This window comes from Oncorhynchus keta, chromosome 23, assembly GCF_023373465.1.
Source record: "Oncorhynchus keta strain PuntledgeMale-10-30-2019 chromosome 23, Oket_V2, whole genome shotgun sequence".
Taxonomy (NCBI): Eukaryota; Metazoa; Chordata; class Actinopteri; order Salmoniformes; family Salmonidae; genus Oncorhynchus; species Oncorhynchus keta.
The window spans coordinates 12421225-12565403 of NC_068443.1; the positions used below are offsets into that span (position 1 = coordinate 12421225).

The 144179-nt window shown below is 43.2% G+C and overlaps 5 protein-coding genes across 61 annotated transcripts; 2 read left to right on the forward strand and 3 right to left on the reverse strand.

Annotated features, from left to right (window-relative positions):
• The first annotated feature begins 26353 nt into the window (after window positions 1–26353).
• LOC118401807 (spindlin-W-like) lies at window positions 26354–34067 on the forward strand. 4 transcript variants are annotated; one of them, XR_008077151.1, is made up of 6 exons: window positions 26354–26480; window positions 28036–28077; window positions 28178–28443; window positions 29254–29487; window positions 30651–30962; window positions 30994–34067. XR_008077151.1 is itself a non-coding variant. In XM_052476375.1 (5 exons), the coding sequence occupies exons 2-5, from the start codon at window positions 28058–28060 to the stop codon at window positions 30854–30856; spliced, it is 726 nt and encodes a 241-aa protein (XP_052332335.1). In that variant the 5' UTR covers window positions 26354–26480; window positions 28036–28057; the 3' UTR covers window positions 30857–34067. The 4 variants fall into 4 exon arrangements, 2 of the variants coding, with proteins under 2 accessions (XP_052332335.1, XP_035655302.1); XR_008077152.1 differs by having other exon boundaries at window positions 30651–30931; XM_052476375.1 differs by having other exon boundaries at window positions 30651–34067.
• Window positions 34068–69434: 35367 nt separating this feature from the next.
• On the reverse strand, window positions 69435–78369 carry LOC118401809 (fizzy-related protein homolog). Of its 50 annotated transcripts, none has more exons than XM_052476378.1 (14): window positions 78194–78364; window positions 76762–76832; window positions 75764–75892; window positions 75321–75384; window positions 75081–75211; window positions 74846–74928; window positions 74517–74700; window positions 74309–74374; window positions 74029–74131; window positions 73542–73826; window positions 72420–72472; window positions 71634–71867; window positions 71277–71474; window positions 69435–71094 (listed from the first exon to the last, which is right to left on the reverse strand). In XM_052476378.1, exons 2-14 carry the CDS (start codon window positions 76828–76830, stop codon window positions 71053–71055), a joined length of 1641 nt encoding a protein of 546 aa, XP_052332338.1. In that variant the 5' UTR covers window positions 76831–76832; window positions 78194–78364; the 3' UTR covers window positions 69435–71052. The 50 variants fall into 50 exon arrangements, 49 of the variants coding, with proteins under 49 accessions (XP_052332338.1, XP_052332337.1, XP_052332336.1 ...); XM_052476377.1 differs by lacking the exon at window positions 72420–72472 and adding an exon at window positions 72116–72168 and having other exon boundaries at window positions 78194–78363; XM_052476376.1 differs by lacking the exon at window positions 72420–72472 and adding an exon at window positions 72219–72271 and having other exon boundaries at window positions 78194–78363.
• Window positions 78370–91913: 13544 nt separating this feature from the next.
• Window positions 91914–94754, reverse strand: plekhj1 (pleckstrin homology domain containing, family J member 1). The gene is made up of 6 exons (XM_035799419.2): window positions 94283–94754; window positions 94027–94094; window positions 93866–93932; window positions 93557–93647; window positions 93357–93420; window positions 91914–93256 (listed from the first exon to the last, which is right to left on the reverse strand). Exons 1-6 carry the CDS (start codon window positions 94374–94376, stop codon window positions 93173–93175), a joined length of 468 nt encoding a protein of 155 aa, XP_035655312.1. The 5' UTR covers window positions 94377–94754; the 3' UTR covers window positions 91914–93172.
• LOC118401810 (splicing factor 3A subunit 2) lies at window positions 94326–107539 on the forward strand. Of its 3 annotated transcripts, none has more exons than XM_035799414.2 (8): window positions 94326–94432; window positions 95728–96014; window positions 102088–102134; window positions 102230–102339; window positions 102657–102706; window positions 106348–106488; window positions 106594–106662; window positions 106781–107539. In XM_035799414.2, exons 2-8 carry the CDS (start codon window positions 95817–95819, stop codon window positions 107090–107092), a joined length of 927 nt encoding a protein of 308 aa, XP_035655307.1. In that variant the 5' UTR covers window positions 94326–94432; window positions 95728–95816; the 3' UTR covers window positions 107093–107539. The 3 variants fall into 3 exon arrangements, with proteins under 3 accessions (XP_035655307.1, XP_035655305.1, XP_035655306.1); XM_035799412.2 differs by lacking the exon at window positions 94326–94432 and adding an exon at window positions 94908–95106; XM_035799413.2 differs by lacking the exon at window positions 94326–94432 and adding an exon at window positions 95115–95200.
• Window positions 107540–107644: 105 nt separating this feature from the next.
• Window positions 107645–112242, reverse strand: LOC118401811 (uncharacterized). 3 transcript variants are annotated; one of them, XM_035799416.2, is made up of 6 exons: window positions 112079–112242; window positions 110597–110669; window positions 109601–109726; window positions 109336–109470; window positions 108995–109158; window positions 107645–108447 (listed from the first exon to the last, which is right to left on the reverse strand). In XM_035799416.2, exons 1-6 carry the CDS (start codon window positions 112109–112111, stop codon window positions 108088–108090), a joined length of 891 nt encoding a protein of 296 aa, XP_035655309.1. In that variant the 5' UTR covers window positions 112112–112242; the 3' UTR covers window positions 107645–108087. The 3 variants fall into 3 exon arrangements, with proteins under 3 accessions (XP_035655309.1, XP_035655308.1, XP_035655310.1); XM_035799415.2 differs by having other exon boundaries at window positions 107646–108447; window positions 110591–110669; XM_035799417.2 differs by having other exon boundaries at window positions 107649–108447; window positions 109061–109158; window positions 110591–110669; window positions 112079–112241.
• Window positions 112243–144179: the final 31937 nt, after the last annotated feature.

The following is a 144179-nucleotide window of genomic DNA, read 5'->3' on the forward strand; positions in this document are numbered from 1 at the left end:
TATGTGAAGCATTTATTTGAGCTGCAATCTGAGGTGCAGTTAATAACTATCCTCTGCACCAGAGGTAACTCTGGATCTTCCTTTTCTGTGGTGGTCCTCATGAGAGCCAGTTTCATCATAACGCTTAACGGTTTTGCGACTGCACTTGAAGAAACTTTCAAAGTTCTTGAAATTTTCCAGATTGACTGACCTTCATGTCTTAAAGTATGATGGACTGTCTCTTTACTTATTTGAGCTGTTCTTGCCTGAACCTCTCTAGGGTCCCGCTAGCGGAACAACTTCCGGGTGAAACTGGAGGACGCGCAATTCAAAATAAATCATCAGACAAATTATGGATATCAAACATGTAGGTACATACAAGTGTCTTATATTGGTTGAAAGTGTAAATTATTGTTACTCTAACTGCACTGTCCAATTTACAATAGCCTTTACAGCAAAAGCATGCCATGCGATTGTTTGAGGACAGCACCCCACATCAAAATATTTTTTCCATCGGCACAGGTTTCATAAATTCACAAATAGCGATTAAATATTCACTTACTTTTTTAAAGTCTTTCTCTGATTTGTCATCCAAAGGGTCCCAGCTATAACATAGTGTCATTTTATTAGATAAAATCCTTCTAATAAGAAGCTAGCACAGGACGCACTGGGCTGTGAAAGCACATTGGAGCCCTGATGCGTGGGACCGGTACAGGTGGCACCGGGCTGATGACACGCACCTCAGCACGCCTGCTCTGCAGCGCTCTCAAGGCCAGCACCTCTCTCCGGAATCTTGAGTCGAGCTCCTCACTCAACTCCCTGATTGGCTCCATGTGCCCCCCCAATTTTTTTTTATTGGGGTTGCCTCTCGTGCTTGCTCTGTTGAGCTATCTCCTCATATCGTCGCCATTCCGCTTTCGCTGCCTCTATCTCCTCCTTAGGACGGCGATACTCCCCGCCTTGCGTCCAGGGTCCTTTTCCATCCAGGATCTCCCCCCAAGTCCACTCCTCCTGTACACGCTGCCTGGTCCATTTTTGGTGGGATCTTCTGTCACGTTCGTCGTATGAGTGAGACCAAGGCGTAGCGTCGTACGCGTACATTCTCTTTTAATGAATGAAACACTGAACAAAAACAGCAAACAACCAAACGAAACGTGAAGCTATACAAAATAGTGCTGACAGGCAACTACACATAGTCAAGATCTCACAACACAAATGAGGAAAATGGCTACCTAAATACAACAATAAACAGCTGTCTCTGATTGGGAACCATATCAGGCCAACATAGACATACAAAAACCCCTAGACATACAAACCCTAGACATACAACAACAACCGAAATATATAGAAAACAGATATCTAAGGTCAGGGCGTGACACTATCATACAGTTTGTTGTCATAGGCTACCTAGCTAAAATGGTTGCTAGCCTAACTTTCTCACATTGACAACAGTGAACCAGCTAAGTTAGTTAGCTAGTTAACATGAGCCTACTAGACTACATGCTGAACTTCAATCATCTCAGTCCAGCGGTACAACATATTCATTTATGGTTGATCAGAATCACAGTCATTATCATTGGCCTGTACAGAGAGTTAATAAGTCCAAATCCCCATCTCCATCCATGACTTAGGAAAGGGCCGATTTCGACAGATTTAGCAAGCTAGCTACTGACGGACATCAACACAAACAGATCAGAAACAGACATATTTTCTGGAAATGACATTTTGCGAAGGAAGTGATTTGATTGGTCTGAAGCCAAATCCAAACTGGCCTCCCTTAGGGGGCGTTTTGCTGCACAAGGACAACCCACAGTTAAGCTCAGTTAAATGCTGATTAGCTAATTATAAAATAAATACAAATATCAAGGGAGACCAAATCTTTTAGAAAAGATTATTGGTATCTCATCTCACTGTGCTGTAATGTGCTGTACTGTTCTTTACTGTTATGTTCTGTTCTGTTCTGTGCTATACTGTACTGTGCTGTTCTGTGCTGTTCTATACTGTGCTGTACTGTGCTGTACTGTTCTGTTCTGTTCTGTTCTGTTCTGTACTATGATGTACTGTTCTGTTCTGCTCTGTGCTGTACTGTGCTGTTCTGTACTGTGCTGTTCTGTACTGTGCTGTTCTGTACTGTTCTGTACTGTGCTGTTCTGTGCTGTTCTATACTATGCTGTACTGTGTGAGCAGCTGGCCTAGGTATGCATCATCATGCTATGCATCTGCTCTGCTAAACACTTGACCCTAACCCTAAACACTTCCCCATTACAGACATAAATGTCCATGACATAGTGTCATCCAACTGACATAGTGTCTCAAAAGCTAATAGTTAATGCCCTCTACATGGCAGGCACCACATCAGGCTTCCACAAGTTCCATCTACCTCTCTGTCCTAGAGTAATACAGTAGTACAATCCTGAAGGGCTTCTAGGAAGTGTAGTGTTAGACTGTCTGGTGCCCAGTAGAACTCTGTGTTCTGGGTGCTCTGGGCTTCTGGGACAATGCTTGGGCTTCTGATTCATCTCATCTATTCTGTTCCATCAAGGTCTGGGATTGCTGACGCCGAAGCTATTCATCAAAGCTGAAACACACACACGCACACAAACGCACACATGCACATGCACACACACACACACACACAGAGCTAAACTCTTTCTATGACTGCCACCAATACAAAACCCCCATTAACCATTCAACCTTTTCAATGGCAGAGAGCAATTACAGAGAAGCTCAGTCGGCCACCCACTTAGAAGTGTGTGTGTGTGTGTGTGTGTGTGTGTGTGTGTGTGTGTGTGTGTGTGTGTGTGTGTGTGTGTGTGTGTGTGTGTGTGTGTGTGTGTGTGTGTGTGTGTGTGTGTGTGTGTGTGTGTGTGTGTGTGTGTGTGTGTGAGAGATACACTGTCACTTAAGAGAAACATTTCAATACTCGATATCTTTAATGTTGATATGGTACTTTCATCAAAATGTTAATTAGCTGTCCTGCATCTTAGACACCTGGCGTCTTAGATAGCTGGCGTCTTAGATAGCTGGCGTCTTAGATACCTGGCGTCTTAGATAAATCACGTCTTTGATACCTGGCATCTTAGATACCTGGCGTCTTAGATAAATTGCGTCTTAGATACCTGGTGTCTTAGATATCTGGAGTCTTCGATACCTGGCGTCGTAGATAACTGGGGTCTTAGCTATCCTGCATCTTAGATACCTGGCGTCTTAGATAGCTGGGGTCTTAGATACCTGGTGTCTTAGATATCTGGAGTCTTCGATACCTGGCGTCGTAGATAACTGGGGTCTTAGCTATCCTGCGTCTTAGATACCTGGCGTCTTAGATAGCTGGCGTCTTAGATAGCTGGTGTCTTAGATAAATTGCGTCTTAGATAAATTGCGTCTTTGATACCTGCAGTCTTAGATACCTGGTGTCCTAGATACCTGCCGTTTTAGATACCTGGCGTCTTAAATACCTGGCATCTTAGATACCCGGTGTCTTAGAAAACTGGCATTTTAGATAAATGGCGTCTTAGATCAATTGTGACTTAGATACCTGGCATCTTAGATAACTGGCCTCGTAGATACCTGGCGCCTTAGATAACTGTGGTCTTAGATACCTGGTGTCTTAGATAACTGGGGTCTTAGATAAATTGTGTCTTTGATAGCTGGTGTCTTAGATACCTTCCGTCTTAGATACCTGGCGTCTTAGATATCTGGCATCTTGGAAAAATCGCATCTTAGATAAAATGCTATCTGATACCTGCAGTCTTAGATACCTGGTGTCTTAGATACCTGCAGTCTAAGATACCTGGCGTCTTAGATACCTGGCGTCTTAGATAAATTGCGTCTTTGATACCTGCCGTCTTAGATAGCTGGTGTCTTAGATAACTGGGGCCTTAGAAAACTGGGGTCTTAGATAACTGGGGTCTTAGATAACTGGGTTCTTAGCTGTCCTGCGTCTTAGATACAGTTGAAGTCAGAAGTTTACATGCACCTTAGGCAAATACATTTAAAGTCAGTTTTTCACAATTCCTGATATTTAATCCTAGTAAACATTCCCTATCCTAGGTCAGTTAGGATCACCACTTTATTTTAAGAATGTGAAACGTCAGAATAATAGTAGAGAGAATAATTTATTTCAGCTTTAATTTCTTTCATCGCATTCCCAGTGGATCAGAGGTTTACACACACTCAATTAGAATTTGGTAGCATTGCCTTTAAATAGTTTAATTTGGGTCAAAAGTTTTGGGTAGACTTCCACAAGCTTCCCACAATAAGTTGGGTGAATTTTGACCCATTCCTCATGACAGAGCTGGTGCAACTGAATCAGGTTTGTAGGGCTCCTCGCACACACTTTTTCAGTTCTGCCCACAAATTTTAAATCGGATTGAGGTCAGGGCTTTGTGATGGCCACTCCAATACCTTGACTTTTGAGAAATGTTGCCACAACCTTAAGCCATTTTGCCACAACTTTGGAAGTACGCTTGGGGTCATTGTCCATTTGGAAGACTCATTTGCGACCAAGCTTTAACTTCCTGACTGATATCTTGAGATGTTGTTTCCATATATCCACATAATTTCCCCTCCTCATGATGCCATCTATTTGTGACGTGCACCAGTCCCTCCTGCAGCAAAGCAACCGCACAACATGATGCTGCCATCCCCATGCTTCACGGTTGGGATGGTGTTCTTCGGCTCGCAAGCTTCCCCCTTTTTCCTCCAAACATAACGATGGTCATTATGGCCAAACAGTTCAGTTTTGTCATCAGACCAGTATGAACAAATGTATGATCTTTGTCCCATGTGCAGTTACAAACCGTAGTCCGGCTTTTTTATGGCGGTTTTGGAGCAGTGGCTTCTTCCTTGCTGAGCGGCCTTTCAGGTTATGTCGATATAGGACTCGTTTTACTGTGGATATAGATACCCGTTTCCTCCAGCATCTTCACAGGATCCTTTGCTGTTGTTCTGGGATTGATTTGCACTTTTTGCACCAAAGTACGTTCATTTCTAGGAGACAGAACTCGTCTTCTTCCTGAGCGGTATGACAGCTGCGTGGTCCCATGGTGTTCATACTTGCGTACTGTTGTTTGTACAGATGAACGTGGTACCTTCAGGGGTTTGGAAATTGCTCCCAAGGATGAACCAGACTTGTGGAGGTCTACAATTTCTTTTCTGAGGTCTTGGCTGATTTCTTTTGATTTTCATATTGATGTCAAGCAAAGAGGCACTGACTTTTAAGGTAGGCCTTCAAATACATCTACAGGTACACTTCCAATTGACTCAAATTATGTCAATTAGCCTAGCAGAAGCTTCTAAAGTCATGACATAATTTCTGGAATTTTCCAAGCTGTTTAAAGGCACAGTCAACTTAGTGTATGTAAACTTCTGACACACTGGAATTGTGATACAGAGAATTATAAGTGAAATAATCTGTCTGTAAACAAATGTTGGAAAAATTACTTGTGTCATGTACAAAGTAGATGTCCTAACCAACTTGCCAAAACTATAGTTTGTTAACAAGAATTTTGTGGAGTGGTTGAAAAACAAGTTATAATGACTCCAACCTAAGTGTATGTAAACTTCTGACTTCAACTGTATACAGTACCAGTCAAACGTTTGGACACACCTAATCATTCAAGTTTTCTTTTCTTCATTTTTACTATTTTCTACATTGTTGAATAATAGTGAAGACATTGAAACTATGAAATAACACACATGGAATCATGTAGTAACCCAATAAGTAGGCACCCTTTGCCTTGATGACACTTGGTATTCTCTCATCCAGCTTCATGAGGGAGTCACCTGGAATGCATTTCAATTAACAGGTGTGCCTTGTTAAATGTTTATTTGAGGAATTTCTTTCGTTTTTAATGCACTTTAGCCAATCAGTTGTGTTGTGACAAGGTAGGGGTGGTATAGAGAAGACAGCTATATTTGGTAAAAGACCAAGTCCATATTATGCCAAGAACAGCTCAAATAAGCAAAAAGAAGAACAGTCCATCGTTACATTAAGGACATGAAGGTCAGTCAATTCGGAAAAGGACCGCCACAGGAAAGGAAGACCCAGAGTTACCTCTGCTGCAGAGGATAAGTTGTTTAGAGTTACCAGCCTCAGAATTTGCAGCCCAAATAAATGCTTCACTGAGTTCAAGTAACAGACACATCTCAACATTAACTGTTCAGAGGAGACTGCATGAATCAGGCCTTCATAGTCTATTTGCTTTAAAGAAAGCACTACTAAAGGACACCAATAAGAAGAAGAGACTTGCTTGGGCCAAGAAACACAAGCAATAGTCCAGTGGAAATCTGTCCTTTGGTCTGATGAGTCCAATTTTGAGATTTTTGGTTCCAACCACAGTGTCTTTGTGAGACGCAGAGTAGGTGAACGGATTATCTCTGCATGTGTGGTTCTGAAGTGAAGCTTGGAGGAGGAGGTGTGATGGTGTGGGGGTGCTTTGCTGGTGACACTGTCTGTGATTTATTTAGGATTTGAGGCACACTTAACTAGCATGGCTACCACAGCATTCTGCAGCGATACACCATCCCATCTGGTTTTCACTTAGTGGGACTATCATATGTTTTTCAACAGGACAATGTCCCAACACACCTATAGGCTGTGTATGGGCTATTTGACCAAGAATGAGTGTGATGGAGTGCTGCATCAGATGACCTGGCCTCCACAATCACCCGACCTCAACCCAATTGAGATGGTTTGGGATGAGTTAGACTGCAGAGTGAAGGAAAAGAAGCCAACAAGTGCTCAGCATATGTGGGAACTCCTTCAAGACTGTTGAAAAAGCATTCCAGGTGAAGCTGTTTGAAAGAATACCAAGAGTGTGCAAAGCTGTTATCAAGGCTAAGGGTGGCTATTTTGAAGAATCCGAAATATAAAATATATTTTGATTTGTTTAACACTTGTTTGGTTACTACATGATTCCATATGTGATATTTCATAGCTTTGATGTCTTCACTATTATTCTACAATATTATTCTACAAATTATGTGGTTGTATAGCAAAACAGAGAACACCATCTCCCCCTTTCCACAGTGGGTCCCATTAGTTTTGTAGCCCAAACGGTTCGGACGCTACCAAACAGAAGTTGGCACATCGACTGTACCAATTTAAGACGAGTCTCCTGAAACTTGTGTGGGAATGCCATCGTGTCTCCCCTTTCCATAGAGGGGTCATAATAGTTTGTAGGTCAAACTGTTCGGACACTACAGACGTTTTCGTGAGAAGACCGATTTTCCCGATGTCTCGTGGTCTGACAAACGTCGCTCTAGCTCTACCACCTTTCACCGCACGTGTGGAAGTGCGACACTGGCAGATGCGGTGGAGACTAAGACTAATCCAATGCAAAAAAGATATCTCTAGTTTAAATTGATGGATTTTGATGGGGATCTTTTTATGCAATTTAAATTGATGCACTGGTGCGTCAATCGACTCTAAGGGGTTAACTGACAGGAGAGCATCCAAATCAGCATTTATCATTATGTAACACAGCCCACCCACTGGGCTGATTTAAAAACTGTAATCAGCCAGTACTGTTTTCATCAAATTTCAACCAACGTCGTAAACATTAAAATTAGGGTAAAACTTCAACTTTAATACATTGACTTAACCTGACAAACAGGTTGTTACATCAATCTAATTTCAACATAATCATCAGAACTATGAAAACATTGAAATTGGTTAGAACGTTCCACATAGAAATGTAAACAATCTTTTCATCCTATATTCAATCAGGGGGATGAAATGATGTTGAATTTGAGGTTCTAGAGCACCATTGTTTTATTCCTCCACCTGTCCTACCCGCAGGTTTGAAAATAATGTCACTGACAGTGTTTCTAGATGTTGTGCAACTAATTCAAATAGACTGCCAAGAGTGTAATAGAACAACAACAATAAGACTCTTTTTTAGATGTACATAGCAGGCAAAAACTGTCATAAAGACGTCATTGCAACATGTTTTGTCCACTGGACAGTCTCAAGATCTCTCTGCCAGAACCCCTTTAAAATGTATATTCAGCTCTATAACCTAGTTATAACTTGTTAACCATTGTTCTAACCATGTAGTTAACCCATATTTGACTGGGTGGGTGTTACGTTCCCCAGTTTATGTGTTGTAGTTGGTGTATTTGGATGTGTTTGTATTTGCATGTGTTTATTTCAGAAAATGGCTTCCTGAAATCCCTCAAGCAGCTGATTGGTCGACTCCATGGCTAATTGGAGAGCTGACCCCGCCCCCTCGTCAAGACGCAGCTGTCTCCAGTTACACATTCATTCTGAAGCTATATAAAAGCCAGTGTTCTGTTCAGGAGAGATTTGCAGAGAGTCATTGCTGGGAGGTTATTGCAGAGAGACTGAATGTGAGGGAGGTCATTGCAGAGAGACTGAATGTGAGGGAGGTCATTGCAGAGAGATTGAATGTGAGGGAGGTCATTGCTGAGACACTGAATGTGAGGGAGGCCATTGCAGAGAGATTGAATGTGGGGGAGGTCATTGCAGAGAGATTGAATGTGAGGGAGGTCATTGCTGAGAGACTGAATGTGGGGGAGGTCATTGCAGAGAGATTGAATGTGGGGGAGGTCATTGCAGAGAGATTGAATGTGGGGGAGGTCATTGCAGAGAGATTGAATGTGGGGGAGGTCATTGCTGAGAGAGGAGGCTGATGGCTGAGAGAGGAGGCTGATGGCCGTGGATAATTTACTATGTTAGTTGTTGGTAGCAGTTGGTATGTTCAGTGAGTTTGTTGCTCAGATAGAGCTTATTTGATGTCCTTTGTTTCTTAGTTTGTTTGAGAAATTATTTGTTCTCCTGTTTCATTTGTTCCCAGGGGGGAAGGGAAGGCACCTAAAAGGAGTTCTTAGGCAAATAGGCCCTGGGGCATACATATACCCGTAGTATATTTGCTGTCTAGGCACACTAGGTAAGACATGGACCACCCCTGTATTTTGGTTAGGGCACCAGGTGGTGCTAAATTAGGTAAGTATTGGTTAGGCAGGTAAGATAGAGAGGGGGGCTTTGAGATTTACTTTCCACTTACCCTGGTTCCGTGAAGATATGGAGATTTCCCCTTTTCCCCATATTACCGTGTAAAGGAATTAAAGTCCTTGTAAACGGTACCACATTCTGTCTGTTGTCATCCTTACTCACGCCTACAGTCCATACCTCTTTCACTTCACGGAGAGTTGAGTTATAGCAGGGTGTTGCGTTCCCTCTTCATAGAGGCGTGAGTAACAGTGGGTTTGCTGATGAAGCAGTTCTCATTTACCTGTAAGTAGTTCTGACAACTCCTCATCTCTTTCCTACATCTCAGCCCATCTCCTGCCTTTCCTGCACTGCTGTGACCTCTTCATATAACACACGCACGTACACACACACATACACACATGTATACACACACATACACACACGTATACACACACATACACACACGTATACACACAGTAACGTTGTTCCTTCCCGGCTCCGCCAACCTGACTCAAACTATGACCAACACTTGTGGAATTTAAAATAATGAATAAGTACAAACTGTTTTGGAGACAGTCTGTGCAGACACATCCCTGCTCTCTCCATCCATCCTCCTCTCTTTTATCCATCCTCCTCTCTTTCATCCATCCTCCTCTCTTTCATCCATCCTCTCTCTCCATCATCCTCCTCTCTCTCATCCACCCTGCTCTCTCCATACATTCTCCTCTCTCTCCATCCATCCTCCTCTCTTTCATCCATCCTCCTCTCTCTCCATCCATCCTCCTCTCTCTCCATCCATCCTCCTCTCTCTCCATCCATCCTCCTCTCTCTCTCACTCCATCCATCCTCCTCTCTCTCTCCATTCATCCTGCTCTCAATTCAATATCAAAATGGTATGACAAAAGAAACAGGGGGAATAAGAAATACTACAAGTACATTAGAATAGAAAGAGGAGGAAGGGAAGCGCTACTAAGGTACACAATAGTACATTTTGGAAGATAGAAGGTGCTCTTTGGTAAAAGAGATGAATTGGTCATCAAAAAGAAAGGAGGACCAAAGCACTCTTCATATAATTGATTAAAATGCATTTATTAGTATGGCATGTTCAATAGAAACTAAGTTTTTAAAATCAACCACCCGAACCACTGCCTTTCACTGCATGGCCAGAAGTCAGGGTCATACAAAAAACCGAGGAATACAATGTCCTCTTTTGAACAGCTTTTCAATTAGCTCTAATTGGAAGAGGGAGTTATGTTACACAGTTGATTGGACACACCTATGCATATGCAATACTATACACATTAAAAGGTGAAATACTGTAGCTATGTTATCATAAAAATACAACTCCAAGCTAGAAGTATCAGAACACTAAAAGGTAGTTTACTTTGTCTAACCTTAAATATGACTGGGAGAAGTGTCAAGAATAAGAAAGCTAAATATTCCATAGTACACTAGAACACAGCAAACATGAACAACACCAGTCTAAACATAGCTGAGGGCAAATGAGCTTAGTATTTAAATACCCTGGTTTAAATTAAGATGTGGATTTACAAACTACAGGCCACTAAATACCCTGGTTTAAATTAAGATATGGAGATTTCTCACCCTTCCTGTAGGGTCGTGATGGGTCCATTTGCTGTCATCTAGTGGACATTTTGCTCATTTGCCCTCAGCTATGTTTAGACTGGTGTTGTTCATGTTTTGCTGTGTTCTAGTGGACTATGGAATATTTAGCTTTCTTATTCTTGACACTTCTCCCAGTCATATTTAAGGTTATAACTACCTTTAGTAGTACACAGCGTTGTACGAGATCTTCAGTTTCTGGCAATTTCTCGCAGGGAATAGCCTTACTTTCTCAGAAAAAGAATAGACTGACGAGTTTCTTAAGAAAGTTCTTTGTTTCTAGCCATTTTGATCACTTTGTTTCTAGCCATTTTGAGCCTGTGATCGAACCCACAAAAGCTGACTCTCCAGATACTCAACTAGTCTATAGAAGGACAGTTTTATTTCTTCTTTAATCAGGACAACAGTTTTCAGCTGTGCTAACATAATTGCAAAATGGTTTTCTAATGATCAATTAGCCTTTTAAAATTATAAACTTGGATTAGCTAACACAACGTGCCATTGGAACACAGGAGTGATGGTTGCTGATAATGGGACTCTGTACCCCTATGTAGATATTCCATAAAAAATCTGCCGTTTCCAGCTACAATAGTCATTTATAACATTAACAATGTCTTCACTGTATTTCTGATCAATTTCATGTTATTTTAATTGACGAATAATGTGTTTTTCTTTCAAAAGCAAGGACATTTCTAAGTGACCCCAAATTGTTATATAATGTTTTTTTTATTGAATACTGCATTGTTGGGAAGGGTTTGCAAGTTAAGCATTTCTCTGTACTTTTGCCTGTGATGAATAAAACCTTGAAAGCGCTCTTTCTGTTTTCTCTATCCATCACAGCACCCGAAGCAGGGCTGAAGAGTGTGCAGCCCAGGCCATTCCCTCTCCTCTCCTCTCCTCTCCTCTCCTCTCCTCTCCTCTCCTCTCCTCCCTCTCCTCTCCTCTCCTCTCCTCTCTCTCTCCTCTCCTCTCCTCTCCTCTCCTCCTCCTCTCTCTCTCCTCCACCTCTGCTCCTCTCCTCTCCTCTCCTCTCCTCTCCTCTCACTCACCTCACCTCTCCTCACCTCTCCTCTCCTCTCCTCTCTCTCACCCAGCCTTACCGACAGCTCTGCTAACAATCATCCCTCTCCTTGGGTGCTCATTTCTGTCCTTCTGTCTCCCTCTCCTCTCCTCTCCTCTGCTCACCTCTCCTCTCCTCTCCTCTCCTCTGCTCACCCAGCCTTACCGCAGCGTAACAATCATCCCAGTTTGGGTCTATTTCTGTCCTTCTGTCTCCCTGCTTTTACCAACATGCTTCTGACGTCTCTCCAGCTTCTGACGTCTCTCCAGCAGTAAACAGATGAAGGATGTTAATGGATATAGTAGTAAACATCAGCTGTAAGTGAAGTAAGAATCTGAAAAAACATTTAATGCTCTATTAGAGGACATTGGCATTACAGTGAAATTCATATTGCTTAGGAGACTGTGTAGCTTTGTGTGTCGTCAATTACACTTACTGTTAGTTAACGTAGTTGCCTGCAAGGCAATTTCAACGTGATTAATTTTACGTCTAAATGTAATCATGTGTCACATTATAAAGATGAGATTTAGGGCCACAATTTGTGACATCCCTGATAAAAACAATTAAGTAGTGAAACTAATGGGGATATTCTGAGGAGGGAGGAGAGGATCATTCACACATTTCATCTGGGAAATTGCTGAGTCACTGGAAGTGCAGAGTGGCATTCTCTCTCTCTCTCTCTCTCTCGCTCTTTCTCTAAACCTTCTCCAGCTACATAAAGAGAAGATGAGGTTCTCTCTCACTCTTTCGTAAACACACACACCACCCAAACAGACACACACCCCACGGTAAATAATTGGTTATCTTTCAGCCATGATAATGGAGGATAGCAGCATTCTGCAGCTGGACCTCCTCCTGTTCTCCTTCTTCTCCTTCTCCTTCTCCTCCTGGTCTCCTTCTCCTGGTCTCCTTCTCATTTTCCTCCTCCTGGTCTCATCCTTCTCCTTATCCTTCTCTTCATCCAGGCCTCATTCTCCTTCTCCTCCTCCTGGTCTCCTTCTCCTCCTCCTGGTCTCCTTCTCCTTCTCCTCCTCCTGGTCTCCTCCTTCTCCTCATCCAGGTCTCATTCTCCTTCTCCTCCTCCTGGTCTCCTTCTCCTCCTCCTGGTCTCCTCCTTCTCCTTCTCCTCCTCCTGGTCTCCTCCTTCTCCTTCTCCTCTTCCTGGTCTCCTTCTCCTTCTCCTCCTCCCAGTCTTCTTCTCCTTCTCCCGGCATAGGCTCTGATATCTGACTCATAAAAACATCTGCGATCTGTATGCTTTTACAAATCAAAGATTGCTATAATTTCCTGCTGAACTGATGGGCACCTCAGACCCCCATCACATCGCCTCAGGGCATTGTCACAGTCACACCAACTGACTCATCGAAGCCATCAATAGACCAGATCCCAGGCAGCTTTATATTGACAATGGATAGATTAGATCACTCTAAAGACCCTCTGAGGCCTTTGTTGTACATCAGACACTATGTAGATTTTGCCTGCACTGATCTGTCTCTTATCTTGCAAAGGTAATGGGATAGATACAAATTAGTTTGGCTACAATGTACTCTCTAACATTAGAAAATATTACCTAGGTGGCATCGTCTGCTAAACCCCATTTCTGACTCATAACAGTCTGAATTCATCTAAGATAAAACAATACATCTGTTGATAATTTAGCTTTTATTAGGGTGAGGAAGCCTTAGTCTCCCCATTTTACATCTAGCTAAGGATTTGTGTGCTTCAAAATGCAGTATTTCTTAAGTTTGACAATGTGCACTAAATGTGTCCAACATTAGCAACCTGCGAGCTGAGCCAGTCACTGAAACAATGATGCTAATCAACCTACCTGCTTAGTGCTGCACACACAATGTTGCATGCTTTCAAACAAGCTAGCTAGTTAGCAAGCTACTGTAGTATTGTTCATTCTAACATTATTCTGAGTTTTCATGAAGCAGCTATTCTGCCGCGATTCATTGAGTCTCTGTCACTAAGCACGTGTCTGTAGACAGTACACAGACTCATATACAATTCAAATAAAACAATAGCCCACACCATTGAGATATACAGAGAGGCTGATGTTCTATTTAATTCTATGCTGATCACAGCAACCCTGCAACATTGCAGGGATGAAACCTTTGAATGGAACTTGAAACGAGTAATACACCATCAGTCCCCATCAGATCTAATTCAGTGGGAAGCTCAGTGGTGTGGAGGGAGGAAACCGGGAAAATGGGCTTTCCTAGAACTAAGTCAGTGGGAAGCTCAGTGGTGTGGAGGGAGGAAACCGGGAAAATGGGCTTTCCTAGAACTAAGTCAGTGGGAAGCTCAGTGGTGTGGAGGGAGGAAACCGGGAAAATGGGCTTTGCTAGAACTAAGTCAGTGGGAAGCTCAGTGGTGTGGAGGGAGGAAACCGGGAAAATGGGCTTTCCTAGAACTAAGTCAGTGGGAAGCTCAGTGGTGTGGAGGGAGGAAACAGGGAAAATGGGCTTTCCTAGAACTAAGTCAGTGGGAAGCTCAGTGGTGTGGAGGGAGGAAACAGGGAAAATGGGCTTTCCTAGAACTAAGTCAGTGGGAAGCTCAGTGGTGTGGAGGGAGGAAACCGGGAAAATGGGCTTTCCTAGAACTAAGTCAGTGGGAAGCTCAGTGGTGTGGAGGGAGGAAACAGGGAAATGGGCTTTCCTAGAACTAAGTCAGTGGGAAGCTCAGTGGTGTGGAGGGAGGAAACAGGGAAAATGGGCTTTCCTAGAACTAAGTCAGTGGGAAGCTCAGTGGTGGGGAGGGAGGAAACAGGGAAAATGGGCTTTGCTAGAACTAAGTCAGTGGGAAGCTCAGTGGTGTGGAGGGAGGAAACAGGGAAATGGGCTTTCCTAGGACTAAGTCAGTGGGAAGCTCAGTGGTGTGGAGGGAGGAAACAGGGAAAATGGGCTTTCCTAGAACTAAGTCAGTGGGAAGCTCAGTGGTGTGGATGGAGGAAACAGGGAAAATGGGCTTTCCTAGAACTAAGTCAGTGATTGACAACCATGATAATCCCATCCATTATGCTTTTCAATGGTTACTGACTCAGAGTGTTGATTTGATTGGTTCTAATTCTGGCAACACTTACAGTAACAATGAACATCTGAAAACAATAAGGTAGAGAGAGTATTAACAGATAATTTTTCTGCTAAGTTAATTGATGTTTAATTTAGGGTATGAAGTGATGGCCTTTATCATCTGATGAAGATTTTATAATTAATTAAATTAATTTTAATCTCCTAAATTGACTGAGTTGACCTCAGTCAGCAACAACATCAACAATGACTAAGGTCAAGGCAGGGGAGGACTGGGACCAGTAATCGGCCCTGGCATTTCTAACACACCGGCCCATTTTGTTCCCCTTGAGGTTCCCACTATTAGCCAAATTATTATAATTTTGCCACCCCAAAAAATGACTAGTTAGGCAGGCCCCATGGGCAAAAAGTGGACCAGCCCATCTGGCATTTGCCCGAAATGTCTAGTCCGGCCCTGGGTCAAGGTGATGATCACAGCAATGACAATACAACAGTGGTCTGGTTAAATCAAGGGTTCCTAACATACTGTAGATTTTCCGAATTCCAAGAAGTCAGGGAAGCACTTTTATAGTATTTCTATTGAGGGAGAACAACACTCTATTATTGATATACTGACATATACAGTAGTAGGTGTGTGGACAATTGTACCTGGGTGCGTGCATACAGTACCTATGTGCTTGCACGAATGCGTGCCTACATGTGTGTGTGTGTGTGTGTGTGTGTGTGTGTGTGTGTGTGTGTGTGTGTGTGTGTGTGTGTGTGTGTGTGTGTGTGTGTGTGTGTGTGTGTGTGTGTGTGTGTGTGTGTACATACATGCGTACACACGTGAGGGTTTGTTTGTGTCTGCATTTACTAATGCTGTGTGTGTTGATTAGAGTGCTTAGACCCACAAGCTGGAGATCAGACTGGAGGGAGTAATTAATATCAACAGAAAGTGTGAAGGAACAGAGTCAAACACTACAACACCTTTCAGCATCAGCATCTGGAAATAGACAGGACAGTACATCAACACCTTGTGAAGTAGAGGCCCATCAAAGCCATTGAATGGTTCAGTAGGAACAGATGTTCCAACTGTATTCCGGTCAACACCTAGCTGATAGCCTGGATGCTATTCATGCCACACACACACACACGCACACGCACACACCACACACACACACACACACACACACACACACACACACACACACACACACACACACACACACACACACACACACACACACACACACACACAGACATACACACACACACACACACGCACACACACACACACACACACACACACACACACACACACACACACACACACACACACACACACACACATTGGCACACACACACACACACACACACACACACACACACACACACACACACACACACACACACACACACACACACACACACACACACACACACACACACACACACACACACACACACACACACACACACACACACACACACACACACACACATCTACGTCTTCCTATTTCTCCTCTGATCTGGTAGAAGTGTTAATTAGCTTTGTGCATGGTTGGAAGTTAGTCTACTCCACCTCTCTCTCTCAGGGTCAACTGGCTGTGACAGGAAAGCTATACAACCTTATGGGTAAATAGTACATTTAATTTAGTCCAATCATTAATGGCAGGGAGTTAGTGTGTTATCACTCTTCTTAACTGCAAGAAACGAAATCCCCGTAGCCTGAGTTAGATTTAGATTTTTGTGTTTTTTTATTTTAATTTCACCTTTATTTAACCAGGTAGGCCAGTTGAGAACAAGTATTCATTTACAACTGCGACCTGGCCAAGATAAAGCTAAGCAGTGTGACAAAAAACAACACAGAGTTACACATAGGATAAACAAAATTACAGTCAATAACACAATAGAAAAATCTATATACAGTGTGTGCAAATGCAAATGGAGTAGATGGCTGAGTGCCAAATGCAGGCCTGCTGTTCACTTAAAAAAAAAAAAAAAAATAATAATAATAATAATAATAATAATAATATATATATATATATATATATAATATATAATTAAATATATTTATTTAAACGTCAATGAAAGTTATAGGGATGCTGCTCCTTCTATTGTACCTCTGGTATTTGCTAGCTCACGTGTGGTTTTAAGAAAGAACATGAAACACTTTAACAAGTTGCCTTGAACACGGCTCCCTTGCAACTCAACAAGCACCAGCTGCTACTAACTGCCAATCATCCTCCACACCTGTCCTCAATCTCCTCAATCACCACAGCCACACTACTTTAACCTGACAAATGAACATTCCTTCTCTATGTTCTGTAGTGCATGACGTGTTGCGTTACACCATGCATTACTTCCTTTATCAAGTTTTTGCATCCCTTCACCTTTTATCTAGTATCTTTTAGGTTCTTCCAAGGATCTCCTGGGGAGGGTCATCTGCAGCCCTCGGCTTCATCTGGTCCATTCTAATTCTCCTCCTGAATCCTCGTTCGCACATCCATTTCCTCAATAAATATTCTAAACCAATTTCAAAGTCTGGTCCTTAAACTTGTGAAACGCTACGCTTGAAACGCTATGTGGAGGTCATACATGGTGTTAAAGGACGGGGAAACATGCGTAGGGGAGCCTTTTATAGGCTGGTCATACTCATTAGGAGTGCATACGTGTGAACCTCATTCTTCACTGTGAAAAGGTTAAACACATACAATGTCCTGTGTGGAGGACATGACTTGGAACTCTATCGTCAAGATTGTTCAGTGGGCAGAACTCCATTGAATGCTAAGTTTACTATACATCAGGAAATGAAATATTTGTACTGAACTCTCTTTGGTGATACTTTTCTAAAGTCAACTTTATGCTTTGTAGACTGAAGATTAGTTCGGATGATTGCTCATTTTGTTTCTTTGTGTCGGGGGGTTACCTGAGACCAAAAAACTTCCTTTAGCAGTCCGGGTTAACACCTATACTTTAGCTCATTGGGCTAACACAGATCAGCATTGCAAATAATAATATCTTAATATCTTAGATATTATAATATTAATAATATATTCCTAATTGATTTAACCTGTATAATTAAAGGTAACATAAATAAATGACTTGTAGGCCGCAGGAGATCTATGATCTATGTTTCAAACCCAGGCGTCCCATGTGTTCACCCATCCCACTAAACTCTCCTTGACCCTGTGGAAATGTATTCAGCTCTCAAACACAAAATGTCTTGGGGTTGTTACAGAAAGTTCTCCTGAGAAAAAGACTGCAGCAGACACCATCCTCTAAATGTGCCATTGTGTGTGTGTGTGTGTGTGTACACTCGTTTTTAGGCTTTTGCTTTAACCCTATCCTAAACCTTAACCTTTTGGAATGAGTACCTAAACCTAACCCTATCCATTTGACGTTTGGAGCAACTTCGAAATTTGATGTTTGGAGAAATGTCGATAAACGTCTAACTCTGCAGTGAGACTGTGAGAGCTTGTTGCCATGTGGACATGCTACCAGTATCAGCTGAAACAGAGCAGTATTCCTAGACACACAGACACACACACACACTTCATGATCTACCAATGGAAACAGGATGTGACACTCAATCAATTGTTCTTTCGTGTGTGATCCAGGCACTCACACGCACACACAGTGTGACCTTGGGTATAGACATGACCGGTCTTGAGTCTACATGTCTCCTTCACCATAATATCCCCTCTGTATTTCATCCCACACCACAATCAACACTCTCTGCTATAACAGGAACTAATTTACATGGCTACCAGTCCTGGAGATCTTTTGATAAAGGCAGAAGAGGTACAGGAAGAGTGTGGTGGCTGGGATTGAGGTTCCTTGGTTTGAGAAATAGAAAAACTGAATGGGAGTTGCCAAAAATAAACCAGACACAGTCTAGCTTGTTCTTTATATTGAATTCCAGAATAAATGTTATCTAGGTTCTTGATAAAACAAAATGTTTTGTTCATTGTTCTGTTCATTGTAAATATTCTGGGAGCTTAGAGAAAAGTTTTGTCAAAGATTCTATCTCATCCCACCTACGTGCAAAGGCTTTCATCGCCAGAAAACTCTACCTGACCCTTTTGGCAAGTGAGTGTCTTCTCTCCTGCAGTGAAAATTGAATTGACATATACCTGGAGATGTGAGGTGGAGGGAGAGGGAGAGAGGGAGTACTCTATTTTTAAAGGCGAGATTCTCAACGTGCCCCTGGGGAGAACGCATCCACTGGCTCCTCTCCTAGGATACCACTGCCGGAGGAACCTCTTAGCGGCTGAGACAGCAGCAGAGACAGTTACCTGGCTGTGTGTGGGACAGACCAGGGATTTGGATGCAATCTATGTGTATATATAAGAGAGAGAAAGAGAGGAAAGGAGAGGGTGTGTGTGTGTGTGTGATGGATGGAACCAAGGCTACTTTCCCTCCAGACTTTTTAGGATTACACTAAGCTACTTGGTTTTAAGCAGTGGTTTGCAAACTTTGTTGGCTACTGACACGAGTGATCCAGCCATGACCTGCCAGTTTATCCCGATCCCCAATCTGCATTACCATTATATTAAGAGAGAATATTATTAGATAATACTGCACAGTTTTTGGTAATATACCATAATGGGATTCATTGATCAAATGAATTGAAACACATGTTAAAGTGTTCATCCCTGCTCTCATGTGATGAACTGTAAAATATTTAAGAGCATAATGAAGTGAATTATGTTTCCCTCCCAAGAATGTCTGTATATCTAAAGCCATTCTGTACAGCAGTGTGTGACTTTGTGTGCCAAATAAAAAGCAGGAAGTGAGTCGGAATAGCACCGTCATCATCCTGCTTCACTCTCACAAATATAAAGAAAGTCATTCCATTAGTCATGGCAACTTTTAGCTATTTGGTGAAACAACGTAGCAGTGCCTTTTCAGCTCAATGTTTTTTGCTCGGTTGCTGTGACAACGACAGGCATCCAGGAATGTAGACAGGCAACCTTGGCCAGCAGGAAAGCTTTGTACACAGTCAGAGAGGAGGACACAAGGCCCACACATACGGTTTGTCAGCTTAACTTTCTGACTCACTCACACGCACACTGGCTACACATCTCCACTGTAAACATCTGAGGACGTTTGGTGCAGCGCTAGTGCTTCGGCGGACAGGAAGCCCTTTTGAAAAAGGATTCGAGTAGGCCTAAACTCAGTCGCCGTTTCTGACGTAAGAAAAAGCACTTTAGGCTCGAACCCTCTTTCAAAAGGACAACTTAACGGTTTCATTGTACCAACATAACAGATTTCCTAAGGATTCATGACTCATGACCGCTGCCATAAAATTACATGAGTTTACAGCTCTTGACTATTTATGATGTCTGTAACATCATTATTAGGACGTAGGCCAAATGGCTCAAGTAAAATGCTAGTGAAATCCTATAACCTTGTGTACAAGGCTTTTAGTCTCTCTCTAGCCTTATACAACACCAATCACCTCTGTTGTTCTGGATGTTCTGTGTCTGTGATGATGAATGGCTGTGGGGGTTGATTGTATACAAGCTTTAGCCAGACCCACAGGCTTCTCTGGCCAGATCCAGTGTTGCTGAGTGAGCCAAGGTGAATGCACACTGGCATCCAAACCACTGAGAGAGCAGTCCATAGCCCTGTTCAATAAATCATCTCTTTGTCTCCTCTGAGTAATATTTATTTTAACTTTTACATTTAAGTCATTTAGCAGACACTGTTATCCAGTGCGGCGTACAATTAGTGCATTAATCTAAAGATAGCTAGGTGGGACTACCACATAACCACATAATCACTGATCCAACCTCGAAAGGGAGGTGAAAGCAAGAGCTTAGATCCATTCATGTCAGAAAAGGGATTACTTCAAGACAGGAAGGTAAGAAAGAAGGAGGCATTGCAAAAGTATTGGAATAGCGCTCAGGGCACAGACTACAGTGGATTATGGGAGAGAAATGGGATGAGACTGATGGTAGAGATGATTCATCCGGGTGTATCTCAATTGTGTAAAGTGGCTTTTCCTCTCCTCATCTCCTTTCCTCCAACTGCACTGGCATCAAACTGGATGAGTGAAAGCACAGATAAATGTTTGATTGTTTTACCATAGCCTTTGTTTTAAGACCAGTACAGATGAAGGGAACAAAGAGGGAAGGGCCCTTTAGACCGTCTGTATTTCTACATAGCTTCCTTGTACTAATTTGGGGCAATATTCCCTGGTGTGCCAACACTTCAATGTTAATGCTTCATTGACACAGATTGAATAGAGCCGTAGTACTACACAGTTTAAATCCCCTAGAGTCAATGTCCGTGCCCCGCGGGAATCTAATTAGCATAATTAAAATATCCCAATACAAATCTGTCAATTTAAGCTAGAGATATCAGCTTGCATTGGATGCCTCTTAATCCACCAAATCCGCCGATGTCACACTTCTGCATCTGCAGTGAAAGGTGACAGAGTCTTCTCACAAAATCACCTGTAGCAACCAAATGGTTATGACCACTGTGAGACTCTCACAAACACAACGTGTTCTCCGTTTTGCTCTATGACCGCCAAATGTGCCTTGGGACTCGTCTGAAGTCGGTACAGCTGATCTGACAACTTCTGTCTGTAGTGTGCGAACACGAGGCCCAGATTTGGGTTTCCCCTTTGTGGAAAGGCGAGACTCTCACGAACACATACATGTTGGTTGTCTTTCTCTAGGACGTCCACAGTCCTCACATGACTCGTCTGAATGGCCCCCAGAACCAGTTGAAGAATACTGTATATTGCGTCTGTTTTGTGCCCAAAATAAGGGGTTAAATACATGTCAAAGAAATTCAACAAATTCCATGTAGTAAATATGTTATTCAATGTGTTTGTGTCGGCTAGTAGCAGTAAGGCCAAAAATAGTTTTTCATAAAAAAAATGGTTTAATATTTTTTGGGATACTTCAATGGGTCTTAACATTCTAAATCAAATAGCTAAATGGTCCTTGGTATGACCTTCTTAAAACAATTCCATATAGCTTAGTTGAACCCCCATCCCCCGGCTTAGACAGGGCTTAGACTGTTATGGGTTTTAAGTGTCTGCCAGCTCCAGTATGCTAGCGTACAACAACTACATTTAATGAAGTTACCATTGAAGTAAACTCTTCAGAAGTTCCTCGTCCAGGACAGAAGATGATTTATAAAGAGCCTTCAGGGAGTGGTTAAAGAAATTCTTCACAAAGTCGATTCAAAGGCTTGTGTGTCGCTAAGTGGAGACAAATTAGTTTCGTCAGTCCTTAAGTTGATGGGCCAGTGATTTCTGACTGAATATTTCAAACACTAAAGGTGAGGTTGAGTAAGAAGTCTGACGCACACAGATACGCCACTGCGGGTCGAAGAGATGTATTCAGAGCTCTTATAGAGGATAGGTTGTCAGAGAAGCCATCTGAAACACTATCATTTGCTTTGAACAGTTAGTCAGTGGTGTAAAGTACTTAAGTAAAAACAATTTGAAGTACTACTTAAGTAGATTTTGGGGGGTATCTGTACTTTACTTTACTATTTATATTTTTGACAACTTTTACTTTTACTCCACTACATTCCTAAAGTATAAATACATACTTTTTTACTCCCATACATTTTCCCTGTACTTGTTACATTTCAAATGCTCAGGCAGGACAGTGATATGGTCAAATTCACGCTCCTAATAATATAACGCAATGTCATCCCTACTGCCTCTGATCTGGCGGACTCACTAAACACAAATAGTGCATTTTTCCACCACTGTACTTAAGTACATTTAAAACCAGATACCAGAGACTTTTACTCAGTTAGTATTTTACTGGGTGAATTTCACATTTACTTGAATCATTTTCTATTAACCCTCCTGCTGTGTTCCGGTCGAAATTAATGGGTGGGACTACAATTAGTGTATAAAATTGAGGTCAGGCACATGCCCATTCATCAGATAGACACACTTCCTCTCCCAGACCCCACATGCATGTGTGTTTGAACACAAACACACACACCTCACTCCCCTTCTTGGCTCCCATGGCAACCCCCACAGGAACCTTTCCCCAATATAATCTTTCCCCCACGAGAACCACACCTGTTGGCATTCTCACAAATAATTGCAAAATTGTTTCAATAATATATAGAACTATTCTCGCAGCTCTGGTGTATAAAGCTTTTTTGAGGCCTTGATCACAATTCATTCTGTGGCAGCACAATGACCAAACGATATACTGTATGTTGATCATATCTTTGATCATGACATTGGTGAGGAGGAGAGAGGTCAGGAAACTGACAGTGAAGATGCATTAGAGGAGGAAGTGTCAGAAGTTGAAGACAACACAGAATATGATCCAGACCAAGAGACAACCGATGTGGAACAATCTAGTGTTGAGGAAGGATAAGGATAAGAGCGTCTGCTAAATGACTTAAATGTAAATGTAAATGTAAAGGAAGAGGGCCCTGCTGAGGTTGTTACATTCCAGTGATGAGGAAGAGGGCCCTGCTGAGGTTGTTGTTACATTCCAGTGATGAGGAAGAGGGCCCTGCTGAGGTTGTTGTTACATTCCAGTGATGAGGAAGAGGGCCCTGCTGAGGATGTTGTTACATTCCAGTGATGAGGAAGAGGGCCCTGCTGAGGTTGTTGTTACATTCCAGTGATGAGGAAGAGGGCCATGCTGAGGTTGTTACATTCCAGTGATGAGGAAGAGGGCCCTGCTGAGGTTGTTGTTACATTCCAGTGATGAGGAAGAGGGCCCTGCTGAGGATGTTGTTACATTCCAGTGATGAGGAAGAGGACCCTGCTGAGGTTGTTGTTACATTCCAGTGATGAGGAAGAGGGCCCTGCTGAGGTTGTTGTTACATTCCAGTGATGAGGAAGAGGGCCCTGCTGAGGTTGTTGTTACATTCCAGTGATGAGGAAGAGGGCCCTGCTGAGGTTGTTGTTACATTCCGTGATGAGGAAGAGGGCCCTGCTGAGGTTGTTGTTACATTCCAGTGATGAGGAAGAGGGCCCTGCTGAGGTTGTTGTTAGGATTGTTTGTTACATTCCGGTGATGAGGAAGAGGGCCCTGCTGAGGTTGTTGTTATGTTGTTGTTACATTCCAGTGATGAGGAAGAGGGTTACATTCCAGTGATGAGGAAGAGGGCCCTGCTGAGGTTGTTGTTACATTCCAGTGATGAGGAAGAGGGCCCTGCTGAGGTTGTTGTTACATTCCGGTGATGAGGAAGAGGGCCCTGCTCAGGTTGTTGTTACATTCCGATCAAAGAATGGGAATTTGTCCTGGTCTTCATCCCCACCTGAGAGGAGAGGTCGGCTGCCGGCTGAAAATGTTATCAGGATGACCCCGGGGCCAATGAAATACGCCATATCCCGGATTGATGACAGAAAATCCTGCCACTGTTTAAACATTTGAAATGGTTTCAAAACAAATGTCATTGTTAAACTTTGACACAAAGTAGTCTGGGATAAATAACACAATATGTTTCATCTGAGTATTTGTAATACAACATTAGGTGACATTAGGTGATATTATATGTATTATTATGGATTTTGGACCGGGAACACAGAATTCATTAACATGAAACGAACACAACAGGAGGGTTAAGGTATCTTTACGTTTCCTCATGTATGACAATTATGTACCTTTTCCACCAAGTCTGCCCAAATCAGCTCATTATGAATGGTCTGCTGTGACAGAGAGACTGTGGCTGACATCTAGTGGTGAAAACTGACATTTCAGTTTTATGGACAGCATGACTGATCACATCCACTGAGACTCAGGGGTCCTTCTTATTCCCATCACTCCCCACAGCAGGTAGCATTGTCTTTTAGTGATTAGTGATTAGTTCATTATGTAGAGTCTGTACCGGACGGACAGACAGAGATTCATTATGTACAGTGACACAGCAGTCTGTTTGTGTGTGTGTGTGTGTGTGTAGAGAGAGAGAGAGAGAGAGAGAGAGAGAGAGAGAGAGAGAGAGAGAGAGAGAGAGAGAGAGAGAGAGAGAGAGAGAGAGAGAGGACGGACGGACAGACAGAGATTGAATTTTAGTTAGCTAGGTACTCTTGCTGCCTGTTTGTGTGTGTGTGTGTGTGTGTGTGTGTATAGCTGTGGGAAGTAGGGGTGCTGAGGGTGCTGCAGCACACACCGAAAAATACAAAATAAACAAAAGAATCATGAAAAAACATAGAATCTTAGGCCTTTACTAGTATTAGGCCTTTACTAGTATTAGACCTTTACTAGTATTAGGCCTTTACTAGTATTAGGCCTTTACTAGTATTAGACCTTTACTAGTATTAGACCTTTACTAGTATTAGGCCTTTACTAGTATTAGGCCTTTACTAGTATTAGACCTTTACTAGTATTAGACCTTTACTAGTATTAGTGGACCGATATAGACTCTGTAGCAAAAAGGTGGTTGTATAATAAAGAACAGTATCTTGCAGGATTCAATAGTTGGAATTGTATGAGTTGCTGCCCAGTCCCGTTCTCTGTGATGTCATTCTAATGGAAGGACAGAAAACCCAGAAAACCCTGTCCTCAAACATTTACATCAAAAGGTGCAAAGTTATTTTTTAACCTTTATTTAACTAGGCAAGTCAGTCAAGAACAAGTTCTTATTTACAATGACGGTCTACACCTGCCAAAATAAGACAAATTAAATATTTTTCTTGATCAAATAACATGGAAAACAACCACTTTTTGTGCAGTATTAATTTACCATCCTTACACTGTATTGTACATAGGCTGGTCATCTAGGTTTATACCTGTAGACTTTCCATCACCATGAAGAAAGATGATGACCAATACAGTAATTGAGTACATTGAGGCATCAAGTGGTTTGTGATGATATTATGTGACTCAGTTGGTAGAGTATGGTGCTTGCAATATTAGGGGTTTGATTCCCATGAGGGACCAGTATAGAACATGTATGCACTCACTACTGTACATTGCACTGGATAAGAGCATCTATGGAAAAGGAATTAAAAGACCATTTCAGTTTTCACATAGAAATAAGTTGCATTTGCAAAGTATTTCCAGAAACTGGAAAACATATGAAGCAAGTATTATCAGATGAACTGTTTTGTACAGATTATTATCAGACTAAATTTACAAATGCTGTGTGTGTGTGTTGTGTGCCTCCGCCTTCTTGCAAATAACACCTGGTTGACTCATTCACAACACCACTTCCAAGCATTTATTCAACATTGATCCATTTTATAATTGCTAACATATTATTATTAGTAGCCAATATTATATAATTTGATATAAATATAAACATGCAATGCATCCATTCTACAGAAGTACTCACACATTGTAGGTCTAGACTATGTAAAAATATATTTCCTAAAGCAGGCATAGCTATTCATATGGGGCCACAGTTGAATAGCAGGACAAAGAAAGTATGGGCTGAGGGAAAAATACATGTCATAGTGCAGCTGTAAAGGAATTTTCCCAACCCAATCCGCGATGTGTATTGCATTGTGGGAAATGTATTTCAATCTAAACGCTTGGCCGAATGATTGGCAAAACAAAATGGATACTTTTTATGTTCATTCATTTTTCCTGAAATAGACAGGCACACTGACACACTGAACATTTAATTGCTTGTCAAAGCCACAATGTACAGCTCCACTAAAGACCGTTATTTTTGCTCCTTTGTGAGTTACACAACCCAATCTATTGCAATGGCTTTATTTGGGTGGGTAACGTGAAGGACACGAACTCCCAGCGGCCTGTGCGAAGGACAACACTTTTACAGAGTTTAGTCATAAACCTATCTTGGTAGTTGTAGTTCCCGTAGTCAGACTGTTTCCTTGTAGCCTTCATGAGGCGGATTCTGCTCAGCAGAGGGAAGTAGATATGAAAATAGGGGCCAGGTAACTCTCTTTGTCTAAATATGCTTTCTACTTTGATAATCGTGTTACTGCACTACATTATAATGCATTTCAAGCCCTCCAGTGTGTCAATTTTGTCTACGCTATTTATGGTAATGCAAATGCCAACACAGTTGGTCGTTTTACTGTATACCAGTGGTCAGTGTTACGGCACAAAATTACTGCACATGATTACATGACGTTGAATGTTCTATTATTGGTTTCGCTTTGCGCAAATAGGCACGCGCGTCTTTGAAAAGCAATTGGCAACATCTGAACGTAATCGTGCATGTGAAAGGCTAGGCCTACATCAATGCTTACAGGCATGCTTACACCTTGATGTTGTAGTCAGGAATATCTCTGGCTTGTCCAAAACTATCAAATTGCTGCAATCTTACGAAACGTGGTCCGCAGCGAAATTACATTAGAAACGTGACATGATTTCACAGACAATTGCACATGCAGCAGTTGAGGGCGACGTTGTTTGTTGACATCCGGTAGGGCTACTTAATCTGCGTTTACACAGGCAGCCCAATTATGATATTTTTTTTGCCACTAATTGGTCTTTTGACCAATCACATCAGATGCTTTTAGAGCTGATTTAATTGGCCATAACACCAATTAGTTCGAAAAATATCAGAATTTGTCTGCCCGTGTAAATGCAACCATCGTAGCATCGTAGCAACCATTGTAACAACGGCTGTGGTATACTCGCGGCAAACTAGGGCTACCTGGGTGAAATAACCCATCCACGCCGGTACTTGTACACTGGTGGGTCTGGGTTTATTGCTTGCGTAGCCACAATTCATTATATGATAACACTGTAACAGGTTATCTTGTTATGATTTGCAGATTTGCATGTCTCCAGATCAATGTGCCATCTAACATTTGTCATTTGAATATAGGTATTTCTACCCCGTGACACAGTCCATGTGTTATCAATATAGCCTAGTGAAATGCTAATTCATAATTAGCCTACACTCAATACAATTGTATTAAATGAATCTCAATCTGGAGAAACTATGGTAGAGATCCTTGGTATTGGACTTGTAACCGGAAGGTTGCAAGTTCAAACCCCCGAGCTGACAACGTACAAATCTGTCTTTCTGCCCCTGAACAGGCAGTTAACCCACTGTTCCTAGGCCGTCATTGAAAATAAGAATTTGTTCTTAACTGACTTGCCTGGTTAAATAAAGGTACAATAAAAAATACAAATAAATATGAGCCGCATTACTATTTCCACTAAGTGGGTGAACTCTATTGGCACGATTAGCAGGGTGTATGCCTTTCATGCCAGTGACCCGGGCTCGCTTCCCCTGCCCTGCTGTTCGCTACACTGGTGTCAGAAGTGGGATGGTGTTTGTGAACTTACGACCCAGCAGTGTGAGGGGCTGAGTTGTCGAGGGCGTAGGGACGTTCCTTTCCGTTCTGATGGTGCAACATAGCGATCCTCACTTTGTGAGCCAGCGACCTGGGTTCGCTTCCCTGCCCTGCCATTTGCTACATTATTTAAAGTTTTGCATTGAAATAATACACTCTCTTTACTCTCTGCCCACAGGATTGTGTGAATTTCTGGAAATATGTCCAAGAAAAGGGGCAGGTAGGTTGAAACACCTGTTCTTGATTATTTCACTGATATTTGAGTCCTGTTTTGGGTATTTCCTGTTATGATTTAACCTACACCTATATTCTTCTCTCAGAAAGCGTAGCAGCGGCGAGCTGAGTGAGAGTTCGGGTTTGTCTCTGTCGTCGACCCTAGACCCTAACAACCTGCTGGGCCTGCGGATTGAGCACAATTGGAGGGAGAAGGGCAACCTGACCAAGTGGAAAGGCACAGTGCTGGAGCGCCTCACCGTCAACACCTCCCTGTACATGGTCAAATATGACGGCTTCGACTGCGTCTATGGCATCGAGCTGTTCAAAGACGAGCGGGTGTCCAACCTGCAGGTTTTAACAGAGAAAGTCGGTGGGTTCACCTACTATTTGAGTATGTTAAAGCTTTGATTTATGTATGTTGGTAATGAGAGAATAAATTCTCGACCTGGAATGACCACCAAGCGAATATGTACAAAACACAAAAGAACAGTGTGTGCTGGTCTTTGTTCCAGGTCAGTATGTACACAACAGATTAATCTTAGAAAGGCCTAATTGTAAATAAAAGCCTGCATACCATTATCCCCATTGCTCTCCTTATCTCCTGTACAGCAAACCACAAGATAAAGGTGTTGTCAACTCGATGCAAGATAATTTTGTTCAATCCCATCACCCCAGCACCTAGCTTGTACTGTATATGTGTCAATGTAGAAGAATTGATTAGGATTGGACCTATCCATTACATTCAGATCGAAAGGGCCTAGGGCTGTTTTTTTAAATGGAGTATTTGTTTCCCCATGTTACCTCTCGCCCTCAAAGTACACAAAAAGAGCAATTCTCTCAGTCATTTAACTATTTTAGTAGCCTGGTGGAACCAGCACATGTTATATTTTGGGGCTCTCGAGTGGCGCAGCGGTCTAAGGCACTGCATCTCAGTGCAAGAGATGTCACTACAGTCCCTGGTTCAAATCCAGTCTGTATTACATCTGGCTGTGATTGGGAGTCCCATAGGGTGGTGCACAATTGGCCCTGGGTTGGCCCTCATTGTAAATAAGAATTTGTTCTTAACTGACTTGCCTAGTTAAATGAAATAATCTGAAACCAAAAGTGAGTGTTCTGTATTCTTGACCAGGCTGCTTTTAGTGTTTTTCAAAACTATAAATTGTTCTCTTTACCTCCACAGTAAACAACAAGATCAAGGTGCCCCACGATGCGCCAGAGTTGGTGGGCAAGGCTGTGGAGCACCTGTTTGAGAAGGAGGACGGTGAGAAGAATGAGTGGAGGGGCATGGTGCTTTCTCGCGCCCCCATCATGACCAACTGGTACTACATCACCTATGAGAAGGACCCTGTGCTCTACATGTACCAGCTCTGGGACGACTATAAGGACGGAGACCTCCGCATCCTCCCTGAAGCTGGTGCGAAACACTTTAATTTACTCCATATAATTATCTTAACCTTTAGAAGAGGACTTTTATTTACTCCATATAATTATCTTAACCTTTAGAAGAGGACTTTTATTTACTCCATATAATTATCTTAACCTTTAGAAGAGGACTTTAATTTACTCCATATAATTATCTTAACCTTTAGAAGAGGACTTTTATTTACTCCATATAATTATCTTAACCTTTAGAAGAGGACTTTAATTTACTCCATATAATTATCTTAACCTTTAGAAGAGGACTTTTATTTACTCCATATAATTATCTTAACCTTTAGAAGAGGACTTTTATTTACTCCATATAATTATCTTAACCTTTAGAAGAGGACTTTTATTTACTCCATATAATTATCTTAACCTTTAGAAGAGGACTTTTATTTACTCCATATAATTATCTTAACCTTTAGAAGAGGACTTTTATTTACTCCATATAATTATCTTAACCTTTAGAAGAGGACTTTTATTTACTCCATATAATTATCTTAACCTTTAGAAGAGGACGTGACAGAGGGTCTGATACAAATCACAGGTCTGTTGCAATGGTTAGTGCTGACACAAGGGAAACCTTAACATTAGTAAAGGATTTTGTAAACCTAGTTTAACATGAATTAAGGTCTTTGTAAAGAATTTAACCCACACATATCTTATCTCCCTAAGAGAAATAGAAATGGTCTTCACTGCATAGGGCAGTTGAAATAGGGACATACAGCACAGTATGTGGATGGCCTGGGAGGAAGCCATGTCCACAGTACTATCAGAACCTGAGGATGAAGTAATTGTTGTAAAGTTGAATGAAAGGCAGGTTTGACATGTAAAAGCTAAGGAAAATATATACAGAAGAGATATACACACGTCTGATTATGCCAGCATGTGTGACGCTCACCACGGTTTTCAAACTGGGGATCAAAGTATACATCCAGAAAGACAACTCAAAATCAGGTCATGAATGGCTTATGAGGCTACTGGGTGAAATGGTTGTAGTCTGTTGAGAGCATGAGAACTGGTCTTACGTGGCTAGCTGCTGAGTGGAGGACCTGAAAGAGGAGGAAGTATTTGTTCTGGTATGTGATGTAAAATGGCAGACACCATATGCATATCTCTTTTTTTCCTCCTTTATTTTTTTCACTCGTTTCCCAGAGAACAAACACCTGCTGCCTGCGGACAGGAAGCCAGGCGAGGAGACAGAGAGCCTTGTGGGTAAGCAGGTGGAGTACGTCACTGATAAGGGCGTGAAGAGGACTGGGCTGGTTATCTACCAGGTTCCCGCCAAACCCTCCGTCTACTACATCAAATACGACGACGACTTCCACATCCACGTTTATGACCTGGTCAAAACCACCTAGAATACAACTAGACCTTGTCAAAACCACCTAGAATACAACTAGACCTTGTCAAAACCACCTAGAATACAACTAGACCTTGTCAAAACCACCTAGAATACAACTAGACCTTGTCAAAACCACCTAGAACACAACTAGACCTTGTCATAACCACCTAGAATACAACTAGACCTTGTCATAACCACCTAGAATACAACTAGACCTGGTCAAAACCACCTAGAATACAACTAGACCTGGTCAAAACCACCTAGAATACAACTAGACCTTGTCAAAACCACCTAGAATACAACTAAACCTTGTCAAAACCACCTAGAATACAACTAAACCTTGTCAAAACCACCTAGAATACAACTAAACCTTGTCAAAACCACCTAGAATACAACTAGACCTGGTCAAAACCACCTAGAATACAACTAGACCTGGTCATAACCACCTAGAATACAACTAAACCTTGTCAAAACCACCTAGAATACAACTAGACCTGGTCAAAACCACCTAGAATACAACTAGACCTTGTCAAAACCACCTAGAATACAACTAGACCTTGTCAAAACCACCTAGAATACAACTTGACCTTGTCAAAACCACCTAGAGTACAACTAGACCTGGTCAAAACCACCTAGAATACAACTAAACCTTGTCATAACCACCTAGAATACAACTAAACCTTGTCATAACCACCTAGAATACAACTTGACCTTGTCATAACCACCTAGAATACAACTTGACCTTGTCAAAACCACCTAGAATACAACTAGACCTGGTCAAAACCACCTAGAATACAACTAAACCTTGTCATAACCACCTAGAATACAACTAAACCTTGTCAAAACCACCTAGAATACAACTTGACCTTGTCATAACCACCTAGAATACAACTAGACCTTGTCAAAACCACCTAGAATACAACTAGACCTTGTCAAAACCACCTAGAATACAACTAGACCTTGTCAAAACCACCTAGAATACAATCTGACCTGGTCAAACCTACGTAGGAAGGACTTTCTAGTCCCCCCGCCTCAGACCCTCACACCTGTACACCCACCTTGAGGTCGACTCCCATTTGAACTCAGTCAATTCAGGAAGTGAGTTCAAAATTCAGTATTTACCAAATCGAAATATTGAGAAGCTTAATTCATCAATGGAATTTGAAAACCTCCCCTGAGTTGACTGGATTGAAATGAAACTCTGCAAACCTGACACATTATTGTGGACATGTTCCCTGCCTTGTCTCATCTAATGGGAGAAGGACTATCAAGGTCAGAAGTTTGCTAAAAGTGTGAAATCTGTGACTTAGATCGAGTAGGCTTTTGTAAACAGCTCAAAGCTTACATCTATTTATTTTTCATTTAAAGTAACTGTCATACTTTTCCAGATTTCTATGAAATATGACAATTAATTACTTACAATATGAGAAAAGTAGTTTTCCTTCCAAAAAAAAGTAATTAAGTATGTTAAAAAGCAGCTTTTCTGTATTTGAATGGTGTGTGTGTACCCCAACAACATAATGGTGTGGGCGTATACTGGTCATCACAAATTTTAATGCGAGTAGGCCGCTGATTGGCCAGCTCATCCTCCTCAGGAGTATGACATCATACTCTATTTAAACTGTCTGTTTTAGATACAAGTTTGAGGTGGTGTTTTTGAAGTGTTTATTTTTCTCCAATTTATGCTTTGGCCACATGAGTATAGGACGAGTCAACAACATTATTTGGCTTAACAGAATATTAACTTTCTTTAAAGTTACATTTTCACTTGACAGTTACTTTAAGAAACAAGAGATGAAGCAGCAATGTTTTATTTTTCTTAACTTATTTTAGAACATATTTAGCTATCATTTTTATTTATATATTCTGAAATAAAACATGGATAAGAACTTTGTACCAGGGCAAAAGCTTTGATACAATGTATTCCCAACTGATGGTTGTTGACTTGGTTACTATGGACAATAGAATTTGTGTTTTGTTTGGCTAAGGAAGTAGATATTATCAGTGAAAATGACCTATGTTCAAATGTGTTGCTTGAATAGTGCAAGAAAATAATGTTATTTAATAGAAATTATAAACAATTGCCAAGATTTGCCTGCTCATGTTTCAGAAACACCCACACCAGCTAAGCTCACATTTTAATTTGAGAGGAATTGTTTGACTTAGCTACTAGTTTCATAAATTCAGAGGAGTCATGTTTAAGACATTTTGGATTACAACCAACCCGTAGTCATGGTTGAATATTGTAATATTTCTGTCATGTTGTTAGACTGTCATGCCCGTAACTGTACTTACCTTTTGTAAATACCTGTAATGTGTGTCGCATTTTTAAAAATACTGCAAAGATGCTTTGGTATTATTTGCTCTTCCTGTTTGATATTGAATAATGCTTTATTTTGCGATTGCAGCCATTGTTGGTTCATTATTTTTCCCCACTAGTGGTCAGGTTTACTTAGCATTTAAACATTTTTTTAAAGTAAGGAATTAAACATAAAAGGTCATAAAACTGTTTCATGTTTCTAACTTTAGTTTTTGTTCTTTGTTCACCTCAGAAATGAAGGTGTAAAAATGTCCCTTATGTGAATGCTTTTGTAAAGCTGCACATATGTTTTAATGGGGCTATTTATCCACACTAAAAAGGTTGATGTTGAAATTGACTTTTGAAACTAGCAATTGTTGAGAGAAGTTGAACAAAGATAAAGACCTTTTATCTTTATCTGTGTGGCCGGTGAATATTCCTTTCCAGTAGTGGCATTTTGCCAGAGAGATGACATTTTACAATGCCTAGAAGGCCCGAAATAATTCAATTTAGTTTTAAAAGTAATGTTACCTCAAAATGCCACTTAATTTAGATCTTAAATTCTACATACATTTGGAAACTTGTTGTCCTCCTCTCTTGTGTTCTGCTCTGTCATTCTCACAGTGTTTGCTAGCTATTAAAACCATTAATTATTTCATCATGCCCATCAGACAGTCAGTGGTATTCAAAAGCTCTGTTTGGGAAAATATCAGAATTTTCTCTCCTCCCTCCGTTGTTACAGTGCTTTATTGTGTAGTTTGCAAGTTTACAGGACTGTCGAGATTCAGAGGAAATATATTTACCATGTTATTTTGCTGCTTTCTACAAAAGTTGATTATTTAGTAAGCTTACAAGTGTTCAATTTTCCGTTTTGTCTGTTTGTGTAACAACACTATCATGGATAATAAAAGAGATATTTTTTGCACAAGGTGTGTGTTCCCAGCTCCTGGTACATAGCATATCTCCCATATTCCTGTGCATGAGAATATGGCGAGAGGGAGAAGTAGAATGAGTATAAGGAAGCGGGCATACAATTACATTGTGTATTTGCCTATCTGACATGAAAAAATAGTTATACATGCAGTACCAGTCAAAAGTTTGGACACACCAACTCATTCAAGTTTTTTTAAATTTTTTTAAACTATTTTCTACATTGTAGAATAAAATGTGAAATAACACGTATGGAACCATGTAGTAAAAAAAAAGAGTTAAACAAATCAAAATATATTTTATATTCTTCAAAGTAGGCACCCTTTGCATTGATGACAACTTTGCACACTCTTGGCATTCTCTCAACCAGCTTCACCTGGAATGCTTTTCCAACAGTCTTGAAGGAGTTCCAACATATGCTGACGACTTGTTGGATGCTTTTCCTTCACTCTGCGGTCCAACTCATCCTAAACCAACTCAATTAGGTTGAGGTCGGGTGACCGGAGGCCAGGTCATCTGATGCAGCACTCCATCACTCTCCTTCTTGGTGAAATAGCCCTTACACGCCCTAGAGGTGTGTTGGGTCATTGTCCTTTTGAAAAACAAATGATAGTCCCCCAAAGCGCAAACCAAATGGGATGGCGTATCGCTGCAGAATGCTATGGTAGCCATGCTGGTTAAGTGTGCCTTGAATTCTAAATAAATCACAGACAGTGTCTGTCACACCTCCTCTTCTAGGCTTCACAATGGGAACGAAGATCATCCGTTCACCTACTCTGCGTCTCACAAAAACACTGGTTGGATTCAAAAATCTCAAATTTGTACTCATCAGACCAAAGGACAAATTTCCACCAGTCTAATGTTCATTGCTTATGTTTCTTGGCCCAAGTAAGTCTCTTGTTATTGTTGGTGTCCTTTAGTCGTGCTTTCTTTAAAGCAAATTGACTATGAAGCCCTGATTCCCAGTCTCCTCTGAACAGTTGATGTTGAGATGTGTCTGTTACTTGAACTCTGTGAAGCATTTATTTGGACTACAATTTCTGAGGCTGGTAACTCGAATGAACTTATCCTCTGCAGCAGAGGTAACTCTGGGTCTTCCTTTCCTGTGGTGGTCCTGATGAGAGCCAGTTTCATCATAGAGCTTGATAGTTTTTGCGACTGCACTTGAAGAAACTTTGAAAGTTCTTGAAAGTTTTCTGAAATGTCTGACCTTCATGTCTTAAAATAATGGTGGACTGTCATTTCTCTTTGCTTATTTGAGCTGTTCTTGCCATAATATGGATTTGGTCTTTTACCAAATAGAGCTGTCTTCTGTATACTACCTCTACCTTGTCACAACACAAATGGTTGGCTCAAACGCATTCCAGGTGACTACCTCATGAAGCTGGTTGAGAGAATGCCAAGAGTGTGCAAAGTTGTCATCAAGGCAAAGGGTGCCTACTTTGAAAAATCTCAAATATAAAATATATTGTGATTTGTTTAACACTTTTTTGGTTACTACATGATTCCATGTGTTATTTCATAGTGCTGATGTCTTCACTATTATTCTACAATGTAGAAAAGAGTAAAAATAAAGAAAAACTCTTCAATGAGTAGGTGTGTCCAAAGTTTTGACTGGTACTGTATACAGTCGGAAGTTTACATACACTTAGGTTGGAGTCATTAAAACTAATTTTTCAACCATTCCGTAAATTTCACGTTAACAAACTATAGTTTTGGCAAGTCGGTTAGGACATCTACTTTGTACATGACACAAGTAATTTTTCCAAAAATTGTTTTACATACAGATTATTTCACTTATAATTCACTGTATCACAATTCAAGTGGGTCAGAAATGTACATACACTAAGTTGACTGTGTCTTTAAACAGCATGGAAAGTTCCAGAAAATTATGTCATGGCTTTAGAACCTTCTGGTAGGCTAATTGACATAATTTGAGTCAATTGGAGGTGTACCTGTGGATGTATATCAAGGCCTACCATCAAACTCAGTGACTCTTTGCTTGACATCATGGGAAAATCAAAAGAAATCAGCCAAGACCTCAGAAAAGAAATTGTAGACCTCCACAAGTTTGGTTCATCCTTGGGAGCAATTTCCAAACGCCTGAAGGTACCACGTTCATCTGTACAAACAATAGTACGCAAGTATAAACACCATGGGACCACGCAGCCGTCATACCGCTCAGGAAGGAGATGCGTTCTGTCTCCTAGAGATGAATGTACTTTGTTGCAAAAAGTGCAAATCAATCCTAGAACAACAGCAAATGACTTTGTGAAGATGCTGGAGGAAACAGGTACAAAAGTATCTACAGCAGAGGGAACACCCTCCTATCCACATCGATGGAACAGTAGTGGAGAGGGTAGTAAGTTTTAAGTTCCTCGGCGTACACATCACAGACAAACTGAATTGGTCCACCCACACAGACAGCATCGTGAAGAAGGCGCAGCAGTGCCTCTTCAACCTCAGGAGGCTGAAGAAATTTGGCTTATCACCAAAAGCACTCACAAACTTCTACAGATGCACAATCGAGAGCATCCTGTCGGGCTGTATCACCGCCTGGTACGGCAACTGCTCCGCCCACAACCGTAAGGCTCTCCAGAGGGTAGTGAGGTCTGCACAACGCATCACCGGGGGCAAACTACCAGCCCTCCAGGACACCTACACCACCCGATGTCACAGGAAGGCCATAAAGATCATCAAGGACAGCAACCACCCGAGCCACTGCCTGTTCACCCCGCTATCATCCAGAAGGCGAGGTCAGTACAGGTGCATCAAAGCTGGGACCGAGAGACTGAAAAACAGCTTCTATCTCAAGGCCATCAGACTGTTAAACAGCCACCACTAACATTGAGTGGCTGCTGCCAACACACTGACTCAACTCGAGCCACTTTAATAATGGGAATTGATGGGAAATGATGTAAAATGTATCACTAGCCACTTTAAACAATGCTACCTAATATAATGTTCCCTACATTATTCATCTCATATGTATACGTATAAACTGTACTCTATATCATCTACTGCATCCTTATGTAATACATGTATCACTAGCCACTTTAACTATGCCACTTTGTTTACATACTCATCTCATATGTACATACTGCACTCAATACCATCTACTGTATCTTGCCTATGCCGCTCTGTACCATCACTCATTCATATATCTTTATATACATATTCTTTATCCCCTTACACTTGTGTCTATAAGGTAGTAGTTTTGGAATTGTTAGCTAGATTACTTGTTGGTTATTACTGCATTGTCGGAACTAGAAGCACAAGCATTTCGCTACACTCACATTAACATCTGCTAACCATGTGTATGTGACAAATAAAATTTGATTTGATCTATATCCACAGTAAAACGAGTCCTATATCGACATAACCTGAAAGGCCACTCAGCAAGGAAGAATCCACTGCTTCAAATCCACCATAAACACGCCAGACTACGGTTTGCAACTGCACATGGGGACAAAGATCGTACTTTTTCTCCCCCTTATTCCTCTGGTCTAGAGGAATAAGGTGGACGCTTGCAAGCCGAAGAATTCCATCCCAATCGTGAAGCACGGGGGTGGCAGCATCATGTTGTGGGAGTGCTTTGCTGCAGGAGGGACTGGGGCACTTCACAAAATAGATGGCATCATGAGGGATGAAAATGATGTACATATATTGAAGCAGCATCTCAAGTCAAAATTGGAAATTTATTAACAGAATTATAGAACATTATGGAATTATGCAGTTATATTGAATCGAAAGAAAATAAGTTATTTTACAACAATGCGTTTATTGATTGTAAAAATGATTCTAAAAAGGTATGGAACACAGTTAAGGGCTTACTTGGCACATCTATCTCATCATGCCCATCTAGTGTGGAGGTTGACAGGAGAATAATCACAAAACCAGTTGATATTGCCAATCATTTTGCAGGTTTGTTTACAAAGAAAATGAATTTACTGAGCAACAATGAAGACATACATTCTTCCAAACAAGCTATTGTCCAATGGATTGATGATCATATTATGAGCAATAAGATCTGCTCTTTTAGTCTGCAAACGGTGTCAGTGGAGGAGGTGTTAAACCTATTGAAGTCATTACCTGATGGTAAATCTACAGGTTATGGTCTTATGGACAATTTTTTGCTTCGCTGTGCTGCTCCCCAGATTGCATTTCCACTGAGATACATATTTAACTGGTCACTGGAAAAGGGGTCGTTTGCAAATGTATGGAAGCATGCGAAACTTTGTCCTATTCCGAAAGACAGCAAAGAACTCATTACTCCTGCTAATAGTCAACCAATTAGTCTACTCCCTACACTCAGTAAGATATTGGAGGGTATTGTGAGTAGACAAATGTGGGAGTACATGGATAAGAATGATCTGATTACAGCCAATCAGCATGCTTATCGCAAAAAACATTCCACTACCACTGCATTGGTTGACATAAATGATCAGTGGCTCAATGCTATGGATAATGGCACATTTGTAGGTGTACTATTTTTTGATTTCAGTGCAGCATTTGATTTAGTGGATCATGAAATAATCTTGACAAAATTAATGTATTATGGTTTTAAGGAGGTAGCATTGAATTGGGTACAGTCATATCTAACTGACAGAAAACAGTCCACCTATATCAATGGTAATTTTTCTTCCCCCAATGTGTTAAGCTGTGGAATACCGCAGGGCAGCTGCCTTGGGACACTTCTTTATTTAATATATACCAACGACCTTCCCTATGCCTTGGTTGAAACTCAATCTACTATATTTGCAGATGATACTACAATTTATACAGCAAGACAATCGGTTCAACAGGTACAGCAGGCTTTACAAGGAGATTTTGAGAATATCAGGAAGTGGGTTTGCCAAAACAAACTTGTCTGTTCAACTAGGAAAAGGCCAAAACAGCATGGGATACAATTAAGTATGGGAGGAGTACAAATTGAAGAAGTGGCAGGAACCAAACTATTGGGAGTGCAGCTAGACAACTGCTTATCATGGTCGTCTCAAATAACTATTCTATGTGGAAAAAAAAATATTAAAAAAGCATGCATAATCAGAAGTATAGCTAAATATTTACCAGGGAAAATCCTTCAGCAAATAACACAGGCATTGGTTGAGAGTCAGGTGAACTACTGTTCGGTGGTCTGGGGAAATGCATCATCAAGTGAAGTTAGGAGGCTGCAGAATGCACAGAATAAAGCAGCAAGGATTGTTTTAAGGTGGAGATATGGTCCTTCTGTTGTAGTCATGGGTTGTTTTAAGGTGGAGATATGGTTCTTCTGTTGCAGTCATGGGTTGTTTTAAGGCGGAGATATGGTTCTTCTGTTGCAGTCATGGGTTGTTTTAAGGTGGAGATATGGTTCTTCTGTTGCAGTCATGGGTTGTTTTAAGGTGGAGATATGGTTCTTCTGGTGCAGTCATGGGTTGTTTTAAGGTGGAGATATGGTTCTTCTGTTGCAGTCATGCGCAGTGTTCTTGGTTGATCATCAATCCACAAGGTAATTGAAAAAAACATGCTTTTTTATTTCCTAATATACATCATTTAAAACGGCCAAGTTCTATTCACAACGGTATTCAGTTGGTAAGAGACAGACATTCCGTAAATACTAGGAAATGGGTCTTCCAAATGGACAATGAGCATACTTCCAAAGTTGTGGCAAAATGGCTTAAGGACAACAAAGTCAAGGTACTGGAGTGGCCATCACAAAGCCCTGACCTCAATCTTATAGAAAATTTGTGGGCAGAACTGAAAAAGTGTGTGCGATCAAGGAGGCCTACAAACGTGACTCAGTTACACCAGCTCTGTCAGGAGGAATGGGCCAAAATTCACCCAACTTATTGTGGAAGGCTACCCGAAATGTTTGACCCAAGTTAAACAATTTAAAGGCAATGATACCAAATAATAATTGAGTGTATGTCAACTTCTGACCCACTGGGAATGTGATGAAAGAAATAAAAGCTGAAATAAATAATTATCTCTACTATTATTCTGACATTTCACATTCTTAAAATAAAGTGGTGATCCTAACTGACCTAAGACAGGGAATTTTTACGAGGATTAAATGTCAGGAATTGTGAAAAACTGAGTTGAAATGTATTTGGCTACGGTGTATGTAAACTTCTAACTTCAACTGTATGTGCCAACTTACATGGCTGGTGTCCAAGTGTCGCTGCCTCTTTAAGGAAGACAAGCTGTAGGCTAGGGCTACAATATATATGAGGTGGAAGGCAAGAACCACTTTGTCCGTACCTTGCAGCAGTGTGATCAAGCATGCTTTACAGAACTTGATGGAGTTTTTAGAATAACCTTACGGGACTGTTTTGTTTTTACAGTTCGATGAAGTAGGATATTGGCACAGGCACGAAATTGTTTTACCAATTAAAGTCACGTGTCTTACCTGAGCATCACCTGCGGCACTGAATAGAAGTCAACAATATTATGCAGGTCCCGCTGAAGACAATGTTTTTAATTTTTGCCGTTTGTCTGATGGCAGTCCTCTGGAGAGACACGTATGATCCAGGTGAGTCCTCAAACAGTGCTCCATAGGACAGACAGACAACAGTGCTCCATAGGACAGACAGACAACAGTGCTCCATAGGACAGGCAGACAACAGTGCTCCATAGGACAGACAGACAACAGTGCTCCATAGGACAGACAGACAACAGTGCTCCATAGGACAGACAGACAACAGTGCTCCATAGGACAGACAGACAACAGTGCTCCATAGGACAGACAGACAACAGTGTTCCATAGGACAGACAGACAACAGTGCTCAATAGGACAGGCAGACAACAGTGCTCCATAGGACAGGCAGACAACAGTGCTCCATAGGACAGACAGACAACAGTGTTCCATAGGACAGACAGACAACAGTGCTCCATAGGACAGACAGACAACAGTGCTCCATAGGACAGACAGACAACAGTGCTCCATAGGACAGACAGACAACAGTGCTCCATAGGACAGGCAGACAACAGTGTTCCATAGGACAGGCAGACAACAGTGTTCCATAGGACAGGCAGACAACAGTGCTCCATAGGACAGGCAGACAACAGTGCTCCATAGGACAGGCAGACAACAGTGCTCCATAGGACAGACAGACAACAGTGTTCCATAGGACAGACAGACAACAGTGCTCCATAGGACAGGCAGACAACAGTGCTCCATAGGACAGACAGACAACAGTGCTCCATAGGACAGACAGACAACAGTGCTCCATAGGACAGACAGACAACAGTGCTCCATAGGACAGGCAGACAACAGTGTTCCATAGGACAGGCAGACAACAGTGCTCCATAGGACAGGCAGACAACAGTGCTCCATAGGACAGACAGACAACAGTGCTCCATAGGACAGGCAGACAACAGTGCTCCATAGGACAGACAGACAACAGTGCTCCATAGGACAGACAGACAACAGTGCTCCATAGGACAGGCAGACAACAGTGCTCCATAGGACAGACAGACAACAGTGCTCCATAGGACAGACAGACAACAGTGTTCCATAGGACAGACAGACAACAGTGCTCCATAGGACAGGCAGACAACAGTGCTCCATAGGACAGGCAGACAACAGTGCTCCATAGGACAGACAGACAACAGTGCTCCATAGGACAGGCAGACAACAGTGCTCCATAGGACAGACAGACAACAGTGCTCCATAGGACAGGCAGACAACAGTGCTCCATAGGACAGGCAGACAACAGTGCTCCATAGGACAGGCAGACAACAGTGCTCCATAGGACAGACAGACAACAGTGCTCCATAGGACAGGCAGACAACAGTGCTCCATAGGACAGGCAGACAACAGTGCTCAATAGGACAGGCAAACAACAGTGTTCCATAGGACAGACAGACAACAGTGCTCCATAGGACAGGCAGACAACAGTGCTCCATAGGACAGGCAGACAACAGTGCTCAATAGGACAGGCAGACAACAGTGCTCCATAGGACAGACAGACAACAGTGCTCCATAGGACAGACAGACAACAGTGCTCCATAGGACAGACAGACAACAGTGCTCAATAGGACAGGCCATACCATATTCTCTACCTATATACAACTCTAAATACCCCAATTCATGTTAAGTTAAAAAGAATACAATATAACATTCCTGACACCATTTAAACCAATGAGGGTTTGGAACTTTAAAGCCAATGAACTCCTAATCATCTTTTTGTAGATAACCTTTATAGTCCCAACTTCTTGATATGACAAATCTTATCTTAATTTTTCATGTCTTACCCTGATATCAACATAAGTTACTTTGACCGTCCCCGGTGCAGCAATGTATTTATTGCCTTTTATGTAATCAGTCCAATACATAGTCTCTCCAGACGGCTTGCCTCCCACAATGTTACCAGCATACACAGTGTGCTGTGATAGTCGTGCAACCTAGACTCAGGGGTAGATGTAACATAGTAGATAAATATCCGGGACACAACTCCACCGCCACCATGGGGCACTGTGTTCACAATGTTGACATCAACAAACCACTCGCCCACACAACACCATACACGTGGTCTGCGGTTGTGAGGCTGGTTGGACGTACTTCCAAACTCTCTAAAACATTACTTGAGGCGGCTTGTGGTAGATAAATTAACATTCAATTATCTGGCAACAGCTTTGGTGGACATTCCTGGAGTCAGCATGCCAATTGCGCTCACCCTCAAAACTTGAGACATCTGTGGCATTGTGTTGTGTGACAAAACTGTACATTTTAGAGTGGCCTTTTATTGTCCCCAGCACAAGTTACACCTGTGTAATGATCATGCTGTTTAATCAGCTTCTTGATATGCCACACCTATCAGGTATATAGATTATCGTGGCAAAGGAAAAATGCTTACTAGTAGGGATGTAAACAAATTTGTCCACAACATTTGATTTAAATAAGCTTTTTGTGTGTATGGAACATTTCTGGGATCTTTTATTTAATTTCGTGAAACAGGGGACCAACAATATACATGTATTTCAGCTCATGAAACATGGGACCAACAATATACATGTATTTCATCTCATGAAACAGGGGACCAAATATTCCAAGAACACAGGATGAGATGTTACTATCCTTTGTGCAAGCACTTCCAAGAGTTAATGAACAGTGAGCGTGGTGAAATTTGGGGAGCGCATCGTCAGTAGTGTACCTTTGGTTCCTAGGGTGTTTCGGCCTTTCACACTATACACCCTCCCCAAAGGCGGCCAGCGACAGGGTGATCAATCCTACGCTTGCGTCCCATTCCCAATTAGTCATAGGAGTTGCCTTGTTGTTGATAGCCAACATCCCATGGGACTATGCATGGCAGGGGCATCCTCCTCCCTGAGTCAAGCATTGTTGACCGCATACCTGCTGGCCCTCTCACTTCGGGGCCCAGCTGGGGTCTTTCCTCTTCATCCAGAGCCACTGACTGCTGCCTTCTGCCGCCTCTGATACAGCTTTGATTGCCGAACGCTGGCTCTGGCCCTTAATTCCCAGGTCTCTAAGCAGTCTGGTTGTAGATGTTGCCACAAAACCTCTGCAGCCCACCTCCACCTCCACAACAATATACATGTATTTCATCTCATGAAACAGGGGACCAACAATATACATGTATTTCAGCTCATGAAACATGGGACCAACGCTTTACATGTTGCATTTATATTTTTGTTCCGTATTTAATAGTATGTGATCATCATGATGACAATTAAGTATTTTACGCAAATTTGTGTTTAACCTTAAAACACCTCTATTTTATTTTAGCCTCAGTGATCATGTGATCTTCCTTCTCCGCCAGTAGTCTTTCTCACCCCACACAGCCTGACTGACTGCCTGTCTGTCTGTCTGTCTCAGTTTCCGTGTCTGTCTGTCTGTCTGTCTGTCTGTCTGTCTGTCTGTCTGTGTCTGTCTGTCTGACTGACTATGAACTTCTATCCTTTCTACTGTCTCATGATGACCAGATAGATATTGACAGCCTCTGTACCAGTGTGTCATTGCTCCCTCTGTCCTGTAGGTGGCAGCGAAGTGCACAAGCCTGGGGGCTCAGAAGGCTCTCTATGTGACAGGGGACATGTCCCAGTCCTCAGCCCCAGAGAGAGTGGTGAGGATGGCTGTCGAACAACTGGGTAAGGACTGATCACTAAGAATACATTCAGTCATATTGTGAGTATTTATTATGTTATGTTAGAGATTCATAAGGCACACTAGTGTCTGTTTCTCTTTTTCGACAGGAGGTCTTGACATCCTGGTTCTAAATCACATTGGATCCACCCCATTCGCCATGTGGAACGGAGATGGGGATCACATCAGGGAACTGATGCAGGTACACTTTTGTTTTCTTCTTCTTCTTCATATTAGGCTATACTTCAAGTCTTGTGTCTGGCCATGCGAGACAAGGTCATTCTTTGAGTGTAGTTTTGAATGTGTTGTCTTCCAAAGTTGAATTTCCTCAGCTATGTGAACATGGCTTCAGCAGCGTCATTAATAATGCCAATGATTTTGGAATGAAATGTTCGACAAGCAGGCGTCCACATACTATTTGTCATGTAGTTTATCATGGATGGTCAGTCCTTGCATCCATAGCTCTATCTATGTATTTGAGAGTGATTACATTTCTCCAGCCCCATCCATCAGCTTGTTACCGAAACAGTGGTGGGGACAACACTTTGTTTATATTTCAACTGCAGATTGTCCCTTTAAGTGAACCCCTGTAGGTCTATGGCATGAACCACTTAACACTGTTCCCACACAGGAAGCCCAACTCCACCTATGGTTGGATGTTGTATCTTTGTGGTGCTTAACCTGTGATCAAAATGCTTTCCATTGTAATGGCGGTGGGGGTGGCTAATGCTTTCCATTGTAATGACGATGGGGATGGTTAATGCTTTCCATTGTAATGGCAGTGGGGATGGTGAATGCTTTCCATTGTAATGGGGGTGGTGAATGCTTTACATTGTAATGGCGGTGGGGGTGGTGAATGCTTTCCATTGTAATGGCGGTGGTGAATGCTTTCCATTGTAATGGTGGTGGTGAATGCTTTCCATTGTAATGGTGGTGGTGAATGCTTTCCATTGTAATGGTGGTGGTGAATGCTTTCCATTGTAATGGGGGTGGTGAATGCTTTCCATTGTAATGGTGGTGGGGGTGGTGAATGCTTTCCATTGTAATGGTGGTGGGGGTGGTGAATGCTTTCCATTGTAATGGTGGTGGGGGTGGTGAATGCTTTCCATTGTAATGGTGGTGGGGGTGGTGAATGCTTTCCATTGTAATGGTGGTGGGGGTGGTGAATGCTTTCCATTGTAATGGTGGTGGGGTTGGTGAATGCTTTCCATTGTAATGGTGGTGGGGGTGGTGAATGCTTTCCATTGTAATGGGGGTGGTGAATGCTTTCCATTGTAATGGGGGTGGTGAATGCTTTCCATTGTAATGGGGGTGGTGAATGCTTTCCATTGTAATGGGGGTGGTGAATGCTTTCCATTGTAATGGGGGTGGTGAATGCTTTCCATTGTAATGGGGGTGGTGAATGCTTTCCATTGTAATGGGGGTGGTGAATGCTTTCCATTGTAATGGTGGTGGGGGTGGTGAATGCTTTCCATTGTAATGGGGGTGGTGAATGCTTTCCATTGTAATGGTGGTGGGGGTGGTGAATGCTTTCCATTGTAATGGGGATGGTGAATGCTTTCCATTGTAATGGGGGTGGTGAATGCTTTCCATTGTAATGGGGTGGGGGTGGTGAATGCTTTCCATTGTAATGGGGGTGGTGAATGCTTTCCATTGTAATGGTGGTGGGGGTGGTGAATGCTTTCCATTGTAATGGGGGTGGTGAATGCTTTCCATTGTAATGGTGGTGGGGGTGGTGAATGCTTTCCATTGTAATGGGGGTGGTGAATGCTTTCCATTGTAATGGGGGTGGTGAATGCTTTCCATTGTAATGGCGGTGGGGGTGGTGAATGCTTTCCATTGTAATGGGGGTGGTGAATGCTTTCCATTGTAATGGTGGTGGGGGTGGTGAATGCTTTCCATTGTAATGGGGGTGGTGAATGCTTTCCATTGTAATGGTGGTGGGGGTGGTGAATGCTTTCCATTGTAATGGTGGTGGGGGTGGTGAATGCTTTCCATTGTAATGGCGGTGGGGGTGGTGAATGCTTTCCATTGTAATGGGGGTGGTGAATGCTTTCCATTGTAATGGCGGTGGGGGTGGTGAATGCTTTCCATTGTAATGGCGGTGGGGGTGGTGAATGCTTTCCATTGTAATGGGGGTGGTGAATGCTTTCCATTGTAATGGGGGTGGGGATGGTTAATGCTTTCCATTGTAATGGGGTGGTGAATGCTTTCCATTGTAATGGCGGTGGGGGTGGTGAATGCTTTCCATTGTAATGGCAGTGGGGGTGGTGAATGCTTTCCATTGTAATGGCGGTGGGGATGGTGAATGCTTTCCATTGTAATGGCAGTGGGGGTGGTGAATGCTTTCCATTGTAATGGCGGTGGGGATGGTGAATGCTTTCCATTGTAATGGGGATGGTGAATGCTTTCCATTGTAATGGCGGTGGGGTGGTGAATGCTTTACATTGTAATGGGGGTGGGGATGGTTAATGCTTTACATTGTAATGGCAGTGGGGATGGTTAATGCTTTCCATTGTAATGGGGGTGGTGAATGCTTTCCATTGTAATGGGGTGGGGATGGTTAATGCTTTACATTGTAATGGCAGTGGGGGTGGTGAATGCTTTCCATTGTAATGGCGGTGGGGATGGTGAATGCTTTCCATTGTAATGGGGATGGTGAATGCTTTCCATTGTAATGGCGGTGGGGATGGTTAATGCTTTCCATTGTAATGGGGATGGTGAATGCTTTCCATTGTAATGGGGGTGGGGATGGTTAATGCTTTCATTGTAATGGCAGTGGGGATGGTGAATGCTTTCCATTGTAATGGTGGTGGGGATGGTGAATGCTTTCCATTGTAATGGCGGTGGGGATGGTGAATGCTTTCCATTGTAATGGTGGTGGGGGTGGTGAATGCTTTCCATTGTAATGGGGGTGGGGGTGGTGAATGCTTTCCATTGTAATGGGGGTGGGGATGGTTAATGCTTTCATTGTAATGGCAGTGGGGATGGTGAATGCTTTCCATTGTAATGGCAGTGGGGATGGTGAATGCTTTCCATTGTAATGGCGGTGGGGATGGTGAATGCTTTCCATTGTAATGGGGGTGGTGAATGCTTTCCATTGTAATGGCGGTGGGGATGGTGAATGCTTTCCATTGTAATGGCGGTGGGGATGGTGAATGCTTTCCATTGTAATGGCAGTGGGGATGGTGAATGCTTTCCATTGTAATGGGGGTGGTGAATGCTTTCCATTGTAATGGCGGTGGGGATGGTGAATGCTTTCCATTGTAATGGGGGTGGGGATGGTGAATGCTTTCCATTGTAATGGGGGTGGGGATGGTGAATGCTTTCCATTGTAATGGCGGTGGGGATGGTGAATGCTTTCCATTGTAATGGGGGTGGGGGTGGTTAATGCTTTCCATTGTAATGGGGGTGGGGGTGGTTAATGCTTTCCATTGTAATGGGGGTGGGGGTGGTGAATGCTTTCCATTGTAATGGGGGTGGGGATGGTTAATGCTTTCCATTGTAATGGGGGTGGTGAATGCTTTCCATTGTAATGGTGGTGGGGGTGGTGAATGCTTTCCATTGTAATGGTGGTGGGGGTGGTTAATGCTTTCCATTGTAATGGTGGTGGGGGTGGTGAATGCTTTCCATTGTAATGGGGGTGGGGATGGTGAATGCTTTCCATTGTAATGGGGGTGGTGAATGCTTTCCATTGTAATGGCGGTGGGGATGGTGAATGCTTTCCATTGTAATGGTGGTGGGGATGGTTAATGCTTTCCATTGTAATGGTGGTGGGGATGGTGAATGCTTTCCATTGTAATGGGGGTGGGGATGGTTAATGCTTTCCATTGTAATGGGGGTGGTGAATGCTTTCCATTGTAATGGTGGTGGGGATGGTGAATGCTTTCCATTGTAATGGTGGTGGGGATGGTGAATGCTTTCCATTGTAATGGCAGTGGGGATGGTTAATGCTTTCCATTGTAATGGGGGTGGTGAATGCTTTCCATTGTAATGGTGGTGGGGGTGGTGAATGCTTTCCATTGTAATGGTGGTGGGGGTGGTGAATGCTTTCCATTGTAATGGCGGTGGGGATGGTTAATGCTTTCCATTGTAATGGGGTGGTGAATGCTTTACATTGTAATGGCGGTGGGGGTGGTGAATGCTTTCCATTGTAATGGCAGTGGGGGTGGTGAATGCTTTCCATTGTAATGGCGGTGGGGATGGTTAATGCTTTCCATTGTAATGGGGGTGGTGAATGCTTTACATTGTAATGGCGGTGGGGGTGGTGAATGCTTTTGTAATGGCCATTGTAATGGCGGTGGGGTGGTGAATGCTTTCCATTGTAATGGCGGTGGGGATGGTGAATGCTTTCCATTGTAATGGGGTGGTGAATGCTTTACATTGTAATGGCGGTGGGGGTGGTGAATGCTTGTAATGGTGGTGGGGATGGTGAATGCTTTCCATTGTAATGGTGGTGGGGATGGTGAATGCTTTGCATTGTAATGGCCTTTACATTGTAATGGCGGTGGGGGTGGTGAATGCTTTCCATTGTAATGGTGGTGGGGATGGTGAATGCTTTCCATTGTAATGGTGGTGGGGGTGGTTAATGCTTTCCATTGTAATGGTGGTGGGGATGGTGAATGCTTTCCATTGTAATGGTGGTGGGGGTGGTGAATGCTTTCCATTGTAATGGCGGTGGGGGTGGTTAATGCTTTACATTGTAATGGTGGTGGGGGTGGTGAATGCTTTCCATTGTAATGGTGGTGGGGGTGGTGAATGCTTTCCATTGTAATGGCGGTGGGGGTGGTGAATGCTTTACATTGTAATGGGGATGGGGGTGGTGAATGCTTTCCATTGTAATGGTGGTGGGGATGGTGAATGCTTTACATTGTAATGGCGGTGGGGATGGTGAATGCTTTCCATTGTAATGGTGGTGGGGATGGTGAATGCTTTCCATTGTAATGGTGGTGGGGATGGTGAATGCTTTCCATTGTAATGGTGGTGGGGGTGGTGAATGCTTTCCATTGTAATGGCGGTGGGGGGTGAATGCTTTCCATTGTAATGGTGGTGGGGGTGGTGAATGCTTTCCATTGTAATGGTGGTGGGGGTGGTGAATGCTTTCCATTGTAATGGCGGTGGGGGTGGTGAATGCTTTCCATTGTAATGGCGGTGGGGGTGGTTAATGCTTTCCATTGTAATGGCGGTGGGGGTGGTGAATGCTTTCCATTGTAATGGCGGTGGGGGTGGTTAATGCTTTCCATTGTAATGGCGGTGGGGGTGGTGAATGCTTTCCATTGTAATGGTGGTGGGGGTGGTTAATGCTTTCCATTGTAATGGTGGTGGGGGTGGTTAATGCTTTCCATTGTAATGGTGGTGGGGGTGGTTAATGCTTTCCATTGTAATGGTGGTGGGGGTGGTGAATGCTTTCCATTGTAATGGTGGTGGGGGTGGTGAATGCTTTCCATTGTAATGGGGGTGGTGAATGCTTTCCATTGTAATGGGGTGGTGAATGCTTTCCATTGTAATGGGGATGGTGAATGCTTTCCATTGTAATGGTGGTGGGGGTGGTTAATGCTTTCCATTGTAATGGTGGTGGGGGTGGTGAATGCTTTCCATTGTAATGGGGGTGGGGATGGTTAATGCTTTCCATTGTAATGGGGGTGGTGAATGCTTTCCATTGTAATGGTGGTGGGGGTGGTGAATGCTTTCCATTGTAATGGTGGTGGGGGTGGTGAATGCTTTCCATTGTAATGGCGGTGGGGATGGTTAATGCTTTCCATTGTAATGGGGTGGTGAATGCTTTCCATTGTAATGGTGGTGGGGGTGGTGAATGCTTTCCATTGTAATGGTGGTGGGGGTGGTGAATGCTTTCCATTGTAATGGCGGTGGGGATGGTTAATGCTTTCCATTGTAATGGGGGTGGTGAATGCTTTACATTGTAATGGCGGTGGGGGTGGTGAATGCTTTCCATTGTAATGGCAGTGGGGGTGGTGAATGCTTTCCATTGTAATGGCGGTGGGGATGGTTAATGCTTTCCATTGTAATGGGGGTGGTGAATGCTTTACATTGTAATGGCGGTGGGGGTGGTGAATGCTTTGCATTGTAATGGCGGTGGGGGTGGTGAATGCTTTACATTGTAATGGCGGTGGGGGTGGTGAATGCTTTCCATTGTAATGGCGGTGGGGGTGGTGAATGCTTTCCATTGTAATAGGGGTGGTGAATGCTTTACATTGTAATGGCGGTGGGGGTGGTGAATGCTTTACATTGTAATGGTGGTGGGGATGGTGAATGCTTTCCATTGTAATGGTGGTGGGGGTGGTGAATGCTTTGCATTGTAATGGGGGTGGTGAATGCTTTACATTGTAATGGCGGTGGGGGTGGTGAATGCTTTCCATTGTAATGGTGGTGGGGATGGTGAATGCTTTCCATTGTAATGGTGGTGGGGGTGGTTAATGCTTTCCATTGTAATGGTGGTGGGGATGGTGAATGCTTTCCATTGTAATGGTGGTGGGGGTGGTGAATGCTTTCCATTGTAATGGCGGTGGGGGTGGTTAATGCTTTACATTGTAATGGTGGTGGGGGTGGTGAATGCTTTCCATTGTAATGGTGGTGGGGGTGGTGAATGCTTTCCATTGTAATGGCGGTGGGGGTGGTGAATGCTTTACATTGTAATGGCGGTGGGGTGGTGAATGCTTTCCATTGTAATGGTGGTGGGGATGGTGAATGCTTTACATTGTAATGGCGGTGGGGGTGGTGAATGCTTTCCATTGTAATGGTGGTGGGGATGGTGAATGCTTTCCATTGTAATGGTGGTGGGGATGGCATTGTAATGGTGGTGGGGGTGGTGAATGTTTCCATTGTAATGGCAGTGGGGGTGGTGAATGCTTTCCATTGTAATGGTGGTGGGGGTGGTGAATGCTTTCCATTGTAATGGTGGTGGGGGTGGTGAATGCTTTCCATTGTAATGGCGGTGGGGGTGGTGAATGCTTTCCATTGTAATGGTGGTGGGGGTGGTTAATGCTTTACATTGTAATGGCGGTGGGGGTGGTGAATGCTTTCCATTGTAATGGTGGTGGGGGTGGTTAATGCTTTCCATTGTAATGGCGGTGGGGGTGGTGAATGCTTTCCATTGTAATGGCGGTGGGGGTGGTGAATGCTTTCCATTGTAATGGCGGTGGGGATGGTGAATGCTTTCCATTGTAATGGCGGTGGGGATGGTTAATGCTTTCCATTGTAATGGCGGTGGGGATGGTTAATGCTTTCCATTGTAATGGCGGTGGGGGTGGTGAATGCTTTCCATTGTAATGGCGGTGGGGGTGGTTAATGCTTTCCATTGTAATGGCGGTGGGGATGGTTAATGCTTTCCATTGTAATGGCGGTGGGGATGGTTAATGCTTTCCATTGTAATGGCGGTGGGGGTGGTGAATGCTTTCCATTGTAATGGTGGTGGGGGTGGTTAATGCTTTCCATTGTAATGGGGGTGGTGAATGCTTTCCATTGTAATGGCGGTGGGGGTGGTTAATGCTTTCCATTGTAATGGTGGTGGGGGTGGTTAATGCTTTCCATTGTAATGGTGGTGGGGGTGGTGAATGCTTTCCATTGTAATGGCGGTGGGGATGGTTAATGCTTTCCATTGTAATGGGGGTGGTGAATGCTTTCCATTGTAATGGTGGTGGGGGTGGTGAATGCTTTCCATTGTAATGGGGGTGGGGATGGTTAATGTTTTCCATTGTAATGGGGGTGGTGAATGCTTTACATTGTAATGGCGGTGGGGGTGGTGAATGCTTTCCATTGCAATGGCGATGGGGATGGTTAATGCTTTCCATTGTAATGGGGATGGTTAATGCTTTCCATTGTAATGGCGGTGGGGATGGTGAATGCTTTCCATTGTAATGGGGGTGGGGATGGTGAATGCTTTCCATTGTAATGGGGGTGGTGAATGCTTTACATTGTAATGGCGGTGGGGATGGTGAATGCTTTCCATTGTAATGGCGGTGGGGGTGGTGAATGCTTTCCATTGTAATGGGGGTGGTGAATGCTTTCCATTGCAATGGCGATGGGGATGGTTAATGCTTTCCATTGTAATGGCGGTGGGGATGGTGAATGCTTTCCATTGTAATGGCGGTGGGGGTGGTGAATGCTTTCCATTGTAATGGCGGTGGGGGTGGTGAATGCTTTCCATTGTAATGGCGGTGGGGGTGGTGAATGCTTTCCATTGTAATGGCGGTGGGGGTGGTGAATGCTTTCCATTGTAATGGCGGTGGGGATGGTTAATGCTTTCCATTGTAATGGCGGTGGGGGTGGTGAATGCTTTCCATTGCAATGGCGATGGGGATGGTTAATGCTTTCCATTGTAATGGGGGTGGGGATGGTGAATGCTTTCCATTGTAATGGGGATGGTTAATGCTTTCCATTGTAATGGCGGTGGGGATGGTTAATGCTTTCCATTGTAATGGGGGTGGGGATGGTGAATGCTTTCCATTGTAATGGGGGTGGTGAATGCTTTACATTGTAATGGCGGTGGGGATGGTGAATGCTTTCCATTGTAATGGGGGTGGTGAATGCTTTACATTGTAATGGCGGTGGGGATGGTGAATGCTTTCCATTGCAATGGCGATGGGGATGGTTAATGCTTTCCATTGTAATGGGGATGGTTAATGTTTTCCATTGTAATGGGGGTGGTGAATGCTTTCCATTGTAATGGGGGTGGGGATGGTGAATGCTTTCCATTGTAATGGGGATGGTTAATGTTTTCCATTGTAATGGGGGTGGTGAATGCTTTACATTGTAATGGTGGTGGGGGTGGTGAATGCTTTACATTGTAATGGTGGTGGGGATGGTGAATGCTTTCCATTGCAATGGCGATGGGGATGGTTAATGCTTTCCATTGCAATGGGGGTGGTGAATGCTTTCCATTGTAATGGTGGTGGGGGTGGTGAATGCTTTACATTGTAATGGTGGTGGGGATGGTGAATGCTTTCCATTGCAATGGCGATGGGGATGGTTAATGCTTTCCATTGTAATGGGGATGGTTAATGCTTTCCATTGTAATGGCGGTGGGGATGGTTAATGCTTTCCATTGTAATGGGGGTGGGGATGGTGAATGCTTTCCATTGTAATGGGGGTGGTGAATGCTTTACATTGTAATGGCGGTGGGGGTGGTGAATGCTTTCCATTGTAATGACGATGGGGATGGTTAATGCTTTCCATTGTAATGGCAGTGGGGATGGTGAATGCTTTCCATTGTAATGGGGGTGGTGAATGCTTTACATTGTAATGGCGGTGGGGGTGGTGAATGCTTTCCATTGTAATGGTGGTGGGGATGGTTAATGCTTTCCATTGTAATGGCGGTGGGGATGGTGAATGCTTTCCATTGTAATGGGGGTGGTGAATGCTTTACATTGTAATGGCGGTGGGGATGGTGAATGCTTTCCATTGTAATGGGGGTGGTTAATGCTTTCCATTGTAATGGCGGTGGGGGTGGTGAATGCTTTCCATTGTAATGGTGGTGGGGGTGGTTAATGCTTTCCATTGTAATGGCGGTGGGGGTGGTTAATGCTTTCCATTGTAATGGTGGTGGGGGGTGGTGAATGCTTTCCATTGTAATGGTGGTGGGGGTGGTGAATGCTTTCCATTGTAATGGCGGTGGGGATGGTTAATGCTTTCCATTGTAATGGGGGTGGTGAATGCTTTCCATTGTAATGGTGGTGGGGGTGGTGAATGCTTTCCATTGTAATGGTGGTGGGGAATGCTTTCCATTGTAATGGGGGTGGGGATGGTTAATGTTTTCCATTGTAATGGGGGTGGTGAATGCTTTACATTGTAATGGCGGTGGGGGTGGTGAATGCTTTCCATTGCAATGGCGATGGGGATGGTGAATGCTTTCCATTGTAATGGGGGTGGGGATGGTTAATGCTTTCCATTGTAATGGGGTGGTGAATGCTTTACATTGTAATGGCGGTGGGGATGGTGAATGCTTTCCATTGTAATGGCGGTGGGGATGGTTAATGCTTTCCATTGTAATGGGGGTGGTGAATGCTTTCCATTGTAATGGTGGTGGGGGTGGTGAATGCTTTCCATTGTAATGGTGGTGGGGAATGCTTTCCATTGTAATGGGGGTGGGGATGGTTAATGTTTTCCATTGTAATGGGGGTGGTGAATGCTTTACATTGTAATGGCGGTGGGGGTGGTGAATGCTTTCCATTGCAATGGCGATGGGGATGGTTAATGCTTTACATTGTAATGGGGGTGGGGGTGGTGAATGCTTTCCATTGTAATGGTGGTGGGGGTGGTGAATGCTTTACATTGTAATGGCGGTGGGGATGGTGAATGCTTTCCATTGTAATGGCGGTGGGGGTGGTGAATGCTTTCCATTGTAATGGCGGTGGGGATGGTTAATGTTTTCCATTGTAATGGGGGTGGGGATGGTGAATGCCTTCCATTGTAATGGTGGTGGGGGTGGTGAATGCTTTCCATTGTAATGGTGGTGGGGATGGTTAATGCTTTCCATTGTAATGGCAGTGGGGATGGTGAATGCTTTCCATTGTAATGGGGGTGGTGAATGCTTTCCATTGTAATGGCGGTGGGGGTGGTGAATGCTTTCCATTGTAATGGTGGTGGGGATGGTGAATGCTTTCCATTGTAATGGCGGTGGGGATGGTGAATGCTTTCCATTGTAATGGCGGTGGGGATGGTTAATGCTTTCCATTGTAATGGGGGTGGGGATGGTTAATGCTTTCCATTGTAATGGCGGTGGGGATGGTTAATGCTTTCCATTGTAATGGGGGTGGTGAATGCTTTCCATTGTAATGGCGGTGGGGGTGGTGAATGCTTTCCATTGTAATGGCAGTGGGGATGGTTAATGCTTTCCATTGTAATGGGGATGGTGAATGCTTTCCATTGTAATGGTGGTGGGGGTGGTGAATGCTTTCCATTGTAATGGCGGTGGGGGTGGTTAATGCTTTCCATTGTAATGGGGGTGGTGAATGCTTTCCATTGTAATGGTGGTGGGGGTGGTGAATGCTTTCCATTGTAATGGTGGTGGGGAATGCTTTCCATTGTAATGGGGGTGGGGATGGTTAATGTTTTCCATTGTAATGGGGGTGGTGAATGCTTTACATTGTAATGGCGGTGGGGGTGGTGAATGCTTTCCATTGCAATGGCGATGGGGATGGTTAATGTTTTCCATTGTAATGGGGGTGGGGATGGTGAATGCTTTCCATTGTAATGGGGGTGGGGATGGTGAATGCTTTCCATTGTAATGGTGGTGGGGATGGTGAATGCTTTCCATTGTAATGGCGGTGGGGGTGGTGAATGCTTTACATTGTAATGGTGGTGGGGGTGGTGAATGCTTTCCATTGTAATGGGGGTGGGGATGGTTAATGCTTTCCATTGTAATGGGGGTGGTGAATGCTTTACATTGTAATGGCAGTGGGGATGGTGAATGCTTTCCATTGTAATGGAGGTGGGGATGGTGAATGCTTTCCATTGTAATGGGGTGGTGAATGCTTTACATTGTAATGGCGATGGGGATGGTGAATGCTTTCCATTGTAATGGGGGTGGGGATGGTTAATGCTTTCCATTGTAATGGGGGTGGTGAATGCTTTACATTGTAATGGCGGTGGGGATGGTTAATGCTTTCCATTGTAATGGGGGTGGGGATGGTGAATGCTTTCCATTGTAATGGGGGTGGTGAATGCTTTCCATTGTAATGGCGGTGGGGATGGTGAATGCTTTCCATTGTAATGGGGGTGGGGATGGTGAATGCTTTCCATTGTAATGGCGGTGGGGATGGTGAATGCTTTCCATTGTAATGGCAGTGGGGATGGTGAATGCTTTCCATTGTAATGGGGGTGGGGATGGTTAATGCTTTCCATTGTAATGGGGGTGGGGATGGTGAATGCTTTCCATTGTAATGGTGGTGGGGATGGTGAATGCTTTCCATTGTAATGGCGGTGGGGATGGTGAATGCTTTCCATTGTAATGGGGGTGGGGATGGTGAATGCTTTCCATTGTAATGGCGGTGGGGATGGTGAATGCTTTCCATTGTAATGGGGGTGGGGATGGTGAATGCTTTCCATTGTAATGGGGGTGGGGATGGTTAATGCTTTCCATTGTAATGGTGGTGGGGATGGTGAATGCTTTCCATTGTAATGGTGGTGGGGGTGGTGAATGCTTTACATTGTAATGGCAGTGGGGATGGTTAATGCTTTCCATTGTAATGGCAGTGGGGGTGGTGAATGCTTTCCATTGTAATGGCAGTGGGGATGGTTAATGCTTTCCATTGTAATGGGGGTGGTGAATGCTTTCCATTGTAATGGTGGTGGGGATGGTTAATGCTTTCCATTGTAATGGTGGTGGGGATGGTTAATGCTTTCCATTGTAATGGGGGTGGGGATGGTTAATGCTTTCCATTGTAATGGCGGTGGGGATGGTGAATGCTTTCCATTGTAATGGCAGTGGGGATGGTTAATGCTTTCCATTGTAATGGCGGTGGGAGGGGTTGAATGCTCCTTATCCACTAGCAATGTGCAGCACCCATTGTGACTAATCAGACTTACCTGGTCGGAGGACATGGGTGGTTTTATGGGAAGCATTCGTCCTCAGGCTGTATTGATTGACAATCTTGGCTATATCTCATTATGGGTGGTCACAAGTGTGCAATTGATGGCTGCTTTAATGGTACATTTTGAAAAAAATGGGCATTGATTTCAGATTGGCCCACCTTAATTTAAGCCCCCTCCAGGTTGTATGCGCAGGGGCATGAAAGGCTTTGTGTTCTAGCCACGGGTTCTTCTAACCCACCGGTCCTTTTGATCCTTTTGATACTCAAACACATATTTGAACCCAGGCCTGGTGTTATGACATGCTGGAAAGCATGTCATTTGAATTATTCCAGTTCAGCAATGGACCATTTTCAAAATGTCCTCTTTTACATCCTTTGATGTCAGATAAAGCAATTCTAGAAGTGTTTTTATCTATGAGGTGTAGTCATAGAGCCATACACTGTGGGCTTTCTGTACTTTGAACTGTATGTTACTGGACTCTATTATCTTTGCACAATCTATTGCACAATTCCCGCCACATATTGTAAATATCAGTCTTAATTTAATTTGCATTATATTTTATAATATATTCTTTCTAAATTACTACTCTATTTTATCCCATTGAGTTTTCATTTGGTTGTTTTATTACCTGCTTCTTTTGTTGTTGCACTGTCAAGAGGTGAACCTACAAGTCAGCATTTCATTTCACTGGGTACTCTGTGTATATCATGTGTATATGACCAATAAAAAAAACTGGGACTTGAACTTGTAGTATGCTGCAGACTGTAGGCCAGTGCCCTGTGCTGAGGGGCAGACTGGGACTTGTTGTTATTCTCATTGCTCAGCATCACAACAAAATCACTAGTCTTCCACACAGCACTAGGATCAGTTGTCTCTCTCTCTCCATCCATCCATCCGTCTGGTGTTCTGGATCCCTCGCTTCAGCTGAAATAAAATATTAAGAAAGACATGATAGCACAGAGCTATCCTATTCCACATATGCACCCACCTAGCATTTGTATTCCCGCTCTGCACATCTATACAGTATGAACATGTAAATACCACACTCTACTAAGCTGTAGTTGGAACTCTAGTGTAAGATATGAAAAGTGTCACAGGCTCTCTCTCTCACTCTCTCTCACTCTCACTCTCACTCACTCACTCACTCACTCTCACTCAAAGAGGAGATGAGAGGAGGAAGAGGAGGAGGACAGCAGTATGAGGGGAGATGGGGGAGGGGAAAATAGCAGTCATAATAAACCCTAGTTGCTAAAGCACTGCATGGAGTGCCTTCTTTTCTTGTCAAATTCCAATACTAAAGAAATAGAGCTGGCCTTAATAATGGGGTTTGCCTGAGCTACATACTATAGATAGTTGTGAAAACGGTTCTACATTGTCATAGTGTTCATATTGTGTTACATTATCTACACAGTACGGTCACCGCTAAGGAAAACAGACGACAGTCAAAGACTGAACATCCCATAGGAGATAAATCCAATTTTTGTTTGCTTTTGGCTTGATTTTACCATCTGGATAGCGTGCACACTCACAGCTATAATCATTGTCTTCCATCTCCAATGTGTTTCATGGCCAGAGCAGGTAGCTATGCAACAGGACTGGGAGCAACTGGGAGAGAGTGGGGTGGTGGTGACAATTTAGTAAGGGTAGAGAAGGGAAGGTGGGGGGGAGAAAGGATGACAGTAAATGTTGGCAACCGTGGTTTGTAGAGAGGCTGGCTGATCACAGGCAGAGAAAGCTCTCGCTCTCAGGGAAACAGATCATTTAGAGGAAATGTGTCATTATATGTGGAAAAGTCAATTCCTCTTTTGAGTTGGCCTTTCTTTCCAAGTCATGCCTTTCCTTCATTTTCTGTTGACAGTAAAATATATATATTTTTAAATGACACTCAAATGTAAAATTATATATGAACATCTCAATGGCTCTTTTTGACATGGATTTCATGAAGCTCTCCCCTTGAAAGTAACTGGGGATTTCAATGAAGAAAACCAGGCCAGATGAATGAAAGGTGTTGTGGAGGAACTAGCAGTCTACTAATGACGTCATTACATGGTCTGATCTTGTTGCTAACAGGACCAACAAACAAATTGAAAATCTAGTAGCGAATATTTTTATTTTTATAAACGATATTTGTTGTTGATTGTCGAATAGACACTGTGGACGTGGGAGCTGTCCAGTGGCTCAGTGCTGAATGACGCCCTATCCCCAGCATCGGACTCGCCTTTCCTTACACCGCCCCGGAAACCACATGTTACACGAAAGTTTTCCAATATAATGCTGATTTTAAAAACCTAGATATTCGACGTAAATGAAGTCAAACTACGTAAATAGGCCACTGAAAGTTAACCGATACACAACATTTTGATATTTGTTCGACAAAAAAAACAGCAACGGGGTGGGAATATTTTTCTCGGGGCTCAAGCTATATGCTGGCAGACGAGCGAGAGAATGACATTGCATTTCAGAATAATTGCTGTAAATATGGAGTCCACTCTTAATTTGTCAATGATACGAACAAATATACTTCTCACACTGACCGTTTTCTTCTTTCGGGCACGTCCTCGATCCCTTCAACCATAATTGTGTAAACAACACAATATATTGTCTGTACAATTCTCTCTACAATGGCAACGTCTTTTCAACAAGTTAACATATATTTTTTTACCTGTCTAACATGTGAAAGTGAAATAGAGGACGTCTGACTTACCATCATAAAGCCTACGGATCAACAGGTGACTCCTTGGTACCGTTTCTATTGGGCTGTGTGCTCGTCTTGTCGCCCCGCTTTCTCTCTTTCCGGCTGCCGTTGAACACACGTCAATCTCAGCTGTAAACCCTCCCCATCTGCGGTTCACGTAATGGTTATTAGGATGTTACTAGGTAGCTCCGCGAGAGATTACATTATGTCCGTTTATATTTTGTCCAAACACCAGAAAGGGGGCTGGATCGATGTAGATCACGTCTACAGGAAAAGACCAATTGAGATTCGATGTTTTATGAAAATCAGGGGTGCGGCCCCAACAAATTATGACCTGAAATTACAAATAAAAACCAATGGAGTGAAACATAAATCATCTAAAAGACAAATAGGTTTACACACACATTATATCATGTATAACATTTATTATAGATGAAAAAGGGCTTTATGAAATAGATTTGATTGATTGATTGATCATATAAGGCTGTTCTTGTAAGCATTAAATCCCCTATCTTGAGAAAAGGTCAAATTCATGAGGCAATGTTCTGCAAATTGCCCCAGAAAATGGCCACAGTGTATGGTCACTTTACAGACAGTTAAAAAGGCAGTACACCAACAGGATGAATGAATGTGTGCATACTGTATTTTTCTATCTGGAATTACCGGAACAAATAAAGAAAATAGGAAATAATATGCAAATAGATCGCAAGGGTGCACTCTTCAAATAGATTGGCAAATGTTCAATAACCACTGAAGGTTATGTGTGACTCATTATTGTGGATGCTGATCATCTCACTCATCTCTCAGATAAACAGATTTGGAAAACCCAAGTGGTTCTATTTTCCATTTCAATGCTCATTTGAACCCCCCCACCCCTTATACCACACAAATACCTAATTACTCAAAAGGTTGAAGCCGTCTCATAGCCAGTGTTTTGTAGACTAAAATCTAAAATGTGAGTGTGTTCCCATCTGAGGACCTTGAAGGATGTTTTTGGTGCACCACTGCCCTTCCTATGAATAAACTCAATTACGCAGGAGCATTGTGTGTAAAGGTCGCTGTTAATTGTGAAGAGTCCCGCTCGTGCCTCAAGAGGGCCCCAAAAGGCCAGAGCCATGCAAACTCAAAAACATGTACAAATACAAATGTGAGGTACAAAATGGGTGCAGTTTAAAATCATATATCTCTGACTGTATCACTTGAACACCCTGTTTCTCAATATATCATATTGGGCGTGAGTCTGTAAGGACTAAGGATGCTATGTTGTGTCAAATCAAATCAAACTTTAATTGTCACATGCGCCGAATACAACGTAGACCTTACCGTGAAATGCTTATACAAGCCCTTAACCAACAGTGCAGTTCAAGAAAGAGTTAAGAAAATATCAATGCGTGGGGGTACAGGTTAGTTGAGGTAATTTGTACATGTAGGTAGGGGTGAAGTGACTATGCATAGATAATAAACAGTGAGTAGCAGCAGTGTAAAAAACAAATGGAGGAGAGGGGGGGGGGGGTCAATGTAAATAGTCCGGTGGCCATTTGATTAATTGTACAGAAGTCTTATGGCTTGGGGGTAGCAGCTGTTAAGGAGCCTTTTGGTCCTAGACTTGGTGCTCCGTTACCGCTTGCCGTGCGGTAGCACAGAGAACAGTCTATTTCTTGGGTGACTGGAGTCTGACATTTTTTGTGGCTTTCCTCTGACACCACCTATTATATAGGTCCTGGATGACAGGAATCATGTCCCCAGTGATGTACTAGGCCATATGCACTACCCTCTTATGGTCAGATGCCGAGCAGTTGCCTTACCAGGCGGTGATGCAACCGGTCAGGATGCTCTTGATTGTGCTGCTGTAGAACGTTTTGAGGATCTGAGGACCCTTGCAAAATATTTTGTCTCCTGAGGGGGAAAAAGGCGTTGTCGTGCCCTCTTCACGATTGTCTTGGTGTGTTTGGGCCATGATAGTTCGTTGGTGATGTGGTCACCAAGGAACTTGAAACTCTCGACCCGCTACAGCCCTGTCGATGTTAATGGGGGCCTGTTCGGTCTACCTTTTCCTGTAGTCCACGATCAGCTGGTTAGAGAGGCATACAATCCTATAAGGACACAGCCTATTGAATGACCAAACTAATGTTTAACAGTAAATAGTGTATTATGGCCTAGAAATAGGATAAAGCATCAACTCACGTATCCTTACAATGTTGTATTGAAAACCAACCCAAGATATAGCCTATGTCTTTCTGGGTACCCACCCAAAGCCACACTCCTTTAGCCCTGTTTATACCTGGTTCTAAAATGTAGCCTTTGTCCTGATCTTGTCCACATTCTGATTGTTCCCACATGTTTAGACAATTGTAGATGATTAAAAGACGCATTGTGATCTGATTGTGATCTGATCTGTTAATTGTAAACAGGCAAGATCGAGACAAGATCAGGAAGAAGGACGCATGTGAACAGCAGGTATAAGAGAGTCTTTGATAGCCCAGCAGTCTGGTGGTGATTAGCACTACAGCTGGGTTTAATATGGATATTAAAGACCTCTCTCTCTGGGCCGTCTCCTGATAGACTCATCGGGAGGAAGGATTATGCATATGAAGACATCTCCCTTTATTCTCCAGCCTGCTCTCAATGCTTAATTTAATGGTAAAGCAACTAAGCTGCTGTGGGTGCAGTAACACTTTGCATACCCTGTTGTATGCCTACATCACAATACATCTGTGTAATTTGCATTGGATTATGATTGGGTTCTACAGTAGGCAGCAGACACAATCCATTATCTGTCTGACGAACACACCACTTTGATCCTTCATTGTTTTTCTGTTTGTGTCTGTGGTCCAATAGTCTCCAGTAGCTTCCAATTGTCTATCCGGTCCAAAAAACAACAACCTGTCTGCTAATCTCTCTGTGTTTGCAGATCTGAATGGACTGGATAGGTGTAAGCAATGGCGGACCAGTCACTATGTTGCTTAAACCAGTTGTGTTCCTTCAGATTAGTAAGCAAGCAACCAGGTTAGATAAAGGGATAGAGCTTGGTAAGGGTTGTTTTCAGAATGAGCCTCCATCCCCTCTACCTCACCATGAACAGTGAAGGGTAAATAGGCACCTTATTGGCCTCGCCTTTCAGTTCAATGGTCATGAAGAAAAGGAGACAAGTAAAGGAAGCATTTCAATACTATTAGGATGCAGCTGTCCTATGGGCCCAAATGGAACATTACCAGTTCCTGACCCTTTGGTGTTGGCAGGTCTCTAAGGACAATATTGTGGGACATTTTTGTAGCCATTTGTGGTACTAAGTGAAGCAGAAGCACCATATTTCTCCCACTTCCCCAGTCGTTTCACACCTGTGAACACTGAAGGGGTGGGAGCTAGCGAACTAGCTCTGAAGGGCTCTGGACAGCCACAGTGTTTGCAGGCTTTTGTCATTGCACACTCACCCAATCAGAATATTCCACAACCTGGACTCTGGGGTAGACGTAACATAGTAAAAGTACATCCCAGACACACCAAGTAGTATCATATGTTTTGTTTTGTTAGGTATGTATTTATTTCTGGACGTTCATCATCCATTTTGTATGATATGTTGCAAATCACAATTCGTACAATATTTTACGAATTGCATTTCATACTATATGTTCTCGAATTTGCAAAACATGATATGTTACATATTACAATTTGTTGTGGCTAACATTAGCTAGGTGGTTAACGTTAGCTAAGCTTTGATTTTATTTTGTTAAGATCCCCAGTAGCCAGCGCCAATGGTAACAGCTAGTCTTACTGGGGTCCGACACATAACGAAAAATACATTAGAGACAAAATACTTTACAATTGACATACATTTTATAACGTGTGTGTGTGTGTGTGCCAATACATAGACACAAAAGGTAGGTCACATGGGGAGAGGCATTGTGCCCGGAGGTGTTGCTTTCTTTTTAGTTTTTTTTATCCAGGTTTGCTGTTCACTTGCCTTATATGAGATGGAAGGGAGTTCCATGCGATCATGGCCCTCTGTGGTGCTTTACGTCTCCTTGAATTGGTTCTGGACCTGATGACTGTGAAAAAAACACCAGTAGCATGTCTGGCGGCGTAAGTGTGTGTGTGTGTCAGTGTTGTGTGTAAGTTGGCTATGCAAACAATTTGGAGTTTCCAACACATTAATGTTTCTTATAAAAAGAAGAAGTGATGCAGTCAGTATTTCCTCAACTCTTAGCCAAGAGACACTGGCATGCATAGTACTGATATTTGCCCTCTGATTACAATGAAAAGCAAAATATGCTGCTCTGTTCTGAGCCAGCTGCACCTTAAACAGGTCCTTCTTTGCAGCACTTGACCATATGACTGGACAATAACCAAGATAAGATAACTAGAGCCTGCAGGATGTGGAGTGGAGTGTGGTGTCAAAAAAGAAGAGCATATCTTTATAATAGACAAACCTCTCCCCATCTTTAGTACCATTGAATCAATATGTTTTGACTATGACAGTTTACAATCTAAGGTAACATTAACTAATTTAGCCTCCTCAACTTGTTCAACAGCCACACCATTCATTACCAGATTCAGCTGAGGTCTAGAACTTGGGGAATGATTTGTACAAAATATAATTTTAGTTTTAGAGATGTTCAGGACCAGTATATTAATGGCCACCCATTCTAGAACTGACCGCAACTATTTGTTTAGGGTTGTAGTGATTTCACTATATGTGGTTGCTGACTTCCTGGTAAAAATAGAAGAGTAGAGGGCCAAGACAGCTGCCCTGCGGTACACCACACTTGACATGTTACCATTAGAGAAGCTTCCATTAAAGAAAACCAACCCTCTGTGTTCTATTAGATAGATAGCTCTGAATTCACAATATAGCAGAGGTTAAAAATACCACAACACAGGTTATGGTCAATAATATCCAAGGCTGCACTGAAATCTAACTGTATAGCTCCCACAATCTTCCTATGGTGAATAAAATATCAAGCATAGACTGTATAATACGGAATATGCATTTTACATTATGAAAAAATGAAATGTGAAAACGTGTCACTGTCTCTTTAACAACCTGTCATTTGTGTCAGTGCTGAAAGTCTGTTTTTTTTGCAAGGAAATAGCATTGTATTTGGTCAAACACCATTTTGTCCTACAGTTTGCTAAGAGCTGGCAGCAAGGTGATAGGTTGGCTGTTAGAATCAGTAAAGGTCGCTTTACCAATCTTTGGTAGCAGAATGACTTTGGCCTCCCTCCAGGCCTGAGGACAAACACCTTCCTAGAGGCTTAGATTAAATATATTACAGATAGGACTGGCTACAGAGTCAGCTACCATCCTCAGTAACTTTCCATCTAAGTTGTCAGTGCCAGAAGGTTTGTCATTATTGTTCGATAACAATCATTTTCCACCTCTCCCACACTGACTTTACAAAATTGAAACTTACAGTGCCTTGCGAAAGTATTCGGCCCCCTTGAACTTTGCTACCTTTTGCCACATTTCAGGCTTCAAACATAAAGATATAAAAATGTATTTTTTTGTGAAGAATCAACAACAAGTGGGATACAATCATGAAGCGGAACGACATTTATTGGATATTTCAAACCTTTTTAACAAATCAAAAACTGACAAATTGGGCGTGCAAAATTATTCAGCCCCCTTAAGTTAATACTTTGTAGTGCCACCTTTTGCTGCGATTACAGCTGTAAGTCGCTTGGGGTATGTGTCTATCAGTTTTGCACATCGAGAGACTGACATTTTTTCCCATTCCTCCTTGCAAAACAGCTCGAGCTCAGTGAGGTTGGATGGAGAGCATTTGTGAACAGCAGTTTTAAGTTCTTTCCACAGATTCTCGATTGGATTCAGGTCTGGACTTTAACTTGGCCATTCTAACACCTGGATATGTTTATTTTTGAACCATTCCATTGTAGATTTTGCTTTATGTTTTGGATCATTGTCTTGTTGGAAGACAAATCTCCGTACCCAGTCTCAGGTCTTTTGCAAACTCCATCAGGTTTTCTTCCAGAATGGTCCTGTATTTGGCTCCATCCATATTCCAATCAATTTTAACCATCTTCCCTGTCCCTGCTGAAGAAAAGCAGGCCCAAACCATGATGCTGCCACCACCATGTTTGACAGTGGGGATGGTGTGTTCAGGGTGTTGCTTTTACGCCAAACATAACGTTTTGCATTGTTGCCAAAAAGTTCAATTTTGGTTTCATCTGACCAGAGCACCTTCTTCCACATGTTTGGTGTGTCTCCCAGGTGGCTTGTGGCAAACTTTAAACAACACTTTTTATGGATATCTTTAAGAAATGGCTTTCTTCTTGCCACTCTTCCATAAAGGCCAGATTTGTGCAATATACGACTGGTTGTTTTCCTATGGACAGAGTCTCCCACCTCAGCTGTAGATCTCTGCAGTTCATCCAGAGTGATCATGGGCCTCTTGCCTGCATCTCTGATCAGTCTTCACCTTGTATGAGCTGAAAGTTTAGAAGGACGGCCAGTTCTTGGTAGATTTGCAGTGGTCTGATACTCCTTCCATTTCAATATTATTGCTTGCACAGTGCTCCTTGGGATGTTTAAAGCTTGGGAAATCTTTTTGTATCCAAATCCGGCTTTAAACTTCTTCACAACAGTATCCCGGACCTGCCTGGTGTGTTTCTTGTTCTTCATGATGCTCTCTGCGCTTTTAACGGACCTCTGAGACTATCACAGTGCAGGTGCATTTATATGGAGACTTGATTACACACAGGTGGATTGTATTTATCATCATTAGTCATTTAGGTCAATATTGGATCATTCAGAGATCCTCACTGAACTTCTGGAGAGAGTTTGCTGCACTGAAAGTAAAGGGGTGGAATAATTTTGCACGCCCAATTTTTCAGTTTTTGATTTGTTAAAAAAGTTTGAAATATCCAATAAATGTCGTTCCACTTCATGATTGTGTCCCACTTGTTGTTGATTCTTCACAAAAATATACAGTTTTATATCTTTATGTTTGAAGCCTGAAATGTGGCAAATGGTAGCAAAGTTCAAGGGGGCCGAATACTTTCGCAAGGCACTGTACATTGCTTTTCTTTCATTATATGTTTTTGTATGCATGAATAGGACTGCTCACTGTTCATTGTTGGCATTTCCTGCCTAAATTTTCCCACTTTGCCAATTAAGTAATTATGAAAATAATTGGCAACATCAAATGGTTTTGTGATGAATAAGACATCTGATTTGCTGAAAGATGGAGTTGTCTTTCTGCCTATAATTTTTATATCATTGATCTTGGCTTCATAATACAGTTTTTTGTTCTTTCTGTTTCAACCATAGTTTTTCAATTCCTCGTCAATGCATGGAGCCTTAACAGTTCTAACAGTCAGTTTCTTAACAGGTCAATGTTTATAATTTTAAGAAGAAATTTCATAAATTCATCAAGTGTAGATTCTGGATGATCCTCATTAATCACACCAGACCAAAACATATTTTAAACATCCACATAAGTCACAGCAAAATCTTTTGTATAATCTCACTATCTTAGGCCCAGCTTTTGGAACCTTGGCTTTCCTGGATATAGTACATCCAACGGATACAGCGTTAGAACAAAGTTTGACAGTATTAGTAACATTTTTATCAATACAGATGGATGATATAGTTCCTGTAGTGTTTGTAAACACCATGGCTGTTGATTGTGGCCTGTGGAATATTGTCCCACTCCTTTACAATGGCTGTGCGAAGTTGCTGGACTCGCTGTCGTACACGTCGATCCAGAGAATCCCAAAGATGCTTAATGGGTGACATGTCTGGTGAGAATGCATGCCATGGAAGAACTGAGAGATTTTCAGATTCCATTAATTGTGTACCGATCCTTGTGCATTATAATGCTGAAACTTGAGGTGATGGCGGCAGATGAATGGCACAACAATGGGCCTCAGGATCTCGTCACAGTATTTCTGTGCATTCAAATTGCCATCGATTAAATTAAATTGTGTTGGTTGTCTGTAACTTATGCCTCCCCATACCATAACCCCACCGCCACCATGGGGCATTCTGTTCACAACGTTGACATCAGCAAGCCACTCGCCAACGCAATGCCATACACGTGGCCTGCCGTGTTGAGGCCGGTTGGATGTACTGCCAAATTCTCTAAAATGAGGTTGGAGGTGGCTCATGGTAGAGAAATTAACATTACATTCTCTGGAAACAGCTCTGGTGGACATTCCTGCAGTCATTATGCAAATTGCACACTCCCTTAAACTTGAGACATCTGTGGCATTGTGTTGCGACAAAACTGCATATTTTAGAGTGGCCTTTTATTGTCCCCAGAACAAGGTGCACATGTGTAATGATCATGCTGTTTAATCAGCTTCTTGATATGCCACACCTGTCAGGTGGATGGATTATTTTGGCAATGGAAGAATGCTTACTAACAGGGATGTAAATAAATTTGTGCAAAAATTTGAGAGATTTGAAACATTTCTGGGATGTTTAATTTCAGCTCATGAAACATGGGACCAATACTTTACATGTTGAGTTTATATTTTTGTTCAGTGTAGATACTGACTGTTAGCACTTGGTGGCCTATAGCAACACCCTAAAATAATAGGCTTTTGATGATGTAGGTGAACCTGCAACCACAACACTTCAACTAGCGGTCAGGGTAGCCTAGTGGTTAGAGCGTTGGACTAGTAACCGGAAGGTTGCAAGTTCAAATCCCCGAGGTACAAATCTCTCGTTCTGCCCCTGAACAGGCAGTTAACCCACTGTTCCTAGGCTGTCATTGAAAATAAGAATTTGTTCTTAACTGACTTGCCTAGTTACATAAATAAAAGGTTAAAGCTTTAAGGTTAGTTGCACATTTTCTAATTAGCTAAAATTGTTCATGAGATTCAAACACACAACCTTTGGGTTGCTAGACATTCGCATTATACGGACACCCTACTTTAATTTTTTACCTAAGTGACCTTCTGTCTTATGTAACATAGGCCTACTAATGTCCTAGATTTACATTTACTCGTCTATAAGACGAGGCTGTACATTCAAATGATTATTTTGAATCAAATAGCAGCAAAAACCTGCACGAACTACAGCCTGAGCTTGGTGTGGAAATGGAACAGGGGTGTGGATGAGGCTGCTGTAGGAGACAACGTCCTCTGGTCATTCCTTTGCATTGGGACAGCTACAAGAGCCATCTAACAGAGGGCTTCAGTTCATAGTACGATATTCTTCATCACACACAGCAATCAAAGCTCTTTAGCAATAGTGATGTGTCTTGAGGGATTATTCCACACGTTCTGCCGATTACCCATGCTCCACATTCCCATTCAGACACAGTTGATCACACAAACAATTACACATGCTCCACATTCCCATTCAGACACAGTTGATCACACAAACAATTACACATGCTCCACATTCCCATTCAGACAGTTGATCACACAAACAATTACACATGCTCCACATTCCCATTCAGACACAGTTGATACAAATGATTACACATGCTCCACATTCCCATTCAGACACAGTTGATACAAATGATTACACATGCTCCACATTCCCATTCAGACAGTTGATCACACAAACAATTACACATGCTCCACATTCCCATTCAGACACAGTTGATCACACAAACAATTACACATGCTCCACATTCCTATTCAGACACAGTTGATCACACAAACAATTATACAAATGATTACACATGCTCCACATTCCCATTCAGACAGTTGATACAAACGATTACACATGCTCCACATTCCCATTCAGACACAGTTGATACAAACGATTACACATGCTCCACATTCCCATTCAGACACAGTTGATACAAATGATTACACATGCTCCACATTCCCATTCAGACACAGTTGATACAAACGATTACACATGCTCCACATTCCCATTCAGACACAGTTGATACAAATGATTACACATGCTCCACATTCCCATTCAGACACAGTTGATGATAAAGACATACTCGAAAACCTTATATACAATCACTTTTTTTTTCTCTTAAAATAAAAATTCAGTTTCTCTCAGTACAGAAATATTTATCTTCATAACATTCTTTAGGCATTTCAAGTTGGCAGCATTCTTTGTTTTTATTTGCTTCTAAGTGGCATAAAAGGAGTACAAATGCTTATTTAGGACTGGAGCTAGTATATACACTGAACAGATCAGCGTTCCACCTTTCTCAGATAATATTCAACTCTCAGAACAAGCTATGGGTGTACTACTGGACACTTTTACACAGCTCAAATAAATACCACTCATTCAAAGATGGCACACCAGGTCACTCCAACACCACATCCAAACTGAGAAAATGGAAAATAATCACTAGAAAAATCAGCCTAAACATTTCTTTTAAATTAATTAAAACAAAATGTGATATTTTCAAATCTGCTTAGAGTCAAGAGCAAAACATAAGCTGAGGAAAAAGATAAGTGCCATGGACTAAATATATATATTTTCACTTTTTTTTTTTACCAGACACACACAGCACAATGCACTAGTAATGCCTTTAAGAGGCCATCAACAGCTTTCCTTTCTTCTTTACAGTGACTTTCAGTTCCTGCGACACTCAGGAAAAAAAGTTACCCTGATTAAGATTATAAATGGTACTTTTGATATCAGTTTTTTCTTTCTTGTATACGGTAAGTCTCAATGCAAAGGTTATGCCTCGTTATTTACATCTGTTTTGAATGCTACTAGCCCATTATCAGACTGAGTGAAATTGTAACTCAAGACAGCAATAATGTGAAATGTGTCTATGTAAATGTAGGTTAAGATAGAAACTGGTTAAAAATGAAAAAAGACAACTGCCAAAACAATACGATTTACAGATAATAACTGTAAGTGAATATATGTAGTTTGTTTGCGGCCACTGCTCAAATTACAATTGCAGATTTTTTTCTAATTAAAAAAAAAACAAGATTTCCACCATTATTATTATCACGCATCATCACACTTCAAATGAACTTAAAAAGGTGTTTTTACAGGGTGAATAAATTACAATGGTCTACAACATGCAAAAAACCTGTGAGCTCCCACCTCTCAAGCCCTAGGGTTAACCATCACTAGTTTACAAGCAGGTACAGGACAGCTCACCCTGAAGTCAAAGCATGTCATACATTTCCATACCTTCAATGGTGAAAACATGAGTTTGATTTTAGACGTGAACTATCCCTTTAAGGCAGGCACAAGCACAAACACAAAAGCATCAGGCTCTTCATAAAGTCTGACACAGAAAACATTAACACACAGAAAACAAAAACCAAACATAGGCTGCAGAAGCAGACGACACGTGATAACGATGTTAAAAAAAAAAGAAAAACAATAAATAAACATTCAATAAAAGGACAAACTTCGTATTTGGCAGGTATGCACAGTGTCTGTCAAAAAACAGAATCACTTGGGGGAAAGTTCCAGAGTCCTCTTCTTCCTCTTCTGGGGAAAGCACCAATATGGGTATGGTGGTGTGACCTTGTGATGTCACACTGGTTATGATGGGCGGTGAGCCAGTGGAAGAAGACTCCTCTATCGGCTTGACGACCTGGCCGTGGGTATGTGAAAGGACCCTAGCCTACCAGAGGCCTAGGAAGAGATAAGGGGTCGGACTTGTTGTGTGCAGTACATTATTCCCTATGGGCTTGTTCCCCCACCCCGCTTGTTCCCCCTGCCGGACAGCTGCGCCCCTCTGGCTACCGGATCCTGGTGAACAGGTTTAGAACAGACACAGACTCCTGCAGAGGAAGAGAGCAGGGGTCAGATCTCTAAAACACAACAATCCTCTATATCAGCTGAGACAGTGGTTTTGCTTATTGGGTTGTTATTGGTAACAAAATCATTTGAATGGTAGACTTCATATGGGGCAAACGCAGCACAAAGATCTATGTTCGCCAATCAATATGAGGTGTCTGGCTACCTTGGTGGACCTCATCTTGCTGAAGACGTTCCAGAAGCGCAGCGTCTCGTCTCCAGCTCCTGTGACGATGGCCTCTCCGTCTGGGGACATGGCCAGGTAAAGCACTCTGTAGGAGTGGCCTGTGAGTTTGGCCACCTGTGTGAGGGAGGGGTACTTCCACACTAAGATCTGGTTCTGGGAGTAGCCGTGTGTGCTTACCTGGAGGTAAAAAGGACTTTAGTCACAAATGTTTAGGAGTCAAAATGATTTCCTTTAAAAAGGGCCTGTCTTTGTGCCAAATATATGGAAAATATCACATTTCATACAAATTTTTGTTTCCCACAGAATGACCCTAAAAAGCCGCCCCGACCTACATACCAGTTCGTTGGTGTGCTTGGACCAGGCCAGGTTGCAGACCTGGGAGCCCGTGTCGGTGCACTGCAGGGGCTGGCCTGTCAGGGTGTTCCAGAAGCGGATGCAGCGGTCAGCCGTGCCCCCTCCGGACGCCAGCAGGCCATGCTGATGAGGGGACCAGGCGATGGCCTTCACTGCTGCCAGGTGCTCCGTGTACTGCTGCACCGGGAGAACGCTGGAGTGGTTCCACACCAGCAGCTATGGGGAGGGATTGTTATTTTTCTGGGAAGTTAATGCCATAAGATAAGGATAAAAGCAGGAGTGTACAATAGTTATTCAAGAGGTTTGTGTTTGTCCTGTAATCCCCCTGAGGCCAGTAGCTGGTGGTCTGTGCTGTGTGTACCTTGATGTCATTTCCCCCTGAGGCCAGTAGCTGGTGGTCTGTGCTGTGTGTACCTTGTCATTTCCCCCTGAGGCCAGTAGCTGGTGGTCTGTGCTGTGTGTACCTTGATGTCATTTCCCCCTGAGGCCAGTAGCTGGTGGTCTGTGCTGTGTGTACCTTGTCATTTCCCCCTGAGGCCAGTAGCTGGTGGTCTGTGCTGTGTGTACCTTGATGTCATTTCCCCCTGAGGCCAGTAGCTGGTGGTCTGTGCTGTGTGTACCTTGTCATTTCCCCCTGAGGCCAGAAGCTGGTGGTCTGTGCTGTGTACCTTGTCATTTCCCCCTGAGGCCAGTAGCTGGTGGTCTGTGCTGTGTGTACCTTGTCATTTCCCCCTGAGGCCAGACGCTGGTGGTCTGTGCTGTGTGTACCTTGATGTCATTTCCCCCTGAGGCCAGTAGCTGGTGGTCTGTGCTGTGTGTACCTTGTCATTTCCCCCTGAGGCCAGAAGCTGGTGGTCTGTGCTGTGTACCTTGTCATTTCCCCCTGAGGCCAGTAGCTGGTGGTCGGTGCTGTGTGTACCTTGTTGTCATTTCCCCCCGAGGCCAGAAGCTGGTGGTCTGTGCTGTGTGTACCTTGTTGTCATTTCCCCCCGAGGCCAGTAGCTGGTAGTCTGTGCTGTGTGTACCTTGTCATTTCCCCCTGAGGCCAGAAGCTGGTGGTCTGTGCTGTGTGTACCTTGTCATTTCCCCCTGAGGCCAGTAGCTGGTGGTCTGTGCTGTGTGTACCTTGTTGTCATTTCCCCCCCGAGGCCAGTAGCTGGTGGTCTGTGCTGTGTGTACCTTGTCATTTCCCCCTGAGGCCAGAAGCTGGTGGTCTGTGCTGTGTACCTTGTAATTTCCCCTGAGGCCAGTAGCTGTTGGTCGGTGCTGTGTGTACCTTGTTGTCATTTCCCCCCGAGGCCAGAAGCTGGTGGTCTGTGCTGTGTGTACCTTGTCATTTCCCCCTGAGGCCAGAAGCTGGTGGTCTGTGCTGTGTGTACCTTGTCATTTCCCCCTGAGGCCAGTAGCTGTTGGTCGGTGCTGTGTGTACCTTGATGTCATTTCCCCCTGAGGCCAGTAGCTGGTGGTCTGTGCTGTGTGTACCTTGTCATTTCCCCCTGAGGCCAGAAGCTGGTGGTCTGTGCTGTGTGTACCTTGATGTCATTTCCCCCTGAGGCCAGTAGCTGGTGGTCTGTGCTGTGTGTACCTTGTTGTCATTTCCCCTCGAGGCCAGTAGCTGGTGGTCTGTGCTGTGTGTACCTTGTAATTTCCCCTGAGGCCAGTAGCTGGTGGTCTGTGCTGTGTACCTTGATGTCATTTCCCCCTGAGGCCAGTAGCTGGTGGTCTGTGCTGTGTGTACCTTGTAATTTCCCCTGAGGCCAGAAGCTGGTGGTCTGTGCTGTGTGTACCTTGATGTCATTTCCCCCTGAGGCCAGTAGCTGGTGGTCTGTGCTGTGTGTACCTTGTAATTTCCCCCTGAGGCCAGTAGCTGGTGGTCGGTGCTGTGTGTACCTTGTAATTTCCCCCTGAGGCCAGTAGCTGGTGGTCGGTGCTGTGTGTACCTTGTAATTTCCCCCTGAGGCCAGTAGCTGGTGGTCGGTGCTGTGTGTACCTTGTTGTCATTTCCCCCTGAGGCCAGTAGCTGGTGGTCGGTGCTCCACTTGAGGCCGCAAACTTCCTGTCGGTGTCCCTGGAGACGACGTTCTGACTGGAGGGGCGGGGCTCGGATGTCCCTCTGCAGGATAACCCTGTCACGACTGCCAGATGACAACTGGTCGGCATTCCACGCCAACGCACCTAGAGAGAAAGATTTAGCAAAAAATATAGAAAACAGCTGAAATGCACTCAGTTTTCATAGTTTTCTTTTGACTTAAGGATGAATATTTCATGATGAAGCCATAGCAATAGAATTACTAGATATTATATTCCATTGTTGCAGCACTACCGAGGAGAAGCTCTCCTCTTCTCTCTGTAGGACAGCCAGCCTCCTCCTACTCACCCACTCTGGCTGTGTGTCCCTCCAGTACTGACAGTTTCTTCCCTGCTGCCGCGTCCCAGATCTGTACATAGCCCTTATGAGTCCCCACCGCTACTAAGTTCCCCTTGAGAAACCACACACACAAAAGAGTACAATAACCAGACACACATGGTATCAGGGCAAATCCATCACACCCCCTGAAGCGTATAGAGCCAGGACTACAGAACCCTGGAGGTATAGGGTAAACTGTAAATAAGGGGTGTACATGACAACACATAGGAGTTAAAGCAGACAGACTCACCCTCTCTGACCAGCCCACTGACGTGACAGAGTCCCCTTCCACTGACAAGTCACACAGACGCGTCACCTGAAGACCAAAAGACACAATCCATAGATTGTCAATTTCCAACTCACATCATATGAAAGAGTTTACGAGAGAGGCATTTGCGATAAATGGAGACAGTGTCACTGATTTCAGTGTGATAACACACAAACATTCACACACACACCTGGCTAGTGCAGGCGCTCCAGAGGTAGACGCAGGTTCCCAGGCCGACACTGAGGACGTTGAGGGAGGACCAGTCCACCAGGTTGAGATAGAAGTCATCCTGCAGCTCTGGAGCATCAAGCACCTTGAAGGGGATCTTAGAGATCTTACGCGTGGGTTTCCTAGGCGACCGTAACAGCTTCTGACTACAAGGAGGGAGACAAGACGGATGACTCATTCAATGTGACACAGAAAATACTCATTATAATGAAATGAGAGGGAGAGGAGAACTAGAATACCACTGTTAGCCATATAATATAAAACCAATGCATAGGTGAAAGTGGTGAATACCTGTTGCTGCTAACAGGAGACAAGGAGTATGGAGACACTGTGTTGCCATCCTCGGGTAGAGATCGTTTGGCACTGACAGAATACTGTAAACACAAACAACTGGCATATTTAGTGTCAAAGGTAAACATGTTGTATGACTAACAAATTAAAACTGCAGCACACACAATACACTAGCCCTGGTAGCTTTGAAAAGGACGCTATTCCAACAGAATGTATAACGGCCTATGTTAAGTACACTGAAGAGGCTCCTCTTGGCGGGGGTGGAGGGCTGGAGGCGACGGTCCTCTGACTGGGGATCCTGGACCTTCTCTATGCCTGCCCCCAGCAGCTCGTTCTTCAGTAGGGCAGAGTACGCCAGGCCGTCCGCTAGGAGGGAGGGGTATGTTAATCTCCATTTTAATGGGAATGAATGAATAAAACAGATTCAATGCACACTACAGAAACACAATAAATTCAACTGAGTCAAGAGGCTCACCTTTGCTAGTGTCTGTAGTGCCATCCTTTGTCTTCCTGTTCTGATTGTGAGACTTCTCATTCTCCTACACAACAACATTAACAGTGACTAATATGTAGAGACATTAGAGGAGCGCTTCATTGGTTTATAGTTAATCCATGAGGTGCGCTTTGATCATGGGGTGAAATACTGCAGATGATTTGATGCTGGATAGTAAACAATACCGGAAAAGCCTTTGTAACCAAACTTCCGGAAGTAATCAAGGCACTCATGTAGTGGAACAATTTTAAAAGCCTTTATTGTTTAATGCATAGCAAAAAATGTTAAATGCACCGACATGTTGCGGCTACAACACCCTTCATTAGGGTGACAGAAAACAGAAACCCAGCAAGTCACACGATCAACACAGATATAACACTTGGGGCACAAAAAAAAATCCCAAAGTTCATTGTGGGGGGACTCACGTTGATGCGGTGGAAGTTGACGCTCCAGTTGGCGCCGGCGCGGGAGGGGATGAAGCGGTCGCCATGTTTGCTTGGTGACGACAGGGGGGAGTTGGTGGGTGTCAGGGCTCGTACTGTATCTATGGCCTTCTTCATGGGGAGAGAGAAGGGGATACAGGGTCAGAGAGGGACTCGTTCACAGAGAGGACAATTGAACCACGAAAGATGAGAAAATGACAACCATTGCACATTAATAGCTCATGAGATCTGCAGAGACCAGGCGAGATAAACAATTAACCAAGGGGGTTTCGTGATTCGCGGATGAGGTGTTCAATAGAGATACAGTTAAAAGGAATGCTCTAAGATGTAGCCTATGGAGAGAGGAGGGGTGAAACTCGACGTAAAGTAAACAGGAGGGGTCAAGGAGGAGGTGGTTTTAATGCAGACAAAACATCAGGGGATCTGACAGAGCGACTAAATGAATAAAACCATAACTTTTAGACTTCACACACTGTTGGACAGCAAAGCTCTCGTGTCACACATCAGACATCCTCTTTAGTCTTCACAAAGCAGTTTTGTTATTAAACATGTAAGGGATGAGCCAGTATCAGACTATTGTCAAGCTAATCTGAAAAAATCTATAGTCTTTGTTCTGTAGCTGTCAACTTCAAACACTGACAGTGTGTTCTGCTTAGGCTAAATGTATGTCTGATATAGTTTAGCAAGAAAATAATACACAAACTGGTTCTCTAGTACAGCCTACTAGTACACCTGACCTAATTTCAGGGGATTTGTATCTCTGGATAGATGACCATATGCTACGCCCCATCAACTGAACTATAACTTACTCTTGAAATCCCTGAACATTATGCTGTCAGCTGAGTGTGCCAACCAATTCAGACAAATACATCTAGATGTTGGCATCTGTAACATCATATGCCACCTCAAAACAGAATGATATTGTGCAACACAAGTCAATCCAGAATAATACACAACTTTTATTGAGTCTATACACTTACTAAAGGGCTGGCATTCTCGTTCTGGATGTTGATCTGCCTGAGCAGCCGACACTCATAGTCCTGGTCCATGTCTGTAAAGGAGCACATTTACATTGTAATTTAGCGAACACTCTTATCCAGAGCAACTACGGTTAAGTACCTTGCTCAAGGGCACATCTAAAGATTTTTCACCTAGTCGGCACGCAGATTTGAACCAGCAACCTTCTGGTTACCGGCACAATGCTCTTAACTGCTAGGCTACCTGCCGCCCTACAACAGGGACGTAGTAGACCAACTCATTATTTGGACACTGTAGCAACAGCAACAAAAATTTGAGCTACAATTGGACAAATGCAGGTAAGTCCCTCCTCATTTTGTTCCGTTTCACTCTATAAATTCACCCCAGAAAAGATACATCATGGATATAACTTCAAACAGTCATCTACACAGATCCTCAAAAAAATATACTTTTTTATTTAACTAAGTAAGTCAGTTAAGAACAAATTCTTATTTACAATGACGGCCTTGTTAACTGCCTTGTTCAGGGGCAGAACGACACATTTTTACCTTGCCAACTCAGGGATTCGACCCAGCAACCTTTTGGCTACTGGCCCAACGCTCTAACCACTAGGCTACCTGCCGCCTCCATGACAGTGTTTCCCAACCAGGGGTACTTGGCCTACTGGTAAAATTGACTTGACTTCAGCAGTACTCCTGGCAGAGAAACTTTTACTTGGTGGTACAGTAACCCAAAAAGGTTGGGAACCTCTACTATATTATACTGCGTGGTGTATATAAACTCAACACCTCAGATTCATGGCACTGCTTTTACTTCTGGAAATTGTACCTAACTATTGGGGTCGTTTTGTGTGGAGACTTGACCAGCTGGTTCACTAATCTCGATCTATCTTCTGTCGTGCTTGTTGTGTATATAGTATCATCAGAAACCTGTTGGCATTGCTTATTGATGTCGTGACCTGTACAATTAGCCCATTGACAGAAGGCCTCAGAACGGGTGAACATCACTTCCATCCCATAACTAACATTACGCTTGTCACTTCCATGTATCTCGATGGAGTGGAAATATGCGGATTTTTTGGAATTTCGTATTAAAGTTCTACCAGTCTGCTCAACAAATACTAATCGATGTTGTAGACAGCTAACGTTAGCTAATTAGTCGACAAACCTGAGTGCTCGTTGCACTAGCTAGCTACAAAGCCAACGTTAGCTAGTTAGGCATTAATAGCTAGCTAACGTAGTTCAAGACAAGAGAGCCAACATGGGCGCCACTTTTAAACACCATTAGATAAGGCCACTGATAGTAGCTAGACTGCCATTAGCACGCTGAATAGGCTACAAGTTAGCACTATCTAGCTAACGTTAGCTATTGTGATTGTTTATCTCCAAACGTTCGAACTTGTTTCTCACACAATTATTTTTCAGATTGACCTACCGTGCAGCGTCAAAGACTCTCAGTTATGCACCAAGTTTGAGACGGTTTGTTTGGCTAGATTTTTTGTAAAATAAATCAATTTTATTTATTCTCCAGCCCAGACAGAGACAAATGTTTAGACCAACAAATCGAACAAACGCTCGACTGGGATTCGCAAAGCAACATGGGAATGGCGCGGTGACGTCACTGTTTTTGAATCACACATTTTACGTCGTCAAGGGAACAGAGGGTTTCCACTAGTTAGCACAGCCACAAAGTCAACACTAAGCTTTTCGGTCATAATTTAAGGTTGGGGTTAAGCATGACGTTAGCAGTATGGTTAAGGTTAGATGTACAATCAGATTTTATGAAGAGAAATGGTAGAAAAAGTTGTTGTTTTTTACATTGTGTTTACATTGTGTTTATGTGTTTATGGTTTATGGACTACCAGGCATAGGGGCCGGCAGGGAGGTGAAACCAGTGACCATAGTTTCTAAACCATCTTTGATGAAACATCTTTAAGAGGACATTACTGTGCTAAAGATATTTACCATTGATAACCCAATCATAAAAAATGCAATTACTTTGAAGTGAAACTAAGATGAAAGAAGAAGCATCATAATGGGATAGTCTCTTTGTTACAGTTGAGACATTTCATTGAAAGCTAATAATGGGCTCGTTTGACTAGTAAGGCTAAAGCAACCGACTGTAACCGAAAGTCGAGGAGTGAAGTCGACGGGAGGTGATCTGCAACATAAAATGTTTTCTTTATAATGTCGAAATAAACATGTCTCCAACCCCCATATCACACACTCATGAACTGAAATCATATGTGTGTTCAATATACAATCAATTGAGAGAGAGCCTCAAATATCACACTAATTTGTATATATCCCAGGTAAATTAGATTCTGTTAGTGATAGGTCGTTGGCGAACGAGTCGGCTCTTGTCGGTGAACGTTGGGAGCCGGCTCACATATCAGAAGAGCCAAATATATTTATTTAAAAAAATTAACATATAAATAATCAAAATATTTAAATGAATATAACTAACTCATTCAAAGAACGAAAAAAATAAAATAATATAGGCCTAAATGCTCAAGCGCACACACATTCGTTCTGACAGTCTGCTCAGACTAAGCCTCACCTGCTGTTCCTGTCAATCAGACACGCTGTGTCAACCAATGAACCAAAGATGCGCGAGGGAGGGCGGAGCCAACTCGCTCACAGTCACACACGTAGCAGACGAAGAGAGAGCGGTAGGACAGCTGTGAAAACAACAGCTGGAAAATGAGTCTAAAGCACAGTAGCATTTGGATGCATTTTAATAAACAAGACAATGTTAGAGCACAGTGTAGAATTTGCCAAAACAAAATCTCATATAAAGCCGGTTCTACGCACAAGCTACACCGGTTTATGCGAACTGTGCACCCAACTGTGAAGCTAGCTGTAGCGGAGCTTCGAGAAACTAGCGGGCCTGCTAGTGATAGTGGTGGAGCCAGTATCCACTCAGTCAAGTAGGCCTACTCCGCGACCCACAGCACCAAAGTCTATGTCTGTAGCAAAACAAGGCCAAATTGATATTGCATTGGCTAAAATGATTGCCACCGATTTCCAGCCATTTTCGATCGTGGAGAACAGAGGTTTTAGAAATTATAGCAATAGTCTAAATCCAATGTACACAATTCAAAGCAGGAAAACCCTTTCAAAATCACTTATTCCACAACTGTATGGGAGCACACAGGCATCAGTGCTGGAAAGAGTCCAAATAGCTACTGCAGTTTGCCTTAACACTGTAACATAAGCAAAGCCATGAAAATCTTAAAATGGACCCATCATCCATGTCTTGCCCACACAATCAACCTGATTGTAAGAGATGCTCTGAAGGAGCACAGTAGGTGCTGAAAAACTAAAGTACACAACGCCAGATGGGGATGCCTGAGCTGAGGCCTAAACAAGACTGCACTACAAGGTGGAATTCAACATGTTATATGTTGAAGCGGTTTCTTGAGTCAAAGGATGCCATCATCTCTACCCTGGCCATTGTTAATGCACCTGTTGATGCTCTGACCCAAGAGGAATGGGAGGTGGTGGAGGAGGTGTGCAGAGTCCTGGAACCCTTTGAGCAGGTCACTGTGGAGATCAGTGGAGAGAGGTACAGTAAGCAGTTATTACTACATCATTATTTAATCCAGTATTTTATATGTATATGAGCAGTAGATGAGAATGTAGAATCAGTAGGCAAAACATGAACCTGAACTAATAAGTTACTGTTCTCTCTTTTCAGCTATGTGACAGCCTCAAAAGTGAAACTCCCGTGTAAGGGTCTGCAGCAAATCACAGCCAGCCGTCAGAGAGAAGCAAATGTAACCACAGGACATGCGACAGAGTTGATGGACACCCTATGTTCATCAATGGACAGAAAGTTCCACAGAATGGAATATAATCACGTGCTATCAGAAACCGCTGCACTTGACCCCATGTTTAAGAAGTTAGCCTTCAGTGATGCCAGAGTGATTGATGAGGCTCTTCAAAGAATAACCTCAGCAGCAGGGAGGGACAGCCCCAGCATTTTTACATTTACATTTAAGTCATTTAGCAGACGCTCTTATCCAGAGCGACTTACAAATTGGTGCATTCACCTTATGACATCCAGTAGAACAGTCACTTTACAATAGTGCAGTCAGCTGGCTCAGGCACCAGGGCAACATGATGAAGAGGGAGCAGAAAACCAGCAGTAGTGCCACAAACATCTGCTGTTTGACGAGAGAGCAACTGGGGATGCAGCACGAAGGAATCCTTCAGCAGATGCCATAATGGAGGTCATTTATTTCAATTTTTGGGATGTTGCAGTTTTGCAAATGGTTATTTATTTTTCTTTGATATGGTGCAATATTCTATTATGCTGCTTAGATTGTATTAGTTTTGAATGGTTAGATTTATATGTACTTTGTTTAAATACATTAAAAAGTTATACTTTAAATGCAAATGTTTAATAGCATTCCTTTTCATAACAAACCAATGCATTTTTAAATACTTTGTGGTTAAGGTAGAGAATGGTTACATTTAATAATTTAATTAGAATTGTTTTAACACCAATCATAGTGAAACTATCGCAAACTGTTTGATTTGAAAAAATACAAAACATACATTTTTTGAAAGAGCCGTTTGGGAGTCAAAAGAGCTGTCTCTTTTTGGTGAGCTGAGCCAAACGAGCCCCTAATGTTTGGTTGACTGCTCCTACAGTTTTGCTTTGGTACTACAATTTAACTTTTGCCCGGCCCAGAAAGACAATTTCCATACACGGCCACATAGAGACGTCAGTTACCTCAGAAGTTAGTTCATAGCTAGCTAGCTAAGTTAGCCACACAATGCTACCGTAGCTAGTTAGCTTGTTGTACCTGTTGTTGGCACTTGTTGACTTGTGGTGTCGTGCCAGTCCCCGCTTCACTGCCATACCAGCCTGTTGATCCAGCATTGCTATTCCCTAGCTTGGAGTGATCACAGAGCTCAGCGGTCCTGTAGGCTACCGGTCCTCACTTAACCGAGTCCACCAACACCGAGACAGACAGTCCACATTTGACAATGCCAGTAAGATAGGATTCATATGGGCAGGAGTATAACTTTCTCTCGAAGCATCTGAAGCCGATACAGCGGCAATTGAAGCATACACAGAAACACGCCAAAACAAAAAGCATTAAAAAAAAACTTTTTTCTTGGAACACACTTCTTTTATGTGAATTCAGCATCTGTAGCTGCAGAGGGCACACTGCCGGTCAGTGCTGGAGAGGTTCCTCTGGGAGTCGAGGCAGCAGGCAGGGCACTTTTGTGTCACCCCAGGTGAGTCGGCACCAGGCTCACCCAGAGCCCTCTGTTGCACATATGTTTGTGTATATTAATTGTCCTGCGTTTTCCCCGCATTCCCAGCATAAGGCGCTCATAGATTCAGGCGCAGCTGGGAACTTTATTGACAGATCACTTGCCTATAGTTTAGGGATCCCTATTGTTCCAGTGGATATGCCCTTCCCGGTTCACACCCTAGATAGTTGACCATTGGGTTCGGGGCTAATTAGGGAGGCCACCGCTCCACTGGGCATGGTTACGCGGGAGGATCACAAGGATCATTTTTTTATCATCCCTTATTGATTCTCCTGCATTTCCCGTGGTGCTGTGTATACCCTGGTTGGCCTGTCATGACCCCACTATTTTGTGGCAACAGAGGGCTCTCACGGGATAGTCACGAGAGTGCTCGGGGAGGTGTTTAGGGGTTTCCGTCAGTGCGACTACGATGGAAAGTCCAGACCAGGTCTCCACCGTGCGCATCCCCTCTGAATATGCCGATTTGGTTCTCGCCTTCTGTAAGAAGAAGGCGACTCAAATACCACCCCATCGATGGGGGGGATTGTGCGATACATCTCCTGGTAGACGCAGCACTTCCCAGGAGTCACTTGTATCCTCTGTCACAGGAGGAGACGGCGGCTATGGAAACATATGTCTCCGAGGAGCAGGGGTAAATTCGGCCCTCCACTTCACCTGCCTCCCCGAGTTTCTTTTTTGTGAAGAAGGATGGAGGTCTGTGCCCATCTATTGACTATCGAGGCATCAACCAGATCTAGGTGTGGTACAGTTAGGTGTGGTACGAGTGTGTGGTACGAGATCAAGGTGTGGTACGAGTGGAAAACAGCATTTAGTACCACCTCAGGGCACTATGAGTACCTCGTCACACAGAGGAGCGGCCCATGGATCCCACTCCCATACTCCCGGCCTCTTGTCTGGTGGCACCGGTAGTGTGGGAGCTGGACGCGGACATCGAGCGGGCGTTATGTACAGAACCCCCAATGTCCAGCTGGGCGTCTGTATTGTCCGTCTGTTGTTCGCGACCGTTTGATCTATTAGGCCCATATGCCACCCTCCTCTGGGCATCCGGGCATCAGTCGGACAATGCGCTGTCTTAGTGAGAAGTACTGGTGCTCGACTTTAGCTAAGGACGTGAGGGTTTATGTTTCCTCCTGCTCGGTGTGCGCCCAGTGCAAGGCCCCTAGGCACTTGCCCAGAGGGAAGTTACAACCCTTACCCGTTCCACAACGGCCGTGGTCGCACCTGTCGGTGGATTTCCTAACGTGATCTTCCTCCATTACAGTGTAACACCACGATCCTGGTCATTGTGGATCGGTTTTCTAAGTCCTGTCGTCTCCTCCCTTTGCCCGGTCTCCCTACAGCCTACAGAATGCCCTGTTTACACACGTCTTCCGGCACTACAGGGTGTCTGAGGACATAGTATCTGATCGAGGTCCCAAGTTCACGTCAAGGGTCTAGAGGGCGTTCATGGAACGTCTGGGGGTCTCGGTCAGCCTGATGAAAATTACAGGCCTCACTCATCTTTTTAAGTGGGAGAACTTGCACACTTGGTGGCTGAATAAATACTTTTTTGCCCCACTGTATGTGTGTGTTAACTATTTAACTGTACTAGAATGCTTAAAAGGCTGCAAAAATGTTAAATATCGGTTAGCGGTATTGTTTTTTGGGGGAAAGGAAAATATCAGATATCGGTATCGGCCAAGAATGTCATATTGGTGCATCCCTAATATAAATAATTTCACTGCACCAGGTAGAAAGTGAGCTACTGCTTTGGGCAAGCAGACACCTTACATCCCTCAGAGCAATACACCCACCGGGGTTGGAGAATCAGGCAGCAGACCTTCTCTCCAGAGGAGGCCCTCTTCCTTCAGACTGGAGGACACATCCCACAGTAATGGAGATGATCTAGGCTCGATTCAGAAGGGCCATCGCCGTCTGCTCACATTGCAAGACTCAACCCATTGTCCTATGTGGTTTTCAATAAAGAGTCCAGCAGGCCCACTCAGGGTCGATGCCCTATCACACAGATGGCTGCTGTATGCACTTCCACCAATTCCCTTGCTCCCTCAAGTATTGAGGAAGATTAGTCTTGAGAGCGCATCAGTTCTACTTGTTGCTCCACATTGGCCACAACATCACTGGTTTTCAGACCTTGTACAGCTCTCAACCATAGGAACTCCCTCTTCGAGCGGACCTGTCACAGGTGAATGGCAAGCTTTGGCAAACCCAGCATACTGAAGTTGTGGGTGTGGCCCCTGAATGTGACTGCCTTGTAGCTCCAGGATTGCCCTCAAAATTTGGCCCTCAGATGGCCCAATTTTTCTGGGCAAAAAATAATAATAATTGTTGGACATAAAATACTCTAAAACACCAGGAAATCGTCTCCAATTGATTGTAATTTTTTTTATCTGTTCCCAAGTATTCCCAAGCATAATAGAGATGTGATCATATATACTGAAGAAAAATATAAATTCCATGTGAAGTCTTGGTCCCATGTTTCATGAGCTGAAATAAAAGATCCCAGAAAGGTTTCATAAGAACGAAAAGCTTACTTCTCTCAAATTTTGTGCACAAATTTTTTTACATCCCTGTTAGTGAGCATTTTTCATTTTCAAAGATAATCCATCGACCTGACAGGTGTGGCATATCAAGAAGCTGATTAAAGAGCATGATCAACACACAGGTGCATCTTGTGCTGGGGACAATAAAAGGCCACTCTACAATGTGTAGTTTTGTCACACAACACAATGCCACAGTTGTCTCAAGTTTTGAGGGAGCGTGCAATTGGCATGCTGACTCCAGGAATGTCCACCAAAGCTGTTGCCAGATAATTCTATGTTAATTTCTCTACCATAAGCCACCTCCAAAGTCATTTTAGAGAATTTGTCAGTACATCCAACCGGCCTCACAACAGCAGACCACGTGTAATCACGCCAGTCCAGGAACTCCACATCCGGCTTCTTTACCTGCAGGATCATCTGAGACCAGCCACCCGGACAGATGATGAAACTGAGTATTTCTGTCTGTAATAAATCCCTTTTGTGGGGGAAAACTCATTCTTATTGGGTGGGCCTGGCTCCCCAGTGGGTGGGCCTATGCCCTCCCAGGCCCACCCATGGCTGCACCCCTGCTCAGTCATGTGAAATCCATAGATCAGGACCTAATTTATTTATTTCAATTGACTGATTTCCTTATATGAACTGTAACTCAGTAAAATCATTTAAATATATTTTTGTGCAGTATATACAAAGGAAAGCAAGGTTTGAAACAATTCTGTTTTAGTCACATATCTGTTTGGGACTCTTGCGGTCAATTTGCAGTCTACAAATGATTTGTAATTATGTTTCCGCCCCCTGACCATCCACTCATGAAAGAAACGGCCAGCGGCTAAATCTAGACGATGCCTGCTGTATGCGATCCCTGTATTCCTGCAAGTGAAATGTGTTCAGGAAGTGGTGTCGACCATGCAGAAATGTCACCTTCCTGCCCAACTTGTCATTTTCACTTTCCTCCAGGAGCTCATGGCTGCAGGAAAGGCCCCATCTACATTGAACGCGTAAATGGCAGCCATCTCTATGGGTCATAACCAGATTGCAGGTGCAACGTCAGGGCACACCCTCTGGTATCGTAGTTAGTTAAAAGGTGCACCCCAAGGCTCCTTCAGTACCCCTCATGGGAGTTCATTACAATCACTTATGAGCCCTGTCTTCACCTGAGCTACAGTGCCTTCACAAAGTATTCATACCCCTTGTCTTATTCCACATGTTATTGTTTAAAAGCCTGAATTCAAAATGGATCAAATGTGAATGTTCTGTCTCACACATCCACACACAATACCCCATAATGACAAAGGGAAAACATGTTTGTATACATTTTAGGATAATTTAGTGAAAAGGAAATACAGAAATGTCTCATTTACATACAATGCATTCGGAAAGTATTCCCCTTGCCATTTTCCACATTTCGTTACGCTACAGCCTTATTATAAAATTGTTTTGTACTGAAAAAAAGCAAAAACAGGTTTAGATATTCTTGCAAATGTTTGAAAAATAAAAAACTGAAACACCACATTTACATAAGTATTCAGACCCTTTACTCAGTACTGTGTTGAAGTACCTTTGGCAGCGATTACAGCCTTGAGTCTCCTTCGGTATGATGCTACAACCTTGGCACACCTTTATTTGGGGAGTTTCTCCCATTGTTCTGTGCAGATCCTCTCAAGCTGTCAGGTTGGATGGGGAGCGTCGCTGCACAGCTATTTTCAGGTCCCTCCAGAGATGTTTTATCGTGTTCAAGTCCGGGCTCTGGCTGGGCCACTCAAGGACATTCAGAGACTTGTCCCGAAGCCAGTCCTGCATTGACCCTAAGCACATAGCCAAGACAATGTCCTGTTAGAAGGTGAACCTTGACCCAGTCTGAGGTCCTGAGCGCTCTTGAGCAGGTTTTCATCAAGGATCTCTGTACTTTGCTCCGTTCATCTTTCCCTCGATCCTGACTAGTCTCCCAATCCCTGCCGCGGAAAATCATCCCCACAGCATGATGCTGCCACCACCATGCTTCACCATAGGGATGGTGCCAGGTTTTCTCCAGATGTGACTCTTGGCATTCAGGCCAATGAGTTCAATCTTGGTTTCATCAGACCAGAGAATCTTGTTTCTCATGGTCTGAGAGCCTTTTGGCAAACTCCAAGCAAGCCGTAATGTGCCTTTTACTGAGCAACGGTTTCCGTCTGGCCACAGATCTGTGCCCAACACAATCCTGTCTCGGAGCTCTACGGACAATTCCTTCAACCTTATAGCATGGTTTTTGCTCTGACATGCACTGTCAACTGTGAGACCTTATATAGACAGGTGTGTGCCTTTCCAAATCATGTCCAATCAATTGAATTTACCACAGGTGGACACCAATCAAGTTGTAGAAACATCTCAAGGATGATCAATGGAAACAGGATGCACCTGAGCTCAATTTTGAGTCTCATAGCAAAGGGTCTGAATACCTAAATGTATACAAACCTGCTTTTGCTTTGTCATTAAAGGGTATTGTGTGTAGATTGATAAAATAAAATATTTCATCCATTTTAGAATAAGGCTGTAATGTAACAAAATGTGGAAAAGGGGATTTTTTGTAGTACGTTAGCTGGTGACGTAGCAAAACTCAGCAAAAAAGAAACGTCCCTTTTTCAGGACCCTGTCTTCAACTGATCATTTGTAAAAATCCAAATAACTTCACAAATCTTCATTGTAAAGGGTTTAAACACTGTTTCCCATGCTTGTTCGATGAATTAATGAACATGCACCTGTGGAACGGTCGTTAAGACACTAACAGTTTACCGACGGACGTTTAGGATGGCAACAGGATGGCAACAACAACTGCCCGAGTTACACCAGGAACGCACAAACCCTCCATCAGTGCTCAGACTGTCCGAAAATAGGCTGAGAGAGGCTGGACTGAGGGCTTGTAGGCCTGTTGTAAGGCAGGTCCTCACCAGACATCACCGGCAACAATGTCGCCTATAGGCACAAACCCACCATCGCTGGACCAGACAGGACTGGCAAAAAGTGCTCTTCACTGACGAGTCACGGTTTTGTCTCACCAGGGGTGATGGTCGGATTCGTGTTTATCGTCGACTAATGAGCGTTATACCGAGGTCTGTACTCTGGAGTGGGATCAAATTGGAGGTGGAGGGTCTGTCATGGTCTGGGGCGGTGTGTCACAGCATCATCGGACTGAGTTTGTTGTCATTGCAGGCAATCTCAACGCTGTGCGTTACAGGGAAGACATCCTCCTCCCTCATGTGGAACCATTCCTGCAGGCTCATCCTGACATGACCCTCCAGCATGACAATGCCACCAGCCATACTGCTCGTTCTGTGCGTGATTTCCTGCAAGACAGGAATGTCAGTGTTCTGCCATGGCCAGTGAAGAGCTCGGATCTCAATCCCATTGAGCACGTCTGGGACCTGTTGGATCAGAGGGTGAGGGCTAGTGCCATTTCCCCCAGAAATGTCAGGGAACTTGCAGGTGCCTTACATCTCACAGTAACAACTGGCACATCTGGTGCAGTCCATGAGGAGGAGATGCACTGCAGTACTTAATGCAGCTGGTGACAACATGATTTTGACCCCCCTTTGTTCAGGGACACATTATTCAATTTCTGTTAGTCACATGTCTGTGGAACTTGTTCAGTTTATGTCTCAGTTGTTGAATCTTGTTATGTTCATACAAATATTTACACATGTTAAGTTTGCAGAAAATAAACGCAGTTGCCAGTGAGAGGACGTTTCTTTTTTTGATGAGTTTAGTTAGCTGTTAGCCAATTGGTGTTCTCAACTAGTTCAAACCTAGTGAATGCCCCCAAGTCGTTCTTCCAATAACTCCCATAGAATATAAAATGTGGAATAACAACATGTCTTACTTCAGTCTGTGCTGGCCATGATGATGTTGAATCAAAGTGCAAGAAGTGATTGGATTTTCAAAAAGTCATCAATGTAAAGGAATTTCAGGAATATTATTATTTTCACCAAATGTCTTACCTAAATCCATTGACGTGGTTAACATTTTCCATTGATTTCACCTTGAAACATGTTAGTTGACAACTCAATCAAACATAAATCAAAACTAGACGTTGACCTGAAATGTGTGCCCATTGGGATACCTTCAAAGAAGGAATTCAACAACTGTCCTCTGGGAAAGTCCCTTCCTGAATGGTAACAAGACAGAGAGACCAACCACAGAGTCTAAACCTCAACTGTAGGGCACAGTGTCTTAACAGGTTTATTTCTGGTCGCACCCTGGCCTACGATTCAATGCCCTGGCTGACGCAGTTGTTATCATGAGGTGTCTCATCTTCTAGGACCAGCCTGCGAACTTTGAACACCATCTGTTTGCCAATTGTGTGGGCAGTAGCCTAGCTGGTACTGTCTCTGTTTGTATTCATACTACATGTACCGCCCTGCCAAATTCTCTCTATTTCACACAACGATAGACACACAGACAACTGCAAGTATGCAACAACAACAAAAAACACAATGGCACACATCAGGACAGGGAAAAAACGACATGTTCTCTCTCTGTCATTATCCCTCTCTCTGGTGCTCTGATGAGTCCACTCTATTAAACCTAATGAGATTGCTTGTGTCAATAATTGAGTAGGGTGTGGGTTACAGAGCACGGTGGAGGAACAGCAGAAAGAAGCAGTTACTCTGTCCACCATGTGTCACTGGAACCCCTGTTTGTTTGGTGGAAAAATAACTGTTAGAGGACACATACAAAAGGCACAATTATTTTTCGGGCAAGATTTAACTGGCGGTAGGCTAAATGGAAACAGAGTCTCTTTCAGTTTCACATTCTGCAATGTTGCCAGCCCTGATGTCACAAAGTGAGAGAAAAAGACAAATTCACATTTTTCATTATATCCATTACATGTTGTACAGGGAAAATGGAGTCCGAATTTGTGAACAGGTGAGTGAATTCACCAAAAAACGGGCTTTGTCGCTAGTGAAAGTTTTGTCGCTAGTGGTCATTCTGGTAGCTGCTTTATTGTAATACAGTAACGAATGAGCCCTGTCTCGTAGTGCTGAAATGTAGGACCCAATGATACAGTGCCTTCAGAAATTATTCATACCCCTTTACTTTTTTCACATTTTGTTGAGTTACTGCCAGAATTTCAAATGTATTGAATGTAGATTTTGTGTCACTGGCCTGCACACAATAATGTAATGTCAAAGTGGAATTATGTTTTTATCACTGAATACAAAAATTTAGTAAAAATGAAAAGCTGAAATGTCTTGAGTCAATAATGTGTTGTATTGGATTTGCCCCAAACATTACACTTTGTATTCAGAACAAAAAGGGAGTTGCTTTGCCACACTTTTTGCATTATTACTTTAGTGCCTTGTTGCTAACAGGATGCATGTTTTTGAATTTTTTTATTCTGTACAGGCTTCCTTCTTTTCACTCTGTCAATTAGGTTAGTATTATGGAGTAACTACAATGTTGGTGATCCATCTTCAGTGTTCTCCTATCAGAGCCATTCAACTATGTGACTGTTTTAAAGTTACCATTGGCCTCATTGTGAAATCCCTGAGCAGTTTCTTTCCTCTCCAACAACTGAGTTAGTGACTGGGTTTATTGACACACCATCTGAAGGTGAATTCATAACTTAACCAAGCTGAACGGGATATTCAATGCCTGCTTTTGGTGGTTGAATCTGTGTTTGAAATTCACTGCTCGACTGAGGGACTTTACAGATAATTGTGGGTGTGGGGTACAGAGAGGAGGTAGTCATTAAAAAAACATGTTAAACACTATTATTGACAGAGTGAGTCTATGCAACTTATGCTAATTTTTACTCCTTAACTTTAGGCTTGTCATAAAGGGGTTGAATACTTATTGACTCAAGACATTTCAGCTTTTCATTTTTTAAATATTTAGTCAAAACTCCAAAAAAACAATTCCACTTTGACAGTATTGGTTATTGTGTGTAGGCCGGTGACAAAAACAATCTACATTTAAAATTCAGGCTGTAAGAAAATTTTGGGGGGGAGAAAGGGTGTGAATACTTTCATTTGGTTGCTTTACAGCCTTATTCTAAAATTGATTGAATAGTTGAGTTTTTATCCTCATCTACACACAAGACCCCATAATGACAAAGCAAAAACAGGTTTGTAGAAATGTTTGCAAATGTATTAAAACAAATACCCTGAAGGATCACATTTAGAGAAGTGTTCAGACACTTTACTCAGTACTTTGTTGAAGCACCTTTGGCGGCATTTACAGCCTAGAGTCTTCCTGGGTGATGCAACAAGATTGACACACCTGTATTTGCTACACCTGTATTTGCTGAGTTTCTCCCGTTCTTCTCTGCAGATCCTCTCAAGCGGAGGCTGCAGGGTAGCCTAGTGAGTGGTTAGTGCGTTGCACTAGTAACCTGAAGGTTGCAAGTTCAAATCCCCGAGCTGTCGTTCTGCCCCTGAACACGCAGTTAACCCACTGTTCCTAGGCAGTCATTGAAAATAAGAATTTGTTCTTAACTGATTTGCCTAGTTAAATAAAGGTAAAATATATAAAATAAAGCTGTCAGGTTGGATGGGGAGCATTGCTGCACAGCTATTTTCAGAGCTCTCCAGATATGTTCAATCTGGTTTAAGTCTGGGCTCTGGATGGGAACCTCAAGGACGTTCAGAGACTTGTCCTGAAGCCATGCCTGTGTTGACTTGGCTTCATGCGGTTGTCCTGTTGGAAGGTGAACCTCTGCCCCAGTCAGAAGTCCTGAGCAGGTTTTCATCAAGGATCATTGTACTTTGCTCAGCTTTCCCTCGATCCAGACTAGTCACTGCCACTGGAAAACATCCCCACAGCATAGTGCTGCCACCACCGTGCTTCACCAGCAGGATGATGCCAGGGTCCTCCAGACATGACACTTGGCATTCAGGCCAAAGAGCTCAATCTTGGTTTCAGCAGAGAATCTTTAGAAATCTCCAAGTGGGCTGTCAGTGGCCTTTTACTGAGGAGTAGCTTCCTTCTGGCCACTCTACCATAATGGCAGAAATTGTGGAATTCCATTTATCCCTTTCCAGCCAGTCCTCCCCAATTAAGGTGTCACCAGCAATATAGCATTTGATTGAAATATCAGCCTAAATCTTTGCTTTTTTTATTTGAAGAATAAACCAGGAACATTTGAGACAGCTCTAGTCAGGGACAGGCCACCAGACTCCAGGACTGTCGTTGGAAATCAGGGGCATCCGGTCTCTATGCACTAGACAGAAGTTGTTTGACACAGCGTGAGAAATAGAGCAACTGGTGACAGGGAGACCATTTTTACACTACATTTTGACTTATACATTGATTAAGCTTGGAATAAAACAAGTTCACCCACAAAAAAGGTGAGGTCTTTAAAAACTGACTTTATTTAAAAAAATTATAGAACTCATACTTGGTGGTATTGAAGTATGACAGTGAAATTTAAATTTGATTACTTGAAGTAAATGCATAAACAGGCTTTAGGTTTAACCACACGGCACACACTCAACGTGGCAAAGTAACGCAACAGAAACATTCAACATACATCAAAGCATTGTCATTATTGGAAGGACATTCTGCAAATCCATTGATAATGTCCCAGAACAGTGCTGCAGTGTTGAGTCTGGAGAAAAGTAACATGCATTGTTACCATTGTAGGATCACTGCTGCTCTATTCCAAGTCAGACTTTGATTGCGGATAAAAGAGTTTGAGGACAACATTGTCAGTTTCACATTTAAATAACAGTAGTCCTCAATTTGAATTAAAGTGTTAGACAAACAGATTAACTGATGTAAAATAGCTTTAAAAGTAGGCTGGTAAGAAGGTATGAGTGCAATTCTTAAACTAGTCATGACAAGTATTTGTTACAGAGAGACTGTACACAAGTCAAATCCATTCTCTAGACAAACATGTGCAAAAGTATCATGAAAACTAAAAACATTGGTCTAAAGTACAAATAAGATTAGTAATCATAACTAACACCAATAAGATCAACTGTCGTGGAATATTGGTCAAGCTCAAAAGGTATTGCCAATCTGGCTAAACACATGACAGACAAGAACATGAAGTGAACAAATAAGTGGGTTGGATAAAAGTGCAGCCTGTACATCATTTCAGTCTCATTCACTGGGGGGGTTCAAGAAGTCAAAAACCTCTGCACATTCAATGGCTGACAGCTTTACAGTCATCACATTGTACTAAGAATACAACTTCTTACACTAGAAAACCATAGTAAAAAAACATATTTACACATATAGGAAATGAGAATCACACAGCCAGCCAACTCAATGAGTGAAATGACTAAATGTACAGCAGGTGACAGAAGGGTTAAAGTTAATATTGTAGAAAAAAAAAAGAAAAAGTCCCCAGAAATTCTGCCGGGAATAAAATTGAGTAAAAACTTTGAATATCACTGCAGTAGCTCGTGAAACAGTTGTACAGTACGTGGATATAGGAGGCCATATCATTACAACCAACAATTAATCTAAAATATAAGAGGCTTTCCCCATTTACCTAGGTTGGACTCTTGAGCAAGAAAATACCACTATAATATTGAGATGCTAAGGGATGTGGTTGGTGTGATGAGAAGTCCATCATAGGTAGGCGGGGGCTACAGTACATCTTAAATGTCTTTAGGCATGAGCTGTAGGCCACTAGTGACCTGGAAACGCGTCTCATCTTCAATACCATACTGCTCCAGAGGGTCCTAGGAGAAGGTAATCAGTGTGTATTCAGGTTGTGTAGAGTTACTTTGTTAAGTCTATAGTTAGAAGAGACCATCCAGATAACAGGTTCGTCTGTCTTACCTTGCCGGTCAGCCGGTGGATCTCTGTGCGATAGAAGATCAAGTTCTTCCTCATGAACTCATAACTGTAGGACAGATGAGGAACAGAGTGGCAACTAGGATGAGTCATGCAAAAATAGTCACCCACCCTGGTCCTGAAGAGCTTCTGTAGCTGTACCCTCTGCACTAATAGACAAGTGAAATGGGGCAGTCCTATATTACCTGGCCTTGATGATGGAGTCAATCCACTCCTGACACTGCTCCTGGGAGTCACACTCAAACAGGTACTTTCTCTCTGCCTCATCTAGGAAAGCTGAGAGAAGATTATTTCCTTAGGACAGCAGTTCCCACAATGTTTTTGTACAGTGACTAAAGCTTAAAAATGACTTTGTTTTTCCTTTTCTTATTGGGCACTCTAGCAATGTTTATTCTGGATAAGAGCATCTGCTAAATTACAAAAAAAGTCAAACAAAAGTGGGTCACAGCCAACCAAACAACAATGAATGCAGAGGAGATCAGTTTTGGACTCACTGATAGAGAAGGCAAGGCTGTCCTCTCTTTCTACCCGACACTGCTCTAGCAACAAGGCACCCTGAGGCTGTCAAGGAGAGAAAAAAACACACCCACTGTCACTTGCCCAGTCCCCATACAGTCAGAGACAGACATAAGATGGTGGTGGTGACTCTTCCTACCTCCTCCTCATCAGTTCGGAAGTAGAACAGGAAATTAACCACCAGCTTCACCAACCTCCTCTTCACAACTGGCATAACAGATGAGAACAAATGAATGAGCAAACGTCTTCCTGATCATGCCATTAATTTCACATTACAGTAGCCTTCCAATGAATGAGTGACAATTGCTAACCGGCAAGTTAGAGTCGCTAAGATCTAGACTAAGGTTAGGTGTTATGGACATCAGTGATAATGATCCCACTCGGATTAGTCATACCATCTCCTTTCTTCGGTCCTCGCATGCCAAGTTCCGCCGCCCTCTCAGATGGTTGGCGACTCAACGAAATGAGTTCCTTCTCATTGAAACGCATCCTGAGGCGGTTCACAAATGCAGCACAGGATTGGCCGTTAATTATACAAATCTTTGGTAAGCAACACTCTCAGCTAAAAAGAGCCATGTCCTTATGGCTGAGGGCAACCTAGCTTAGTTTGCTAGTCTGTCAAAATGTCAGTGTTGGTAATATACATCGTTACACGCCTCACTGCGGTAGTTTCATGCGGGTAAACTCGTTTCAGCTAGTTCCTCAAGCCGCCTCCTGCTGCTGCTGCCTCCTGCTGCTGCTGCTGTCAGGAGAAGTGCACTTACTTTCAACTACTGCCTAACTAACAAAGCGTCATGAAATGTGTTGATTTGTGGTTGGTTAAACACACTGCGATCGAAGTGTCCGATACTAGCCTAGCTAGCTACGTCCCTAGAAGAAAAAAAAACTTGGACACTCCTTTATATGTGACACTTGTTTTCGTGGTATGGTGACCGTGTGAGGACATTTTGTGGTTGGACTGATACGCATTTGAACATTATAGGCTATGAATTATGGCCAAAGGGATGTCTCAAATTTTAGGGAGGGAAGTAATTAATATATTGATGTTTTTGTTAATCTAGTTCGTACAGTAAAGCTAAAGAAAGACCGCATTTGACATCGTCAAATTGTGTTTTCTGTATGTTTGTCAATAAAGATATACAAACGTACAAAACTGATGTTCACGCATGCGCATGAATGTTTAACTTGTGAACAGCGTGATCGAAACGTACATTAATTGGTGAGTTTTAAAACTAGTAATTATCTGGTAAATGTGGTATTAGCTAGGGTATTGTATTTATTTTACGGAATATACGGCAACCAGATATGGAAAGGTGCCCCGTTTTGTTCGTTTAAAGTTAAAATCGTCATTATGTTGAGCTACCTTGCCGGTTAGCTCAACAAAGCTACTTTAGCTAACATGCGCACCAAAACCCAGTAACGTAGATTAGATGTAACTAATTTGATTTAGTTAATACATGCAGTGCTTTTGATGTAGTAACGTTAAGTTAGCCAGTGATGTAGTTATGTTTGCAAATGGATAATGTAACTAGTTAGTATTGGATAAATAGCTAGCTAATTAATTAGTCGCACGCTAATCTATTGGCTAGGTAACGTTACGTTGTTTCAGTTGTTCTGCAAATGCATCATATGAATAGATTTGACGTGTTCTCCAATGTTGGAGGTTAGATTGGCAATTGCCAATCACAGCCACAGAGATGGCTAGCTAGTTAAGTCGTTTCCACCTTCTATGCCACAGTGCAGATTAGTTGTTGAATTGATCTAATCAATCTTATTTATTTTGCTAGTGTTTGTTACAAACATAACATTGACAATATTCTTCCTGTATGTTTCTCCACAGTCTGAAGACATATTTTCAGAGTATTTGACCAGCTGCCTAGCAGCAGCAGGAGGAGGTTTGAAGGTGAGTGAATCCATCGCCCCGCAAAGATGGATTTCCAACACAGAGCTGGGGGCAAGACGGGGAGCGGTGGCGTGGCGTCCTCCTCGGAGAGCAACCGGGATAGGCGAGAGCGGCTCCGCCAGCTGGCCCTGGAGACCATCGACATCAACAAGGACCCCTATTTCATGAAGAACCATCTGGGCTCTTATGAGTGTAAGCTGTGTCTGACACTACACAATAATGAGGTGAGAAAGTGCTAATTTTAACACACCATAACTCATCTTTATATGATGATACATTTAGAGCGACGACCCCCCCCAAAAAAAAAAAAAATTAATAAAAATAATAATCCTTGGTTAACCTAGAGTCGTCTGTTCAATCGATTGGTCAACATTAAAACATGTATTTTTTCCTACACCCTACAGTGAGGGAAAAAGGTATTTGATCCCCTGCTGATTTTGTACGTTTGCCCACTGACAAATGATCAGTCTATAATTTTAATGGTAGGTTTATTTGAACAGTGAGACAGAATAACAACAAAACAATCCAGATAAATGCATGTCAAAAATGTTATGAATTGTTTAGCATTTTAATGAGGGAAATAAGTATGACCCCTCTGCAAAACATGACTTAGTACTTGGTGGCAAAACCCTTGTTGGCAATCAGAGGTCAGATGTTTCTTGTAGTTGGCCACCAGGTTTGCACACATCTCAGGAGGGATTTTGTTCCACTCCTCTTTGCAGATCTTCTCCAAGTCATTAAGGTTTCGAGGCTGACGTTTGTTAACTCAAACCTTCAGCTCCCTCCATAGATTTTCTATGGGATTGAGGTCTGGAGACTTGCTACTTAATGTGCTTCTTCTTGAGCCACTCCTTTGTTGCCTTGGACGTGTGTTTTGGGTCATTGTCATGCTGGAATATCCATCCACGACCATTTTCAATGCCCTGGCTGAGGGAAGGAGCTTCTCACCCACGATTTGACGGTACAGGCCCCATCCATCGTCCCTTTGATGGGGTGAAGTTGTCCTGTCCCCTTAGCAGAAAAACACCCCCAAAGCATAATGTTTCCACCTCCATGTTTGACGGTGGGGATGGTGTTCTTGGGGTCATAGGTAGTATTCCTCCTCCTCCGAACATCGCGAGTTGAGTTGATGCCAAAGAGCTCCATTTTGGTCTCATCTGACCACAACACTTTCACCCAGTTGTCCTCTGAATCATTCAGATGTTCATTGGCAAACTTCAGACAGGCATGTATATGTGCTTTCTTGAGCAGGGGGACCTTGCGGGCACTGCAGGATTTCAGTCCTTCACGGCGCAGTGTGTTGCCAACTGTTTTCTTGGTGACTATGGTCCCAGCTGCCTTGAGATCATTGACAATATCCTCCCGTGTAGTTCTGGGCTGATTCCTCACCGTTCTCATGATCATTGCAACTCCACGAGGTGAGATCTTGCATGGAGCCCCAGGCCGAGGGAGATTGTTTGGAATCTTGATTGATTGATTGCTTATGTGGGCAGGTGTCTTTTATACAGGTAACAAGCTGAGATTAGGAGCACTCCCTTTAAGAGTGTGCTCCTAATCTCAGCTCGTTACCTGTATAAAAGACACCTGGGAGCCAGAAATCTTTCTGATTGAGAGGGGGTCATATACTTATTTCCCTCATTAAAATCCAAATCAATTTCTAACATTTTTGACGTGTTTTTCTGGATTTTGTTGTTGTTATTCTGTCTCTCACTGTTCAAATAAACCCACCATTAAAATGATAGACGGATCATTTCTTTGTCAGTGGGCAAACGTACAAAATCAGCAGGGGATCAAATACTTTTTTCCCTCACTGTATGTGTTTTAATAAAATCAACTATATGTAGGCTACTGAGCTTGTCTGATGCTTTTAGCACACTGTGATTTAAATTATTAAGACACAAATGATTTGAGGGAGCCAGAGATCAAGATAGCCGAACAAGAAAAACTGTTCCCGACCCTCTTCCTCTGCTGCTGCTGGCCTTCGCAGATTCTGCTGTTATGCTCCTAAGAGGTTACACCAGGAGGTGGCAACCATTTCCATTTGGAGTGCCAATATATCTTACCATTTCTACCGATCCGCGTGCCAGTTATGATTTTCGTGGAAAAGTTTAATTTAATTTATAAGTCTTCGTATTGCAAAATGATTGTGGTTAATCAAAATTCTAAAAGTAAGTTCTATTGCCGTTGCCAATTATGTAAAAGAAAAATGGCCTACAAATAAAAACATTGCAGCCTGCAGGTAGAAAATAGCCTTATAAATATCCTATAAATCGCATTGGCTATGCATGGCCTGTCTGCAAGGAACTTGAAACATTGTGTCAACTATTAACTTGGGTCTGGCCTGAAGCTCACTCTAGCAAACTTGCAACATCATCTCAAATATTCTGGGCCTTCAGAGTTTCCAGCTCCAGTAAGTTTCGGACAGACATAGCTGTAGGCTATTTGCGCAAGGGATAAGAAGTAATCAGGTAGGCCAATTTCATGATGTTTCCACCGGATAAAAGCATGACATGTTTTCCCTCTCTTTCAAGCTGAGTGGTTATTGAAAGAAAGCAGGACTAGGCTACTTTGAGGAACTAAACTCAGCAAAAAAATAAACGTCCCCTTTTCAGGACCTGGTCTTTCAAAGATAATTTGTAAAAATCCAAATAACATCACACATCTTCATTGTAAAGTGTTTACACACTGGTTCCCTTGCTTGTTCAATGAGCCATAAACAATTAATGAAGATGCACCTGTGGAATTGTCGTTAAGACACTAACAGCTTACAGATGGTAGGCAATTAAGGTCACAGTTATGAAAACGTAGGACGCTATAAAGAGGCCTTTCTCCTGACTCTGATCTGAAAAACACCAATAGAAAGGGCTAGGGCAATAAATTGCATTGTCCTTACTGTGAGACGCCTAAGACAGCGCTACAGGACGGACAGCTGACCGTCCTCGCAGTGGCAGACCACGTGTAACAACACCTGCACACGATCGGTACATCCAAACATCACACCTGTGGGATAGGTACAGGATGGCAACAACAACTGCCCGAGTTACAACAGGAACGCACAATCCCTCCATCAGTGCTGAGAGAGGCTGGACTGAGGGCTTGTAGGCCTGTTGTAAGTCAGATCCTCACCAGGCATCACCGGCAACAACGCCGCCTATAGGCACAAACCCACCGTCGCTGGATCAGACAGGACTGGCAAAAAGTGCTCTTCACTGACAAGTCGTGGTTTTGTCTCACCAGGGATGATGGTTGGATTCCTGTTTATTGTCGAAGGAATGAGCGTTACACTGAGGCCTGTACTCTGGAGCAGGATCGATTTTAAGGTGGAGAGTCCGTCATGGTCTGGGGCGGTGTGTCACAGCATCATCGGACTGAGCTTGTTGTCATTGCAGGCAATCTCAACGCTGTGAGTTACAGGGAAGACATCCTCCTCCCTCATGTAGTACATTTCCTGCAGGCTCCTCCTGGCATGACAATGCCACCAGCCATACTGCTCGTTCTTTGTGTAATTTCCTGCAAGACAGGAATGTCAATGTTTTGCCATGGCCAGCGAAGATCCCAGATCTCAATCCTATTGAGCACGTCTGGGACCTGTTGGATCAGAGGGTGAGGACTAGGGCCATTCCCCACAGAAATGTCTGGGAACTTGCAGGTGCCTTGGTGGAAGAGGGGGGTAACATCTCACAGCAAGAACGGGCAAATCTGGTGCAGTCCATGAGGAGGAGATGCACTGCAGTATATAATGCTGCTGGTGTCCACACCAGATACTGACTGTTACTTTTAATTATGACCCCCCCGTTGAGGGACATATTATTCAATTTCTGTTAGTCACATGTCTGTGGAACTTGTTCAATTTGTCTCAGTTGTTGAATCTTGTTATGTTCTAACAATATTTACACATGTTAAGTTTGCCGAAAATAAACGCAGTTGACAGCGAGAGGATGTTTTTTTGTTGTTGCTGAGTTAAATGTCAATGGATGTAAAAACAGACTTTGTTTACCTTGCTGTTTTGAGGTGAAGAAAAAATGACTTTGAGAAGTTTCAGTGGTGGTGAGTTAAGAAAATCAGAAATACTGTCAGATCCCCAAATGGGCACATTTATAGGCCTACATTTGCATGCAGGCCAGGTAGCCTAGGCCTAATTCTTTGCATAATCAGATTTGTGTCCTTACTCAACATTGACAGGAGCCAATACTTGTTTCAGACAAGTGTAGCCTAGGTTGTGCAGTCTACAAACAATGTGTCCACTCCGATCATGAGAACGCTAAAAGACTAATAATATATTGAGCGCATTAACATAAATTAACTTATCCAAACAAACATTGTGGACTAGAAATGATGGTAATTACCGATACATTTACTACTGGTAATACTGTTGTGCCACCCTGTGTCCTCCGCAATGGATTAGTCCACTGAGACAGTCATGGATGACCGGTCAAAAGTTTGGACACACCTACTCATTCAAGTGTTTGTCTTTATTTTTACTATTTTCTACATTGTAGAATAACAGTGAAGACATCAAAACGATGAAATAACACATGTAATCATATAGTAACCAAAAAGTGTTAAACAAATCAAAATATATTTTAGATTCATGAGGTCGGGTGATTGTGGAGGCCAGGTCATCTGATGCAGCACTCCATCACTCTCCTTCCAGGTTAAATATACTTTACACAGCCTGGAGGTGTGTTGGGTCATTGTCCTGTTGAAAAATAAATGATAGTTCCACTAAGCGCAAACCAGATGGGATGGTGTATTGCTGCAGAATGTTGTAGTAGCCATGCTGGTTAAGTGTGCCTTGAATTCTAAATAAATCACAGACATTGTCACCAGCAAAGCAGCCCCACACCATCACACCACCTCCTCTATGCTTCACGGTGGGAACCACACGTGGAGATCATCCGTTCACCGACTGTTACGTACGCCTCTTGGAGGAGGGAACGCAACACCCTGCTACATCTCAACTCCCCGTGGAGTGAAAAAGTATGTGATTGTTGGTGCGGGGAAGGACAGAGGCAGGGAAAATACAGTTTACAGGTAATTTATTATTCCTAAACACGGTAAGGTGGGGAAAAGGGGCAGGACGGAACCAAAGAAAGTAAAAGTTAGTCCCCTTTCCTACCTTACCTGCCTTCCCACAGCTTACCTAAGCTTTTGCACCAACTGGCGCGCTAACCAAAATACAGGTGCTGGTCCGGCCAGGTCTTACCTAGTGTGCATAGACAGTGTAAATAGTACAGGTTATGTATGCCCACAGGCCTCTTGCCTAAATACTGCGTCTCACAAAGACACGGCGGTTGGAACCAAAATCTCAAGTTTGGACTCATCAGACCAAAGGACAGATATCCACCGGTCTAATGTCCATTGCCCGTGTTTCTTGGCCCAAGCAAGTCTCCTCCTTATTGGTGTTCTTTAGTAGTGTTTTCTATGTAGCAATTCAACAATGAAGGCCTGATTCACACAGTCTCCTCTGAACAGTTGATGTTGAGATGTGTCTGTGACTTGTACTCTGAAGCATTTATTTGGCCTGCAATTTCTGAGGCTGGTAACTAATGAACTTATCCTCTGCAGCAGAGGTAACTATGGGTCTTCCTTTCCTGTGGCGGTCCTCATGAGAGCCAGTTTCATCATAGCGCTTGATGGTTTTTGCGACTCCACTTGAAGAAACTTTCAAAGTTCTTAATTTTCCTAAATGTCTTAAAGTAATGGTGGACTGTCGTTTCTCTTTGCTTATTTGAGCTGTTCTTGCCATAATATGGACTTGGTCTATCTTCTGTATACCACGCCTACCTTGTCACAACACAACTGATTGGCTCAAATGCATTAAAAAGGAAAGAAATTCCACAAATTAACTTTTAACAAGGCACACCTGTTAGTTGAAATGCATTCCAGGTGACTACCTCAAGAAGCTGGTTGAGAGAATTCCAAGAGTGAGCAAAGCAGTCATCAAGGCAAAGGGGGTGGCTACTTTGAAGAATCTCAAATATAAAATATATTGAGATTTGTTTAACACTTTTTTTTTTTGTCACTACATGATTCCGTATGTGTTTTCATAGTTGTGATGTCTTTACTATTATTTTACAATGTAGAAAATAGTAAAAATAAAGAAAAACCCTTAAATAGGTGTGTTCAAACTTTTGACTGGTACTGCATATATATATATTTGCAACTGCTCGACTATAAAAATCTTGGTCGACCTACAGACTTTCGACCAAACAACTGACCAGTCGACAAAATGTGGTCAGCCCTAGTTCAAAAGGTTCATTTGAATTCATGATCTTAACCGTTTTCTCATTACAGGGCAGCTATCTGGCCCATACACAGGGAAAGAAGCATCAGACCAATTTGTAAGTACATATCGATTACCACTTAAAAAATGTTTCTTTAATTGAAGAACTTTGTATATTTGGTGTTGCTCACTTCCCTGTTTTGTTGAATGCAGAGCAAGAAGAGCAGCCAAAGAAGCAAAAGAAGCCCCTGCCCAGCCAGCCCCTGAAAAGGTCAAGGTCGAGGTCAAGAAATTTGTGAAGATTGGTCGACCAGGGTACAAAGGTAGGTTATGTGTTTTGATGTTAGTAAGTCATCAACGATTCAATGACTCCAGAACAATCTGTTATGTACTGTCAGGGTTCTCCCCAGGATGTTCTAACAAGGTGGTGCTGCTGAGTGTGGGTGGGTGTGCAGTGGCCCCAATTTTTGCATTTTTGAATAGCTATAAATGCCATTTTCTGCAATTTAGAGCAAAAATTGTCCTTAAATGATCAAGTAAAAAAAAATAGTTGGGCAGTCCACAAGGTGGCGAAGTGTCGCTCTTACATTCTTTGGGGAGAATCGTGGAGCTGAACTGATATTATTTCCCTTGTCAACAGTAACCAAGCAGAGAGATCCAGAGAGTGGGCAACAGTCTTTACTTTTCCAGGTGAGTCTGAATGAGACATGGACATAATTAACATGGGTCAAATGTTATTGGTCACATACACGTGTTTAACAGATGTTATTGGTCACGTGTTTAACAGATGTTATTGGTCACGTGTTTAACAGATGTTATTGGTCACATACACGTGTTTAACAGATGTTATTGGTCACGTGTTTAGCAGATGTTATTGGTCACGTGTTTAGCAGATGTTATTGGTCACGTGTTTAGCAGATGTTATTGGTCACGTGTTTAGCAGATGTTATTGGTCACGTGTTTAGCAGATGTTATTGGTCACGTGTTTAGCAGATGTTATTGGTCACGTGTTTAGCAGATGTTATTGGTCACGTGTTTAGCAGATGTTATTGGTCACGTGTTTAGCAGATGTTATTGGTCACGTGTTTAGCAGATGTTATTGGTCACGTGTTTAGCAGATGTTATTGGTCACGTGTTTAGCAGATGTTATTGGTCACGTGTTTAACAGATGTTATTGGTCACGTGTTTAACAGATGTTATTGGTCACGTGTTTAACAGATGTTATTGGTCACGTGTTTAGCAGATGTTATTGGTCACGTGTTTAACAGATGTTATTGGTCACGTGTTTAACAGATGTTATTGGTCACGTGTTTAACAGATGTTATTGGTCACGTGTTTAACAGATGTTATTGGTCACATACACGTGTTTAGCAGATGTTATTGGTCACGTGTTTAGCAGATGTTATTGGTCACATACACGTGTTTAACAGATGTTATTGGACACATACACGTGTTTAACAGATGTTATTGGTCACATACACGTGTTTAACAGATGTTATTGGTCACGTGTTTAACAGATGTTATTGGTCACGTGTTTAACAGATGTTATTGGTCACGTGTTTAGCAGATGTTATTGGTCACGTGTTTAGCAGATGTTATTGGTCACGTGTTTAGCAGATGTTATTGGTCACGTGTTTAGCAGATGTTATTGGTCACGTGTTTAGCAGATGTTATTGGTCACGTGTTTAGCAGATGTTATTGGTCACGTGTTTAGCAGATGTTATTGGTCACGTGTTTAACAGATGTTATTGGTCACGTGTTTAGCAGATGTTATTGGTCACATACACGTGTTTAGCAGATGTTATTGGTCACATACACGTGTTTAGCAGATGTTATTGGTCACGTGTTTAGCAGATGTTATTGGTCACATACACGTGTTTAGCAGATGTTATTGGTCACGTTTTTAACAGATGTTATTGGTCACGTGTTTAACAGATGTTATTGGTCACGTGTTTAACAGATGTTATTGGTCACGTGTTTAACAGATGTTATTGGTCACATACATGTGTTTAACAGATGTTATTGGTCACATACACGTGTTTAGCAGATGTTATTGGTCACGTGTTTAACAGATGTTATTGGTCACGTGTTTAACAGATGTTATTGGTCACATACACGTGTTTAGCAGATGTTATTGGTCACATACACGTGTTTAGCAGATGTTATTGGTCACGTGTTTAGCAGATGTTATTGGTCACGTGTTTAGCAGATGTTATTGGTCACGTGTTTAGCAGATGTTATTGGTCACATACACGTGTTTAGCAGATGTTATTGGTCACGTGTTTAACTGATGTTATTGGTCACGTGTTTAACAGATGTTATTGGTCACATACACGTGTTTAGCAGATGTTATTGGTCACATACACGTGTTTAGCAGATGTTATTGGTCACATACACGTGTTTAGCAGATGTTATTGGTCACGTGTTTAGCAGATGTTATTGGTCACGTGTTTAGCAGATGTTATTGGTCACATACACGTGTTTAGCAGATGTTATTGGTCACATACATGTGTTTAACAGATGTTATTGGTCACATACATGTGTTTAACAGATGTTATTGGTCACGTGTTTAACAGATGTTATTGGTCACATACACGTGTTTAGCAGATGTTATTGGTCACGTGTTTAACAGATGTTATTGGTCACGTGTTTAACAGATGTTATTGGTCACATACACGTGTTTAGCAGATGTTATTGGTCACATACACGTGTTTAGCAGATGTTATTGGTCACATACACGTGTTTAGCAGATGTTATTGGTCACGTGTTTAGCAGATGTTATTGGTCACGTGTTTAGCAGATGTTATTGGTCACATACACGTGTTTAGCAGATGTTATTGGTCACATACATGTGTTTAACAGATGTTATTGGTCACATACATGTGTTTAACAGATGTTATTGGTCACGTGTTTAACAGATGTTATTGGTCACATACACGTGTTTAGCAGATGTTATTGGTCACGTGTTTAGCAGATGTTATTGGTCACGTGTTTAGCAGATGTTATTGGTCACGTGTTTAACAGATGTTATTGGTCACATACACGTGTTTAACAGATGTTATTGGTCACATACACGTGTTTAGCAGATGTTATTGGTCACGTGTTTAGCAGATGTTATTGGTCACGTGTTTAGCAGATGTTATTGGTCACGTGTTTAGCAGATGTTATTGGTCACATACACGTGTTTAGCAGATGTTATTGGTCACGTGTTTAACAGATGTTATTGGTCACGTGTTTAACAGATGTTATTGGTCACATACACGTGTTTAGCAGATGTTATTGGTCACGTGTTTAACAGATGTTATTGGTCACGTGTTTAACAGATGTTATTGGTCACATACACGTGTTTAGCAGATGTTATTGGTCACGTGTTTAGCAGATGTTATTGGTCACGTGTTTAACAGATGTTATTGGTCACGTGTTTAACAGATGTTATTGGTCACGTGTTTAACAGATGTTATTGGTCACGTGTTTAACAGATGTTATTGGTCACGTGTTTAGCAGATGTTATTGGTCACGTGTTTAACAGATGTTATTGGTCACGTGTTTAACAGATGTTATTGGTCACATACACGTGTTTAACAGATGTTATTGGTCACATACACGTGTTTAGCAGATGTTATTGGTCACGTGTTTAACAGATGTTATTGGTCACGTATTTAACAGATGTTATTGGTCACGTGTTTAACAGATGTTATTGGTCACGTGTTTAACAGATGTTATTGGTCACGTGTTTAACAGATGTTATTGGTCACGTGTTTAACAGATGTTATTGGTCACGTGTTTAACAGATGTTATTGGTCACGTGTTTAACAGATGTTATTGGTCACGTATTTAACAGATGTTATTGGTCACGTGTTTAACAGATGTTATTGGTCACGTGTTTAGCAGATGTTATTGGTCACGTGTTTAACAGATGTTATTGGTCACGTGTTTAGCAGATGTTATTGGTCACGTGTTTAACAGATGTTATTGGTCACATACACGTGTTTAACAGATGTTATTGGTCACGTGTTTAGCAGATGTTATTGGTCACATACACGTGTTTAACAGATGTTATTGGTCACGTGTTTAACAGATGTTATTGGTCACATACATGTGTTTAACAGATGTTATTGGTCACGTGTTTAGCAGATGTTATTGGTCACGTGTTTAACAGATGTTATTGGTCACATACACGTGTTTAACAGATGTTATTGCGGGTGTAGCGAAATACTTGTTGTAGCGAGATAAGACAAGGTCAGATCAATGGAGGGAAAGCAATTTCTACTGTTCTGAGTCTTGGGACACACTGGTTACCTTGAGTAACTGTCCTTCTCCTCCCTTATCAGATTGATTACCCAGAGATAGCGGAGGGCATAGGGCCCAGGCATCGCTTTATGTCTGCATACGAGCAGCGCATTGAGCCCCCAGACCGTCGTTGGCAGTACCTTCTACTGGCTGCAGAACCATATGAGACCATCGCCTTCAAGGTGTGTGTCTTCATTTGGACCTAAGGGAACCCCCAATCACTCCAATTTGTCTTTGCCTCGTACTGACAAATCATACCTGTTTTTGTATGTTCTGTATTTCTGCAGGTGCCAAGCAGAGAGATTGATAAAGCTGAGAGTCGGTTCTGGACCCACTGGAACAAAGATACAAAGCAGGTTTGGTACTGGTGCTGACAGTCCCATAGATGGTTGTATCTTTCGAAGAATATTTGAGTATTAATAGAATCCTGAACTGAATGTACACGTCATTTAATGCCCCCCAATATCTTTCCAGTTTTTCCTCCAATTCCACTTCAAGATGGAGAAATCTCTCGCTCCACCCAGCGGACCCGTACCCCCGATGGGTGTAAAGCGCCCCCCTCCGCTGATGAGTGGGATAGGTCCTCGGCCCCCCAATGAGGCCATGCCCCCTCCACCCCCAGGGGGGATGCATATGCCACCCTTGCCCCCTGGTGCCCCTGGCCCTCCTCAGATGCACCACCATCATCAGATGCAACACGGTGGCCCCGGGATGGGCATGCCACCCCTGATGAGACCCCCGCTCCCTTCTGACAGTCATGGAGGAATGCCCCATCAAAACAACTGATTGTGTTTGCCTATCGTTTGGTTGCTGTTACACTACAGTGCCCCTTCGTTGGACTGTGTCAAGTGTCCTGTTTCAATGTACACTTTCTAAACTGGATGACACGTTGTTAATCCACATGCCTTTTTACCGACGGACCACATTCATTAGGTTTTGTACACAGTCGCCAAGGGAATTTTGTCATACTGAAATATTGTCTCTGGCAGCATCTACACTCCGGGTACTACTCCAAATTAAGCAGTGTACTTGTCATGGTCATGCAGTCTAAGTATTCTGCTAGTGTGGATATTGTAAGGTGGTCATTGTTTTGTGAGCTCTGTAATAGCACCAGTATGAATAGATTCCTCTGTATTGTAGATGTTGAGCCCTCTGAATTAAACAACATCTTTGACAATCCACAATTCATCTTTAAATATACTTTTTTTTATAATAAAGAATGTGGAAAAGTGAGTTGTGTCTTATGATATTACTCTTTGCTTGGCTGGAAAGAAAATGTGTTTAGCTACAAAGACAATATATGCTTGTGGAATAATACAATGCTTATTTGTTTCTCAGAGTACACAGGGAAAGCTTTATTGATGTGTCCAATGCTTTGATGGAGTTAAGGTATCAGAAATGAGATGTTACAAAGTTTTATTTTTAAGTACAGTATTTACAGTGTTATCAAAAAAATGACAAATTGCCCAGGCTGTCTGAAACATCCAGCATTGCTATAGAGGCCCCAGTTGAGCAGTTATTTTACAATGGCACCCTTACAATTCATCAATTAAGTCTCATCTTTACAATCCAAACCACAAATCATTCAATATTTTAAGCAAGAAGTACATGGCAGACTAAGAACTGGTTTGCTCTTCTGACTGGCACTTGTAATGGCTGCCAATGAGCCAACAGCATGTATTAGTTGTGAGTGATGTGGCCTCATTATACAATTACAAATGGAGAACTAGATCTATCATACTATTTTACTAAATGTTTCTTCAGACAGCGTGGTGTTTGCCTTAAGATTGGCTGGCTTTTGATTTCATAACCTTTTGTAGCTTCTTGGGTTTTACCTCATCTTCATTTATTTCCTCATCCATTTTTTCCACATCTCCCAGCTTGGCCTGTTTTCCCTTTTTCTTTCCCTTAGTTTCTTCATCCCTCTCTCTCTTGGCCCTCTTATCTTTTGTCTTCCCCTCTCTGTCTTTTACAAGTTTTCTCTCTGGTGTTCCATTGCCTCTCAGGCCCTTCAGCGACCTCTCTCGGACCCTTTTCTTCACTCGACCTTGTTTGGTTTCCCCTTCATCAGCTTCTTCTTCATTATCGTCATCAATGTCAGGTAACCACCAGAAGAGCACCTCATACAGAGATGTCTTTGGCTGCAGAAACAGGAAATGGTCATAAGCAAACACAGAAGTGCAGAACCTCTTTGGAAAAAGGTACTGCATGCTAACTTTAACACTGCATGAGTATGTACTTTATACTCATAAAACATACTATCTGAAAATGCTGTGGTGTTTGTGTTAATATCTCGCTAGTTATCAAACTTAAGAATCTGATTTGGGAAATTTGTCCAGGTAAAGCGGTCAATCAAATCAGAGACATGCGTAGGGCACTATCTGTCTGGTGTCCCTTTCTGCCAGCTATGCATTCTGAGGTAGAAATGGAGGGAATTGTTGTGGTCCCATACACGTTTTCAGTGAATGTGTATTTCAAGCACGATTCAACTTAAGCCTGTTGTATGGAAGTGTGAGATTCCATACACACACATGCAGCTAAAATCTATATACTTATCCATATTTTAATGGATTGTCCAGCTAACTGTCAGTGACGGTAGTAGCTGATCTGCAAAGTGTAGATGAAAATCAGCACACACTGCAGGCTTTTATGAGTGCTGCTTGGCATCAAATCTCCTGTCATCCATACCATGTCGGGAATGAGGTTTCTGAGCCCAGAGAGACGGGAGAGTATTTTGTGTGTCTGTACCACTACCTCCTGTGGTTGGACTTTGTGTCTCAGCGCGGAGCGCCTCACAGTCAGTGCAATGTCATACTCCTCTTCCTCCACACCCCGTCCACCTTTTATGGTTTCTATAGGATGACAGGACAATCACATCCGTTATGGAAATCACTTTAATCATTAGTGACAAAGTACTTTTTTTATTCCCAGCACCTCAGAGTTGTGCCAGTTCTCCTAAGGAAAAGAGATGATTTACTGTATACAGTATACTGTATGTAGTAGGGTGTGGGTTACACTTGTCTACTTGCCGTGTAGTTTCTGAAAGACAGTGCTGAACAGCAGGATGGTGATGGCTATGAACAGACAGCGGTTGAGGGTGACCCCTTCCCAGGGTGTCTCTATCTGGCTCAAGTTCTGGAGAGACATAGCTTTTCGCAGAGACACTGAGATACACAGAGAAGAAGAGAAACAAAGACAGGGGTTATAATAGCATAAATCAGGTGTCTTTGACTGACATGTTTTTTAGAGATAAAGAGAGAGAGTTTGGAGAGAGAGAAAGAGAGGTGGGCTCACTGCTTCTGGCAGGGAGACTGGGTTCTCTGGGCATCATCTTGGGGAGTTGCTGCCTAACTGGAGGTTCCTGTTGAGAAGGCATTGTCCTCTCCTGGAGGGTCCGCCTTCTCTCCTGAGTGTACATTTCTGCAGAGAAACAGATCAGAGTTAGCCAGGGGGATACTCATTAGGTTGACCACCACCATAATATAGTACATCCATCGGGAGCAGGCAAGGACATGGTGTTGGTGGTGTATACTCTAACGGCTAGTGGTGCAAAACGGGTGAGTAGGTTGTGAGAGAAATGAGATGGGGGAGAGAGAAAATATATACTCGGTTGTAACTAGAGGATAGGGGCTTTGCTAGTTAAAGCTCCCCAGTAAGGCTGTGTGAGGTGAATTCACGCCGTGGTGCTCTTAGGACCAGATATCATATTACAATGACGTGGTAACTATGTAGAGGAATGCTGCTACCACCAGCCTGCACCACTCACATGTTATTAGACCGCAGTGTTCTGAAATAGGGACCCTAACGGTTTTAGTATACTTGGTGTAAAGACTTCTTGACCCCAACGATAACCTTAAAAGATAAGATAATGGTATATACACTCAGTTTATTAGATACACTCATTTAGAACCAGCATATTCTAACGTTCAATAGAACATTAACTGAATGCCTTGATGCCCGTCTGCCTGCTTTATATAGCAAGCCACGTGACTCACTGTCTGTAGCACCGAACCATTTACGTGAATGGGGGGAGTACCTAATAAACTGAGTTTAGGTCACACAGCTGGTAAAGGAGACAAGGCTTGGTTGTGTTTCCTGGTCCAGTGGTACTTGGAATAAGGTCTATATTTACTTCAATCTGTGATTGATTGTCTGCCACAGAGACTGAAACAGTGTCTGTCTGACTCACGCTCTTTGTTGTGGTCAGTGAGCTTCAGTTGAGTCAGTGTGTGTGTGCGTGCGTGTGTGCGTGTGTGCGTGCGTGCGTGTGTGTGTGTTCCTTACCTTTACCTGGTCTGTGGACAGGCTTCTGTGGTGGAGGTTCTGGTCTGGCTAACTCCTCAAACTCTTCTCCATCCCTGCCCTGAGAGAGAAAGAGGAAACAGAGGGGGAGAATTGAGGGAAAGGGTAAGAGGCGAGAAGAGATTTATAGGATTGTCACAGTTAATTATGTTACAATTATTTTTCCTGAGACACCTACAGTATATAGGGGGTAGAAACAAGACACAGACTTCATATTGTCAATGCATTTGGTCAGAGCATACCTATGGATTAGTTGCTATTTTTAGATGGGAGTTTTTTGCTTGCTGTCGATATAGACGTGTAAATGAAATGAATGATGACTGGATAATTATACATTGAGTATACCAAACATTAAGAACACCTTCCTAATATTGAGTTGCAAACTCCCCCCCCCCCTTTTCCCCTCAGTACAGCTTAAATTCGTCAGGGCATGAACTCTACAAGGTGTCAAAAGCGTTCCACAGGGATGCTGACCCATGTTGATTCCAATGCTTCCCACAGTTGTGTCAAGTTGGCTCGATTTCCTTTGGGTGGTGGACCGTTCTTGATACACACAGGAAACTGTTGAGTGTGAAAAACCTAGCAGCGTTGCAGTTCTTGACATAAATTGGTGCACCTGGCACCTACTAGCATACCCTGTTGAATCCACACATAAACTTATCCATGTCTCAATTGTTTCAAGGCTAAAAAATCCTTCTTTAACCTGTCTCCTCCCTTTCATCTACACTGATTGAAGTGGATTTAACAAGTGACATCACAAAGGGATCATAGCTTTCACCTGGATTCACCTGGTCAGTCTATGTCATGGAACTAACAGGTCTTAATGTTTTTTATAAACTGGGTGGTTCGAGCCCTGAATGCTAATTGGCTGACAGCCGTGGTATATCAGACCGTATACCACGGGTATGACAAACATGTCTTTACATTACATTGGTAACCAGTTTATAATAGTAATAAGGAATGGCTAAGGGCTGTGTCCAGACACTCAGCAAAGCGTTGTGCCTAAGAACAGCCCTTAGCCGTGTGTTGGCCATATACCACACCCCCTCTTGCCTTATTGCTTAAGTATACTCAGTGTATAATCAGTCATTACAATAGAATATACTGTGTAATTATAACCAACACATATGTAACAGACCTTAGTAAAGCAACAACAAACAACAAAGGCGTTAGGCGTCAAGGCAACCTCTCCAGCACTTGAGTAACTTCAGGCCCAGTCTACTAACCTACATTATTACATTCTAATCCACTGATGCCATAGTTGAGGATATTACATTTCTGATTGAACCTTGAACTGATCTTATAACAGTCCTAAAAATAGTGATGAGTCGACACTATAGAGAAACAGACACACAAACAGGCATGGATAGTTGCAGAGGATGCTATGATGTTCCAGCTGGGATAGCAGCTTGTCTCCCCAACCGTATGGCCTGACCCCTAACCCTTGACCTCAGACGGAGTGCGTCTTACCTGGTTCGACATGAGGGGTGCCTCAGAAAACATCAAGGACCTTTGTCAATGAGCAGTTGTCCTGGAGCGGGGCCGGGGTGGTGGCAGAGACACCCTCTGTGTGGAGGGTGACAGCCAAGCACAGCTGCAGCATTGAGAATGAAAAAACAAAAAGCATTGAGTGTCAGCCAGAGGGGTTGAACGATGCTGGGTGGACTACATGCCAGCTGCCAGATCCAGAGATAGAGGTATGGGGAGGGAGAATGAGGGATGGGGGGAGAGCAAGGGTTATGCTAAATCAGGAATGGCCACTTCTGATGCTGCAGGGCTGCTTTGTATACAGGCTTGTTCTAGACCAGCATGAACCCATCTTCAATTATTGTCAATTATTCAATTATTTGTCAATGAAATTACCCAGGCTGCTTAGAATTTGACATTGATATTTTGGATCAATGTGAATCACAGACATGCATTGTTTTTTCCATTATGCTTTATGGGTGACAACTGTACTGTTCATTGTTTCTTTACCGTATGAGGATGTACTTGACAGAATTGACCACCAGGGTGCGGTACAAGGCAAGAGGTAGAGGCCAAACCAGGTCATGGCTGGGGCTGGGACATGTGGTTGAAGTATTCTGTGCGTCTCATTAATCAGTGCTACCTAAGAGAGAGAATAGGGTCCTTTCAACAGACATTTCAATATGATTAGATATACTATTGTGTGTCCTTTGTGATAGCAGATAGTGTACTAACTCAAGAGAAATGGGAAAATGCAGAGGAATGGGTTAGGGTTGGAGACAGAGTGTTGGAGGGGCTGGGTGTGCAGGGAGCAAATAGCTGGGAAGCAGGATTAGCTAGTGGGGAGGAAAGATGAGTCATCATGTCATTGTTAGTGCCAGGGTTAGCCTTCCTGGTACTGCGCGCGATCCTGACGGTGCCCGTCAGTGGTCACCCGCTATCGACCTCGCCCATGGGTACAGGATCTGTGGCACAAATGACACCATATTCCCCAGAAAGGGTACTACTTTTACATCGACCATTAAAATCCTATTCCTCATACAGTGCACTACTACTGTTGACTATTGATCAGAGTCTGCATAGTAGTGCAGTGCAATGGGAGTCACTGTCAGAGCTGGCTATTTGCCCCCTGGGAAGGACATTTTACAGTAAGACTGGTTAAATGACCCTGCGATTCTACACCAGGCGCTATCCGTATATGTATAGCATACATTACCTACCATATATGTATAATATACATTATCTACCACATACAGTTGAAGTCGGAAGTTTACATACACCAAATACATTTCAACTCAGTTTTTCACAATTCCTGACATTTAATCCAAGTAAAAATGCCCTGTCTTAGGTCAGTTAGAATCACCACTTTATTTTAAGAATGTGAAATGTCAGAATAATAGTAGAGACTGATTTATTTCAGTTTGTATTTCTTTCATCACATTCTCAGTGGGTCAGAAGTTTACATACACTCAATTAGTATTTGGTAGCATTGCCTTTAAATTGTTTAACTTGGGTCAAACTTTTCGGGTAGCCTTCCACAAGCTTCCCACAATAAGTTGGGTGAATTTTAGCCCATTCCTCCTGACAGAGCTGGTATAACGGAGTCAGGTTTGTAGGCCTCATTGCTCCCACATGCTTTTTCAGTTCTGCCCACACATTTGAAATCGGATGCAGGTCAGGGCTTTGTGATTGATTTGTTGTCCTTAAGCTATTTTGCCACAACTTTGGAAGTATGCTTGGGGTCATTGTCCATTTGGAAGACCCATTTGCGACCAAGCTTTAACTTCCTGACTGATGTCTTGAGATGTTGCTTCAATATATCCGCATAATTTTCCAGCCTCATGATGCCATATATTTTGTGAAGTGCACCAGTCCCTCCTTGCAGCAAAGCACCACCACAACATGATGCTGCCACCACCGTGCTTCATGGTTGGGATGGTGTTCTTTGGCTTGCAAGCCTCCCACATTCTCCTCCAAACATAACGATGGTCATTATGGTCAAACTGTTCTATTTTTGTTTCATCAGACCGGAGGACATTTCTCCAAAAAGTACGATCTTTATCCCCATGTGCAGTTGCAAACCGTAGTCTGGCTTTTTTTATGGCGGTATTGGAGCAGTGCTTCTTCCTTGCTGAGCTGCCTTTCAGGTTATGTCGATATAGGTCTCGTTTTACTGTAGATATAAATACTTTTATACCTGTTTCCTCCAGCATCTTCACAAGGTCCTTTGCTGTTGTTCTGGGATTTGCACTTTTCGCACCAAAGTACGTTCATCTCTTGGAGACAGAACGCGTCTCCTTCCTGAGCAGTATGATGGCTGTGTGGTCCCATGGTGTTTATACTTGTGTACTATTGTTTGTACAGATGAACGTGGTACTTGCTCACAATGACGAACCAGACTTGTGGAGGTCTCCAATTTATATTCTGACGTCTTGGCTAATTTCTTTTGATTTCCCCATGATGTCAAGCAAAGATAATCTGAGATTGGCCTTGAAAATACAGAAAAACTAAATAGAGAAAAGAGCTTTCAGAATACAGAAAAACTAGTTTTAATGACTCCAACCTAAGTGTATGTACACTTCCGACTTCAACTGTACATACAATTGTTGGAAAAGAGTTTTAAGTAATGACTCCAACCTAAGTGTATGTACACTTCCGAATTCAACTTTACATACAAAACTCGTTAAAACTCGTTTTTCAACTCCACAGATTTCTTGTTAACAAACTATAGTTTTGGCAAGTCGGTTACATTGTGCATGACACAAATCATTTTCCCAACAGTTGTTTATAGATTATTTCACTTATAATTCATTGTATCACAATTCTACTGGTTCAGAAGGTTACATACACAGGGCGGCAGGGATTGGGAGACTAGTCAGGATCAAGGGAATGATGAACAGAGAAAGTACAGAGAGATCCTTGATGAAAACCTGCTCCAGAGCACTCAGGACCTCAGACTGGGGCGAAGGTTCACCTTCCAACAGGACAATGACCCTAAGCACACAGCCAATACAACACTGGAGTGACTTCAGGACAACTCTCTGAATGTCCTTGAGTGGCCCAGCCAGAGCCCAGACTTGAACCCGATCGAACATCTCTGGAGAGACCTGAAAATAGCTGTGCAGCAACGCTCCTCATCCAACCTGACAGAGCTTGAAATGATCCGCAGAAAAGAATGGGAGAAACTCCGCAAATACAGGTGTGCCAAGCTTGTAGGCTGTAATCGCTGCCAAAGGTGCTTCAAGAAAGTACTGAGTAAAGGTTCTGAATACTTATGTAAGTGTGATATTTAAGTTTTGTATTTTTTATAAATGTGCACAACATTTTTTAAATCTGTTTTTGCTTAGTCATTATGGGGTATTTTGTGTAGATTGATGAGGAATTATGATTGTTTTATTAATTTTAGAATAAGGCTGTAACGGCGTTCGTCTGTTGAAGGAGAAGCGGACCAAAATGCAGCGTGGTGGTTACTCATGTTCTTTAATGAAGAATAGCGATACATGAAATAACTATATATATACAAAACAACAAACGGAACGTGAAAACCTATACAGCCTGTCTGGTGACAACTAACACAGAGACAGGAACATTCACCCACCAAATACACAGTGAAACCCAGGCTACCTAAATACGGTTCCCCATCAGAGACAACGAGAATCACCTGACTCTGATTGAGAACCGCCTCAGGCAGCCAAGCCTATGCTACACCCCTACTCAGCCGCAATCCCAATACCTACTAAACCCCAATACAAAAACACACCACAACATAAACCCATGTCACACCCTGGCCTGACCAAATAAATAACGAAAACACAAAATACTAAGACGAAGGCGTGATAAAGGCTGTAACGTAACAAAATGTGGGAAAAGTCAACGGGTCTGAATACTTTCCGAATGCACTGTATGTATAGTATACATTATCTACTGTATATGCTGCAGGACATGTCAGTCACATTTCTGGATGTTTGCATTGTAAGTTATTGTTGCTCATAAATGGGAAGTATTACGTCTTAACTGACTTAATTAACCAAGTGAACATTGGTTTGTCATCGTTGATTAGTGATCAGGACATGACCTCGTAAGAATTGGAGAGTGGAAGGCGTTATCTGTTTGATCGTCAAGACTGTGCCTTTTCCGCCCCATTTCCAAACAGAATGATCTCACGCCTCATCTGATTAAAATAACCAGAGGAATCAGTGACTTTCTCTCGTCATCTTGTCATTGCTGTTGGTACAATAGGGAGAAGTCAAACTCGGCCAAGTTTGTCCCAAAGTTTTGGGGACTGTTTCAAGGTCTACGGAAGACCCACATACAGTGCGGGGTAAAGTGGGCAAATAAAGCCTCCGGACTCCCTATGCCCCACATTATCTCACAAGGGAGGCCTATGGCTGGCTGTAGCGCTTTGGAATCTGCCCCTTTTGTCCTTATGTAATGAGGAAATAATTCAGAGGGCAGAGAGACTGTGTGTCTGTCCACCACCGTGTGGGATACTCTCTATGCCCTGCCTCACAACGGGACATTATGAAGCGTAAAATCATATTAGCTCTTATTTTCTGGCTGCCAGTTAGAGGGTATGATGACCTCACAGAGTAAGTAAGCGTGAATGTTAACTCTATTGTTGAATAGTCAGCGACAGTCGGCCGATGATGAACGTGGCCCCAGATTGTAATGATAATGTCTGCTACAACAATTTGCAGTGCGGCAGTGCATTAACCACAGGGCCAGATGTGCTCCATTTACAGTTTTTACCAGTGCTGTATAAAGTTTGTACCTGTGATTTTCAAGAGGGAATAAAACAGAAAAGAGCGAGAAAAATGAAGCCTTCTCCCAAAAAAGAAGTATGAATAAAATGTTTATTTTGGTATTTTATTCTCATGCAGTCTCAGTAACAGGCAAGGATTTCAGACCAGAGGAGGACTTACAGTTGAAGTCGGAAGTTTACATACACTTAGGTTGGAGTCATTATAACTTGTTTTTCAACCACTCCACAAATGTCTTGTTAACAAACTATAGTTTTGGCAAGTTGTGCATGACACAAGTAATTTTTCCAACAATTGTTTACAGACAGATTATTTAACTTATAATTCACTGTATCACAAGTCCAGTGGGTCAGAGATTTACATACACTAAGTTGACTGTGTATTTAAACTGCTTAGAAAATTCCAGAAATTATGTCATGGCTTTAGAAGCCTCTGATAGGCTAATTACATTTACATTTACATTTAAGTCATTTAGCAGACGCTCTTATCCAGAGCGACTTACAAATTGGTGCATTCACCTTATGACATCCAGTGGAACAGCCACTTTACAATAGTGCATCTAAATCTTTTAGGGGGGTGAGAAGGATTACTTATCCTATCCTAGGTATTCCTAATTGACATAATTTGAGTCAATTGAGGTGTACCTGTGGATGAATTTCAAGGCCTACCTTCAAACTCAGTGCCTATTTGCTTGACATCATGGGAAGATCAAATGAAATCAGCCAAGACCTCAGAAAAAATATTGTAGACCTTCACAAGTCTGGTTCATCCATTGGAGCAATTTCCAAACGCCTGAAGGTACCACTCTCATCTGTACAAACGATAGTACGCAAGTATAAACACCATGGGACCACGCAGCCATCATACCGCTCAGGAAGGAGACGCGTTCTGTCTCTTAGAGATGAAAGTACTTTGGTGCGAAAAGTGCAAATCAATCCCAGTACAACAGCAAAAGGACCCTGTGAAGATGCTGGAGGAAACAGGTACAAAAGTATCTATATCCACAGTAAAGGAATACACCACATGAGTCACGTGTGCTCCGGGCATGTGCTGATCAACTGGCAGGTGTCTTCGCTGACATTTTCAACATATCCCTGACTGAGTCTGTAATACCAACATGCTTCATTTAGATCACCATAGTCCCTGTGCCCAAGAACACAAAGGCAACCTGCCTAAATGACTTCAGACCCGTAGCACTCACGTCTGTAGCCATGAAGTGCTTTGAAAGGCTGGTAATCAACACCATTATCCCAGAAATCCTAGACCCACTCCAATTTGCATACCGCCCAAACAGATCCACAGATGATGCAATCTCTATTGCACTTCACACGGCCCTTTCCCACCTGGACAAAAGGAACACCTATGTGAGAATGCTATTCATTGACTACAGCTCAGCGTTCAACACCATAGTGCCCTCAAAGCTCATCACTAAGCTAAGGAACCTGGGACTAAACACCTCCCTCTGCAACTGGATCCTGGACTTCCTGACAGGCCGCCCCCAGGTGGTGAGGGTAGGTAGCAACACATCTGCCACACTGATCCTCAACACTGGAGCTCCCCAGAGGTGCGTGCTCAGTCCCCTCCTGTACTCCCTGTTCACCCACGAGTGCCAAGTCTAGGACAAAAAGGCTTCTCAACAGTTTTTACCTCCAAGCCATAAGACTTCTGAACAGGTAACCAATGATTACCCGGACTATTTGCATTGTGTGCACCCCCCAACCCCCCTTTAATGCTGCTGCTACTCTCTGTTTATCTTATATGCATAGTCACTTTAACCATACATCCATGTACATACTACCTCAATTGGCCCGACCAACCAGTGCTCCCGCACATTGGCTAACCGGGCTATCTGCATTGTGTCCCACCCACTACCCGCCAACCCCTCCTTTTAGGCTACTGCTACTCTCTGTTCATCATATATGCATAGTCACTTTAACTATACCTACATGTACATACTACCTCAATAAGCCTGACTAACAGGTGTCTGTATATAGCCTTGCTACTCTTATTTTCAAATGTATTTTTACTGTTGTTTTATTTCTTTACTTACCTACACACACACACACATACCTTTTTTTGCACTATTGGTTAGAGCTTGTAAGTAAGCATTTCACTGTAAGGTCTACTACACCTGTTGTATTCGGCGCACGTGACAAATGAACTTGATTTGATTTGATTTAAAACAAGTCCTACTTCGACATAACCTGAAAGGCCGCTCAGCAAGGAAGAAGCAGCTCCTCCAAAACCGTCATAAAAAAGCCAAACTATGGTTTGCAACCGCACATGGGGACACAGATCGTACTTTTTGGAGAAATGTCCTCCGGTCTGATGAAACAAAAATGGAACAGTTTGGCCATAATGACCATCGTTATGTTTGGAGGAAAAGGGGTAAGCTTGCGAACGGACGTACACCATCCCAACCGTGAAGCACGGAGTGGCAGCATCGTGTTGTGGGGGTGCTTTGCTGCAGGAGGGACTGGTGCACTTCACAAAATAGATGGCATCATGAGGCTGGAAAGTTATGTGGATATATTGAAGCAACATCTCAAGACATCAGTCAGGAAGTTAAAGCTTGGTCGCAAATGGCTCTTCCAAATGGACAATGATCCCAATCATACTTCCAAAGTTGTGGCAACATGGCTTAAGGACAACAAAGTCAAGGAATGGAGTGGCCATCACAAAGCCCTGACCTCAATCCTATAGAAAATGTGTGGGCAGAACTGAAAAAGTGTGTGCGAGCAAGTAGGCCTACAAACCTGACTCCGTTACACCAGCTCTGTCAGGAGGAATGGGCCAAATGGGCTTGTGGAAGGCTACCCGAAACGTTTGACCCAAGTTAAACAATTTAAAGGCAATGCCTCCAAATACTAATTGAGTGTATGTAAACGTCTGACCCACTGAGAATGTGATGAAGGAATAAAAGCTGAAATAAATCAGTCTCTACTATTATTCTGACATTTCACATTCTTAAAATAAAGTGGTGATTCTAACTGACCTAAGACAGGGAATTTTTACTAGGATATAAATGTGAGGGAATTGTGAAAAACTGAATTGAAATGTATTTGGCTAAGGTGTATGTAAACTTCTGACTTCAACTGTACATACTTCTAAAACTTTTTAGGAAAAGGAGGAAGTCGGAAGCAGCATTAACTGGAACTGCGTTATTGGCAAACGAAGGGACAATGATGATGAAGGAAGGAAAAAATAGAGGAGAGGTACAGCCGTCATGAAACCTGATGAGCAGACATGCAAATCCATTAACAAAAGAGGAGAATGAATCATTGCTTCCGGATACTGGACTTGCCAGTGGTGTTTTTATGGGAGTGAGAGTGAGGGTAAAGCCATTCCATGCAAATCTCTATAGAATGATGTGTGTTTCTGTGGTGAAAAATCAGGATTCTGCCTGATAAACTGTTCTAATGTAGAACAGACAGGCATTGAGGATTCCACATACATAGTAACAGAACACCCAGAGTGGGGTTGGTGTTCCGGAATTAGAACGTTCAAATGTTAGAATATTGAGGAGAATGGGACTAGAATGTTCAGACCTAGGGGAGAGGAGTGAAAGGAAGTTCAGGAATTTTTGTGGGAGTTGTCAGAATTAATGTGTATACAAACAACTTACCACCTTGGCTCTGAAATTAAACTACCACAGACCTGTAAGGATGGTTATAGATAAGCATTATCCTGAATAATACATCTTGAGACTTGACTATCATCTGATTGATATTATTCAGCAGTAGTGTCCAGCTAGGGCTACAACAGTGTGCTCCTTATCCCAGTAGTAGTGGCACTGGTCCATTTGATCACAGTGACTTTGACAGACTGCTCCTCTCCAGGCCTGGCAATGAGTCTGGCATCTGCCGTCTGACTCTCACTTCCTCGTTTGCAATTCAGATGAGTTGACATTAAAATACTTCATAGACTAAAGTGAGTTGAGAGGCTGACTGTGAGACTGAGTGACGCTGGAGTGGAAGAGGCAGACTGTTGATGTTGGTTAAGATCTATTACAAAGGGAACCCCAGAACACCTTGGGGTAGATAGAATGTACAGCAACTCTAACTTCAGGCCTCGAGATAGGTGGGAACCACAGCATTACTGTTCCCTTTGATCAAGGTTTCTTTCCATGACAGGTGAATCCAGGTGAAAGCTATGATCCCTTATTGATGTCATGTTAAATTCACTTCAATCAGTGTAGATGAAGGGGCAAAGACAGGTTAAGGAGGATTTTTAATCCTTGGGACAGTTGAGACATGGATTGTGTATGTTTGCCATTCAGAGGGTAAATGGACAAGACAAAAGATTTCAGTGCCTTTGAACAGGGTATGGTAGTAGGTGCCAGGTCCACCGGTTTGTGTCAAGAACTGTAACACTGCTTGGTTTTTCGTGCTCAACAGTTTCACGTGTGAATCAAGAATGGTCCACCACCCAAAGGACATCCAGCACACTTGACACAACTGTGGGAAGCACTGGAGTCAACATGGGCCAGCATCCCTGTGGAACACTTTCCACACCTTGTAGAGACCAGGCCCGACGAATTGAGGCAGTTCTGAGGGCAAAAGGGGGGTTGAACTCAATATTAGGAAGGTATTCTTAATGTTTGGTATACTCAGTGTGTATGTTTAAATGGCCAAATCAAGTGAAATAGATAATAAACAACAGTGCAAAAAACAATCAGAAATTAACTTATTCTTGATTCCAAGATGGCGTAGCAGTCGGATGTCTGTTTGTCTTGTCCCGTCCCGTCCCGTCCCATGTATACAGTGCCTTGCGAAAGTATTCGGCCCCCTTGAACTTTGCGACCTTTTGCCACATTTCAGGCTTCAAACATAAAGATATATAAACTGTATTTTTTTGTGAAGAATCAACAACAAGTGGGACACAATCATGAAGTGGAACGACATTTATTGGATATTTCAAACTTTTTTAACAAATCAAAAACTGAAAAATTGGGCGTGCAAAATTATTCAGCCCCCTTAAGTTAATACTTTGTAGCGCCACCTTTTGCTGCGATTACAGCTGTAAGTTGCTTGGGGTATGTCTCTATCAGTTTTGCACATCGAGAGACTGACATTTTTTCCCATTCCTCCTTGCAAAACAGCTTGAGCTCAGTGAGGTTGGATGGAGAGCATTTGTGAACAGCAGTTTTCAGTTCTTTCCACAGATTCTCGATTGGATTCAGGTCTGGACTTTGACTTGGCCATTCTAACACCTGGATATGTTTATTTTTGAACCATTCCATTGTAGATTTTGCTTTATGTTTTGGATCATTGTCTTGTTGGAAGACAAATCTCCGTCCCAGTCTCAGGTCTTTTGCAGACTCCATCAGGTTTTCTTCCAGAATGGTCCTGTATTTGGCTCCATCCATCTTCCCATCAATTTTAACCATCTTCCCTGTCCCTGCTGAAGAAAAGCAGGCCCAAACCATGATGCTGCCACCACCATGTTTGACAGTGGGGATGGTGTGTTCAGGGTGATGAGCTGTGTTGCTTTTACGCCAAACATAACGTTTTGCATTGTTGCCAAAAGGTTCAATTTTGGTTTCATCTGACCAGAGCACCTTCTTCCACATGTTTGGTATGTCTCCCAGGTGGCTTGTGGCAAACTTTAAACAACACTTTTTATGGATATCTTTCTTCTTGCCACTCTTCCATAAAGGCCAGATTTGTGCAATATACGACTGATTGTTGTCCTATGGACAAAGTCTCCCACCTCAGCTGTAGATCTCTGCAGTTCATCCAGAGTGATCATGGGCCTCTTGGCTGCATCTCCGATCAGTCTTCTCCTTGTATGAGCTGAATGTTTAGAGGGACGTCCAGGTCTTGGTAGATTTGCAGTGGTCTGATACTCCTTCCATTTCAATATTATTGCTTGCACAGTGCTCCTTGGGATGTTTAAAGCTTGGGAAATCTTTTTGTATCCAAATCCGGCTTCAAACTTCTTCACAACAGTATCTCGGACCTGCCTGGTGTGTTCCTTGTTCTTCATGATGCTTTCTGCGGTGCATTTATACAGAGACTTGATTACACACAGGTGGATTGTATTTATCATCATTAGTCATTTAGGTCAACATTGGATCATTCAGAGATCCTCACTGAACTTCTGGAGAGAGTTTGCTGCACTGAAGGTAAAGGGGCTGAATAATTTTGCACGTCCAATTTTTCAGTTTTTGATTTGTTAAAAAAGTTTGAAATATCCAATAAATGTCGTTCCACTTCATGATTGTGTCCCACAAAAATGGGACACAAAAAAATACAGTTTTATATCTTTATGTTTGAAGCCTGAAATGTGGCAAAAGGTCGCAAAGTTCAAGGGGGCCGAATACTTTCGCAAGGCACTGTATATCATTTTCTTCATATATATTTTCTTTATATTTTTTATATTTTTAAATTAAATTTCCATCTAGGTACTAAACATACTCTCCTGCAACCCGCCTCACCCAATGTGGTATCGATCTGCTATTTTTTACACTTTTGAAACAGAACCCCCATCAGAAGCTAGCCAGCTAACTAGCTACTAGCTAGTAGTCAGTTAGCCACTGCTAGCGGTCATCACCGTTAACTCGGACATCAGGCAGCCTCAGCCCGGTCAATTCCAGCCAGTCTGCAAAGGTGGATATCAACCAAGAGTATATCGGACTGCTTTTTCTCTACCACATCTCCGGATTCCTACAGCAAGCTCTGAACCTTTACACCGGATATTCGCAGCTAGCTAGCTGCTATCCGAGTGGCTACTCTTGGCAAATGTCTCTGCCCCAAAGCAAGCACCAGTTAGCCTGGAGCTAGCCTGGAGCTAGGCCCATCAGCCAATTCTTGGGCTACAATACTTATTTTGCCAATTGGCCTGGACCATTTTACTGCCGACACGGAGCCCCGCCGATCCATCACGACTGGTCTGCCGACGTAACCGTCCGAGAGGGTTTCAACAGGCTCTTCTGCTGCGACGTCCCCCGGAGGCCCATCTGCTAGCCTGCTAGCCCCGGCCCGCTAGCTGTCTGAATCGTTGTGTCTCCTGCTCGCCTAGCTACTCACTGGACCCTATGATCACTCGGCTACACATGCATCTCCCTAATGTCAATATGCCTGTTTATTGCTGTTTTAGTTAGTGATTATTGTCTAATTTCCCTGTAGAGCCTCCAGCCCTGCACGATATGTCGTAGCTATCTCTTTTGTTCCACCCCCCACACATGCGATGATCTCACCTGGCTTAAATGGTGACTCTAGAGACAAAACCTCTCTCATCGTCGCTCAATGCCTAGGTTTACCTCCACTGTATTCACAACCTACAATACCCTTGTCTGTACACTATGTCTTGAATCTATTCTTCCGCGCCCAGAAATCTGCTCCTTTTACTCTTTGTTCCGAACGCACTAGACGACCAGTTCTTATAGCCTTTAGCCGTACCCTTATCCTACTCCTCCTCTGTTCCTCTGGTGATGTAGAGGTTAACCCAGGCCTTGTAGCCCCTAGCTCCACTCCCATTCCTCAGGTGCTCTCATTTTTTTACTTCTGTAACCGTAAAAGCCTTGGTTTCATGCATGTTAACATTAGAAGCCTCCTCCCTAAGTTTGTTTTATTCACTGCTTTAGCACACTCCACCAAACCTGGATTTCCTAGCCGTGTCTGAAACCTGGCTTAGGAAGGTCACCAAAACCACTGAAATTTCCACCCCTAACTATTACATTTTCTGACAAGTAAGAACTGCCAAAGGGGGCGGAGGTGCAATCTACTACAGAAATAGCCTGCAGAGTTCTGTCATACTATCCAGGTCTGTGCCCAAACTATTTGAGCTTCTACTTTTAAAAATCCACCTTTCCAGAAACTACTTCTCAGTTCAGTGTGTCAAATCGCAGGGCCTGTTGTCCGGACCTCTGGCAGTCTCTATGGGGGTGCCACAGGGTTCAAGTCTCAGGCCGACTCTTTCCTCTGTATATATCAAAGATCTCTGTATATATCAATGACCTCTACGCAGACAACACCATTCTGTATACATCTGGCCCTTCTTTGGACACTGTGCTAACAAACCTCCAAACGAGCTTCAATGCCTTACAGTACTCCTTCCGTGGCCTCCAACTGCTTTTAAATGCTAGTAAAACTAAGTGCATGCTCTTCAACCGATTTCTGCCCCCACCCTCCCGCCCGACTAGCATCACTACTCTCAACGGTTCTGATTGTTCGGACAGAATTTGTGGACAACTACAAATACTTACAGTGGGGAGAACAAGTATTTGTATCACTGCCGATTTTGCAGGTTTTCCTACTTACAAAGCATGTAGAGGTCTGTAATTTTTGTCTCTCAACTGTGAGAGATGGGATCTAAAACAAAAATCCAGAAAATCACATTGTATGATTTTTAAGTAATTAATTTGCATTTTATGTCAAATACTTGTTCTCCCCACTGTATGTGTCTGGTTAGACTGTAAACTCTCCTTCCAGACTCACATTAAACATCTCCAATCCAAAATTAAATCTAGAATTGGCTTCCCATTTCGCAACAAAGCCTCCTTCACTCATGCTGCCAAACATACCCTCGTAAAACTGACTATCCTACTGATCCTTGACTTCGGCTATGTCATTTCCAAAATAGCCTCCAACACTCTACTAAACAAACTGGATGTAGTCTATCACAGTGCTATCCGTTTTGTCACCAAAGCCCCATATACTACCCACAACTGCGACCTGTATTCTCTCGTTGGCTGGCCCTCACTACATATTCATCGCCAAACCCACTGGCTCCAGGTGTCACGCCCTGACCTTAGTATTCTTTGTTTTCCTTCTTATCTTGGTTAGGTCAGGGTGTGACTTGGGTGATGTATGTGTTTTGTCTTGTCAAGGTTTTTTTGTATGTTTATGGGGCTGTTTCCTTTCTAGGTATAGTGTCTGTCTATGGTTGCCTAGATTGGTTCTCAATTAGAGGCAGCTGTCTATTGTTGTCTCTGATTGGGAATCATATTTAGGCAGCCATATTCTGTGGGTACTTTGTGGGTGATTGTTTCCTGTCTTTGTGTTCTCTGCACCAGATAGGACTGTTTCGGTTTTGCCACGTTTGTTGTATTTGTGTAGTGTTCACGTTATTCGTCTTTAATTAAAACATGTTGAGCACGAACTACGCTGGGTTGTTATCTGTGTTCTGTGTTTTGGTAGAAGGTGTAGTTCCTGGTGAGAGGAGTCAGCAGAGGATGAAGGTGATTATTGGAGTACATGTGAGGTTGAATAGAGTAGGCAGGTAGGGGTGTGTGTGTGTGTAGCGTGTGTGTGTACAGTGTATGCATGTTTCTCTTTCTGGTGATGATGAGGTGGGGGTCACTGGCGAGGAAAATGATGTCCCTCAGTAATCCCAGTCCCAGTCATGAGAACTGGCATACTTGATACTGGAGTAGCAGGCACAGGTGTTAGTAGGGTGGCTGATAACCACATAATATTCCCCATGCTAAATGGACATCTGCAGTGACAGGAGAGGAGAAGAGAGGAAGAACAAGAGAAAGAGAGAAGAGAGGAGGAACAAGAGGAGAGAAGAGATGAGCAAAATAGTAGGTCCTGCGATAGACCCTTGCCGAAGACCCTGGTTCTGTAAAGTCTGGTGCGGTAGAGTCTGGTGCTGTAGAGTCTGGTGCTATAGAGTCTGGTGCTGTAGATTCTGGTGCTGTAGAGTCTGGTGCTATAGAGTCTGGTGCTGTAGAGTTTGGTGCTGTAAAGTCTGGTGCTGTAGTTTCTGATGCTGTATAGTCTGGTGCTGTAGAGGAGCTGAAGAGGACCTGAAGAGGAGCTACAGAGGAGCTGAAGAGGACCTGAAGAGGAGCTGAAGAGGACCTGAAGAGGCGCTAAAGAGGACCTGACGAGGAGCTGAAGAGGACATGAAGAGGACCTGAAGAGGAGCTAAAGAGGACCTGAAGAGGAGCTGAAGAGGAGCACTCACATTAGAGAAGAGTACTAGATCTGGAGAGGAGCATCAGAGAAGAGGACGGAGGGCAGCAGGCAGGGCCAATCAAATCTGCTGGAGGTCAACAGCCTGGCTGGTTTTCTCTTGATTGATTATGATCACTGATTCCCAGGTGTCCCAGGTGTCAATCCCCCTGTGTCCCAGGTGTCAATCAGTCCTTGATTATAGAGGGGAAATGAGAGGGGAAAACAGTGCTGTGGAATAAGAGGCCCAGATTTGAGAAAGAGGGATGCAATGTAGTTATGAAACCAATAACTAACCTGCTGATTTTGCTGCAGTCATTATAATTCAATTCAAGGGCTTTATTGGCATGGGAAACGTGTTAACATTGCCAAAGCAAGTGAGGTAGACAACATACAAAGTGAATATATAAGGTGAAAAACAACAAAAATGAACAGTAAACATTACACATACAGAAGTTTCAAAACAGTAAAGACATTACAAATGTCATATTATATATATACATATATATATATATATATATATATATATATATATATATATATATATATATATATATATATACAATGTACAAATAGTTAAAGGACACAAGATAAAATAAATAAGCATAAATATGGGTTGTATTTACAATGGTGTTTGTTCTTCACTGGTTGCCCTTTTCTCGTGGCAACAGGTCACAAATCTTGCTGCTGTGATGGCACACTGTGGAATTTCACCCAGTAGATATAGGAGTTTTTCAAAATTGGATTTGTTTTCGAATTCTTTGTGGATCTGTGTGATCTGGGGAAATATGTATCTCTAATATGGTCATACATTGGGCAGGAGGTTAGGAAGTGCAGCTCAGTTTCCACCTCATTTTGTGGGCAGTGAGCACATAGCCTGTCTTCTCTTGAGAGCCATGTCTGCCTACGGCGGCCTTTCTCAATAGCAAGGCTATGCTCACTGAGTCTGTACATAGTCAAAGCTTTCCTTAATTTTGGGTCAGTCACAGTGGTCAGGTATTCTGCCGCTGTGTACTCTCTGTGTAGGGCCAAATAGCATTCTAGTTTGCTCTGTTTTTTTGTTAATTCTTTCCAATGTGTTGAGTAATTATCTTTTTGTTTTCTCATGATTTGGTTGGGTCTAATTGTGCTGTTGTCCTGGGGCTCTGTAGGGTGTGTTTGTGTTTGTGAACAGAGCCCCAGGACCAGCTTGCTTAGGGGACTCTTCTCCAGGTTCATCTCTCTGTAGGTGATGGCTTTGTTATGGAAGGTTTGTGAATCGCTTCCTTTTAGGTGGTTGTAGAATTTAATGGCTCTTTTCTGGATTTTGATAATTAGTGGGTATCGGCCTAATTCTGCTCTGCATGCATTATTTGGTGTTTTACGTTGTACACGGAGGATATTTTTGCAGAATTCTGCGTGCAGAGTCTCACTTTGGTGTTTGTCCCATTTTGTGAAGTCTTGGTTGGTGAGCGGACCCCAGACCTCACAACCATAAAGGGCAATGGGCTCTATGACTGATTCAAGTATTTTTAGCCAAATCCTAATTGGTATGTTGAAATGTATGTTTCTTTTGATGGCATAGAATGCCCTTCTTGCCTTGTCTCTCAGATCGTTCACAGCTTTGTGGAAGTTACCTGTGGCGCTGATGTTTAGGCCAAGGTATGTATAGTTTTTTGTGTGCTCTAGGGCAACAGTGTCTAGATGGAATTTGAATTTGTGGTCCTGGTGACTGGACCTTTTTTGGAACACCATTATTTTGGTCTTACTGAGATTTACTGTCAGGGCCCAGGTCTGACAGAATCTGTGCATAAGATCTAGGTGCTGCTGTAGGCCCTCCTTGGTTGGTGACAGAAGCACCAGATCATCAGCAAACAGCAGACATTTGACTTCGATTCTAGTAGGGGGAGGCCGGGTGCTGCAGACTTTTCTAGTGCCCGCGCCAATTCGTTGATATATATGTTGAAGAGGGTGGGGCTTAAGCTGCATCCCTGTCTAACCCCACGACCCTGTGTGAAGAAATGTGTGTGTTTTTTGCCAATTTTAACCGCACACTTGTTGTTTGTGTACATGGATTTTATAATGTCATATGTTTTACCCCCAACACCACTTTCCATCAGTTTGTATAGCAGACCCTCATGCCAGATTGAGTCGAAGGCTTTTTTGAAATCAACAAAGCATGAGAAGACTTTGCCTTTGTTTTGGATTGTTTGGTTGTCAATTAGGGTGTGCAGGGTAAATACATGGTCTGTTGTACGGTAATTTGGTAAAAAGCCAATTTGACATTTGCTCAGTACATTGTTTTCATTGAGGAAATGTACGAGTCTGCTGTTAATAATAATGCAGAGGATTTTCCCAAGGTTACTGTTGACACATATTCCACGGTAGTTATTGGGGTCAAATTTGTCTCCACTTTTGTGGATTGGGGTGTTCAGTCCTTGGTTCCAAATATTGGGGAAGATGCCAGAGCTAAGTATGATGTTAAAGAGTTTTAGTATAGCCAATTGGAATTTGTTGTCTGTATATTTGATCATTTCATTGAGGATACCATCGACACCACAGGCCTTTTTGGGTTGGAGGGTTTTTATTTTGTCCTGTAACTCATTCAATGTAATTGGAGAATCCAGTGGGTTCTGGTAGTCTTTAATAGTTGATTCCAAGATCTGTATTTGATCATGTATATGTTTTTGCTCTTTATTCTTTGTTATAGAACCAAAAAGATTGGAGAAGTGGTTTACCCATACATCTCCATTTTGGATAGATAATTCTTTGTGTTGTTGTTTGTTTAGTGTTTTCCAATTTTCCCAGAAGTGGTTAGAGTCTATGGATTCTTCAATTACATTGAGCTGATTTCTGACATGCTGTTCCTTCTTTTTCCGTAGTGTATTTCTGTATTGTTTTAGTGATTCACCATAGTGAAGGCGTAGACTCAGGTTTTCCGGGTCTCTATGTTTTTGGTTGGACAGGTTTCTCAATTTCTTTCTTAGATTTTTGCATTCTTCATCAAACCATTTGTCATTATTGTTAATTTTCTTCGGTTTTCTATTTGAGATTTTTAGATTTGATAGGGAAGCTGAGAGGTCAAATATACTGTTAAGATTTTCTACTGCCAAGTTTACACCTTCACTATTACAGTGGAACGTTTTACCCAGGAAATTGTCTAAAAGGGATTGAATTTGTTGTTGCCTAATTGTTTTTTGGTAGGTTTCCAAACTGCATTCCTTCCATCTATAGCATTTCTTAATGTTACTCAGTTCCTTTGGCTTTGATGCCTCATGATTGAGTATTGCTCTGTTTAAGTAGACTGTGATTTTGCTGTGGTCTGATAGGGGTGTTAGTGGCCTGACTGTGAACGCTCTGAGAGATTCTGGGTTGAGGTCAGTGATAAAGTAGTCTACAGTACTACTGCCAAGAGATGAGCTATAGGTGTACCTACCATAGGAGTCCCCTCGAAGCCTACCGTTGACTATGTACATACCCAGCGTGCGACAAAGCTGCAGGAGTTGTGACCCGTTTTTGTTGGTTATGTTGTCATAGTTGTGCCTAGGGGGGCATATGTGCGAGGGGATGCTGTCACCTCCAGGCAGATGTTTGTCCCCCTGTGTGCTGAGGGTGTCCTAGGCCTAGCTACATGGTCTGTACCCTGTCTCATTATGTCTAGGGGTCTTAGTTCTAGCTACATGGTCTGTACCCTGTCTCATTATGTCTAGGGGTCTTAGGCCTAGCTACATGGTCTGTACCCTGTCTCATTATGTCTAGGGGTCTTAGGCCTAGCTACATGGTCTGTACCCTGTCTCATTATGTCTAGGGGTCTTAGTTCTAGCTACATGGTCTGTACCCTGTCTCATTATGTCTAGGGGTCTTAGTTCTAGCTACATGGTCTGTACCCTGTCTCATTATGTCTAGGGGTCTTAGTTCTAGCTACATGGTCTGTACCCTGTCTCATTATGTCCAGGGGTCTTAATCCTAGCTACATGGTCTGTACCCTGTCTCATTATGTCTAGGGGTCTTAGGCCTAGCTACATGGTCTGTACCCTGTCTCATTATGTCTAGGGTCTTAATTCTAGCTACATGGTCTGTACCCTGTCTCATTATGTCTAGGGGTCTTAGGCCTAGCTACATGGTCTGTACCCTGTCTCATTATGTCTATGGGTCTTAGGCCTAGCAACATGGTCTGTACCCTGTCTCATCATGTCCAGGGGTCTTAATCCTAGCTACATGGTCTGTACCCTGTCTCATTATGTCTAGGGGTCTTAGTTCTAGCTACATGGTCTGTACCCTGTCTCTTTATGTCTAGGGGTCTTAGTTCTAGCTACATGGTCTGTACCCTGTCTCATTATGTCTAGGGGTCTTAGGCCTAGCTACATGGTCTGTACCCTGTCTCATTATGTCTAGGGGTCTTAGTTCTAGCTACATGGTCTGTACCCTGTCTCATTATGTCTAGGGGTCTTAGTTCTAGCTACATGGTCTGTACCCTGTCTCATTATGTCTAGGGGTCTTAGTTCTAGCTACATGGTCTGTACCCTGTCTCATTATGTCCAGGGGTCTTAATCCTAGCTACATGGTCTGTACCCTGTCTCATTATGTCTAGGGGTCTTAGGCCTAGCTACATGGTCTGTACCCTGTCTCATTATGTCTAGGGGTCTTAGTTCTAGCTACATGGTCTGTACCCTGTCTCATTATGTCTAGGGGTCTTAGGCCTAGCTACATGGTCTGTACCCTGTCTCATTATGTCTATGGGTCTTAGGCCTAGCAACATGGTCTGTACCCTGTCTCATCATGTCCAGGGGTCTTAATTCTAGCTACATGGTCTGTACCCTGTCTCATTATGTCTAGGGGTCTTAGTTCTAGCTACATGGTCTGTACCCTGTCTCTTTATGTCTAGGGGTCTTAGTTCTAGCTACATGGTCTGTACCCTGTCTCATTATGTCTAGGGGTCTTAGGCCTAGCTACATGGTCTGTACCCTGTCTCATTATGTCTAGGGGTCTTAGTTCTAGCTACATGGTCTGTACCCTGTCTCATTATGTCTAGGGGTCTTAGTTCTAGCTACATGGTCTGTACCCTGTCTCATTATGTCTAGGGGTCTTAGGCCTAGCTACATGGTCTGTACCCTGTCTCATTATGTCTAGGGGTCTTAGTTCTAGCTACATGGTCTGTACCCTGTCTCATTATGTCTAGGGGTCTTAGTTCTAGCTACATGGTCTGTACCCTGTCTCATTATGTCTAGGGGTCTTAGGCCTAGCTACATGGTCTGTACCCTGTCTCATTATGTCTAGGGGTCTTAGTTCTAGCTACATGGTCTGTACCCTGTCTCATCATGTCCAGGGGTCTTAATCCTAGCTACATGGTCTGTACCCTGTCTCATTATGTCTAGGGGTCTTAGTTCTAGCTACATGGTCTGTACCCTGTCTCTTTATGTCTAGGGGTCTTAGTTCTAGCTACATGGTCTGTACCCTGTCTCATTATAGTCCTTGCTACATGTTCTGTAACCTGATTTAATGTGACTCCCATGGTTGGCCAGTCCAAGCAGAATTGAGTCTGCATTAAGTTTGCATAGGCAGTGTGCATGGAAAAACAAAAAGCTTTGCCCGCGGTTTACTTTGCTTGTGGTTTCATCTGTCCAAGTGGTTTTGAGGAGGCATTGTGCACAAGTGGCAGTTTTTTTTTTTTTTTTTTTTTTTTTTTTTTTTTTTTTTTTTAGGGGATTGATGGAACTATCCAGGCTCTCTATGGGAATACCTTACTTTACATTTTCTTATTCAACTGCCATATGAAAGAGAGAGACAGAGAGGGATGAGGCGGGTGGGGGTTGGGGGGGGGGGGGTGACACAGAGACAGTATAGAGAAGGTCGAGGTTCCACGGCCAGAAGAAAGCTGTTGTTGTTCATAGTGAGAATCTATTGATGACGTTAGGATTTCTCTCAGAGTGTGTGGTTAGGATTTCTCTCAGAGTGCAGAGTGTGTGGTTAGGATTTCTCTCAGAGTGTGTGGTTAGGATTTCTCTCAGAGATTGTGTAGTTAGGATTTCTCTCAGAGAGTGTGTGGTTAGGATTTCTCTCAGAGTGTGTGGTTAGGATTTCTCTCAGAGATTGTGTAGTTTGGATTTCTCTCAGAGAGTGTGTGGTTAGGATTTCTCTCAGAGTGTGTGGTTAGGATTTCTCTCAGAGATTGTGTAGTTAGGATTTCTCTCAGAGTATGTGGTTAGGATTTTCTCTCATAAAGTGTTTGATTAGGATTTATCTCAGAGACTGTGGTGTGAAGGTTAAGCTCAGTCTCTGATCAGCACCCTCTTTGTCCCAGAGAGCAGGGTTCAGCTTCAAAGCCCTTATCATATAAAGCCTATTAGCATTAGGCTGTTGGTACTTGTTTGACACACACAAAACACACAGGCACACACAGGCTCACACACAGGCACACACAGGCTCACACACAGGCACACAGGCACACACACACACAGGCACACACACACACACGCACACACAAAACACACACAAAACACACACATAGGTACCCACACCCAACACACACACACACAAAACACATACACAGGAACACACACCGAGGCCTTTGGTTTGGCGGAGGCCAAGCACTTATCCCAAGTCTATTACAGGCATTAGAGGCTGTCACAGACACTCTGAAGCATTGGCAGAGCTTCAGTGCTGTGGGGTGGGGAAGCTGAGAGGCTGAACAGCCATAGATGAATAGATGGTCATTAATACACACTGCACCCCAGAGTACAATCTCAGGACAAATTACTCCATCAATGAAGAATTGGGGAGGGAGGAGGGAGAGGTGTGTGTGTGTGTGTGTGTGTGTGTGTGTGTGTGTGTGTGTGTGTGTGTGTGTGTGTGTGTGTGTGTGTGTGTGTGTGTGTGTGTGTGTGTGTGTGTGTTTGTGTTTGTGTGTGTGCGTGTGTGCGCGTGTGTGTGCGTGCGTGTGTGCGCATTGCCCGGGGTGTGATCAGAGTTGAATGTGATTCAGAAGTACTTATAACCGTGATTACACAGGCGCCGCACACAAAACCAAAACCAAACCATCTTCGCTACTGAGACAGATAGAACACACACACACACACACACACACACACACACACACACACACACACACACACACACACACACACACACACACACACACACACACACACACACACACACACACACACACACACACACACACACACACACACACACACACACACACACACACACACACACACACACACACACACACACACACACGGTGTGTCTGACTAACTGAAGCACTCAGAGCCTAATCCCACTTAATCAAAGACAAGTATAGCACTGTCTAAGAGGCTATTTAGACTATGGACAAAGCCTTGAAATCAGCCTTGACAGGAATTGCTTTCATACCTTCCCAAGCTGCATTTGTCATCACATAAGCCTTGGAAATGGCTTTAAGGTAATACATTTCTCCCCTACTTTTACTCTGGTTATAACACATAGCCAGAAGAAATCACATACTGACTGATAGATTGATTATGTAAAGACTTAAAATACATTACAGTCAATGTGAACATTTGAGTTGCCACCGTCATTTTACACTATCACTGCAGAAGGATTGCAAAGGACTGATACAGGGCCTTCAGAAAGTATTCATACCCCTTGACTTATTCCACATTTTGTTGTGTTACAGCCTGAATTCTAAATGGATTAAATACATTTTCTGCTCACCCATCTACAAGTATACACAGTTCACTTTCATAGCAGCCACATTGTAGTCCATCTTGCATCTATGGGCTCTCACCTTTTCCCTTCGCTTGTGGACTTCAATGCACAAGATATCAGCTGTATATAATTAGGCAAAAAAAACATTCCAAGCCAAACTGCTACACACAGCCTACATCGTTGTCATCATATTAGCTAAAGTAACGTCATAGTCAGCATTACTAATTATAACTTATGTGTTAGTAAACCCGCTACAATCATGCAGTAACGTTACAGTGTAAAGTCAGCAAACAGTGACACCGGTGGACCCTGGTGTAATACATTTGTAAAACAAAAAGCTTACCTTGACTTGGAAGAGTTACAGTGTTGTGTTGGAAAGTCATAGCCAGCTAGCTAACATAGCATCCCTCTGTTTGAGCAGGGTGTTTCAGTAGGCTAAACTAGCTAGCTGCATTAGCTAGCTAAGTAAGTGAAACTGAAAGTGGAAAAAATGAAGAAATCTCTCTTTCTCTATTTCTCTCTTGCTTCTCCTTCATTTTGGAAGAAATGTATTTATTCAAAACTGTTCAGCTACTGTCTTTCTCTCTTTTTGAGTCAACTACTCACTACATTTTATGCACTGCAGTGCTAGCTAGCTGCAGCTTATTCTTTCAGTACTGCATTCATTATCTGATCCTTTGATTGTGTGGACAACAGTTCATGCTGCAAGAGTTCTGATAAGTTGGAGGACATCCTCTGGAAGTTGTCATAATTATTGTGTAAGATATACAAAAGAAACTGACCACAACTATAACAAAACTACAATACTCTAATGTAAAAGTAATATACTAGCCTATACAATTCAAACAGTGGGACACAGGTAGCCTACATTTAGAGACAAAGTAACCATGGCCATGAGAATTTGGTGGCCTCTTCACAGTTACACAGAATATATCCAAGTTTTACCAGCAAACATATGTGAAATATATACAATATGTAACTACTGTGGAATGATACACAGGGTATAGGCTACATGGGACACCACTATACTGGCAGTACTGAACAAAAAGAGGCAGACCACAACTATATCATTAAAAAAAAATACATATAGTAAACTATAGAAAGCTATAAAAAATAATGTATTTACGGATCTAAAATGGAATCCAATCCTTCTAGAAAACATTTCTCAGCCCAAGTCATCTTGTTCCAGGTAGCTCCCAGCCTCTGTGTCAGACTCACTAAGAATTTCCTCCAAAGCCTCTTTCACGGTACACCTGGACCTTGTCATCTTTCACCCTCCCATTGGGTAGTTTGCTTTGTTTTTCACACAAAGATGTAGTCACTGGGTGGACATTTGATGTTCGAATTCAGCCACACATTATTGGAGAACGTTGACAACTACTCCCATGTAGTTCAAGCTCAAACACAGACCAAATGGAAGCTTACTTTGTAATATGTTTGTTGTTTAGTGAAAACGAAGTATAAAATGAACTTCAAGACTCTCTGGGATGTGAATTGATAACGGTTTGAGTTTGAGTTTGAATTTATTTTTGTTTTTACAGGCAACAAATCAAAATATATAAAAACAACAGTGTTTCCACACTTCACAAGCTACAGACAACAGATAACATGGAAAGCTGCAATACACAGCTAGTGATTATGTTCACGTCTGATTGGCCTCTAGCCATGTCTTTCTGTTTTTAGTAAAGGTCTGATAGGTGGTGCAGTTATGTGTGTCTAATGGCAGTGTGTTCCAGACATGGGAAGCTCTCACAGAGAAAGCAGTTTGACTAAAGGTGCTTTCCCTTCAGGGAACTATACAGTCACCTTTCATGGCAGACCTTGTGGGTCTGCTGCCATGGGTTTGGGTTTTCTGTTTAACAAAAGTACTGAGTGGAGGGGGAGCCAGGCCATTTAGGATCTTGAATACAAGACATGCGTTGGTGTATTGCACATTATTTTCCCAACTCAGGAGCTCATGCTTTCTGAGGATGTAACAGTGATGATGGCTATTGGGCTTTCTATCAAGCACATTGAAAGCCTGTTTGTAGACAGACTGAATGGGTTTTAATGTTGTACAGCAAGCTTGGGGGGTATCATAGATTTGAAGTACAGCTTTGCTACATCTGTAGTCAAACAATTTTGTATGAATCAAAAAAATAGCTAGATTGAATTTGGTTATTTTATTTACCCTTTTCACCTGCTTTTAAAAGAGAGGTTGGAATCAAGTATAAGGTAATTAAAATCGATACCACATGAAGCTTCTCCCCTGGCTCATAGACATCTGTCTCAGTAGCATCAGATACCACATGAAGCTTCTCCCCTGGCTCATAGACATCTGGCTCAGTAGCATCAGATACCACATGAAGCTTCTCCCCTGACACATAGACATCTGTCTCAGTAGCATCAGTTGCCCTCTTTGTGAAGAACATGCAGGCTGTTTTTTCCACATTGAGATTCAAACATGAGTCACTGAGCCACTTTGTAACCTGGACCATTACAGTAGTGAGTTATTTTGCAGCTTGTTGTTTGCTCTTTGCATACACATATATCACTGTATCATCTGCATACTTTTGAACTTCAGGGGCCCCAGTATTGACCCTTGGGGCACGCCCACATCATAGCTGAGAGTGGGCGACAGCTCATTGCTCACTCTGACACACTGGGTTCTGCATTCAAAGGTATGATTTCATCCAAGGCATTGGGGGAAAAGTTGAACTTGGACAGTTTTGTAATGAGAACCTCGTGGTTAACAGTATAAAAAGCTTTCTTTAGGTCTAGAAATACATCCCCAACAACGTACCCTATCATTATCATTTTATACAACATTGAATTACAAATGTATTGAAGGTCCCCTATTTAAGCGACCCTACAATGCCACTCTGGCATGATGGAATATGTGTGTAGGCCAGTGACACAAAATCTCAATTAAATCCATTTTAAATTCAAGCTGTAACACAACAAAATGTGGAAAAACTCAAGGTTTGTGAATACTTTCTGAAGGCACTGAACTGAAGCATTCAGAAACCAGCCCCACTTCATAAGGGCTCATAAAAGATGACTGCAGCTCTGCTCTACCTAATCTGCCATTGTCAGCGTGGAGTAAGTGCTTCTCAGTGTGCAGTCCCAGTTCCTTGGCAGGGGTCATAGTATCCCCCTGTGTGTGTGTGTGTGTGTGTGTGTGTGTGTGTGTGTGTGTGTGTGTGTGTGTGTGTGTGTGTGTGTGTGTGTGTGTGTGTGTGTGTGTGTGTGTGTGTGTGTGTGTGTGTGTGTGTGTGTGTGTGTGTGTGTGTGTGTATCCCCACAGCTTTTGTGATCAATAGCTTATTCCAGTCTATCAGACCCCCTGGGTGTCGATGAAATTAACAATGTAATCTATTGAGGGGCCTGTCCATCAGTGTGTGTGTGTGCTCGGAAATGACCAAATTAGCAGTATGTTAGTGGCAAAGCAAAGAACTAGAAAAACTGCAGTTGTCTAACCCAAGGCTACTATACTGAGGATTCTACACTTCAGAATCATAGGCCATCAAGAGAGAACAACATTTGTCTGTGTCTGTGTGTGTTCGTGTGATGTCTGATTGATCAAATCAAATCAAATGTATTTATATAGCCCTTCTTAGATCAGCTGATATCTCAAAGTGCTGATTGATGTTCATTCAACTCTCTGGTTATCCATTTGATCCATCTGTCTTCAAACATTTGATGTTTTCGATTTGATATACTGTGTATAGATATGAACACTGAAAGTATTTGAGCCACGCTCCTTCGGTTGCTAATTGGGGGGTAAGGGGGTGGACCTCATGCTGCTAATTGGGGGGTAAGGGGGTGGACCTCATGCTGCTAATTGGGGGGTAAGGGGGTGGACCTCATGCTGCTAATTGGAGGGTAAGGGGGTGGGCCTCATGCTGCTGGTTGGGGGGTAAGGGGGTGGACCTCATGCTGCTGGTTTGGGGGTAGAGGATGGACCTCATGCTGCTGGTTGGGGGGGTAAGAGGGTGGACCTCATGCTGCTAATTGGGGGGTAAGGGGATGGACCTCATGCTGTCGGTTGGGGGTAGGGGGGTGGACTAGACATGAGCTGGTTGGGGGGTAGGGGGGTGGACGAGAAATGAGCTGGATGGGGGGTAGGGGGTGGACTAGACATGAGTTGGTTGGGGGTGGACTAGACATGAGCTGGTTGGGGGGTAGGGGGAGGACTAGACATGAGCGGGTTGGGGGTTAATGGAATGGACTAGAAATGAGCTGGTTGGGGGCTAGGGGGGTGGACTAGACATGAGCTGGTTGGGGGTTAATGGGGTGGACTAGACATGAGCTGGTGGGGGGTAGGGGGGTGGACTTGACGTGAGCTGGTTGGGGGGTAGGGGGATGGACTAGACATGAGCTGGTTGGGGGTAGGGGTGGACTAGACATGAGCTGGTTGGGGGGTAGGGGGTGGACTATACATGAGCTGGTGGGGGTAGGGGGTGGACTAAACATGAGCTGGTTGGGGGTTAATGGGGTGGACTAGACATGAGCTGGTTGGGGGCTAGGGGGGTGGACTAGACATGAGCTGGTTGGGGGTTAATGGGGTGGACTAGACATGAGCTGGTGGGGGTTCGTGGGGTGGACTAGACATGAGCTGGTTGAGGGTTAATGGGGTGGACTAGACATGAGCTGGTGGGGGGTAGGGGGGTGGACTTGACGTGAGCTGGTTGGGGGTAGGGGGTGGACTAGACATGAGCTGGTGGGGGTAGGGGGTGGACTTGACGTGAGCTGGTTGGGGGGTAGGGGGGTGGACTAGACATGAGCTGGTTGGGGGTTAACGGGGTGGACTAGAAATGAGCTGGTTGGGGGTTAATGGGGTGGACTAGACATGAGCTGGTGGGGGGTTAATGGGGTGGACTAGACATGAGCTGGTGGGGGGTAGTGGGGTGGACTAGACATGAGCTGGTTGGGGGTTAATGGGATGGACTAGAAATGAGCTGGTTGGGGGCTAGGGGGGTGGACTAGACATGAGCTGGTTGGGGGTTAATGGGGTGGACTAGACATGAGCTGGTGGGGGGTAGGGGGTGGACTAGACGTGAGCTGGTTGGGGGTAGGGGGGTGGACTAGACATGAGCTGGTTCGGGGGTAGTGGGGGTTGGCCTCATGCTGTCGGTTGGGGGTGTCCTATTCCTCCCTAACTTAGAAAAAGACAGTGGGTACTGCTAAACTAACAGTGTGTTAACCCTCCACCATTGAAAAAAAAGTGCTATTATACACACTCACAAACACATACAGTATGCACTCTCTCTCTCTCTCTCTCTCTCTCTCTCTCTCTCTCTCTCTCTCTCTCTCCTAATTTCATAGTTTAAATTTCTCTCTCTCTCTCTCTCTCTCAGCGATTTTTTGGCGACTGGCCCACTGGCAACTGTTTCAGAGAGAAAGTGAGTTAAAGGTGTGTTGAAGGTGTGTTTTCAGTCTCAGGTACAGCTGACTCCTGTAGAGTTGCTCTGACAGTTTCGTTACAGTCGTATCCACCGTGTATAACCCCACAGGACCCCACAGGACCCCACAGCATAAGGCCTGAAACTTAATGACACAGGGGGTACTGCACTTGACTTGTATCTGCAAGATCACTGGTTCAAGGCCCACTCTGGCTTTTCCACCTCATCACTATCTGTCAAATAATGATTGCTCTCACCCATTAATCCTTTCTCTAATTCTCCTTTCCCCATTTTGTCCACTTTCCTCAAAACAAGCTCAAAGGGCCACTCACGTATTCTGACTCTCCCCCTCTCTGTTTTGAGATAGCAGTCTGGGTGTTTAGAGTGGGTGGGTGAAATTGCCAACTTCTGCAGATAACAGCTTTTTGGGTAGAGTTGTGAGTTGTGGGCTTTTTGGAAGTAGATATGAGCTTTTGAAGGGAGATATGAGCGTTTTAGATATACTGTATGCGCCAGTCTGGTGATCACACGTTAGCCTGTTTCAGTGTTCAGCTCGTTGGCGGCCTAATTTGTGATCTCATTAGAATGGAGATATTTCACAGGGTTGCTGTCTCTGACTCTGATACTCTCTTTCTCTCTCTCTCGCCTTCTCTCTCTCTCTATCTCTGTCTCACTCTCTCATACTCCCTGTCTTGTTCTAGCAGCTCTCCCTCCAACTTCTTCTACTCTTTCTCATTTCACTTTTAAAGCTCTATGATTTATTTTCTCCTTGACTTTCCCCCTGTCTGTCTGTCTGTCTGTCTGTCTGTCTGTCTGTCTGTCTGTCTGTCTGTCTGTCTGTCTGTCTGTCTCTCTCTCTCTCTCTCTCTCTCTCTCTCTCTCTCTCTCTCTCTCTCTCTCTCTCTCTCTCTCTCTCTCTCTCTCTCTCTCTCTGTCTCTCTCTCTCTCTCTCTCTCTCTCTCTCTCTCTCTCTTTCTCTCTCTCTGGCTGTTTGTGTGTGCAGCAGGGTTGTTGAGGAGCCTTTTAGTGGATCCCTGACAGACGGCTGATTGTAGATGATTGCAGCTTTTCACATCCGTTCTTTGTGAAAAGCACAGAGGTAGAACACAACACTGATGCCAATGGCCCTAATTTCTTTCTCTCTCTCTGAGAGTTTTCACCACAGAGGTAGTATCATAGAATAGATACAATACCACAGAGATAATATGATAGAGGGATGCAAACTTTTGGCTTTTCAGCAATATTCGCTGTTTTGTACTCAAAATAAAGGGGGGGAATATCAAATAGAGTTCAGTTCATGATGTCAGATGTCATGAATGAGTGCTTCAGTTTTAAAATGTTTGCTAATTCAGCAGTGATGGGGAGCTGGGGAGCTGGAGGGCTGGGGAGATGGGGAGCTGGGGCGCTGGGGAGCTGGGGCACTGGGGAGCTGGGAAGCTGGGAAGCTGGGGAGCTGGAGAGATGGGGAGCTGGGGTGCTGGGGCGCTGGGGAGCTGGGAAGCTGGGGAGCTGGAGGGATGGGGAGATGGGGAGCTGGTGTGCTCGGGAGCTGGGGCGCTGGGGAGCTGGGGCGCTGGGGAGCTGGGGAGCTGGGGTTCTGGGAAGATGTGGGCTGGGGAGCTGGGGAGCTGGGGAAATGTGGTCTGGGGAGCTGGGGAGCTGGGGGCTGGGGAGCTGGGGAGCTGGGGGCTGGGGAAACAGGGGGGGCTGGGGAGCTGGGGAGCTGGGGTTCTGGGAAGATGTGGGCTGGGGAGCTGGGGCGCTGGGGTGCTGGGGTTCTGGGAAGATGTGGGCTGGGGAGCTGGGGAGCTGGGGCGCTGGGGAGCTGGGGAGCTGGGGTTCTGGGGAGCTGGGGGCTGGGGAGCTGGGGAGCTGTCTGCATGGTCCTAAAGCACACCGTTGACTTGATTTGTATTACATTCAAATAAAACTGGAGGGGGGGACAAAAATGCAATTTAAGAATGTGTGTGGGGGGGGAGGGGGGTGAATATTTTTTGCACTTCACAGAGATTTTAGTTGTGTTTCTGTGCAAAACAAAATTGTCATCTTTTTGGGCCCTCACCAGTTTGTATCCATGACGATAGACTGTCTGTTAAAATGTGCTGCAGATACAATAGTTCTGGAGCTATTGATGGGCAAAACGCTGTGTCCTCCATGTTGGCACCAAACATTGATGAAAACATACTAATTTGCATTGACCAGGCAATATCTTGGATATTTTGGTGGCAAAATCGTCTTATTATAGTTTAAATGTCAATCCGAGTTCACAATGATGTGATGTTGAATGTGGTTATCAATTGTTATCTTTGAAGAGTACACAGAGGGTTCCCCTGCCTATGTGATCAATTGTTTCAAACCCGGGTCTCCTGGCTGAACGTCACCTCTGCTTCCTCAGAGGGATTTTTGTAGGCCTCTCCAGCTCCCACTCACACGCTGTGTGTCTAATCATCATTCAGCCAGAAGGTCATTGTTTTTAAGCTTCAGCTATGTGCCTCTCTCAGCCCACTGCTATATGAACAATAGAAGGGACTCAGCCTCTTTCTCCCATCTCTCTCTCTCTCTCTCTCTCTCTCTCTCTCTCTCTCTCTCTCTCTCTCTCTCTCTCTCTCTTTCTCCCATCTCTCTCTGTCTCTCTGTCTCTCTCTGTCTCTCTCTCTCTCTCTCTCTCTCTCTCTCTCTCTCTCTCTCTCTCTCTCTCTCTCTCTCTCTCTCTCTCTCTCTCTCTCTCTCTCTCTCTCTTTCTCCCATCTCTCTCTCTGTCTCTCTGTCTCTCTCTGTCTCTCTCTCTCTCTCTCTCTCTCTCTCTCTCTCTCTGTCTCTCTCTCTCTCTGTCTCTCTGTCTCTCTCTCTCTCTCTCTCTCTCTCTCTCTTTTCTCCCATCTCTCTCTCTCTCTCTCTCTCTCTCTCTCTCTCTCTCTCTCTCTCTCTCTCTCTCTCTCTCTCTCTTTCTCCCATCTCTCTCTGTCTCTCTGTCTCTCTCTGTCTCTCTGTCTCTCTCTCTCTCTCTCTCTCTCTCTCTCTCTCTCTCTCTCTCTCTCTCTCTCTCTCTTTCTCCCATCTCTCTCTCTCTCTCTCTCTCTCTCTCTCTCTCTCTCTCTCTCTCTCTCTCTCTCTCTCTCTCTCTCTCTCTCTCTCTCTCTCTCTCTCTCTCTCTCTCTCTCTCTCTCTCTCTGTCTCTCTCTCTCTCTCTCTTCTCTCTCTCTCTCTCTCTCTCTCTCTCTCTCTCTCTCTCTCTCTCTCTCTCTCTCTGTCTCTCTCTCTCTGTCTCTCTGTCTCTCTCTCTCTCTCTCTCTCTCTCTCTCTCTCTCTCTCTCTGTCTCTGTCTCTCTCTGTCTCTCTCTGTCTCTCTCTGTCTCTCTCTGTCTCTCTCTCTCTCTCTCTCTCTCTCTCTGTCTCTGTCTCTGTCTCTGTCTCTCTCTCTCTCTCTCTCTCTCTCTCTCTCTCTCTCTCTCTCTCTCTCTCTCTCTCTCTCTCTCTCTGTCTCTGTCTCTGTCTCTGTCTCTCTCTGTCTCTCTCTGTCTCTCTCTGTCTCTCTCTCTCTCTCTCTCTCTCTCTCTGTCTCTGTCTCTGTCTCTCTCTGTCTCTCTCTGTCTCTCTCTGTCTCTCTCTCTCTCTCTCTCTCTCTCTCTCTCTCTCTCTCTCTCTCTCAATCTCTCTCTCTCTGAAGTTTAAATTACATTTAGTTCAATTCAAATGGAGCTTTATTAGCATGGAAGGGACAATTGGATGTTACCAAAGCAATATGATACAATTACAATGCAAGTAACATAATATAGCTTGAAATAAATAATTGAAATGGAGGTATCCCAATACCTCTCCTTAGCCTTCCGCCCCCATTTTGGGTTCCGGTCGAGAAGCACTGTTCCTACAGTCTTGCTTCAGTACTGCAGTTTAACTGACACCCGGTTCAGAAAGATCATTTCCATACACGGCCACATAGAGAAGTCAGATTAGAACAGTCCTAATAAGACACTTATTTCATCACCTTGTGTTATCCAGTGAATTATTCAAATACTGAGGCAGATTTGTTTTCCATCACTCGCAGCCATATTAACATTTTATATTCATCCAATATCTGCCATGTTTTTGGATGACTTGATGAAGTCATCGCTGCTCCCTTTTTGCACTGAGTTCTAGTGTGCAGGTGAAGTTGGGCCATGTTAACCAGATGCAACCCAGATATAGATGGTCCATGAATCGTTGTATGCGAAGGTCCTTCTGTAGCTCAGTTGGTAGAGCATGGCGCTTGTAATGCCAGGGTAGTGGGTTCGATTCCCGGGACCACCCATACGTAGAATGTACGCACACATGACTGTAAGTCGCTTTGTATAAAAGCGTCTGCTAAATGGCATATATTATTATATTATTATTACGTTAGATAGCACGGTCG

Excerpts from the sequence above, each read along its gene's own strand:
- LOC118401807 (XM_052476375.1), top strand. The coding sequence starts at position 28,058 with ATGTCCAAGAAAAGGGGCAG. Across the intron at positions 28,078-28,177 it reads ATGTCCAAGAAAAGGGGCAG|AAAGCGTAGCAGCGGCGAGC; the intron begins GTAGGTTGAAAC and ends TTCTTCTCTCAG. Across the intron at positions 28,444-29,253 it reads GGTTTTAACAGAGAAAGTCG|TAAACAACAAGATCAAGGTG; the intron begins GTGGGTTCACCT and ends TTACCTCCACAG.
- LOC118401809 (XM_052476378.1), bottom strand. The coding sequence starts at position 76,830 with ATGGACCAGGACTATGAGTGTCGGCTGCTCAGGCAGATCAACATCCAG. Across the intron at positions 75,893-76,761 it reads ACGAGAATGCCAGCCCTTTA|AAGGCCATAGATACAGTACG; the intron begins GTAAGTGTATAG and ends CTCCCCATGAAG. Across the intron at positions 74,701-74,845 it reads TCTCCTGTTAGCAGCAACAG|TCAGAAGCTGTTACGGTCGC; the intron begins GTATTCACCACT and ends CCCTCCTTGTAG.
- plekhj1 (XM_035799419.2), bottom strand. The coding sequence starts at position 94,376 with ATGCGTTTCAATGAGAAGGAACTCATTTCGTTGAGTCGCCAACCATCT. Across the intron at positions 93,933-94,026 it reads TCCGAACTGATGAGGAGGAG|CCTCAGGGTGCCTTGTTGCT; the intron begins GTAGGAAGAGTC and ends TCTCCTTGACAG. Across the intron at positions 93,421-93,556 it reads GACTCCATCATCAAGGCCAG|TTATGAGTTCATGAGGAAGA; the intron begins GTAATATAGGAC and ends TCTGTCCTACAG.
- LOC118401810 (XM_035799414.2), top strand. The coding sequence starts at position 95,817 with ATGGATTTCCAACACAGAGCTGGGGGCAAGACGGGGAGCGGTGGCGTG. Across the intron at positions 106,489-106,593 it reads ATGAGACCATCGCCTTCAAG|GTGCCAAGCAGAGAGATTGA; the intron begins GTGTGTGTCTTC and ends GTATTTCTGCAG. Across the intron at positions 106,663-106,780 it reads GGAACAAAGATACAAAGCAG|TTTTTCCTCCAATTCCACTT; the intron begins GTTTGGTACTGG and ends ATATCTTTCCAG.
- LOC118401811 (XM_035799415.2), bottom strand. The coding sequence starts at position 112,111 with ATGTTTTCTGAGGCACCCCTCATGTCGAACCAG. Across the intron at positions 109,727-110,590 it reads TGTCCACAGACCAGGTAAAG|AAATGTACACTCAGGAGAGA; the intron begins GTAAGGAACACA and ends GTTTCTCTGCAG. Across the intron at positions 109,471-109,600 it reads CAGTCTCCCTGCCAGAAGCA|TGTCTCTGCGAAAAGCTATG; the intron begins GTGAGCCCACCT and ends TGTGTATCTCAG.